The 108,526-nt window shown below is 43.2% G+C and overlaps 2 protein-coding genes and 1 non-coding gene across 4 annotated transcripts; 2 read left to right on the top strand and 1 right to left on the bottom strand.

The window, feature by feature from the left end:
- The first annotated feature begins 30,296 nt into the window (after positions 1-30,296).
- Positions 30,297-44,339, top strand: ERRFI1 (ERBB receptor feedback inhibitor 1). Its single transcript, XM_057552477.1, has 4 exons — positions 30,297-30,449; positions 40,417-40,614; positions 40,724-40,800; positions 41,660-44,339. Exons 2-4 carry the CDS (start codon positions 40,493-40,495, stop codon positions 42,838-42,840), a joined length of 1,380 nt encoding a protein of 459 aa, XP_057408460.1. The 5' UTR covers positions 30,297-30,449; positions 40,417-40,492; the 3' UTR covers positions 42,841-44,339.
- A 9,664-nt stretch (positions 44,340-54,003) lies between these two features.
- TRNAV-CAC (transfer RNA valine (anticodon CAC)) lies at positions 54,004-54,076 on the top strand. The gene has a single exon. It is a non-coding gene; the product is annotated as a tRNA-Val (tRNA).
- A 16,225-nt stretch (positions 54,077-70,301) lies between these two features.
- Positions 70,302-86,291, bottom strand: PARK7 (Parkinsonism associated deglycase). 2 transcript variants are annotated; one of them, XM_007170041.3, is made up of 7 exons: positions 86,156-86,291; positions 84,950-85,067; positions 83,444-83,545; positions 81,557-81,616; positions 80,621-80,690; positions 76,868-76,954; positions 70,302-70,667 (listed from the first exon to the last, which is right to left on the bottom strand). In XM_007170041.3, exons 2-7 carry the CDS (start codon positions 85,037-85,039, stop codon positions 70,507-70,509), a joined length of 570 nt encoding a protein of 189 aa, XP_007170103.1. In that variant the 5' UTR covers positions 85,040-85,067; positions 86,156-86,291; the 3' UTR covers positions 70,302-70,506. The 2 variants fall into 2 exon arrangements, with proteins under 2 accessions (XP_007170103.1, XP_007170102.1); XM_007170040.2 differs by having other exon boundaries at positions 86,063-86,213.
- Between the last annotated feature and the right edge of the window lie 22,235 nt (positions 86,292-108,526).

Raw genomic sequence — 108,526 nt, 5'->3', positions numbered from 1 at the left:
AGGGTCAGGGGAAACTTTCTTGAGGAATTTCATCTAAGTTACCCAAGTGGGGCCCTTCCCAATGCCCCTAAAACCTCGCTCCAGAATGAATTCCCAAAGAAGATGCACTTTCCTGCCTGTCTCATATTTTCTTTCCAAAATAACAATTACATGTTACTTCTAGAAAGAGCTTTATTTCTTTAAATTATTTTTTATGTTTTTTTTTTTTTTAATTTTTGGCTGTGTTGGGTCTTCGTTGCTGTGCACGGGCTTTCTCTAGTTGCGGCGAGCACTGGCTTCTCTTGTTGAGGAGCACAGGCTCTAGGCGTGTGGGCTTCACTGGTTGTGTGCACAGGCTTAGTTGCTTCGAAGCATGTGGGATCTTCCCAGACCAGGACTTGAACCTATGTCCCCTGCATTGGCAGGTGGATTCTTAACCACTGCGCCACCAGGGAAGTCCCTAGAAAGTGATTTTTACAAAGTGATTTTTGCATACAGTATCTCATTGCATTCCCACTACCATCCTAGGGAAACAGGCCACACGGGTGTTACAATTTCTATTTTATAAGTGAGGAAAATGGGGACTCGAGAGGCTGGGTGACATTGTGCAATTTCACACATCCGAGCAGGGAGCGCAGCCTAGAACCCAGGTTTCTAGACTTCTGGTCTACCGCTGTTTCCATTCAATCCCAAATGTCTCAGGGAGTTTACATTCTCTCCTTCCTGACAGTTTCTTCCCGCCTATTTTCTTCCCTTCAGGCACTGTGTACCGCCTGGGGCCCTTAAGCCTGTGAGCTTGCTGGAGAGAACATTTACAGAATAATTCACATATGACCGGAAGATAAGTTAGTGCTTGGTAGGTAAATTCCTAAAGGAACCAATCAATTTAATTCAAAATAAACATACCCTGGGCTCACTACCATTAATTAAAAACTTTCCAACATGACTTTTGATGATAATTTTGAAGGGAAGGGAGGGAGAAAGAATGGCAGGAATGAACAGTGCAGTTTCCTCCTCTTTATCAGGCCTGGAACGAGCTGTACTCCTCAATTCTGGGAGTACATGTTGCTTTTATTTAACTCATTAGTCACAGGTTAAATGAAGCAACTGAAAAACAAAAAATGTGGCAAGAAGGAATCCACACACAGATGCTGGTCATCAGAGAAATAGAAATACACGAATCGCAAACCATGAAAAGTAGGAAAACAAATTCATCTGAAATAAAAATGGCAATTTCAAGGTCACTTTTACTTAAGGGGTAATCTCACGATAAATGTGAAAGGAATCCACCACTCTTAGAAAGACTAAGGTTTGTGAACTAGATCACTGATGTTTCCAAATTTACTCCCAGTATACATGGGTATGCTGTGGGGCGAGGCCTTGCGGGGTCAGTTATTATGCACAGTCCTAGGAAATCGGGGAATATGGGCTTGGATTTACAGGGTAAAATCTGTTCAAGGGACTTCGGGGCCCCCGGCCTCACTTTCTAATTCTAGAAAGCACAAGAATTCATTTTCTACAGGTCCGGTCTGACAATGCAGGCAGATCCAAGCACTTTTTCTCTTGAACAAAGGAGTAACCATGCCCAAAGCCCAGTCCAACCTGAAATACCAGATTTCCTAATGAGAAGTCAGCCCAGAGGCCTGTCCCAGCAACTTCCTACCCTGTTTAACCCCTTCCTTCCCTCCTGCGGGGCCCCGGAATTCTACCTTCAAATACCATGAAGATTATTTGAATTTAAAATACATGTATATCTCTGAAAATCCTCACATCTAACTACTTTTTAGAGATAAGTATGCATAACATTCTTCATACACACATCATTATTCTAAACAGTACTGAATGAGAACACTGCAGGAATAGTGCAGCACTGCAGTAAATAGTACCACCAATCACTACAAAGTTATATATTCATCTTTCTAATTCATATACCTTTTTGGATAAAAAAATTAATTAATAGCTCTGATCATTTTTCAAACTATATCACCAGGAAATTTTGAGCTGGTCCACAAATAATATAGATCAGATGTCTCTTAAATCACCAAAATCTCTCTATTACTAAACTTTACACATTCCCATCCAGTAACTGAAAATACAAAGTTCCAAACTGAGTTTCTTTGATTCCAGTTGTTGAGATTCCTGTTGTCTTTTTTTTTTTTTGGTTGCACTGGGTCTTAGGTGCGGGGGAGGCAGGCGCCTTAGTTGCAGCTCGTCAGCTCCTTGGTTGTGGTATGTGAACTTCTAGTTGCAGCATGCAGGATATAGTTCTCTGAGCAAGGATCAAACCCTGGACCCTGCATTGGGAGCACAGAGTCTTAACCACTGGACCACCAGGGAAGTACCCCTGTTCTCCTTTTTGTTTGTTTGTTTATAATTTATTTTTGGCTGCATTGGGTCTTCGTTGCTGTGCGCGGGCTTTCTCTAGTTGCAGAGCATGGGCTTCTCATTGCGGTGGCTTCTCTTGTTGCAGAGCACAGGCTCTAGGCATGCGGGCTTCAGTAGTTGTGGCACGTGGGCTCAATAGTTGTGGCTCGCGGACTTTAGAGTGCAGGCTCAGTAGTTGTGAAGCACGGGCTTAGTTGCTCCACAGCATGTGGGATCTTCCCAGACCAGGGCTCGAATCCGTGTCCCCTGCATTGGCGGGCGGATTCTTAACCACTGCACCACCAGGGAAGTCCACCCTTGTTGTCCTTTTTGAAAGTCAGTCTTTAGGCTCTGGAGTTTAGTCTTGTGATCTTTCTTAATCTCAATGCATGTAATAGCAGTATCTCTTTCTCCTCTTCTGTTTAATTTATGTAGGTTTTTTTTTTTTAAGCATTAGATATGAAGAGTTTTGGTTGTTAAAAATCCTGTGAACAGAAAAATAGTAGACTCTGAAGCATACTTTTTTTTTTTTTTTAATAATTCTTTATTTTATTTATTTATTTTTGGCTGTGTTGGGTCTTCGTTTCTGTGCGAGGGCTTTCTCCAGTTGTGGCAAGTGGGGGCCACTCTTCATCGCAGTGCGTGGGCCTCTCACTATCGCGGCCTCTCTTGTTGCGGAGCACAGGTTCCAGATGCGCAGGCTCAGTAGTTGTGGCTCACGGGCCTAGTTGCTCCGCGGCATGTGGGATCTTTCCAGACCAGGGCTCGAACCCGTGTACCCTGCATTGGCAGGCAGATTCTCAACCACTGCGCCACAAGGGAAGCCCCAGAAGCATACATTTTTTATCAAAAACTAGTAAAGAAATGTAAATGAGAGTGCAATTTTTTTCTCCCGTGCAAGAGCGAGCTATACCGTTTCTGTTTTTCCTTTTCTTCTTCCTTTTTTTTTTTTTTTTTTTTTTTGCCTATGAAGTTAGGCAAGATAAAAAAACAAATACTCTTTGATAGCAGAAATGTAGAGGAAATGAACACTTTCAAACACTGTTGGTAAGAGTATAAATGAGTAAAAACCTATTTGGAACGTAAGCTAGCAATTAGTATACAAAGACTCAATCATTTCCTTTGATCTGATCATTCTGCTTTGATCCATTTATTCTAAGGAAATAATTAAAGATGCACAAAACTTTTGGGTAAAAGATGTTCATTTCAACACAATTTTTAATGGTGAAAATTGGAATCATCCAAGGGAGAACTGAAAAATTAAACTGCAATTCCCTGATTACTAGTGGCCAAGGAACCAGCCAGACATCTTTACTTCTTACTTCTGGATCTACTCTGCACATTAATGTAACTTAATCTGTGCACTGGATTCTTCAGAAACCGAGTCAATGAGTTTAATAAATTGTAGATAATCTGCCAATCAGTCAAGGTTCTGACTTAAATTACTAAAATTCAAGAACTGTATTAAACTTTTCTGCCCATGAGTAAACAATTTCTTTATTTTAAAAGTTTTTCATTTTCCTGGGTAAGAACCCTACCAACAAACAGCAATTTGTTGCGATTGATATTAACATGATCCAATTTGTTCTCTTACAACTAAATACAGCCCTATTTATTTATTAACATTTAACTAACATAACTAAATGAATAATTTTAAAATAAAATATTTTTAAAGTACTTTCTCTAATGAGATCTATGCAATTCACATGACAACTTCCTTGCGGAATGAGCAATGTGACAATTAGCTTGTCACAGGCAGTGAGTGGTGCAAGAATTTTACATGCATTGATTCACTGAAACCTCAGTCCAGCCCTAGGAAGTGGGTGCTGTTATTATCCCCCTTTTACACATGAGTAAGCTGAAGTATGAGAGCTTCAGTAATTTGTCCAGTAACCCAGCTAGGAAATAGCAAAGCTAGAATCGGAATCCAGGCAGTCAGCATGGAGGTCTCAACCACCTGCCACATCGCTATTAAAATACAATAATTAGATACAAATGAAATAATTAAAATTTACATAACCTAGATTAATATTGAAAACACATTGGGCTTTTGGTTAAATCAAAGCAGAGGAGGGAGGGAAGAGATGATCACGTAAGGTTTATCAAGGAGGTAATGATGCCAAAACCTTCACTGGGCCTCAGGGAGGGGAAGTGGCTGGTGAAGAATATTCTAGGCCAACAGCACCATGTGATCAAAAGAACAGACTCAGAAAAAAAAAAAAAAAAAAGAACAGACTCAGGAGTGATCGGCTTGTCCCTGAGGCTGGAATACCAGCGATGAGGAGGAAGGAAGGGCAGTCAAGGATTAGAAAGCAAGGACTGTCTTTTATCTTGTCTCTGTATTTTGTGTCTCTTTATTTTGGTTTTTTATTTTATTTTTTTCTTTCTGGGAGAAATAAAGGTGGAAGAATTTTAAGTGGCAGAATGACACAACCAGGTATGTTTTCTAAGGAGCCATCACTCTGGCAGCAGTGTGAAAGGTGGGTTGGAGAATGGAAGATTTGGGGGCCAATAAGACCAGTTAAAAGGCAAGAAATATAAATAACTGCAGAGGACTTCCCTGATGGTACAGTGGTTAAGAATCCGCCTGCCAATGCAGGGGACATGGGTTCAAGCCCTGGTCCGGGAAGATCCCACATGCCACGAAGCAACTAAGCCCATGAGCCACAACTACTGAACCTAGGCACCTAGAGCCCACGCTCCGCAACAAGAGAAGCTACCGCAATGAGAAGCCCACGCACCACAACGAAGAGTAGCCCCTGCTCGCTGTAACGAGAGAAGGTCCGCGTGCAGCAACGAAGACCCAACGCAGCCAAAAATAAATTAATTAATTAATTTAAAAAGAAAAGAATGTTCACCAAAAAAATTTTTTTTTAAAATAGTAACTGCAGGGCAGTTGGATTGGAGAGGAAGGGACAGAGTCAAAGCTTCGTTTAACAGATAGAATTCAGGGCTTTGATCACCAATTAGATGTGAGGGATTAAAGAAACAGTGATGTGACAGGTAATTGGCTAAAGAAAACTTACTTAAATACATATATATGCATATATTTTAGAGGCACCATGCTGAGTAAACTACTTGCCAGAAGACCATGTAAGTTCCAAAGAGGGGAATTTACTTTTTTTCCCTTCCTTGTATTTCCCCTCCTTATAACATCCTGAATCACAATCGTTCTGTTTTCACTTTTAATTACTGAGTCACTTCAAGATAAACACAGAATGAAAGACAGAATTGGTTTCTCAATCATCTTTCCATAATCAAGTTTCCTTTGAATTTGTTAAGGACCCAAGAATGCACATCGAATACAGACAATTCCTAATAACCTTGTTTTTTAAAACATAAAAGTTGTTTTTAAAGTATAGACCTGACTCTGACATAGAAATGCAAATACCATAAAAATTTCCGTTTTATCTCTTTCAAATTTCACCCTTTAAGTAGTCAGTTTCCTAAAATACATCTAAAGGAATACAATTATAAATTTATGTTCTAGAGGAAAATTAATCAGCTTGAGTATCTTAGTTGATAGTAAATGTGCCTTTGTCTCATCCAGTTTGCAATTCTGTTCTAACTGAGGAGAGCAAGTTGTCCAAATAATTGTCAAAGACTGATAAAATGAAGAACTAAGAAATACATATTTAAATTAAATAATAAAAGCCTTTGAAAACTACTAAAAGCACTAAAAAACAATGATCTCCCAAGAACCAGAGAGTGGCATCTGAAAACCCCATACAAGAAACAGTAAGGATGACACACCAGAGAAGCATGTAACAAATCCACTGTTCTCAGAGACAGGACACAGATGTCTGCTAAAGCTGCATGTCCCGACCTCCATGGTTAGGAGGCTGAATTACAGCCTAATTAGAGCCAGAGAAGAAGCCTTTGTCTCTTTCTTCTCCCAAGAGATGCAAAGGTAAAGCTGGAATTGTAATTTTCTGGGCGGCCTGGACCAAGTATAGTTTTGCACCATTCTCTAAAGTAAAAGAAAATTATATGAAGGAAAAGCCGTAATGAAAATATAAGACATCAGAACAATGACAAAGAAAGCTTGTTCAGAAAAATGACAGAGTACATGTATTTTCTAAATCCAGTAACATTCCCTTTTATCTATAACTGCTGTTACTAAGTATTAATGGGAATAAGAAAAAGTACACTGGCTTTTAAGTCAGACAGACCACCACCACTTGGGAGCTGTGTGATCTTGGGCAAGTTACTCAACCTCTCTGACAGTTCATTTCCTTCATCTGCAAAATGGTGGTAATGATACCTATAATTATACTTTTCAAGAGATGGTATAAAAATTAAATGAAGTAATAAATGTAAATAAATAAAACCTCTAACATAATGCCTGGCATATAACAGAAATGGTCATTACAATAGTATGCCTGAAGGTTCTTCATTGACCTTGTATTTGTAAAAAATAAGTTATTAGAGGTCTTTTTCCCTTTTAGCACCAAGTGAGGCAAAGTTGGCTCTTCTCCTCCTGCCTGTCCAACCCGGCCTCATCTTATGTTTTGAATCATGGCCAAAACAACAAAAACAAAAAAACCCCAAACAAACAAAAACACTTGAGTGCTTACTGTGTGTGTCTAGGAGCATGCTAAGTGCCATGCTAGATACAAAACAAGAGAAAGGACGTTCTCCGTCCTCATGGGCCCTGCAACAATACAAACAAGAAAGTGAGACCTCCATAGATGAAACAACTGGAATCAAGCTTAAAAATATAAGGTCCTGGGGCTTCCCTGGTGGCACAGGGGTTTGGAATCCGCCTGCCAATGCAGGGGACACAGGTTCAAGCCCTGGTCCGGGAAGATCCCACGTGCCGCGGAGCAACAAAGCCCATGCACCACAGCTACTGAGCCTGCATTCTAGAGCCCGCGAGCCACAACTACTGAGCCCATGTGCCACAACTATTGAAGCCCGCACACATAGAGCCCGTGTTCTGCAACAAGAGAAGACACAGCAATGAGAAGCCTGTACACACCGCAGTGAAGAGTAGCCCCCGCTCGCCACAACTAGAGAAAGCCCACACGCAGCAACAAAGACCCAAGGCAGCCCCCCCAAAAATATATTTATATATATATATATATATATATATATATACGTATATATTTATATACGTATATATATGTATATATAAGGTCCAGCACGGGATTACATGATATTGACTGGATAACCATGGCGACTCACAGTGGGAAGAACTGATGTGGGTTAGAGCACTGATGCTCAAACTCTCTGTGGTGAGAGACCAGTTTTGTTTTAATTTCCAATCCATCATGAACCAAGAAGTGGCCGGACTGCCCATGGCCACAACACAGCTCAGGCTACATCCAGTTCATCACCTAAGTTTGACAGCACTGAGGGTGCTCTATGCCTTGTCAACAAGACAAATTCATCCGTCACGTGCTTGGATGCTGGGGTAATGCTAAATTGCCAAAAAGCTTTTAAATGCTATTCTCTATTTCTCTGCTCATACTGTTGCAGACCAGTAACAAACAGTTTGTGAACTAGTTTTGAACTTGTAGTCTGTGGGCTACTCTCCAAGTTGTCCGGAGCTGGACCTAAGGGGAAGGGTTTTGACTGTTCCAGAAGGAGCAGTGGCAGACAGAGAGAGAAAGGTCTGGGGGCTGGGATGAGCCCTGCATGTACTGGGATAATTATTTTTATCACAACTTGGAACAAATCAGCAGAATTTGGGGCAGGGTCTAAAAAGGTAAAGCAAGCACCTCTATATCTCATAATGCAAGGGAACAATTCATTCAGTAGGGATCCTGAAAACAACAAAAAGGAGAGGACCTACAGGAAGCATTCCCAAACTGTCACCTGATTGGCTTATGAGCTATTGAGGAGGAGAGTCAAAGGCACACCCCTCAGTAAGAACATCAACACTGTGTTTGTGGGTACATCTCAGGGGTCCTCTTAGTCATCAAAGCAAAAGAAGCAGGAATGGGTTCAAGGTTTGGGGCAAGTTCTGCCTGTGATGCAGCAATGAGCGCAGGCTCTCAAGCCACACTACCGGAGTTCAAATCCCAGCTCCTCCGTTTACTTGCTGTGTCATCTTGGGCCAGCGGCTTGATCTCCCTTCACTTTGGTTTCTTCAGCTGTCAAGTGGGGGTAACAATAGCGCCTTCCTCACAAAGGGTTGTTGTGAGAACTGAATGAGGTTGTGCATGTAAATCCCTTAGAACAGTGCCTGGCACCATGCAAGGGTTAGCTATTATCATTATTACCACTACTGCTACTATTATTATTACTACTACTACTCATTATTATTAGACTTTTCTCCTCTGACAGGTTCATCCCCAAGGCCAATTTTAGAGGTATTTAAGAAGTCTTCATGCCACACCCTTGAACTCAGATGATGAACCCCTGATATTCAAAAGCCCCCAGTCCAATAATTCAAAAAGATGCATGCAACACTATGTTCATAGCAGCACTATTCACAATAGTCAAGACATGGAAAGAACCTAAATGTCCATTGACAGATGAATGGATAAATAAGATGTGGTACATATATACAATGGAATACTACTCAGCCATAAAAAAGAATGAAATAATGCCATTTGCAGCAACGTGGATGGACTTAGAGGTTATCATACTAAGTGAAGTCAGAGATTATCATACTAAGTGAAGTCAGAAAGAAAGACAAACAACATATGATATCACTTACACGTGGAATCTAAAATATGACACAAATGAACCGATCTACGAAACAGAAGCAGACTCACAGACACAGAGAACAGACTTGTGGTTACCAAGGGGGAGCAGGGGAGAGGGAGGGATGGATTGGGAGTTTGGAATTAGCAGATGCAAACCACTATATATAGAACGGATAAACGACAAGGTCCTACTGTATAGGGCAGGGAACTATATTTCATAGCCTGATTTGCTGTACAGAAGAAATTAACACAACATAGTAAATCAACTATACTTCAATAAAATTTAAAAAAACAAAATCAAAAAAAAAACAAAAGCCCCCAGTCCAAACAGACCGCTTGAAAAGACTTCTTTCCTTGGCCCCCTTTCCCGGTTAGTTGCTACTCAGGCCCTTCAAGGCCCCGTTCAGATGCACATAAGCTGTATTCATTAGGAACTGTGTGCAACTGTGTGGAGTGGAAAGCCAGCTGCTGCTCCTCCATCAGGTAGGGGCTAATTGTCAGCACCTACCAAAAAGTCAGGGGGTGGAAAATCCGGGGCTGGTGCAGCAGATCTTTGACATCAAGACCCCGGGCTCCTTTTACCTTTCTCCTCCACCATCCTTAGCATGTGACATCAGTCCCCATGTCAATCCATGAACATCCCCATCAGGCAGGAAGTGGAACAAAGAACCGAGGACGAGGAGGTAGCACCTGTACCTGGAAAATAGCTCCCGCCCAGCATTCTCGTTGGTGGAGGCTGTGACATGTGGACATCCCAAGTTGTAGAGGAGGTTAAAAAAAGGAGTTTTTAAAGCTGGATAGTTTGCTGATCCAAACACAATCTGGATTCTGTTCATAACAAAGAAGGAAAGAATGATTATTGGAAAGATAACCAGCAAAGATGCTATCCTTGATGCCTAAAATTGTAAGATATTTTCATAGCATCATGCACTCCTCCTTCGTGAGTCACTTAGATGTACATTGTAATTCAGTAATTTCTTACGTGAATAACTTTTAATATCTTTCTCACGACAGAACATAAGCTTTAGGAAGGTGAGAACCATGTGTCTCCTGCTCAGCTGACCCCAGGACCCCCAGGGCCTAGCCCAGTGCCTTATATACAGTAACCACACAATAAATAGATGCAGAATTGGCAAAAAAAAAAAAACTTAATAAAAGCTAATGAATATACTTATTAGCTGTAGACAATTAACTTCACTTTATTCTCGTTTAATCTCAGACTAGAAATTTTTTATATGCCTTATAAGGTTAATGTTATGAAGAATATGTGAAAAGAAAATTAAGAAACACTGGGAAAATATGTTGGGTAAAAACTTGATCCATGTGGTAAGAGAAAAAACAGAACCTTACTATTCATAAGGGATATGCTTTAAGGTCATGGGAATAGAGAAATGTCACATAGGAAAATGCCAGGAATATCACTATATTACTTGGTATTAAGTACTGGGGGTAGAGACATATTTAGATATGGCTGCCTTTTTCTTTTCTCCTCTTTCTCTCCTCCCAGTAAAAGACAGACATGTTTTTATAAGCTGAATTAAACTACTCAGGGGAACTCATTTACCAGTAGAAGGTGATCTTTGTTCACTCACTTAACCAACACTTGTGGGAACATGCCCTGTATTAGATCCCAGGAGAGCAACAGTCCTTAAACAAACTCGGTCTTGACCCACATGACACTATGTGCCTGGTGGGGTAGTAGGGCAAGACAATAAAGAAGTAAACGGGGCCTTCCCTGGTGGCGCAGTGGTTAAGAATCCGCCTGCCAATGCAGGGGACACGGGTTTGAGCCCTGGTCCAGGAAGATCCCACATGCCGCGGAGCAACTAAGCCCGCGAGCCACAACTACTGAAGCCCGTGTGCCACAACTACTGAAGCCCGTGTGCCTGGAGTCCGTGCTCCACAACAAGAGAAGCCACCGCAATAAGAAGCCCATGCACTGCAACAAAGAGTAGCCCCTGCTCGCCGCAACTAGAGAAAGCCCACGCACAGCAACGAAGAGTAGCCCCCGCTCACCGCAACTAAAGAAAGTCCGTGCGCAGCAACGAAGACCCAACACAGCCAAAAATAAACAAATAAATTTATATTAAAAAAAAGTAAACAGATTTGCTGCTGGTCATAAGTGCTATGAGGTGCTGTGCATAGAGTAATGAGAGGGAGGTGACATTGCCGACATTGCCACCCGAGAATGAGAAGGCAACCATTGGAACAGCCAGGGAAAGAACGCCAGGTGGCCAGAACATCACGGGCAAGGGGAGAGATTGATATGGTCCATTTCTCTGATGGCATCTCTTACCACTCACCTTGACTCACTGGCCAACCCTGCTGGTACTTGAACATGCCATGCATGCTCTTGCCTCAGGCCCTTTGCATGTGCTGTCCTGCCACACTCTACTTAAACACTCTTCCCCTGCACCTTCCTGTTATTCACTCTGATTCAGATCTCTGCTCAATAAAGTAATAAGGAAACGGATGATGCTACAATGATATCCCTTCCTGCATTAATTCAACACATAGGGATTGAACACTTATTATGTGCCAAGTACAGCCTCAGGACCTGGGGCTATAATGATCAGATGCAAGATTAATTTCCTGCTCTCACAGATACTGCATCCTAGTTGGGGAAGTGGACAGTAAACAAATAAACATAAAATGTCAGATAGTGATACGTCAGAGGATGAGAGTTTCTATTTTAGACAGGGTGGTCAGAAGAGGCCTCTTTGAGCAGAGAGCCGAATGATCTAAGTAAGCCATGAGAAGACTGGGGGGAAAGAAAATGGAAGCAGAGACACAGCAAATGCAAATAAGGCAGAAGCTATCTTTCGAAAAACCACAAGAAGATATCTCAACAGAGCTGTTATATAAAAATTACATTAAAATGCTGTGTCCCCCAATAAAGATAGGTTGAAGTCCCAGCCCCCAGAACCTTACAATGTGCTCTTGTTTGGAACAGGTGTCTTACAGAAGTAACTAGTTAAGATGAGATCATAGTAGAGTTAGCTGGGCCCTTATTGTTAATCCATATTGGATTAACAACATGACCAGTGTCCTTACAAGAAGACCATGCGACGATGGGGGCAGAGATTGGAGGGATGCAGCTGCAGGTCAAGGAGCACCAAGGATTGGTGGCCACCACCAGAAGCTGGAAGAGGCAAGGAAGAATCCTGCCTAGAGTCCCAGGGAGGATGGCCCTGGCAACACGTTGATTTTGGACTTCTGGACACCAGCGCTGTGCACCAACACATTTCTGTTGTTTTAAACCACCCAGGTTGTGGTGCATTGCTATGGCAACCCCAGGAAACAAATACAGATGCCTATTAGACATCCAAGGTCTGGAGTTGAGAGGAGAGTTTGGGGCTTAAAATGTCAATTTGGAGATATAATTTTAACACCATGAGCAAATAGACTGGACTTCACTATAGCGCAAAATCCAACAGTCTGCTACACACAGACTACAGGAGTTACATAAACGTGAGCAGAGGCCAACCTCTGAAGTAACAAGATGGTCTACATTCTAAGACACCTGAACAAATTCAAGAAGAACAGAGTGATCACCATAGCATCAGATTAAATCAATGCCAGAGCAAGAAGCATCAGCAGATAAAATCACCATATAATGGTAAACCACTAGGCAATAAAAACATAACACTAAATTCATGTTCCAATGAATATAATAAAAACATCTTAAGTGGTGGAAATGCTGCCAATAAACATATATAATGGTAACCAAGATCTCAATACTTACCCAAGCGACAGAATTAAGTATCAAAGAATTAGACAAAGAAAGTAGCCCAAGATCATATGATAAGTGAGATAGAATGAGCAGGTATAAATGGAGAATACTGGCAAGTCAACACTCAACTTCCTTTACCAGTATACAGATCTCTCTCCTAAAAAGTTTCCAAATTCTAGAACAGAATTTGGTTATATTCTTAGCTCCAAATAAAAACAAAAAAATGAACAAAAATTAAAAGTACATTGAAGTAATCTAAACCTACACACTGTGAAACAACATCTAGAATGGAATAAAATTCAGAGCATGTCAGACTATTTTCACAGTGACTAAGATACATATAATACCTCAATTTATAAAATGTTGTCTTAAGGTTTAAGCCTTGTTCATTAGGCTCTTGGGGGTGAGAAAAGCCTGCCTGGGAGTACTGTCTTCCATCCCTCAGACTGTCGTGGCTGGCTTGGCTGATTGGTCAGGCCCTATGCATCCCTCCCCAGAGCTCAGGCCCCATCTGGAGGGAGCAGGCTGAGCTTTTCCTGGAGAAGCTGTTGTTCCCTTTACAGAAACTTTACTAAGTTTTCTTTTCTTTTTCTAAAAAGTCCCTGAAGATGCTCATTTTTAACGAAATCTCATTGTATCTAAACACCGGGTCCAAATTTTTATTCCAGCAGCCTGATAATCAGATAAAAAATGGTGTAGAATCCGTTTTAACAAACAATGATTCTCAGACTCCAGTGAGTGTAAGTGGGTGTCTGGCAGCGGGAGGGATTTCCTGCCTCCTGTGTTTGATGAAATCTCTAGTTATGACATTGTTATGTCACTAAGACACGTAGCTTGCCAAACCTCATCCAGGACATTTATGTGGGTTTTCCCGAACTCCCTTCAGCAACTTAAATCCTCAATGTGATTGCCAGCTACCAGGGAAATTAAACAGGGAATATTCAGGAAATATAAAGTGACTAACAGTTCATAGTTGCACAATTGTTTCTCACGGGCATTTTCCACGGCTGGGAAACAAACTTGAGGATACAGTAGAACCCCATAAAGTGTTCACAGACTCTGAGGTTCAGAGTCCACTGACGTATGCAGACATTTCTGGTCCTGTTCCTGGAAGGACGGGGTGTTTTTGTCATGATCGTCTCTGCCTGGGGCTTGCTCAGTGATGTCCCAACAGTCATGATTAAACACAATCAGAACTGTGTTAGCAAAGGTCAACGTTTGAAAGTTTTTTAGGTACATGATCACCTTTCCCTCCTAAAAATAATGAATTCCTAATCATCTGAAATCAAGAACTGTCAAAAGAAGCACAGTAAAATATTTGCATTCAAACTTAACATTCCACAATCATTTGAGATTATGTTGTTATACCCTCAAGACATAAACAAACAAACAAACAAACAAAAAACCCAGAAAATCTGAATAAGAAGTGCTAATTTGTTACACAGAATGGGAGAAATGTTAGGAGTTAGCCAAATCTGGACATTACGTAACAGTGTGACACAACTTCTCGAGATGAAGGTGCCCAGGAAGGGAGTGTGATTCTTAGGAAAGTAAAGAGATGACCAATGTCAGCTGTCTAAGCTCAAGCTCAAGTGTATGCAAACAGAACAACTGAAGACCAGAAAACACAACATGGCCCTGTTTGAAGTGGACTGAAAAGATATCTTCCACAAAATGGAAAACAGGATTTTTGGACCAGGATCATAGACTTCTGGAATCCCCTCTATTTTTAGATAAAATAGGAACCAAAACCTTCTGTGAAAACTTTATTTTTCAAAGTATATATTTATTTATTTATTTGGCTGCGTCAGGTCTTCGTTGCAGCACGTGTGGGTCTTTCATTGTGGTGAGCGGGCTTCTCTCTAGTTGTGGCACGGGGGCTTAGTAGTTGTGGTGTGCGGGCTTAGTTGCCCCACAGCATGTGGGATCTTAGTTCCCCCACCAGGGATCAAACCCGAGTCCCCTGTATTGCAAGGCAGATTCCTTACCACTGGACCACCATGGAAGTCCCAAAACTTTACTTTTATAATAGGCTTGTTTTATCTCAGACTTTCCTGTGGCAGTTAATTTATATTTATATATAAACTGAATTATATATTAAGGTGTTTATTTGCAAAATATGTAGCATGTGCTTCCTCCGTCCCCATTCATCCTGTAACTAACAAAAAGAGGGGGGGAAACTCAGAATCTCTAAAATCCTGCTTGGGTGAAGTGTTTTTGTATCTATGGACCCATCCCACAAACTCATCAACTGTTTCACTCCATGCTTGTCTACCCTCCAGGATATATACTGGAGCCAGATGGAAATTCCACTGACTAAATTAAAACACACTAATTGGGCATCAAATTTCTCCTGAAAATGTTCCTTCCCAGCATCATAAATGAGGTATCGTGTGGGTGTCGGATGTACGACTAAGAGGAAATTCACTCTTTCTGTACAAATAAATCATTCAGATTCACTTTACTAAATTTTCTTATTGGCTCCTGGAAATGATCAAATGTAGAGTGTGGGAATTTGACTGCTCAAACATTCAAAAGGTTTATTCAGTGAAGGGGAAATAAGAATAGTGGAAACAAGACAGCTAAATGGTTTCTAGATAAGATGTATTCCTTTGCAAAACAATACTAGAAAATCGAAGGCTACATCTGGGATACAGAGGTGTACAGATGCTCTTACCTTCAGTGGATGCACGCAAGTATTTTTGCAGTTCAAATAATTTGCTAAATGTTTTGAAGAACCAGTTTTAAGACTTTCTGTTCCAACATTAATTTCTAGTTTGTAGTATCACCAAAAACACACTGTATAACATTAACTTTATAGTTAAGCAATTCCCATCAATATATTATTCAGGCCCATGAATTGCAATGAATATAACAGTTCTTTAGCTACTGTACAGTTTTTATGATGATTAAAAGATAGCTTGAAACGCCAAGTTTTGTTCAGAATAGTTGACCTGGCCTAAATGCCACTGAGGATTTTTTTTTTTAATCTTTATTTTATATTGGACTATAGTTGATTCACAATGTTGTATTAGTTTCAGGTGTACACAAAGTGATTCACTTATACATATACATATATCTATTCTTTTTCAAATTCTTTTCCTATTTAGGTTATTACAGAATATTGAGCAGAGTTCCCTGTGCTATACAGTAAGTCCTTGTTTATCTATTTTATATATAGTAGTTTGTATCTGTTAATCCCAAACTCCCAGTTTATCCCTCCCCACCCACCTTTCCCCTTCGGTAACTATGAATTTTATTTCTATGTCTGTGAGTCTGTTTCTGTTTTGTAAATAAGTTCATTTGTAACTGATGATATTTACATAGACGTTAAAAGGCTCTGCATTCCTCAGATCAAGGTCAACGTCAACAATGACAAATCATGTTAATAGCCTGTATCCTTGATAGGAAGTGATGAAAATAGCACTTTCCCTCCATGGTCTTCCTCCCCCAAACCAGTAACATCATAAGAAAAACATTAGCTAAATTCCAATAGAGGGACATTTTACAAAATACCTGACCAGTCCTCCTCAAAACTGTCAAGGTCATCAAAAACAAGAAAAATCTAAAAAACTGTCACAGCCCAGAGGAACCTAAGGGGACATGAAGACAAGGCTGTATGGTGTCCTGGATGGACTCCTGGAACAGAAAAAGGACATTAGGTAAAAACTAAGGAAATCTGAATAAACGATACACTTTGGCTGATAATAACGTATCAATATTGGTTCATTCACTTTAAGTATGATGTTAATCATAGGGGACCCTGTGTGTGGGGTAAGTGGGAACTCTGTCCTACTTTCTCAGTTTTTCTGTAAAAATAAAACTGTCCTAAAAAATAAAGTCTATTTTAAACATCTTTATGGCTATTTTTTTAAATGCTATAGCTTCATGTCCATAACTTATAGTTCAAATAAAAATTATATAGATAGAGAAAACCGAAAAGGAAAAGAATAAGATGAAGGTAATAAAATGTTAACATTTGAGGACTCTGGATGAAGGTACTAGAGAATTCCTTGCACTAATCTCACAACTTTTCTGTAAGTCTGAAATTGTGTCAAAATTTTAAATAATTGTTGTAAATAAAGAGACATATACTAAAATGTATATACATGTATTTGTAACATATGTGATAGACAATGAATTAATTCCTCAATATATAAATCATAAGAAAAAAACAAATGCCACAATAAAAAAGAGAACAAGTATAATCAATCATCGTATGCGTGTGTATGTATGTCTATATGGGTACGTATGTATACACACATATATATTCAACTTCAGTACCAATAAGAGAAATGCACATTTTCTTAAAACTATGATAAAATTTTGCCTAATAAATCAACCTTCAAAAACAAAGAAAGAAACAAAAAAAAAAATCTGAAACTAACCCAGAACTCCAAAGATGGAGAGTGTATCACTAATTGAGTGTACTTCTACTAGGTGTCCCAACAATCTGGTTGCCATTTGGCAATTGGAAAAGTTTTGAAAGATGATTTGTCTCTTTGATTCAAGATTTCCTTTACTTGGTAGTATTTATCCTGAGGAAATAAGCAGAGAGACAGAAAACTACATACAAGGCAGTTCATTATAGCATTATTTATAATAATATTATGTTCAAAGTCTAATACTCAGGACTGGTCAGACATGAATCATGCTATATCCGTAAGATGGATTACAAAGTAGCTATGAAAAAACCCTGTCGTGAACGGGTGCTTATTGACAATGGGAATAATATTATAATGTTAACAATATGTACACTGTTAACAGCAGTTATCTTTGGGTGGTGTTATTATTTTGCAAGCAGTAACTTTCAGACACCATGAAAAGAGATTCTACATGGGTCTTAGGGCATAAGCACAGCTGTGATTCTATTCCCAATGGAATGCAATGGCTGTCATGGAGGCTGAGCCTTAGGAAGAGCTGAAGATGAGAAATGGCATGGACTTTACAATAAAATACTGAGTTTTCCCAACTTAAAAAAAAAAAATTCGGGCTTCCCTGGTGGCACAGTGGTTAAGAATCCACCCGCCATTGCAGAGGACATGGGTTCGAGCCCTGGTCTGGGAAGATCCCACATTCCACGGAGCAACTAGGCCCATGCGCCACAACTACTGAAGCCCACGTGCCTAGAGCCCATGCTCTGCAACAAGAGAAGCCAGTGCAATGAGAAGCCCGTGCACCGCAATGAAGAGTAGCCCCCACTCGCAGCAACCAGAGAAAGCCTGCACGCAACAACGAAGACCCAATGCAGTCAAAAATAAATAAATAAAAATAAAAATAAAAAATTCTAGGGGCTTCCCTGGTGGTCCAGTGGGTAAGACTCTGCACTTCCAATGCAGGGGGCCTGGGTTCGATCCGTAGTCGGGGAACTAGATCTCGCATGCGTGTCGCAACTAAGAGTTCACACATTGCAACTAAAAGATCCTGCATGCCGCAACTAAAGATCCCACGTGCTGCAACTAAGACCCGGCACAGCCAAAATAAATAAATAAATAAATTTAAAAATAATAGTAATTTTAAAATTCTATATATTCATCCATTTTGCAAATATCTAAGTACCTGCTCAAAACAGTAGGCTAGGGGCTCTGTGACAGAAGGAGAAAAGTCTACAAAGTTGGATAAGGGATGTTCTCTGTCCTAAACGAGCTTACAATTTAGCAGGGATGATCAAAACAATTTTACAAATAACTATAATACAAGGCACAACATTGGAGGAGGGAGAGAGTATATCCAGTTAAGATGAAAATAAAGGAGGGACTTCCCTGGTGGTGCAGTGGTTAAGAATCCACCTGCCAAGGCAGGGGACACGGGTTCAAGCCCTGGTCTGGGAAGATCCCACATGCCGTGGAGCAACTAAGGCTGTGCGCCACAACTACTGAGCCTGCGCTCTAGAGCCCGCAAGCTACTACTACTGAGCCCACGTGCCACAACTACTGAAGCCCACGCACCTAGAACCCATGCTTCACAACAAGAGGAGCCACCACAGTGAGAAGCCCGCGCACCGCAATGAAGAGTAGCCCCCGCTCACCGCAACTAGAGAAAGCCCATGCACAACAATGAAGACCCAATGCAGCCAAAAAAAACCCACAAAAAACTGACAACTAAGTTTTCATCAATTATGATAATATTAAAAGACAATGAAATAATACTTTCAAAGTTCTGAGGAAAACATTGTCAACATAGAGTTGCATATACATGAAACTATCTTTTGAGAAGGAGGGTGAAAAAAAGACATCTTCAAGCAAACAAAAACTGATAGAGTTTCAACCAATATATCACCCCCTAAGGAACTTTCAAAAGAAATATATTGTAGAGAGATAGAAAACTAACCTTAAAACAACATCTGAGGGACCAAAAAAGCAAGAAAGAAGGAAAAGAAACTCCCTAAAACAAGACAAATAGGAAGTTCAGAATAATATAGTAAAAATGAATTCTAATCACCAGTAAATATATCAGCAATCACAATAATTATTAGTAATTAAACTCTCCATTTAGAAGACAAAGTTTGTTTTTTTTTTAAATCTAGCTCTGTGCTTTTTACAAGACATACCTAAAACTTAAGGGAACTCAAAGATTAAAAAGAAAATACTGGAAAAAGATTCACCAACATACTAAGTAAAAGAAAGCCAGTATGACTATAGTCATATCAAACAAAACAAACTTGAAAGTAAAACTTATTACTAGAGGTAGAGGTTAATTCCATAGTAACAGAATGTTCAGTTTACCAGACAGGTTTAACAATCCTAAACTTGTATGCACCGAATAACATAGTCTCAAAATATGTAAGTAAAAAATCAACAAAACCACTAGGAGAATAGAGAGGAAGGATAGAATAAGAGCAGAGAGAATAAAGAAAGCTACTATGATGAGCTATCCAGATTTCCCTTGAGCACTGAAACTCTTACTTCTAGGATTAGTCCCCATACTTCTAGGATTGCAGCCAGAAAATAGCCCTTAGCCATCAATTCTCTTTGCAGGTTGCCTCAGCTGAAGAAAACTACCTTGCCCAAGGTTATTACTACTCCCAAGGGCAACTCACATCCAATGACTGGCTGATGAGGATGGAAGGAATACAGGCCCAGCTCCCTTGCCCGAGTTGGGACAATCTGGCTATAGAGCTTTCCATAGGATCAGCAGAGGTCTGTATCACAGCTCAACATCTTCTGCCCAAGTCTGCTTCTTCATCCTCTCTTCCCCAGATCCCAAGAGCAAACTCTAAAAAACATCCTCTGTCTCAAAGCCTGCTTCTCAAGGAAGGCAATCTGCAACAAATATCCATGGGAGAAGCACTGGTAAGAAATTGAAAATATGGAATTAAAGGTCAGGAAGGAAGATAGGGTTACCATTAGATTTTGAGGCAATTCCTATAGAGGTGATAAAAAAAGTTCAGGAATTGAATGAGATGGCTAAATTATAAACAAGTAAAGACAGCTTCAAAGGATGCCTACAGCTAAGCATCCAAGAAAGAGAAGCATAGACGACTTAGGAGAGGCATCAAAAAGGTGTAATAGTGTAGTGTCACCAAGGTGAAAGGACAGAAAACATGAAGAAATGTGTAAGTTAATGTTAAATGCTTAATTTACAGGTAAGAAAATTGTTGTAGTTGCTACATAATGTGTACTAACAACATCCATTTCTCTTTTCTCCTAGTCCATTCTCTAATTTTACTGTAGGAAACTACCACCCCCTCTGCTCTTAGCTGATGTGCTTTGGATGGCACTGATTCTACCCATGGTTCCCAAGGTGGGCTCATGTTTGGGCTTCGACAGTCAGAGCATTGTATTCCCTGGCCTTCAGTTTGAACTAGTGAGAGTAAGGCTCAGGGTTTTTGTTCAAACCATTAAATGAACTCTTTTTTTTTTTAAATAGGCTGACCCTAGGGTTTGCTGGCAGACACCATGCCACTGAGGAACCTCAAGATGAAGTCAGTATAAAAGAGGACAAAGCCACAGTGAGATAAAATCCTAATCGGGTGACATCATTTGAGCCCCTGAATACAGCTGTGCATGTAGCTAGACATCCTTAGACTTTTCTGTTACTGAACCACTGAATTCCTTTTTTTTTTTTTTCCTTTTAACCCAATTTGAGTTGGGTTTTCTTTCACTAGCAAAGTAAAAAATTCTAAGTGTTACCATGAGGATAGCTATTCCATATTCGATTTTGTAGTCCACTTTTTTCACTAAACATGATAACGGAAGAATTTGGGGTGGTTAAAAGTAAGTTAACTGCCTAGGTTTGAGTCCACAGTTAGTAGCTGTGCAACCTTGGGCATATTACTTGACCTCAGTCATAAACTGAGGAATAGCATGTACCTTATAGGGTTATGAAGGTTAAATTAATATATGTAAAGCCCTAAGACTGTGCCTAATACTTGGTAAATGGTGTAAAAATGTTAGCTATTATTAATTATTATTTCTAATTACAAAATCTTCATAAGCATCATTTTAATAGATGAATGGATATTTCATACTTTACTTAGCCAATTGTCCTACTAACAGGCCAGTTTTTCACTATTGTGAATAACACTGCATTGAACATCTTTGAGCACAAAGCTTACTCTGTTTATGACTATTTCCTTAGTTTAGAGTACTAGTGAAAATACCAGTTCAAAGAGTCTATTTGATTCTCAAAGATTTTTAGGGAGGTAGAATCTACAGCCTTGCTCCAAAGATACTTCCTTTGCATTTTTATACCAATTAGTCTATCTGCACTCATCCAAATCTTCCTTCCTGTAATTTAAGCTTAGGCCTATCACCAAAAGGAGATACAAAATACAGGCAGACCTTGTGTTATTGCACTTCACTTTATTGCCCTTCACAGATACTGTGTTTTACACAAATTGAAGGCTTGTGGCAACCCTGCATCAAGCAAGTCTATCGGTGCTATTTTTCCAACCGCATTTTCTCACTTCATTTCTCTGTGTTATATTTTGGTAATTCTCACAATATTTCAAACATTTTCTTTATTATTATATTTGTTATGGTGATCTGTGATTAGTGATCTTTGATATTATGATTGCAAAAAGATTACAACTCACTGAAGGCCCTAATGATGGTTAGCATTTTTTAGCAAGAAAGTATTTTTTAAAATTTATTTTATTGAGGTATAATTGATTTACAATTTCTATTTACAGCAAAGTGATTCAGTTATACATATATATATATTCTTTTTCATATTCTTTTCCATTATGGTTTCTCACAGGATACTGAATATAGTTCCCTGTGCTATATAGTAGGAACTTGTTGTTTATCCATTCTGTATATAATAGATTGCATCAGCTAACCCCAAACTCCCACTCCATCCCTCTCCCACCCTCCTCCCCCTTGACAACCACAAGGTCTGTTCTCTATGTCTGTGAGTCTGCTTCTGTGTCATAGATAAGTTTATTTGTGTCATATTCTGGATTCCACATATAAGTGATATCATATGGTATGTCACAAGAAAGTATTTTTAATGAAGGTATGTACACTGTTTTTACAGACATAATGCTATTGCACACTTAATAGACTACAGTGTAATGTAGACATACTTTTATATGTACTGGGAAACCAAAAATCACATGACTTGTTTTATTGGGATATTCGCTTTATTGCACTGGTCTGGAACTGAACCTGCAACATCTCTGAGGTCTGCCTGTAAATGAGTCTTTACTAGGATCGTATACACTAATTAATGAAATGGAATAAATGCTTATAAAGTATTAAAGAAATTTTAAAATAGAAACAATCAGAAAGCTCAAATAAGTGGATATTTTCTGAATTTTACTTTAAAAAACTAGAAAGCATCAGAAGAATATAGTAGATTGGCAATAAATATTTATTGAGTGAATGTGATGATTACCCTAATGTCCTGAAGTGCCTCCTGATGGATGCATCATTACAGGATGAATTAATAGGGAGTAGACTTTAGTATATTTCTAAATTGGTGAAAACGAAGTTTTTGTTACAGTTTTCCTCAAACAGCCTTCATTAATGACAACACCCTAAAGTTAATGATATAATCACATGTGTTTTACAATGTAAGAAACTGAGCAAAGGAATGGTCACTTGTCTTAATTACACAGTCAAATATGCCTTTTTATTAAAAAAAAAAAAACTGGCCACCTTTAAGATATCAGTGATTCACAATCATTATTTTAAGAAAAGTATAATCTGGAAAAAAAGATGACTTTATCCCACAGTCTTAAATTGACAAAGGAAGAGATCAGAAGCAACTCAGAAGAAATGACAGTGGCAAATTGAACTGAAGTATCAACCAACATTCACCTAACCTTTTTAATAGATTTGAAGTTCACACCCTCTCTTATAAAAGGGTCATTGAGGGCTTCCCTGGTGGTGCAGTGGTTGAGAATCTGCCTGCCAGTGCAGGGGACGCGGGTTCGAGCCCTGGTCTGGGAAGATCCCACATGCCGCGGAGCAACTAGGCCCGTGAGCCACAATTACTGAGCCTGCGCGCCTGGAGCCTGTGCTCCGCAACAAGAGAGGCTGCGACAGTGAGAGGCCCGCGCACCGTGATGAAGAGTGGCCCCCGCTTGCCACAACTAGAGAAAGCCCTCGCACAGAAACGAAGACCCAACACAGCCATAAATAAATAAATAAATGAATAAAATTAAAAGTGTGTTTGTGGACCGGGGATCTTTAAGGAAAAAAAGAAAAAGGGTCATTGAACCTAAAGCCCTGAGTTCTAGTGGTGTTTCCACTAGAAATCTGTAACTTTTGCAATGTTGTAGACACTGAGGGATTTATTATAAAACACCATGAACCCCAATCTATATTTCCCCAAGCGAGGCCACCAGCCACAGATGCCATTCCTGTCACCCCAAGTGGCTGAAAACCAAGGAGCTGACCAAAAATCTATGCGTTTGTCTCTCTGTCCCTCTTCTTGTTTCCCATCCGCTTCGTAATTACTGCCAAACGTTGGTGCAGCTCTCCATGTCCCAGGGTTAGAAGAACTAATGCCCTAGCCAGAATGATAATTCAGAACTAAGAAGATAACTTAGCACCCTCAGCCCCAAATTATAAATCTTTTGGTCACATAATGCCTGTGGCAATAAGAGTGACATCTCAACATGCAAATGTAAACATTTCACTGTCTACTTTAAACCTTTTCAATAGCACCCTCCGCCTATTTTTAGCACCGAGTCTGAACTTCACATGACATGACATATACAGTCAAGTAAAATCTGGCCTCTACTTAACCTCTCCAACCTCACCTCTTACCTTCTTGTCATTGAGAGTGAACTTGACCTCCTCAAATGTCAACATTCTGAACATTTTCTGTTTGCCCTGTTCTCCCTTCATCTTCCCACAGCTGAAGCAACCTTCACCTCTCAGTAGAGACCTCACATGGTCCGAAAAAGCTCTCCTGACTCCCCCGGGTCTGGGTGGGTGCCTTTCCTATGATTCCCATAGCACCCTGCCAGCCTCTATCACCTTATGGCTTCCTGGGTGCTTGTCTACAACTCTCACAACTGAAAGTTCTCTGAGGGGAGGGATTGTGTATCTCTTGCTTACTGATGGGTACCTAGTATGGCCTGGCACATAGGAGTTCAATAAACATTTATTGATGAATGAACGGATAAAAGTATGAATTAATAAAATTAGAAATACAAAAAGCGGGGTGAGGGAGGGTTGGATTGGGAGTTTGGAATTAACAGATGCAAACTATTATATATAGAATGAATAAACAACAAAGTCCTATTGTATAGCACAGGAAACTATAGTCAATATACTATAATAAACCATAATGGAAAAGAACATGAAAAAGAATATATACATATAACTGAATCAGTTTGCTGTACACCAGGAATTAACACAATACCGTAAATCAACTACACTTCAATTAAAAAAAAGAAGGAGAAGAAATACCGAGAGGTGTTGGCATTCATTCAGTTCTTACAGCATCTAGTCACTGGGTATATCCCATTGCCTTTGCATTCCAGAGAAAATGGTAAAGCTGTTCATATTAAAACGTTCTGTAGGGACTTGAAGTTTATGGACAAACCAAACCTATTTTTTTCTAAAGGAAACCTGCCTATGGATGTTGATGAGTATGGGCTTACAAGTAAATGTTCCTAGACTTATGACCACTTGTTACCTTCCCTTCAGAGACACTAGGAAGATTCTCCCTGCCTGTAGCTTATCTCTCCAAGAAAGGCTGGTGCCTGAAATTTCACTATGACAAATCCCTTTCTTTGGCTTAAGGTTTTATAGCCTCTTAAGTGGAAATACTGCAAAGAAAGTAAAACATTTTATCTTATGAATCATTTATGCTCCTGGAATTTAACAAAACAACCTCCTGGCTAAATTAAATCATGTATACTAATAAGCCATAGAGAATTTTGGAATCTTAGACCGAAAGGTGTTCAAAAACTCAAAGAATATATAACAGGGAATTCCGTGGCGGTCCAGGGGTTAGGACTCCATGCTTTCACTGCTGTGGGCCCCAGGTTCAATCCCTAGTCAGGGAACTAAGATCCTGCAAGCCATACAGCTTGGTCAAAAAAAAAAGAATACATAACAACACTAACAATGAGAATAACAATATTGATTTAAAAAACAGCTAACATTTATTGAACCCTGATTGGAGCCAGGTTGTGATCTAAATACTTTTATGTACACAATATCATTTATCTACCCTATGGAGCAGGACGTACTGTTATCCCCAGCTCACTAGGTGTTGAGAGGTTAGGAGCGTGCCTGAGTCATACAGCTAGTGATAGAACTGGATTCAAACCCAAATCCTCTGAATGCAGACCCTAAGCTCTTCATCCCTACACCATTTTCCTTCTTCTTCTTTTATCCGGAAGAAAAGAAAATATCTGCTACCAACGGACCAATTTGGTAAACTGATACCAAATTAATTAATTAATTTTTAAAATTTTTATTTATTTATTTATTTGTGGCTATGTTGGGTCTTCGTTTCTGTGCGAGGGCTTTCTCTAGTTGCGGCAAGTGGGGGCCACTCTTCATCGCGGTGCGCGGGCCTCTCACTATCGCGGCCTCTCTTGTTGCAGAGCACAGGCTCCAGACACGCAGGCTCAGTAATTGTGGCTCACGGGCCTAGTTGCTTCGCGGCATGTGGGATCTTTCCAGACCAGGCCTCGAACCCGTGTCCCCTGCACTGGCAGGCAGACTCTCAACCACTGCGCCACCAGGGAAGCCCCCAAGTTATTTTAGAGCTAAATCCAAAGAAGGAAACATCTCTGTTTTCTTGTTTTAATATAACAATTTAACTTTCCATATATATTGTGTTTGCTGAACTATTTGCTTGTGTCCATGTAAACATACCTCATCTGTGTCGATGGCAATGAAGGAGTGAAATATATTTCTGAAATCTCTTAATGAAGAGTTGACATTAATATTTTTAATTAATTAATTAATTAATTAATTTGGCAAGGGACTAGAGCACACCCTACTGGCCAGCTAATGGGAAATACAGCATTTACTTGGAAGAAAATGTCATGTTAAAATCTGAAGATAAAAATCAGATTAGTGTTTTAAAGAAATTTGAAAAAATTGTCTCGTTAACATCTATATATTAAATTAGTGTATCTATAGGACACTAAAAAATTTCTAAAGGTTTTAACTTCTAGAAATGGGGTAAAACTAGAAATATATTAACAGCCAATAGCATCAAATGTTGGTTAAGGGAGCATTAAGTAAATGAAAAAGTGGCTCAATTAAAAACAAACTATACAAATAGCCCTCCAAAACTCATACTAAGCAAAAGCAGGTAAGCCCTGGCCCTAACACTTAAACTAGTAGATGGATAAGTTAAAACCAGCCTCTTCAGTCTTTTCCCAGGCCGAGCATACTGCATGTATTTTTTTTCTTTCTTTTCTGTTTTTTTTTTTTTTTTCAGGGGAAAAGCTAAGAAGGGGGAGTAATATCCCTAATTAATATCCCTGGGGAAAATGGAAGTTGTAAAGAAATCTTTTTCTGTGCAACTTTTCAAATGGCTGCTAAATTTGAAAGCTCCATGGAGACTTTGATTTGATGAGGCAATTCCCATGGGTGAATCTCGGCTCATATCAGTGGGAAAGTTGAAAGTAATCCACAAAGTTTATTGGAAATACTGTATAAATATGTGTGTGTGTGTGTGTGTGCCCAGATGTTTCCAAAACATAAAGTGACAACTAAACAAATGACCTCTATGAAATGCAATTCTTCCATTCTCATGTATTTTTTTATTGCACACATCTATAAATTGGTTTTTAAAAAAGTGCATAACTACATATACTGTGAATAGAAAAGGCTCTAGGACTAAGAGAGTAATGCAGAAAGTGTCTCACCTTAAAATATGTCTCTATAAACAGAGCCAAAACACAAAAACATCTATAATCAAGATGAATAAACACCAAGTTGTGATCCTCTTCTACAGGATTCGCATAACATCCAAATAAAAATTTGGAAGTGTCATAAGGCCCTGTCCAGCACATGCGTGCTTACACATGACTTGCAGGGATACTGGGAGAGGACAGAAAGAAACAATGTCCTTAGGAAAGCAGAGACTGTGATCCTAAGGTTTCTGAGCCAGAACCTCCCCCTGTTCTCACTCCAAGGACAGCCTCTTCTTACTCTGAAAGAAGGGCAAGTGCAAAGTGACAATCTGGGTCAATGTGATGTAAGTCTAACATTTTAGATGTTACATTTAGGGTTTTTTTATATTATATAACAATCAGCCAATATAAATTCCTTGGGAGGTGGCGTCAAAATTAGATGGATTGGGGAGATGTAAAAAAAAAAACATTGTCTGACTTTAACTTTCTTCCTTACTGGAGATAATTTAAAACATGCTAGATTCAGTACAAAGAGGGTATTTTTTCCCTAAACCTCTAGACTAGTGTTCCAATCTGTTAAAAGTCATGGAATGATCACTTGATAAACACAAAATGCTCATTTCAAGTGGCTTAGCATTTTCCTTTTAAACTGTTCCGCAAATACTCCACAATATTATTGACATGTCAGTGTTATTACAAAATATCATTAATAGAGTCTTAGATAAAAGATATGTGGGGTATAAGTGTTCTCATGTAGTTCATCCACAGCTGAGAAAGCCACATTGTATGAGTATTATTGTAAGCAAAATTCAGTAAGCCATCAGCTCTAACTGGTTTTTCCCCCAAAATGAATAAATCAAGATGTTTATTTTCCGGCGCTGGGGGTGGGGGTGGGGTGGAAATTTAGGAGTTTGGGATTAAAATATACAGACTAGTATATATAAAATAGATAACCAACAAGGACCTACTGTATAGCACAGGGGACTACACTCAATATCTTGTAATAAGCCATAATGGAAGAGAACAAAAAAAGAATATATATATTCATATAGATATGTATAACTGAATCACTTCGCTCTCCACCTGAAATTGACACATCATAAATCAACTATATTTCAATAAAAATTTTTTTAAGATGTTTATTTTGCAAGTTTTAAATAGATCAGAAGAAAAAATCATATTCATCCAGAATGACTCATGTGATTTTGTGATTTTTTTTTTTGATAATTTACCAAAACAGCCCATCATACAGCTCTCAACCCTATACTGAGTATCCTGTTGATCTTCTTTCTCTAAAGAAGGGGTGTGTTTGATGGTTGCTCTGGTGATTATCACTGTTTAATGAATAGGAGAATGTAAAAGCATGCCAATAAGGCCAAAGCACAAATTACAGCTGTATTGTGGTTACTTGAAATAGTGCAACCAGGGTGCCTTTTGGATGAAATTCGAGCTTGGCTAGGTCCCCATTCAGTAAATGCTGGACTGTGAGGTCTGAAAAGATGTTCTCTGGCAAGTTCTCAGGCTGATCCTTTTTTTATACTGATAGCGTATGGGTAAGCCGTAAACATAAATGAAACCAAAATGGGGAAAAAAAATCTGGATAGATTGTCTGTGAGTAAAAAACCTAGTTAATTTGGTAAGAAAATTAGCAATTAGTTGTGACTAATTTTCATCATTCTAAAATACTACTACACGAATGGCAGTAAGTAAGAAAAGTTAACAGAAAGATGGAATAACTGAATTGTTAAGTAGCAGAGGCATGAAAATGACCCAAGAAGCCCTGTAGTCCAGAAGGAGCCCATCAGAATGAGGGATAGAGCTCTCTCTGCTAAATATTTGTTTATCTTGCAAATAAAAGAGAGTTTTGTTTTGTTTTTAGTTTTGGTTCCTAAGGCCTTGAATTCAGAATTAAGCCTTTGAATTAAATTTAAAAGAATGTAAGTAAATAATAGGGGAGAAAAGGCAAATCACTTCATGGAGTGTAAGGTTAATAGTTAACCTGATAATGAGGTCGGAATCTCATTCCATATGTTAAACTACCCCAATTAGGTAGTGCTAAATGTCTAACTATTGGGCATTACTGCTGAAATGCAAGAAGGGCCTCTGAGGAGACCAAAGAGGTCAGCAGGAGGTCTCTGGCCTCTACTCAATAGAGAGTACCATTCAGGGGATTTGTTCTAGTTAAAACTGGAGGGTTTCTGTCTGTTTGCTTTTTTTCTTACTTTAGTTACTCTTGGTTTGTTATCATTTGTATTATTTATTTTACGGTTAAACTATAAGCCTAAGTTGCATCACCGGCGCCTCGAGAAACCTCCTCCTGCCGGTTTGCTGGTGTTTTGTCCTTGGGCATCAGTGGTTGCCCTGATGCCAAGAGATGTTGAGGTCTGCCTGGGTCTATTAAGTAAACACGAGGTTGGGAACTCAAGCGGACGCCGAGTTGGGGTGGGGTGGGGGCTTCTGGAAGCCCGTGGGCGGCCCTATCCGGGTCAACTGCCACCAGGGCCTGGCCTCCGTTGGCAAACGTGTGGTCAGAGGAGAGGTGGCCGGGCACCCTGCCAGGAAAGGCCCTCACCAATGTGACCTCGCTGCCCCTCGCTGTCTCACACGGTCCCACTCTGCCCTACGCTGTCCCTCAAGGTTCCGATGACTCACTCTGTCCTTCCTTGTCTTGCGCTGCCCGTGATGTCCCACACTGTCCCACCCTGTCCCGCGCTGTCCCTCCCACGCCGCGACCCGCGAGCCTCGTGGTGAGCGCGTGGCTGCAAACAGCAGACGCGACCCCCCCCGAGGCCGGCCCAGCAGAAGCTCCGCTCGCCTCCCCCCGGTGCCCTCGGCCCACCCACGCGGCGGCGGCCCGCGGACAGGGGAAGACAAAACCCTCCCTGGGGCTGCAAACGGTGGAAACCCAGCGCGAGGCGCGGCGCCGCCTTCGGGTCGGGCAGGAACCGCGGCCGAGGCCGGGCGGCCCGCACACTTCAGAGGAAGATTCCCGGGAGGGGGTTCTCGGAGCTGGGCAGCGGCTACCAGGATCCGGCAGAGGGGAGGAGCCCAGACCGCGGCGGCCCAGAAACACGGCCCGCGGGAGACAAAGACTGCTTCCCCACGGAGCCGCGCGACGACGGCGGACCCCACGCGAGCGCCTCCGGATCCCACGCGAGCGCCTCCGCCGCGATATCGCCCCTTTAAGCGGCTCGCGCCCGGGATTGGCTGCGCGGGGGAGGTGGGGCGGTGAGCGGCGACGTCACGGCCCCGCCCACTCACTATATAGTGAGGCGGCGACGGCGGCCGAGTGCAAGTGGGGAACGCTAGTGGGAGCGGGCGGCCGGCGAGCGGCGAGGCGCCTGCGCGGTGTCCGGGCCCCTGAGCCCGCGGCGCTGAGACAGCCGGGACGGACATGCGCGGGAGGGCGCCGTGGGGCAGCCGCGGCTTCGCTGGGGTAAGGGGCCTGCGGGGTGGGGGGGGGGCGGCGCCGCGCCCCTCAGGGCTCCGGGCGGCTGCAGACGCGGGGCGGGTCCCCGGGGCGCGGAGAGGGTCGCTCGGCGCGGAGTCTCCCGGGACGGAGGGAGGGGCCGGTCCGGGGCGCCAGGGACGCGGCTGCGGGAGCGGCGAGCCGGGGTCCTGCGTCCGCGGGCTGGCGGCGGCCTCGGGCTCTTTCCTCCTCTCGCCGGGGGCTGCGCTAGTCTGGTCCACACCGCGCGCCCGCAAGCCATGTCCTGGGAGCTGCGGGGGGCTGGGATCGGCGCCGGTGCTGACCCGCGGTTCTTCTGCCTAGTCTCGGCGACGACGGTCATCCCCAGTCGGTGTTCTTAATTCATCCGAGCAGCCCCGCGCCCTCCTCCTCCCCCTGCTCCTCCTCCTCCTCCTCCTCCTCCTCCCAGGAACGTGATTCTTTGCTGTGAAGGTCCTAAATGCTGCCTCAAACGGGAAGGAACTGTAGAATTCTGTGTTCGAAACGAGAACACTTATTGGACATTCATTTGTTGTGTGTGTACGTGTGTGTTTATATGTATATCATAGTCTTATACAAATTAGATGACTCCTTTATCAGGATTGATACTGGATTGGTGCTTGCGAAGTCTTTATTAAGATTTCGTCATTGCTCGAAAGAAACCAGTCTCTTACCTGATAAAAAAATATGAGTAGAGTGTTAGTCATAAACGTAAGTGCAATCAGAATAGAGACTGTAGCTTTAAAAGAGATGTGTTGGTGACTTTAGGTGCACCTGCAACACAGGTAGGGCAGGACTGGTTTCTAGGCAACTGTCGGGGGTGAAGAAAGGTGAGGTTAAAATGCCTTTTTCCCCCCCTTCTGGAGAACAAGTGTTCTACGAAGTTTCAGGCTTTTATAAATGTGTTAAGAATGCAGTGGGGATACGTTTGTTCAGGAGACTGAAGCATCTAAATAAGTTCACCATATCTGGTTTTGCCTTCTGTTTTTAACTACATTTCTTTCTTTTTCTTTTTCTTTTTTTTAAAATCCTTACTGGAACTATATAGTTGTAAGTGAAGTTTTCCTTAAACAAAGGCATTTTGGTACCCATTTCAGAAAATGACCAAATTTCGCTAAGACCAAAATAAAAGAAGTCGGTTCCTTGTTAACAGGCCGACTATGATTGGTTACCAGTATGTCATCAATCAAGCTCTTTTCCAGATATTAGCAAATTTGAAGAGAAATACATATTGGTTTTAGCATGGAGTTCAGACACTGTTTGTCATTGCCTTCACTTCATACAGAAGTTTCCTTTTCAGCTGTGTGTTCTTGTGGACACTTACTGGTAAGTGGGAGAGGTCTGGGAGTAATAATTTAAAGCTCAACAGATATTAGACTGTAAACTCCTTAAGGGCAGGAACCCTGCCTTGCACAACTTCTGTCTTATGCAGCTTTGCACATAGTTGATGACTGATAAATAATTGCAGGAAAGCATATTTTACATTTTAAAGCTCAGCAGGATAGGACCAGTCACTGATAAAGTTCGGAAAGCAAATCTGTTGGTTTTTTTTTTTTAATGGCCGTTATGAAATGTCTGAGTTATTCATATTTTTGGCAGATAGGGAAAACCACTGTCGTGATGCACTGGGTTTCCTACTTTCGGTTCACAGTCGATTCTAGTTGCTCTTTCTGTGAGATTTAATTATACTGTAGACTTGAGTTTTTGTGTGAAAATAACTGCTGCTCCTCAGAGGATGAGCCAGACAATACTTCCTTTCTGCTAATAGTAATGGTAGCTTTTAAAAGCAAGTCACCTGGGACTTCCCTGGTGGTCCAGTGGATAAGACTCCACACTCCCAATGCAGGGGACCCGGGTTCGATCCCTGGTCAGGGAACTAGATCCCGCATGCATGCCGCAACTAAGAAGCCCACATGCTGCAACTAAAGATCCCACGTGCCGCAGCTAAGAACCGGCACAGCCAAAATAAATTAAAAAGAAAAAAAATCAAGTCACCTAGATTACAGGTGCAATCTAACATGCTTGAAACTGACCTGACTGTCTACACACCATGAGGTTGCTTTCAAAAGGTGACCAGAGGAGGGGAAAGGTGGTGCCAGGGGTAATTCCAGGAATTGGAATGTCACGGACTCCCGCCACAGAGAGAGTCTGCTCTTAAGCTAAATGCATTTGTGTGGGTACCTCATCATCAGGATTTCTGTAGCATCCTTTGGTGCTCGTGTTTGGCAATGCGTTATAAAAGCTGATCGGGATAACTCACTAGATAAACGAAATCCAGTTGTGGCATTCTGGCATTATTCGCACAGTATAAACATGCTTTGTAAAGATAGGTAGAACTGGTGAGTTTTGGGGTTCTGAACGTACGTTACTAGCTTAAATACAGAAGTTCGTTTTAAGGTAGGGGGAAGTTAATGTGGGATTCAGATTTCAGAAAAGAAAAAACGATTCTGCGGTTTGGAGTCCTCGTTGATACTTGAATCCAATTCCTTATACCATAAAATTGGGCAGTGTTACCAAAAGGCCGTTGAATGTATTTTTAAAATATGGGGCTCTGGCTACATGACGTAGCCATTTTCAACTCCAAAGTGCCGTGATTCAACAAAAGATTACAGTTTAACAGAGGAAACAGTAGGAAGGTCAGGATGAGAAGACATTGTCCAAAAGCTCTTGTTAAAGACCCCCAGAATATGAAACTCGATGAGTTACAGATTGGGATTTGAAAATACTGTTCCTCTCTGCGCGGAATGCTCTTCTCCTGACTCTTCTCATGGCTGCCTTTTTTTGTCATCCTTTAGATTCAAATTTTAAAAGTCACCTGAGAGAAGCCTTCCCTAGCCACCTGTGTGAATAGGTTCTTCTGCCTCCTTGCCCTCTTCTGCTCCCCGCTCATTCCCTTGGAAGTGACCACAATCTGAAATTGTGTGCTTACCTCTTACCTCTCTCCTCGCTAGACTGAACCTTAGGCAGCACCACCTAGCGTCGTATCTAGTCCAGAATAAGCATCCGATAACTTATTTGTGAAAATAGTGAAGCCCTGCCCTCTAAAAACCAGTGAGCCAAATGCATGAGCTGAGTTCAGTCTTCTCTGTGCAGCTGACCAGCGCTTGGGTCCTGTCCTTTGTGTCAGTTTCTCCATCTGTAACCAAGAATGTCAGGAGGAGAAACGTGGCTGTCGCCTGAAATGAAGACGCTCTAGAAAGGAGAGGTGGTGAAAGTGTAGTGGGGAAAATGCTCGATTACAGGGCAGAAGAGCCGCGATGGCCCTTTGCCAACAGGAAGATGCTTAACCTCACTTCATTTCCTCCTCTGCAAAATGGCGACTGTAATCCCTGCCTCCTCTTACAGGGATGCCTTGGGGATCAAGTGAGATAACACGTTAGAAAGTGTTTTGTCATCTGTGGACCGCTTTCCAAATACAAGACATTCTATCATTAAATTCTGGATTTTACAGTAGAGCCTGATTATCACGCCCCACAGGGATCCATGCTGGGAGTGGATTAAAAGGAGGCCCCTTGGGTATATGTAGGGACCCCTTTTTACGGGCGGAGACAGACCCGCGTATATCAAATACCATCTTGTAACGGGTTATATGATGGTGGGGCATTCACGTGTCACTGAAGGTTGACGGTTTCAAAGAACTGTTGGAAGTGGTCACAGAATATCAGACTGATAACCTTAACCCACCCTTTCCAGAGGATACATAGGACAGACCTGCAAGTAATAACTTGTACAGGAGAATTTGAGGGAGTTGAAGTAAAATAGGAACTTTCATAGGCTGAAGGTTGCCCAAGAAAAAACCATTACCAGGCAGCGAAGCCCCAGGACAGTCTGTCTGAGCCACCCTGAAACCTTGAGCATCGTAGTGGGTCAAATCTTCCCCCGGTTTAATTAAGAGCTTGGAGAGCCGTGTGGTGTGTGGGAAGAGCCTGGCTCAAGTCTGGGCCCCAAGTTCCTGAGCTCTGTACTTCCGGCTCCTCGGCTGTAAAGGAGGGTGGTAATAGGCACCCACCTCCCAGGGTTGTGGAGAGGATTAAATTAGTTAATACACAGAAAGCACTTGGAACAAAGCCTGTCAGATAAGTGTCCAGTGAACTAGTTATTATCCTTACTGGGTTTCTGTTCACTGTAACAATCTCGAATTACCCACTGGGTGACTTAAATGCTCATTAATTAAATTTGAAGTTTTAAAGACTCGCTTCCTATCATTAGACTATTGTGCTCACTGCCATTAAAATTTGAATAGAAATCGTGTATCTTTTACGATTAGAAATCTACCGTGTGTATGTCTAAAAGGAATAATATTTTTCCCTCCGGTGTGTCTTTGTGTTCTGCTGGTGCTATAGTGCTCTGTAGGAAAAGGACAAAGGACAAAAGAATCCATTCCTGCTGTGGGGCATTTCTGCTCTGTCACCAAAGCCGCGTAGGAGACTGAGGGAATCCAGAGGCTGTCGGTGACCATGGTAGTTGAAGGAATACGTTTTCTGTTGGCTTGCCATTTCTTAAAAGACTTAGCTGGAGAATATTCTGAATTATTTCAGAACTTAGGTCACCTAGCTTTGACTGCGACAGTGTGAAGATAAAACATTTTCCTGGTTGCCTTGGTTTTTACCACCTACAAGTGGGCCATTATGGGCCAGGTGCAGGGCTGCAGGAGGACAAAACGTCCATCCCCACCGCACTGGGCCACACGCACATCTTCACTGAAACCACTGAGTTTAGTTACGTGTTACTAACTTCACATAACACACTTTTAAATCATCTGGGCATTTAACGCAGAGGCTGTTGATGCTTCCGCAGTAGCAGGGCACGGAGAAGGGCACTCCTACCTTGCTGCCCCTTCTCCCTTCCCCCAGATCGTGCCTATTAAAGTGAAATCCGAGAAAAACCCTGAATTAGGGCCTGTGATTTTTGAAGAATCTTCTGCTTTTAGTGAATCAGCTCAGGCCACACAACACTATAGCGATCATAAACACTGAATGTGTTAGGGGAATGTCAAATAAGTAAGTTTTCTCCTTTTATTAACGGAAATTAAAATCCTGTAAAAGAGCTAAACTGAACGTTCAGTGCAGATCGCTTGGCCACCAGTGCTTTAGACACTAATCACAGTAAAAATAGTGAGGTTTGGTTTTCTTTTCTTTTCTTTTTCATTTTCCCAAAGGTGATTATTTTAGGCATCTTCAAAATGAAAGATGAGTTGGTTTATTTGGGGAGGGTCTAAAATCATGGTATTTGTCATGGTCTTAAGTCAGTTTCTTGTCACAGATTTTGGCTGTGAATATAGTTACCTTATATCTCCCTGGGTATGGAAATAGGTAGGTAGGTAATTGTTAAATGCAGCTGAGAAGACCATTTATCACCCTGAATAAACAGAAATCAGGTTCTTAAACCAGATTGAAAGAAGGAAATTACGTCACGCTTTTAAATAAGGAAGCACTGGGCAGAACTGGATGAGTTGTGTGACAAAAATGTGCCCCTCCCCCTCTCGTGGATTGCCTCTGAGATTTATTAATGAGATCTGTGGCCAGGTAAGCCTATCTAGGTTATTGTCTGAAGGTAGCCTGGTTTTTAAAGAACAGTCTCAGAGGCTATCCTCAAGCAAAAGGCATGTGATTTCACCTATTGGATAAAGAATGTGCAGTGTGCTTTTGGGTGTAACCCTTTTTTTTTTTTTTTTTTTTTAAGGAAAATGACCTTAAATTTAGCAATAAAAACACGGGAGGTGCGTTACAATCCAGAAGAGAGGAGAAGGTGAAATTCAGTGTTTCTAGAAAGCATCCCCTGATTGCTTTAAGTAGACACTTAGTACCAGATGCCAGTTGGGAAAGTTACATTGTTAACCATTTAAGGTTCTAATTTTTTTACCCAGTCTCAAACTGTCCCCTTTGGATTTTGGAAATGAATTTAGTGAAAAGTCCTTGCTGGCTACCTGCCCTAGACTTGTTCTGTTATAATTGGGCAGCGTCAGCAAATGTGAAGTTTATCCCTTACAAAGCTGTGTTTTTCCCCTTCTTCACTGGTTTGTATTATAAATTACATGACTCTTTCATGTAATTACTTTTTTAAAAATGAGACGAATATTTTCTCAAAATCCACTTACTAAGTATGTGTCAGAAATGAATGAGGTCAGGATCTGCTGGGACGGTGGGAGTGCTGTCCCAGAAAGTTAGGCTGATAGAAGGGGACCAGGGGCACAGAATAACCCGAGCCCTGGAGATCCTCCTCTGGCTTCTCCCAAGGGAGCGGGTTCCTGGAGAGGGTGGCCCTGAAGCCTAAATTGATTCCTAACAGCGATTGGGGAAAGGAGAGGCAAGAGCTTGAGAAAGGTAGATGGGGGCCTCGTTGTGAAGGCCTTCAGTGCCAGACTGAGCAGCTTTCACTGAGAAGCCTTTGAAGACTTTGACGATGTCAGAGTAGTGGGAGATGAGGGACGGCGATCTGGTGTGCAGGGTGGGTGGGGGACTTTCAGACCCGAGGCAGATCGGGACGGAAGGAAGATAGATTTGAGAAACGGCGTAGAAATAAGCTGTGGACCTTGGCGATTGAAATGTACATCTGCTGTAACTCAGGTTAAAAATGGTGCCTTTCGGAGACCTGTGATCTGCTTAGACTGTGAACTGGTTTGGGAAGGGGGAGGGGATGTGCAGTGGGTGACAGGAGGCTTTTGGTTAGTAAAGTTGGAGATGCCAGGGGACCATCCGACTGGAAAGGTGATCACCAGACAATAGGAAATGCAAAGTGGAGGCTTGCGCCGCCTGGGCTGGACTCGGGATTCGGGAAGCTGTCAATGTAGAGTTGAAGCCCTAGAGGGAGGTCAGAACTCCAGGCAGGGCTGGGTTGTAAGGAGAGAAAATAAAGGGACAGCCTCAAGAAACAGATGGTTTTAGGGGTTTTGTTTTGTTTTGTTTTGTTTTACTTGAATTTAAAAAAAAAAGTGATGTTAACAGGAAAAAGTAGTTCACACCTGGGATGGGTATTTAACAGCATTTTTGACACAAAGGCTAAAAATTAGTTCCTGTATTTTAGAAAAGTTACTATGCCCAAGGTTATCGAGACGCTGGCCTATACCAGGCTGAGTGGATTCACATTAGCTTTCGTATTTTTGCATTACATCACACAATGCCATCTTGGACTTGTAGATCCTGGTTTTCCCACGCAGGTATCTTTTCGCAGCCGTTTTCCTAATGAATTGTAAGGTAGAGCTAGTTTTACAGTTATAAGGGAACAGACTTCGAAACACGGCAGCGTCAGTTAAATTTCACTTGAGTGCCGTGTTTCTTTTTGACTCGAGGTTGACCAAATTGATTGACTTTTTTTTCTTTTTCTTTTTTTTTACAGAGGAGTATACATATTGAATACTTCCAGAGTTTTGAGAGAGGCATAAAATAATTCCAGGTGGTTGAGTTTACAACCTGAGGAACACACTTTAAAAGTTTGCTTCCAGACCCCCTGCAGGTTCCCCTTTTTGAGTCTACAGTTGGGAGTTATTTTCCAGAAGAAGAGAGCACACAGTGACACTGCCCTGGGAGCTCCCCGTGCGAGCCAGTGGGAAGTTTGGACAGTTTCATAACATGGCCCATTCACAATTCCCCATTGAAATGTAGAGGCAGGTCACCTTCGATGAATGCACAAAGACACTATTGTGGTCACAAGCGAGCTGCCTCAGTGAACACAATTCTTTTTATACTAAAAAAAAAAAAAAAAAATTTTTTTTCTTAAGAAAGCTTAACAAGGAGGTGATGGAAACAATGACCGAAAAATAACTTTTTCTAGAACGTGTACATAATGTTAAGGGACCACTGAAATGGAAGTCCAGAATTCCGGGGCCATTTCAGCAGAGGCGATGGTTACACAATCACCCTGTTGAAAGCGAAGATTTAGATGGCATTCGGAGGCCGACCCACAGTAATTACTGGTAGTTCTTGCTGGCCTGCAGACAGGTGAGGGCTGGGCCTCCACCATCCCCTGCAGCACTTTCCTGTAATCTGGATGGGCGATCTTCAAACGTGTGCTTTCAAACCAGTCAGATACCATATTCTTCTTCCTATCTGGCCTTTCATTTTTCTATCGCCACAGATACTGTCCCTGCCGTCCTGCCAGGGCTCGCAGATTGCTCAGAAACAGCACCCTAGACCACCGGGCAGGGACAGAGAGGGCGTGTCTAGCAATTTTTTGCTAAAGATTGTATCTTAAATTTTTCTTAGAGCTTAACTGCATTCAGGGGAAGTAAAAACACATTTGCTTTGTTCCTGATCTTAAAAACCAACCCTCAGAAACAACAAAAAAAGACCTCCCAATAACTTAGATTTCTGAAATGATGGGGTTTTTTTTTTCCCCCTCTTCTTAATCACATATCTTTAGAGACTGATGAAAGAAAGATAATGCTTGACTATTAGAAATAATATTTTAAACCTGTTGAAATCTCTGCCTAGTATATGAAAACAGCTGACTTTGGGAGAGTAAAAAGCTGAGAAGGGCTGATCGGGCCCCGTCCTCCTTTGTCACTGAAACATTGCTGTCTGCATTCCTTTTTACGTGAAAAAAAAATGAATCATAAACATTTGCAGAGTGTTTTTTTAGACCCTTAGCTTTAAAAAAAACAAAAAACCCTATGCCTTACATATTGTATACATTCACTTGATGCTGACAATACTAATAGTTAGATGGCGTTGTACAAACATCTATTCAACAGACGTTCACTTACTGAGCACCTGCTAACACCTGTTCAGGTGGTGAAATTAATGATTGGGGCGCAGCCTCTTTCCTGAGCTCACAGTCTTGTAGGGGGTGACAGATTTGACCCTGAAACAAAACTCTGACCTGCGTGCCCCTCCCCCAGCACAGCACCCATTTCACTCGTCTTGTGTCACCCACAGTCCTCAGCACGGCGCCCAGCTCTCTCGGTTTGTGCGAAAATACTTGCCAAGAGGATGAGAAAGCGTTAGAAAGTGTATGTACACATCGCACAGGGGGTCAGTGTAACACGGAGACTTGACAAGTGACATCCTCACCTTATTCTAAGCAAACATGCATGTCTGAAGACAGGGCAGACCTGGATGCTAATAACCGATGCACCTCGGTAATGAATACGGAAAATGGGGACTGGGGACGCCAGACACATCTGACAAGGGGGCGGAGGGGTCTGAAGGTGAGGAACTGCTGGGCTAAGAAAGCTGTAATCCATGCCTCGCAGCTGGGCAGGACAGACATACATTACTAGACACTTCACAGGGGAGAATGTGGAGAATGCAGTCTTCAGTTTGCCTCTAAAAGGAGGACGCCATCCAGGCCTCTGCTTAAGCCGGTCATCCTGCAGAACTTGATTTCCACAGGAGAGTGGAAACGAGTATCTTCATACGTAACGATTTCTTTATTCTCGCAGAAGTAATAACTGGAGAATTTGTCTTCCCGGGGCCCACCCCGAAATACAGAATCCAAGTGAATGCTGGGCTTGTGGGGTTGGTTATCAGGGGCCGAGTGTAGACTCTCCTGCTTCATCAAAGCGTTGGGTCTTAGAGAATATTAGTGCTGCAGATTCGAGCACAGTAATTTCTGAAATTACTTGTGTAGCTCGGGGGTCGCGGTGGGATGAGCTCCACTCTCAACACAGCCACACACTGGAAGGTCGGCGTGTGTGCTCTGGCGGGTGAGGCTGCTGTGTTGTGCAGCTCTCAGCGCGCAGGAGCTCTGCCTCCGCTGGCGACAGACTGTATCCCGTTGGCTGAAAGCATCTCACATCCTGGATTAGTACATACCCCTGCCCCCCAAAAAAGACTTATCATGTCTACATTTCCGTACCCTCGTGAAAAGTAAGAGCTGGTAACATAAAAGTGGAAGAACCGAGTGGAAGTCGGTCGTGGAACGTTTCTATTCCACAGCCCCCGAAATTCTCTCACCGTGGCGAGTTCCACGTGTTTCAGGATTGTTCCCTTTACTCTCTCCTCTGTGTCCCCTCTAGGGAATGAAAACCACTGGCTGACCACACATCCCTCCCTGGGCTTCACGAGTTTGAAGACTTCCCAGAATAAGGCACAATGTCCATGGCCGGAGTCGCTGCTCAGGAGATCAGAGTCCCATTAAAAACTGGGTTTCTGCACAATGGCCAAGCCCTGGGGAGCCTGAAGGCCTGCTGGGGGGGCCGCGGCGAGTTTGAGAAGTAAGTGCAGGACGTGGGGCCGCTGGAGCCTGAGTGTGCGACGTCCGAGTGAGGGCGGGGACGCGACTGCTGCCTGTTTGACACCAAGGTGTCCGTCCTTTCCTTTCAGCGGCTTTTTGAACATCGACCCCATAACCATGGCCTACAGTCTGAACTCGACGGCGCAGGAGCACCTAACATCCATAGGTACGTGTCCTGAAAGCCCAGGCGCCCCTGGCACTTGGGGAGGAGGGTGGTGGCAGCCCCTGCCGTGAGCTTGGCCTCCAGCGTTATTTTCTAAATGAGGGACCGACCTGAGCCGTTTCCGACAGGAGCCGGACCCCTAGTGGCGACAGATTCTGAAGCTAAGCGTGTTCTTAGCCGCCTTTGCACCTCAGCCTGAGTCGCTGGGTCTCCCTGTGGAGGTGTGAGCTTCTAAAGGCATCCCAGCCATGAGACGTAATAACTTTTAGGAACCCCGGACAGGATCTCTCTTCTTCCTGACGAGCCTCGAATGCTCGTTTGAAAGTGACAAAGCGGTATAAGTGTTGACAAAAACTTAGAAGAGTATGTGTGTTAGTCCTTCTAACGTGAACCTGGCGTTCCTTAGATTTTTGCCAAGGGCTGCTTGTCCCATCGCAGGCGCGTCTCTGGCTCGCGGTATCGCGAGGGGCCGGGTGAGGCTTCGTCCTGTCTCAGGGCCGCCCTGCATGTGCTGTGTGGCCCACCTCCCAAAGGGCCAGGTTGGCGCAGGCTGGCACTTGCGTAACTTACACGCTGCTCGCCTTCTGTGGATTCTGCACACGTCACAGAACCTGTCTAGGGCGTGTGGGCATGTGCCGCGCGCACGTCCAAGGCAGATAGAAGAGATCATTGGTTCTCTGAACCAGATCGGGTGCGTTCCCCACCTCCGGGTAGACCCGACGCCCGCGGCGCTTGCCTGGGTGTGCTCGGCGTTCCAGCGGCTGGGTGTTTGGCCAGGAGCGAGCCGGCAGAAGGTGGCAGGAGCGCGGGCAGCTGAGGGCGAGCGCGGTCGGTCTTGGGTAACCTCTCGGGCTCCTTCCAGGGCGCGCTTCCAGGTCGGCTCCGATGAACAGGAGCCACTTTCCAGAGCCCGGCCCCTCCGCCAAGTCCCGCCTGCCCCCTCTCATCATCCCCCCGAGTGAAGGCTGGGGGCAGCAGGAGGACCGGGTGGCGTGTGGGTTGAAGAAGCTGGCAGTGAACGGGGTCTGTGCCTCCACGCCCCCGCTCACCCCCATCAAGACGCCCCCGCCCCTCTTCCCTGGCGTGGCCCCCTGCGAGCGGGGCTCCAGGCCCCTGCCGCCGCTGCCCATCTCCGAGGACCTCTCCCTGGACGAGACGGACTGCGAGGTCGAGTTCCTGACCAGCTCGGACACGGACTTCCTTCTAGAAGACTGCGCGCTCTCCGACTTCAGACCCGACGGCCCTGGCAGACGCAGCTTCCGAGGGTGCGGACAGATCAACTACGCGTATTTCGACACCCCGGCCGTCTCGGCCGCGGATCTCAGCCAGGCGCACGACCAGGCTGCCGGGGGGACGAGTGCCAACCCCCCTCCGACCCAGGCCCACCGGAGACTGAGGAGGTCTCACTCAGGCCCCGCAGGGTCCTTTAACAAGCCGGCCATCAGGATCTCCAGCTACGTGCACAGGGCTTCTCCCAACTCCGACGACGACAAGCCCGAGGTACCCCCCCGGGTCCCCATCCCTCCCCGGCCGGCCAAGCCGGACTACAGAAGGTGGTCGGCCGAAGTCACTTCCAGCACCTACAGCGACGAGGACAGGCCCCCCAAAGTCCCGCCAAGAGAACCCTTGTCCCGGAGTAACTCCCGCACCCCGAGCCCCAAAAGTCTCCCGTCTTACCTCAACGGGGTCATGCCCCCCACGCAGAGCTTTGCCCCCGACCCCAAGTACGTGAGCAGCAAAGCCCTGCAGAGACAGCACAGCGAGGGGGCCGCCGGTAAGGTCCCCTGCATCCTGCCCATCATTGAAAACGGGAAGAAAGTGAGCTCAACGCATTATTACCTGCTCCCTGAGAGGCCACCCTACCTGGATAAATATGAAAAGTTTTTTAGGGAAGCAGAAGAGACACACGCGAGCACCCCCATCCGGCCCCTCCCTGCCGATGGCAGTGTCTTTTCGGCCCCAGAAAAGCTGGACTCGAAACCAAGAGTGGATCTGGCAGGCCACGCGAAGCGCAGACATTTCTCCTACGTGGTTTCCCCCTAGACCCTGGGTCCTGGCTCAGCAGCGGTGCCGCTGCAGCCAGCGGTTCTCCTGCCGTTCTCCAGCCTGATGGCGGTTCACAGGAAGACGGCGCAGGTCGCAGGGTCAGAGACTCGAACTGTCTGTCTTAAAGAGAAGGGTTTAGAGGGTCGTGAGGTGCTGCCATGCTGAGCATCCCTGACCGTGTTAGCGGCGGAGAAAAGTCTGCTCAAGTCTGTGATTTAAAGATGTGATGAGGGAAGGAAGGATGGGGACATTTCTGTACGTGCGCACGTTACGCACCCGTACCTACACTTGTGGTAAAATCGTAGATCCTAGTTGCAAGTTAACCAAGTAGTTGCTATCTTAGAGTAATATATATTTAGAATGATAAAAACTAAAGCTGGAGGATGGCTCCTGATAGACTGAAAACTGAGCAAATGGAAGAGAATACAGAATACAGTATTGTTTAGATCAAAATCATTAAAAAAAACACACAAAAAACCAACTATTTCTGCTTACTAAGTTTGAGGATTTCTGGCTCTGAGGCCTGTTCTGTTTTGCCTCATTCATTTTTGCAACAGTTTTTCCATGGAGGGCAGGCCATTCGTTCTTTCCGTGACTTAACCTGCCTCGTTCAAGTCATCCCAAGAGCTAAATCCTTTAGGTCTTGCTTTCTGGTCTGTTGAGGGGAGGGATGGCCACATATTTGGTACTGTATTCTCACCTGTCCATGTCTCATATCTTGAAAAATGGGAAGGTAACAGAATTAGTCATTTTTCCTTACCATTCCTGCTGTATTCTACACCCCCCCAACCCCCGAAACGCAGGGTGCTCGGGGGAAAACAAACTAAACTCTTCGCCAGTGCTGAGGATGTCAGTTGAAGCAATAATGAAACAGCAATGCGCTTGAGAGGATCTGTGTGGGGACGTGTGTCGTGGTTTTTTTGTTTGTTTGTTTCTTGTTTTTTTGTCTTGGGTTTTTTCCCTCCCCTTTTTTAGACTGTATAAATAAACGAATACAACACAAGCTGGCCTTGTGTTGCTGGTTCCTCTTCAGTATTTCCTGGGGATTGTTTGCTTTTTAAGTAAAACACTTCTGACCAACAGCCCAGTATGTCTTAAGAGCAGAGGTCACCTCAGCACCTGCTGTGGAAACTCTCACAGTCCGCTGCTCCGCTCGGATTCGCTGAGACACAGAGCTCACGTTCCCATTTTCACAAGCTTCGCTGTATTTATCTTGTGTAGAGCCGCACAAAGGAGATGGTGCTTAGTAACAGAAGTACCTTACTGCGATGTTCTTCATATTAAACAAGCTGTTTACAGTTTAAACTGCTGAGTGATGTTATTTGAGCTATTTAAAGCTTATATTTTAGTATGAACTAAATGAAGGTTAAAACATGCTTTAGAAAAATGCACTGATTTCTGCATTTATGTGTACAGTATTGGACAAAGGATTTTATTCATTTCTGTTGCATTATTTTGAATATTGTCTTTTCATTTTAATAAAGTTATAATACTTATTTATGACACCATTAATAATGTTTCTTGCCTACACTCTTATAAAATTTTGTGTCTCGAGTAATATGACAACATGACCATTTTTAAGCACAAGGGGAGATTTTTAAGCAGTCTAACATAGGCTTGAAATTTACCACCATTCCCTAAAATGACAAACGATTTAAGCAATGTACATTTAAGTAGTATACAGACAGTGAAAACGAGCTGTTTGTATTTACCTATAACAATTAAGAAGGTGCGTCTGAATTGATGCTGGTTTGTTGCTGTGGAAACAGAGTCCTTCTGGGGAGGGGCGTCCCCATCAAGGGAGCTGTAGCAGGAAGGAGCCGGCTCTGACGTGGACCTGATGTGACGCATTCTGAGTTTGAGGACTAGGTCTGGATTGCCCTGGGCCCTTGGGGAGGCTCTGCTTCTTGCTTGATGCAAGGCCACCAAAGGAAGCCCAGCCTGCCCTGGCCTCTCATTGAGTCACAGATTTGGGAGGCGGGAGGAGGCTGGGATACTGTCAGGGAGGGTGCCTGTCTGGTGTCGCCGGGCCCTTTGCCTGTTCTCCCTTTCCTCTCCCTGTGGCTGAAATCCAGCTGCCTGCCGTCCCCCGCCCCCGCCCTCGACACTCCCCAGCTTCCTGGGTGACGGCAAAGCTCTCCATGACCTTAACTGCACCCCTGCCTGTGCTTGGTTCCTTCCAGAGTAAAGAGTGAGGACTCGAAAATGGAAGATCTGGGCTGAAAGTCCAACTCCGGCTCTTTCTAATGATGTGTTGGGCAGAAAAAAAAAAAAAAAAAAAAAAGATTCTTCGAAATCTCTGTATCTCAGTTTTCTCATTGGTAAAACTGGGGGAGAGGGCGACAGCTACGATAGGGAATTATCTGTGACAACTGCCTATAAACCAGTAGCTGGTACACAGTGAGGGCCCGGTCTGTGAACTGATTTTATGATTCTCTGTCACTCATCCTCACCCCACAAGTTGGGCGTTATTTCTGGCAATTGACAGATGAAGAAATGGGTTTGAGGAGTTCCTTCAGCAGACATTTGTTGAATAACTACCAAATGCTAGATAGAGCCTCAGAAAACACACCCAGGCCCTTATGGAATTTGAAGCAGTACCTAGTGACCATTTGTGATAAACGCTGGAAAGGAATCAACAGTGGTGGTGACGGAATGACAAAGCGGCCCCCACCTCTCTGAGGTGATGAGATCTGAAGGGATGGAACCTGAGCCCAAGGAGGCAGAGTGAGCTGGGAGGGTCAGTAGAGGGGACCACAAGGCTGGAGGGAAGCTGGGCATCTGCCAGGGGCCGGAAGTTACCCAGCGAGAGGCACAACGGGAAAGGGTAGCAGATGCCACTCAAAGGTCTAAGCAGGGGATGGATGGGATGGGATGTGTTTTAAGAAGACCAGTGGCTGTTGCATGCAGAACGGATTGGAAATGGGGAGACTTCAGGACAGAGGCTGTCGGAACTGAGATCCGCGTGTCCGGCGGTGGAGACGGAGAAACACTGGCGTGGAAGATACTTGGAGGTAGAAATAGCAGGTGGTGATCTCAGGTGGGAGGCAGACCCAGTGTGTGGCCCGGGCCACTGTGCCTGTCCCCCAGCTTCTGGGGGCTCCTCATCACGGCACTGACACCACGCCATCTGCAGCTCGTATTTGTTGCCTCTTTCTCCCCCTCCACTGTCTTTTCTTTGTACTGTGGTCAAGAACATCTTTAATTCATTGCGTATTTGCTTCCCTCACCTTCATGTTGTTCCTTGATTTTTTTTTATTTTTGGAACTCCTTTATTTATTTATTTATTTATTTATTTATTTATTTATTTATTTATGGCTGTGTTGGGTCTTCGTTTCTGTGCGAGGGCTTTCTCTAGTTGCGGCGAGCAGGGGCCACTCTTCATCACGGTGCGTGGGCCTCTCACTATCGCGGACTTTCTTGTTGCGGAGCACAGGCTCCAGACGCACAGGCTCAGTAGTTGTGGCTCACGGGCCCAGTTGCTCCGCGGCATGTGGGATCCTCCCAGACCAGGGCTCGAACCCGTGTCCCCTGCATTGGCAGGCAGATTCTCAACCACTGCACCACCAGGGAAGCCGTTTCTTGATTTTGCGAGACTATTATCTTTTCCTATTTCTTCCTGGCCAGTGCCACTATGTCCAGAATGCTATCCATAACACCACTTGCCAACTCAGTCCTTGGCCAGCACACAGAGCAGATGGAATTCTAAGCGCTCCCCTGGCCTAGGGCAGCCCTGGGCCTGCCCTCTTAGTGTTGATAAAACCGTTATGGGCGAGGAGACAGCTGGCTCTTAGCTGCCACTGAATGCACTGTTGAGTCCTCACTTAAAGACAGGTCTTACCTAGTTAACAAAGCTCTGGCCTAAAGTCAGGAAGTGCGGGCTCATCTCAACCTCCCACGTCCTCCGGGAAGGATTCCCTGAGCTTCCCTTCCCCATCAGTGGGAGACCACAGCAGAGCAGGGCCCAGCCCTACGCAAACAGAAGGAATTTATTATTAAGGACCGTTTCATGGCAGAAAGCAGAAGCTAAGTTCAAGAGGACTCCTTTGTTAAGTCAACCCAAAATCTGGATAGTATTAAATTCCAAGTCTCTCTAGGCTGCAATAATCAAGTATGCATTGCCGATCTTACTAAATTCCACATTCTAATGGAAGTTTAATCTTGTTTATGCGTTGCTTATTTCTCTTTAGGTCTCAAGGGATGTCTTAACTGTGTTATGAAAAGATCTTGTAAAAGGATGTTTCTTCAATGCTAGGGGCCCTAGTCAAAACAACAGAGCCATAGATTTTTCTAGAGCAATTCATAGTCGGAGAAAAGAGAACTACATCTGCCTACTGGTTTAAGAATCAAAATATATATTAAGCTATTCTCTATTTTAGTTCTTTTTAAAATTTTTTATTTATTTTATTTTTTGACTGTACTGCACGGCTTGCGGGATCTTAGTTCCCCAACTAGGGATTGAAACCCGTGTCCCCTGCAGTGGAAACACGGAGTCTTAACCACTGGACCGCCAGGGAAGTCCCTCTATTTTAGTTCTTAATTTCATCACATAATTTATTATATTAGGGTATATGGAGACATTTTCTTAAGAATAAGCTCCTAGCATGGTTATTTCATACATAGCTTTGGGTTTTTTTTTGTTTTGTTTTGTTTTGTTTTTTTACTTTTCGTTTTGAGATTAATTATAGATTCAAAAGTTTCAAAAACAGTACAGAGAGGTCCCCTGTACCCATTACCCAGATTTCCCCAATGATAACATATAATCATAGTCCAAAATCAAAACCAGGAAATTGCCATTGCCACAACACATATATATACAGTATTTTATTTAGCAATAGTTACTATCAAAATGGACTTAGGGCCTACTTTTTAAAATAATTAACTTAGAAATTCATTTCAGCATTCTGTTAGGCATTTTGTGAAAAGCTAATAAAACTTTAAAAATATGTTGCCATGTAAAAATTTCTACATTATGGTAATGGCAACTGAGAAGATAAAACTGACTCATGTTGATTTTGACCTGCCAAGATTTTCCACAAGATTAATTTGCATTAGCTCTAGTAAAGATATTACTTCAAACTTTGAGGATTCTTTTTTTTTTTTTTTTTTTTATTTTATAGCTACTTTATTTATTTATTTATTTTTGGCTGTGTTGGGTCTTCGGTTCGTGCGAGGGCTTTCTCTAGATGCGGCAAGCGGGGGCCACTCTTCATCGCGGTGCGGGGACCGCTCTTCATCGCGGTGCGCGGGCCTTTCACTATCGCGGCCCCTCCCGTTGCGGGGCACAGGCTCCAGACGCGCAGGCTCAGCAGCTGTGGCTCACGGGCCCAGCCGCTCCGCGGCATGTGGGATCCTCCCAGACCAGGGCTCGAACCCGTGTCCCCTGCACCAGCAGGCAGATTCTCAACCACTGCGCCACCAGGGAAGCCCCAAACTTTGAGGATTCTTGAAGGATTTTTCCTTTAAAGGCCTTCAGATAGACAGATTGAGGTTCCACACCTTTGAATCTGAATCGTGTAACAAACCAGGAGGCAAACTGTGAATTTCCAATCCAGTACTAAAGCTTGGGAATGGGGGGCATGGTGGTGGTATGGATTCTTGATTTTAAGAAAATAAGCTTAGGTCAAACTAAGATACACTCAGAGACTGGTTTGCTTTGCAGACTAGACCATTTGACAAACGTTCTGACCCTTTTCCTCTCCACATTTGAATCAAACACCTTTTAAGAGAAGTTTTGGGGTTTTATTTGGAAAGTAGAGAGAGGAGAGAATAGGGCAGAAGGTTCAAGTGCATCCGAAGTCAGCTAGCCTCTCCTTGTACTAAGCGAAACAATGTAACTGAAGCATGTCTAATGCAATCTGAGGGTGTGAATTTTCATGCTTGCTTTTCACTTGAATGTATCAAACTTCAAGATACTTCTACCTAGCAGCCCAGATCTGTTACTAGAGCGTGTTTAGACAGGCTTACCTCCGCTTTCACGTGATCTGCCCAGAATTCAGTGGCAAAGGTAGGTATAGTGTTTATGTTTTCCAGCACCTGCAGAAATGCTTTCACATCAGAGCAGCCCTTGACGGCCCTTTGCTTCTCAGGCCCACGGCCACCTGGCAGGGCCACAGGTGGGGTTTGGGATGGAGAGGGGGCTGGAGATGGTTGGGAAGATTTTCCCTGCCTAGAAAGAGAACTGCTGGCAGGCCACTGGGCTTACACGTGCCTCCCCTATGCTGTCATCCTTCACCCTGTGATCCCATAAAATGGACCGGAACCCAAAGCAAGCCCACCTGTAGCAAGTTCTCGAAAACAGCATCCATGATGGCATGTAAATCTTCTCTTCCTCCCTCTCCCAACCAAAGTAAAAGGGGGGACCGAGGGGTTATAACCAAGGGACTGGTCCTTGGGAACGTACGAGCATTCGTCATCTTGAACTCTGTGCCCCGATGGGAAAAGGCAGCACCTTCATTCCTTGAAAATAACTTTGGATCCATGTCAAATAAACATCTTAATCACATGCTTCTTGCGTGTTTCTTCATTTTGCAGTTATGAGGGATTAGCCCAGCACCTCCCCTGGGACTGCGTGACTTTTGTACACTCCCCTCTTGTGTAAGGCAGGATGAGTCTCTCTGTCTGGCCTGAGCCCTGAGTGGCCCTGGGCTCAGCACACAGGAAGCTGTATTTCGCCTGGGCCAGCTCCTCGGCCGTGCTGGGGTTCTTGCAGGCACTAGTGTCCTGTACACAGTTTTCTACCTAGTAACTGATCACAGCTCTTGGCTAAGCAGAAGCCAGGTCCGGATCCCGAGTTTCAGGGAGGCCTGGGAGCCCGGCTCAGCGCACCCACAGCAGCCCACACGCATGATAAGACTTGTCTGCATATCGTCCCGGCCCGAGAGGCTCTAATTACACGTCTGGGGCTCGCAGGAGCCCAGGTGGCCCGGCTCACACGATCCCAGAACTGCGAAGATAGCGCGGGCACAGTTCTCACTGCCTGGGCAGCCGGGTCGGGGAGGCTCCTCCGAGCCCCGTGCGTCATTTCAATACGAATTATGACACCCGCCTTCCAAAGACAACAGTCCAAGTAACCAGGCAGCTCTTCTCCAAGCACCGCCACAATTTTATCCTCCCATCAAGCTTTCAGGCTCTACCTTTCTGGTCTTTCCAGCTTAACTTTCCACCTGCCCCCTAACTGGTACAGCAGAAAACTGCTGGGCATCGCGGCAGAGTCAGTGCAAAAAGGCACGATATCGGGTCCCCAAGCAGCCGTGTTTCCCCCACTCAAGGTAGCTTTGGCCTGAGAGGTGGCTCGTGGGATGCCACTTTGACTGATTGAACCTGTTCCTGCATTTCCTTGACTGTGTTAACAGTCACCAGTTATCAGAAACGTGCCCTTTGCCAGGGACTGTCCTGGGCACACAGAGGTCTTGCGTGAAGCTATCAGCATCTGCCTTACAACCAAGCGACCTTGTTCAAAAGAAAAGACGCTTGGGACTTCCCTGACGGTCCAGTGGTTGGGACTCCGAGCTTCCACTGCGGGGGGCGTGGGTTCGATCCCTGGTTGGGGAACTAGGATCCCGCATGCCACGTGGTGTGGCCGAAGAAAAGAAAAAGGACACTTGTACGGAGCCGCGCGAGAAAGTCACTGTCACTGGGACCAAAATCTTGATTTGGCACACGTCAGCGGCTTATTGAGGAAAGAAAGCTGTGACATGGGAGCAGGTAACACAACAGGTGTTCATCCTGTCATCAGTCAGCTGTGTGGGAGGATTTTGTGGACAGCAGCCAGAAATCTGTTTTTGTTTTTGTTTTCAAGGCTAGTTTTTTTTTTTTTCTTCTTCCAAGCTTACTGGATGCTGAATCAGTTCAATTTTTCCTTTTGTAGGAATCCACACACTTTAACAGTAATAGATTGGCACTTATTTGGTTACTGATAAGGATCTTATAAAGAAATTGATTTACCAAACTGAAATTGTCATTTTTATAGTTGATTTAGATGTGGTACATATATACAATGGAATATTAGCCATTAAAAAGAACAAAATAATGCCATTTGCAGCAACGTGGATGGACTTAGAGATTATCATACTGAGTGAAGTAAGTCAGACAGACTAAGACAGATATCATATGATATCATTTATATGTGGAATCTAAAAAAAAGGCTACAAATGAACTTATCTACAAAACAGAAATAGAGTTACAGATGTAGAAAATAAATTTATGGTTACCGGTGGGTAAGGGGGGGAGGGATAAATTGGAAGATTGGGATTGACACATATACACTACTATATATAAAATAGATAATAAGAACCTCCAGTATAGCACAGGGAACTCTACTCAATACTCTGTAATGACCTATATGGGAAAAGAATCTAAAAAAGAGTGGATATATGTATACATATAACTGATTCACTTTGCTGTACGCTTGAAATCCTCATTTTCTTTTCTTTTTTTTTTTAATTTATTTATTTTTGGCTGCATTGGGTCTTCGTTGATGCGCGCAGGCCTTCTCTAGTTGCGGCGAGCGGGGGCTACTCTTTGTTGCGGGCTTCTCATTGCAGTGGCTTCTCTTGTTGCAGAGCACGGGTTCTAGGCACGCGGGCTTTAGTAGTTGTGGCACTCGGACTTCAGTAGTTGTGGCTCGCGGGCTTTAGAGCGCAGGCTCAGTAGTTGTGTCGCGCGGGTTTCGTTGCTCTGCAGCATGTGGGATCTTCCCGGACCAGGGCTCGAACCCATGTGCCCTGCATTGACAGGTGGATTCTTAACCACTGCACCCCCAGGGAAGCCCCAAATCCTCATTTTCAATGTTTTCCTCTAAAACCTGGAGTATCAGTCTATAGACATCTTCTATTCATGTCTTTTTCTTTTTCTTAAATCGTATTCTTAATGGTTCTATGTATTCAGTAATCCTAAAAAGACAGCTTTCTGGATACAGAGTTTTCTCTGAACAGCCTTACAGGCAAAAAGAGGTGTTACCGTCCCACCCAGCGTGCATTATAATTCTGTCGTTGCTTAATCCCCACCCAAATGCCCATTTCCAGCTATACAAACTCATATTATTCTTTCTGAATCATACATACATGCCACACCCTGAGTTGCACATAAAACTTTGCCATGTTATTTCTACATCACTGTGTCCTGACGCAAGCTGTGGCTGACTTAGAAGCCCGTGTATATTTTTCTGGACTCATTTATCACCTCACTTCCCCGTAACTGGTTCTAGGTGGGAATTTCATGGAAAGGTTTTCTTCTGAAATTCTGTAGCCTAATGTTGAGGATATGTTTACAACCCCTTTCCCGGTTGCAAATCCTGATGCCAGCAGGTCTTTCTCCTTTAAGTTTGAACCTCAACCAGGACAAGCGACACTGTATCATTCAGAGGGGTGCAGAGCCCCTACCCTGTGGTCCATAACCAGGAATGTGATGCAGGCGAGTTGTGGGGACCCATCCGTGGCCCAACGCAGGTGGACTTCCTGCCTCCCTGGTAAACATATCCTGGAGTCCCCTGAAGTCAAGAATAAACCTGGGACCTCCCTGGCGGTCCAGTGGTGAGGACTTTGCGCTCCCACTGCTGTGGGCCCGGGTTCAGTCCCTGGTTGGGGAACTAAGATCCCGCAAACCACGCGGAGAGGCGCCCCACCCCCCCCGAAAAAAAAAACAAAAAAACAAACTTGTAAGTAAAAACCCAAAATGTCTATTGGCATACCGGACTGTTTCAGGAATTCATGAAAGATACAGAGCAGATAGGTGTGGTTTGATGGAGAAATAGGATCAAAGGAAAAGGAAGGCTAAAATATTCACAGGCAGTGACTTCTGTGAAAGCAGTTCCAAGAGTTCTGAGAAAGTTCCGTGTTTATGGAAATGGAACAGGAAGCAGCCCTGGGGCAGTAGTCAGGGTGATTATCTGGGGAACCACTTTCGGAGTATCCGCTGGCCAGCGGCTCCCACTCCCTTCCCTGTACTAAACATGCCAGTGAGTGTCTGCCTCCAGGCTAGAGCGTTAGTGTCCAAGAGACAGGCAAGGCCCCAGGCAGCAGGAAGTCTCCAGGTGGGATGGCAAGCCCTTCCCGATGAAGAGGACCCAGCCCCACTGCACACCCTGTCCAGAAACATGGACGCTCCTCTTCCAAGCGCATGTGATGAGAGCCTGGATCCACAGACAGCAGAACTGGGGGTTTTCAAACACAAATAGGAGCATAAGATTAAAAAAATCACCAAACATTTGAAAACCAATGAATGTCAAGAAGAGCACAAAACTCTATAAACAGAGACCAGCACCCATGCAAAGATTTCACAAAGTAAACAGATGTGAAAATAATCCCCAGACATCCGACACAATATTACAAGACACAAAAACAAGGTATTATGGGAAAAGTCCGAGGAACAGAAAATGTGAAGAAAAGTAAAGAGGCATTTAGAATCTGAGGAGACAGGAATAGAGAGTGGCATGAAAGAAATAATTAAAACATAATGGAAGAAAATTTCCCAGATCTGAAGAAAGATACAGGTCTTCACATGGAAAGGGCCCTCGGGTGACAAAATGATTTACTTGGAAATAAGACACACCCTTACACATTTCCCAAAACTTCAGAATACCAAGAGAAAAACAAAAACAAAAAACAACACCCTTTCCAAAGGAAAACAAGCAGAAAATTGCCCTCAAAGAAGTAAGAATTATATGAGCCCCAGCAACATAGGATACTGGTGGAAAATGGAGCAATATGATCAAGGTTCTAAGAAAAAATGACTTTGAACCCAGAGTCCTTTACTCAGCCAAATTAGCATTCACGTGAAAGGTCACAGTGAAATATTTGGGGCATATAAACCTCAGGAAGTCTGTCACTCTCAGATTTGCTCCCTGAAGGAATCTCTCAAGGATTGCAACATAGCAAGACACAAAGAATGCAAGAAGGGGGTAGCTGTGGTATCCAATGGGCAGTGGCAAACAGAGCAGCCATTACAGCTTATAGTGAAGTTTAAATAGTTTTTATGCATAGCTAAAAAATGAATAATAATAGAGAACTAAGATCCTGGATTAATTCAAGGAAAAGGAGAATGAGAAGGGAAGTGAAAACAGACTCAGGTTTTTGTCTTTTTGGAGGAGAGTATAGAATTGATTAATTCTGGATATTATTGAATACTATTAGTGTACATTAAAAATCTAGAGGAGGGACTTCCCTGGTGGTCCAGTGGGTAAGACTCTGTGCTCACAATGCAGGGGGCCCGGGTTTGATCCCTGGTCGGGGAACTAGATCCTGCACGCATGCCCCAACTAAGAAGTCCGCATTCCGCAACTAAAAGATCCTGCGTGCCGCAACTAAGACCCGGCACAGCCTAAATAAATAAATAAATAAATAAGAAGTGCCAGGGTCCCTAGGAAACCATTAAAAATGAAGCTGTAAAATATAGAGAGTGGCATGGGAATTTTAAAAAAAAAAAATCTAGAGGATAGGAGACGATTTCTGAAGTAGGTTCCCGCTTCTCCGTTCTTTGCCCACTGAATAAAGCTCGTGCTGTTCCAGTCTCAAAAGAAGAAAAATCTAGAGGGTAAGTTCCACCTCAGGTAATAGCACAGAAGCTATTGACAGTTAGAAACTCGGGAAAAACATAAAAAACAACTATGTGAAGGCACAGTGCCCTAGACAGAAGGAATCTAGGGGTGGTCCACCTCATCTTACAGGGCTGAAAAGACAGAAGCTGGATTTAAGGACTGCCAGAGTAGCTGGGAATTGAGGGAGGGCAGATCCTGAAAGGAGGAAGCCCCCAGATCTGTGTACAAACACCCCTTCAATCCTTGGCTGACTGCTGAACCAGGCATGTATGGGTCATGCCTCCAAGGAGCCCAGCTGAAAGTGACAAGTGGAGAGGCAGAGGACTGAGTGGAGATTTCAGCAGCTGCCCGACCGCAGACTCAGAGTTTGGAATTCAAGTCCACCCTAGCTTGAGGTGTTTGGTAAACCCCTTGGGCTTTCTACTAAAACCCCAGAAAGGCCATGTTTTAGAAGTGAGGCCCACATCCCAGACTGAGGGCAAAACTGAAATAAACATACCCTCACAAGCCTAGAACTAAGCTGCCACAGGACCAAGGTTATCTGCCAGTAATTTAACTGACTTCTAGAACAAAGTTCATCACTTTTCAGAGGAAGTTGACAGAAACTATGTATCTGTCATAATGTATCACCCATAATGTTCAGTGTACAATCAGAATTTATGAGACACGCAAAGAAGCAGGAGACTGCATCCCATAATCAAGAGAAAAAAGCAGTCAGTAGAAGCAGACCCACAGAAAAGCCAGACACTAGAATTAGTGAAGACTCAAAAATAATTATTATAAATACGTTAAAGATTTGACAGGAGGGGCTTCCCTGGTGGCACAGTGGTTGAGAGTCTGCCTGCCAATGCAGGGGACACGGGTTCGAGCCCTGGTCTGGGAAGATCCCACATGCCGCGGAGCAACTGGGCCCGTGAGCCACAACTACTGAGCCTGTGCGTCTGGAGCCTGTGCTCCACAACAAGAGAGGCCACGATAGTGAGAGGCCCGTGCACCGCGATGAAGAGTGGCCCCCGCTTGCCACAACTAGAGAAAGCCCTCGCACAGAAACGAAGACCCAACACAGCCATAAAGAAAGAAACTCTTTCACAAAAAAAAAAAGATTTGACAGGAAAAGATGGATATAATGGGTGAAGGTATAGGGACGACTTTTTAGGAGCAATATAGAAACACTAAAAAAGAGCCAAATGGAAATCTTCACCTGAAAAATGCTATATCTGAAAAAAAAATTTTTAGGAGATTGAAAGCAGATTGGATACTGCAAAAGAAAGGATCATAATGTGAACATAAAAACAGATAAGTAGAAGGTATTCAAACTACAGCACAAAAAGAAAATCGATTGGAAAATTGTCCCAAGTGGGATGGTAGAAATTGGATGTACACCTTCTAAAACACTTGAAGAAAAAGAAAATGAAACTTTAAGAGAATGATCAATCCAAGAAATGGTAAGAGGAGAAATTTAATATGAAAAATCATGGTAAAAAGCAAACATAAAATAAGATAGCAAGAATAAGTCAAAACATTTCAGTAATCACAAAAGGGGTATGAATTAAATTCCCATTTACACTCTTTGGCAGAAATTGCAGCAATATCTTTTTAGATCCGTCTCCTAGAGTAATGGAAATAAAAACAAAAATAAACAAATGGGACCTAATTAAACTTGAGCTTTTGCACAGCAAAGGAAACCATAAATAAAACAAAAAGATAACCTATAGAATGGGAGAAAATATTTGCAAATGATGCACCAACAAGGGATTAATTTCCAAAATATACAAAGAGCTCATACAGCTCAATAACAAAAAACCAAACAACCCAATCAAAAAATGGGCAGAAGACCTAAACAGACATTTCTCCAAAGAAATCACACAGATAACCAACAGGTACATGAAAAAATGCTCAACATCACTAATTATTAGAGAAATGCAAATCAAAACTACAATGAGGTGTCACCTCACTCTGGTCAGAATGGCCATCATCAAAAAGTCTACAAATAATAAATGCTGGAAAAGGTGTAGAGAAAAAGGAGCCCTCTTGCACTGTTGGTGGGAATGTAAATTGGTACAGCCACTATGGAGAACAGTATGGAGGTTCCTTAAAAAACTAAAAATAGAGCTACCATATGATTCTGCAATCCCACTCCTGGGCATATATCTGAAGAAAACTACAATTAGAAAAAATACATGCACCCCAAAGTTCATTGCAGCACTACAATAGCCAAGACACGGAAGCAACTTAAATGTCCATTGACAGATGACAGATGAATGGATAAAGAAGATGTGAGATATATATATACACACACACACACACACATACATACATACATACATACACACAATGGAATATTATTCAGCCATAAAAAAGATTGAAATAGTGCCATTTGCAGCAACACGGATAGACGTAGAGATCATCACACTAAATGAAGTAAGCCAGACAAAGACAAATATATCGCTTATATGTGGAATCTAAAAAAAAAAAAAAAAAAAGATACAAATGAACTTATTTACAAAACAGAAATAGACCCACAGACATAGAAAACAAATGTATGATTACCAAAGGGGAAAGGGGAGGAGAGATAAATTAGGAGGCTGGGATTAACATGTACACACTACTATATATAAAATAGATAGCCAACAAGGACAGGGAACTATACCCAATATTTTGTAATAACCTATAAGAGAAAAGAACCTGAAAAAGAATATATATGTATGTATATACATATGTATATATGTATGTATAACTGAATCACTGTGCTGTACACCTGAAACTAACAGGACATTGTAAATCAACTATACTTCAATAAAATAAAATTTATGTAAACAACAACAAAAAAGATGGTGACATTAAAAAAACAGAGACTTTCATATTAACAACAACCAAGTTGATATGTTATTCGCAGAAGACACACGTAAAAAGAAAGTTATATATTAGTTGGAACTGCTTTTGAATACAAATAACAGAAACACCAACTACAGTGGCTAACAAAGTGGGTTTATTTTTCTTGTAGAAGTCTGGAAGTATGTGGCTGCTGGTGTTGGTTTGTCAGTGTAGGGCTGGTATCTCAGCAATTCTCTTGGCCTTTTCTTCATGGTCACAGAATGGCTGCCAAGGCTTCAGGCATTACATCCACATTGAAAGCAGGAAGGGGAGAAAAACAACACTGGTCACATGGCTTCCTCTTTCAGGAAAAGCAAAAACCTTCCCAGAGTTCTCAACAGACTTCTGCTGGTGTTTCAGTAATCAAAACTGTTGTCAGCTGGCAAGAGAGGAGGTCACCCCAGCTTACTTAGTAAAGGCAGACAAGAGATAAGGGATTTCGAAATGAATGTTCTGTAGCCAGTGAATAGTGTCTCACACAGGTTCAAAATACAGGGATGGAAAAGATACACTAGGCAAAGGCTGACAAAAGGGTAACAAGAACTGAGAGGCTGCAGAGTGGTGAGAAGCTACCCAGTAGCTCTGAGCAGGTCGTGATCAACGGACTCAGCACACTTTTCAACTCCTGTATTGTAGAGGCTGGAACATAAAAGCCTAATTTCTGATGCTCTTTTGCAGCTAGACTCTAGACGTGAATTAGGTTCTCCCAACTGCATGGACCTGCATGAGATTTGGTAGCTGGAAGTGAGGCCGAGACTGTCATTCTGCTGGCAACCAAGGTCATGGAGAGGAGTGTAAAAGATGGGCAGTGGCCAGACTCAGCATTTCAGGGTTTTATCAGCAGCTTTGTGGGTAGATATGGTCATTATGGTAACAGCTGCAGCAGCAGTGGCCTCCTAACCCTGGCTTCCTTATGCCTGAATCAAAACTACAGTGATGTGGTCTTCAACTCAATAGTTCCATGAGAGGTTTCCTGATTTACCACACCTCCAGTTTTTCCAGTGATTTTATAAGCACCTAATTCCCTGTGTTAAACCCCTTTCTGCTTAAAATACACTGAGTGGTTTCTATTTCCTGCACTGAACTCTGAAACTGGTAACACACACAACCACTCAGGTCTTAGAATGATAGGGCCCCTCAGGTGACTTTCAGAAGTAGTGTAAACCCTCTCTGCAAAGAACTCAAACTCAGTCTGAACCTCAAAGAATCCTATAGAATTAACAATAAAATAAAGGAAAATGAACACTTCCCAAGCAAAAACCACAAAACATACAGGGAAACAAAGCAACATAAACAAAAACAGCAGGAACCACAGACAGCAGAGACAGAACTGCAAAGACTTTGGATTTGAGAATTATCAGACACACAGTGCTACATTTAAAACAGATAACCAACGAGGACCTACTGTATAGCACAGGGAACTCTGCTCAATACTCTGTAACAACCTAAGTGGGAAAAGAATTTGAAAAAGAATAGTTACATATATATGTGTAACTGAATCACTTTGCTGTACTCCTGAAAGTAACACAACATTGTTAACCAACTATACTCCAATATAAAATAAAAATTAAAAAAAAAATTAAAAGCACGTATGTTTGGTATATTTAAGTAAATAAACATGTGCATAGAACAGATTTGAAAAAGAATAAAACATTTTAAAGTAAAATTAATATGTAACAATTAAAATTAATAATTCAAAGGACATGTCAGCCACCAGGTTGGACACAGCTGAGAATTAATGAACTAAATGACAGATCCGAAGAAACTTATACAGAATGCAGTACCAAAAGACAAAAAGATGGAAAAAGAGAGGTCAAGAGATGTGAAACATATAATAAAAGGAGGTAAATTACATTATCTGGAAGGAGAGACAAGAGGGAATGAGGAAGAAGCAATATTTGAAAAGATAATGGATGAGAATTTGCCAGAATTGTTGAAATATACCAAGGCTCAAATCCAGAAATTCTAATAAATCCCAGCTGATTAAAAGGAAAGAAGGAAGGAAGGAAGGAAGGAAACAAATCCACAAATCATGGATTTGCAGTGCAAAACACCAGAGGAAAGGAAAAGTTTTAGAAGCAGCCAAAGCAGGAGAAAAAAAAAATCACCTACAAAGGAATAACAATTAGATGACTAAATTCTCAACTACAACAATGGGAGTCAGAAGAAAAATGCTAGTTAAAAGAAAACATTGTTGGGGACCTCCCTGGTGGTCTAGTGGTTGACTCTGCACTTCCACTGCAGGGGGCACGGGTCCAATCCCTGGTCCGGGAACTAAGATCCCACGTGCCTCGTGGTGCAGCCAAAGAAAACACTGTTGGGCCAGATTTTTAAAAAAATAATTCTTCTCTATGCTATTCACAAGAGGTGCTTCCAAAACATAAGGACACTAAAAATTTGAAAATATAGAAAAAAGGTAAACCACAAAGTAGTGGCCAAGAGAAAGCTGAAATAGCTTATTAAACATCAGACAAAATAGATATTAAAGCAAAAAGCAATAAAGAGGACTACTACACAGTGATTTTTTAAAAATTCAGTTTACCAGGAGGAGATAACAATTCTTAACTTAAATGCATCTAATAATATAGCCTCAAGATATATAAAGCAAATATTTACACATCTATGAGAAGAAATTGACAAAGCCACCATTACAGTGGGAAAGTTGAACACACTTCTCTTAGTAACTGACATATCAAGCACATAAGAAATAGGTAAGGACAGAGAAGATTTGACTAGCACAGTTAACACACTTGATTTAATGAATATATAAACATTGCACCCAGCAATGAAAGAATAGATTTTTTATTGAAGTATAGTTGATTTACAATGTTTCAGGTATACAGCAAAGTTATTAAGAATATATATATATATATTCTTTTTCAGATTCTTTCCCAAGAGTAGACATTTTTAAACTAAACTTTTAACTGAATGAGAACATAAATAGAGAAGAGTACACATATCAAAAATATATAACTCAACGATTTCTCGCAAAGTGGACACACTGCAGATCCAGGACTTGGATTAAATCAGGAAATGGAACCTTACAGCACCCCAGAACCCCCTTTCTTGCTGCTCTGCCTCACCCCCAGTCACAATCCATGCTATAGGTAACCACCATCCTGACTTCCAACACTACAGATTAATTTTGCCCCTTTTTACTTTATATAAATGGAATCATATAGCAGTACTCTTTTGTATCTCTTTTGCTCAATATTATGTTTGTGAGATTTAAGCATGTAGAAATGTCTTCTTTGTTTTTCCATTATATGAATAAACCACAAGATGTTTATCCCTTGTTTCACTGGTGGACATTTAGATAGTTTCCTCCTCACAGCTAATACAAATGATGCTGAGATGAACATTCTTGGACATGTCTTTTGATGATCATGTGTACACATTTCTGCCAAGTAGGTTGAGCTTATGTTTAGTTATTATGCAGATACTGCCAAAAAATTTTCCCAAATGGTTGTAGCAATTTGTATTCCCACCAGCAGCATATGAGCGTTCCAGGTGATCCCCCATCATCCATGCTCAGTATTACCCTACTTTCTTCATCTTAGCCATTCTGATGGGCGTGAGAAGACCCATTCTTCTCCATCACACGTGAAATATTTACAAAACTGACCAAATGGTGAGGTTCAACAAAGTTCAAAAGACTGTTACTCTACAGACCAGGCTCTCTGACCACATTACAATTAAGTTAGAAATCAGTAGCAAAAATATAGCTAGATAAATTGAAAAAAGATGCATGCACTCGGAAATAATCAGAACCAAATGTTAACACAAACTGACATCAATATATATATTAAAAAAAAAAAGTAGAGCCTTGAATGTTTATAATAGAAAAGAAGAAAATCTCAAAATTAAGGAGCCAAGCATCCAAGTTTAGAGGTTGAAAAGTCTGGAAAGAGTAAGAAATTTCTGAAAAGTAGGGAATGAGGAAGAAGCAATATTTGAAAAGATAATGGATGAGAATTTGCCAGAATTGTTGAAATATACCAAGGCTCAAATCCAGAAATTCTAATAAATCCCAGCAAATTAAAAGGAAAGAAGGAAGGAAGGAAGGAAGGAAATAAATCCACAAATCATGGATTTGCAGTGCAAAACACCAGAGGAAAGGAAAAGTTTTAGAAGCAGCCAAAGCAGGAGAAAAAAAAAATCACCTACAAAGGAATAACAATTAGATGACTAAATTCTCAACTGCAACAATGGGTGTCAGAAGAAAAATGCTAGTTAAAAGAAAACATTGTTGGGGACCTCTCTGGTGGTCTAGTGGTTGACTCCGCACTTCCACTGCAGGGGGCGCGGATTCAATCCCTGGTCCGGGAACTAAGATCCCGCGTGCCTCGTGGTGCAGCCAAAAAAGACACTGTTGGGCCAGAATAGAAAGTATTATCAAAGCCAAAAGTTGATTCTTTGAAAAGACTAATTAAATAGACAAATCCCTTGCATGATTATTAATCAAAGAAAATAAAAGGAGAAAGCACAAATGAACAATAGTAAGAATGAAAAGAGGGGCACGATTCCAGGTGGTTGCCAAGATTAAAAACATTCTAAGAGATTATAAACCAGTTTATGCCAATAAATTTGAAAACTTAGGTAATGAAGATAAAGTCCTAGACAAATACAACTTACCAAAACCATCTCAGGAAGATAAAAGAACCTGACTAATCCTATTGCCTGCAAAGAATTTGAATGGTGGTTCCTCAAGCAGTTAAACATAGAATTACTGAACCCATAGAAAACCCAGCAATTCCATGCTCTAAAAGGGTTAATATTATGTTATATGAATTTCAGCGCAGTTAAAACAGAAATCTCAGCACAAAGAAAACACTGGGTCTAGATTGATTTAGAGGGAAATTTCATCAAACATTCAAAGAATATATAATTTTAATCCTTCACAAATGATTCCATAGAAAAGAAAAAAATGGGGGTGGGGGGGCGGATATTCCCCAACTCAAATTATGACCTTAGCACAAGCTTGATACCAAAATTGTACAAGAAAGGAAACTTCCAGTTCAACCTTACACGTGAGATCCAAAAAAAATCCTATAATAAACTTACCAAACAGAATCTGGTAAAGCATAAAAAAGATAAAACATGATGACTAAGTTGGGATCTCAGGCATGCAAGAGATTAGCAGATTAGAAAATCTACTAATACAATTCACCACATTAACAGATTACAGGACAAAAACCTTTAATGATCTCAACTGCTGTGGGAAAAGCATTTAATAAATTTCAGCATCCATTCATGACACAAATTTAGCACGCAAAGAATGGAAGTGTATTTCCTTACCTAATAAAGAATATGATGACGGCAGGCAGACTAATGCTCCCACCCACCACCTCCCCTCCCCTAAAGATGTCCCTGTTCTAATCTCCAGAACCTATAGGTTACCACTGATGGCAAAAGAGACTCTGAAGATATGATTAAGGCTCAGGACCTCAAAATGGGAGATAATTCTGGGTTATCCCGGTGGGCCCAAACCAGTCATAGTGGAGAAACTTTGCTGGCTGCAGTCAGTCAGAGAGGGCCATGTGACCACAGAAGAACAGTCAGAGATGCTGTGCTGCTGGCTTTGAGGATGGAGGACGGGGCCGTGAGCCTAGGGCTACAGGGGGCCTCTAGAAGCTGGAAAAGGCAAAGAGATAGATTCTCCTCTAGCGTCTCCAGAAGGAAATGCACACTGGCCCACACCTTGATTTTAGCCCAGTGAGACCAGTGTCAGAGGTCTGACCTTCAGAACTGTAAGATAATATACTTGTGTTGTTAAACTACTAAAATTGTGGTAATTTGTTACAACAATAGAAACCTAATAACAACATAACAACAACAAAAGAACTCTACAGTAAATGTTCTATTTCATTCCCTTTAAAATCCAGTACCACCTAAGATGGCTATTGTGATCACCTGAATTTAGAATTTTACTAAATTCAGATCCTAACCAGGATAGAATGGCAAGATAAAGCCAAACATCTAAGGATTGGAAAGAGAGAAATAAATTATCATTCTTTGCTGATGATGTGAATGTCTACATAAAAAATTCTGTATAATTTATAGCTAATTATTTATAGCTAGTTATATTAGAATAGGAGAGTTTAAAAACCTGAGTACATGATCAATATATAAAAGTATCTGCATTTCTATATACCAGCAACAATCTGAAAACATTTTTTCAAAGGTATTTACATATCAGAAGACAGAAAGGAAAAAAGAGAGAGAAGGAGGAAAAAGAAGAAGGGGGGAGGGGGAGAAGGAGGAGAAGGAAGAAGAAGGAGGGGAGGAGGAAGGGAAGGGAGAAAGATTTAAAGAATCTAACAAAAGATGCGCAAGCTCGTGATAGAGAAATCAGATCCACACCTCATACATACACAAAGTTAATTCCAGATGGCTTAAAGGCTTACAGGTGGAATGCAAAACTGTAAAAAATTTAGTAGACAATACAAGTGGACATCTTTACAATCTTGAGATAGAAAAGAATTTAGCACAAACTATAAAGACAAACATTGAGATTCTACTATATTAAAATTAAGAATTTCTGTTTATCAGAGATGCCATAAAGAATGAAAAGGCTACTCAGCCTTAAAAAAAAGAATGAAATAAAGCCATTTGCAGCAACATGGATGGACGTAGAGATCATCACACCAAGTGAAGTAAGTCAGAGAAAGACAAATATCATATGATTTCACTTATATGTGGAAACTAAAAAATGATACAAATGAACTTATTTACGAAACAGAAATAGACTCACAGGCATAGAAAACAATCTTATGGTTACCAAAGGGGGAGTTTGAGATTAACAGATACAAACTACTATATATAAAATAGATAAACAACTAGGACCTACTATATAGCACAGGGAACTATATTCAATATCTTGTAATAACCTATAAAGGAAAAGAATCTGATATATATAACTGAATCACTTTGCTGTATGCCTGAAGCTAACAGAACATTGTAAACCAACTATACGTCATTAAAAAAAAAAATCTTAAAAAAAAACAAGTGAAAAGGCAAGCCACAATGCAGAAGATATTTGCAAAACAAATAAATAACAGGGTTTTTTTTTTTCTTCTTTATTTAAACTAAAATCAAAAGCAGTTCACTCATTTCTCCCCATTTCTTCTCATATAAATGATAGTGATTAATATTCAGAATGTATAAAAAATTCCTACAAATCAAAAAGAAAAAGACGAAAACCCAACAGGAAAATGAGCAAAAGAGAGTCATTACACAGAAGAAACTATAAGAAAAATCCTTCCTGAGTTACCAGGAAAATGCAAATTAAAGCCTCAAGGAGATACCATTTCACACCCACCAAATTGGCAATAACTTAAGAGTTAGACAATAGCTAATGGTGACAGGATATGAAGCAACAGTCATTCTTATTCACCGCTCGTGGAGAATAAATTGCCAGAACTGTTTGGGAAGTGGTTTAGCGTTTCCTAGTGCAAGACTTCTTAACCTGGGGTATGTGGTTAGAATTCAGGGAGGGGTCTGTGTACTCGAATGGGAAAAGAAGTATGTCTGTGTCGTCACTAATCTCTAACTGAAACTTGCTATTTCCTTCTATTAGGAACCAAACCTTTGTGTTACTAGTACTGTACCTGTGACTTGTACCAACCAAGAGAATACAGATTTTGTGTATCACATTGAATTTGTTGCAGATATCTCAAAATACCGTTTAATGCTCACCACAACTTCAACATTATGGTCGTTGTTAGACCGATGGCTAAATATGACCATTTAATGGTAGGAGGACATGTATTGCTTTATCACAAATTTGTATTTTTAACATTTTGAAAACTATATTCCAATACGATTGGTTTCCCTTGTAATCCAATGTATTTTATGTATTTTAAAATGTTATTCTAAGAAGTCATCCAAGACTTCACTACTGTACCAAAGGGGTCCATGAAACAAAAAAGCAAATACTAAAATAAGTGGTCCTTAACAAAGTGTCTACCCTGGAGAAACTCTTGCCCATATGCATCAGGAGATACGAGCAAAACGCTGGGAGACTGGAAAGGGCCCAAATGCTCATCAGCAATACAATGGATAAATTGTGGAATGCAGTATAATTAAATTTTTTTAAAAGTGCTTGAAGACTCGGGTGGCACTGAGCTAGATGTCTCATGGACTAATGACATAGTATTATCCACAATCCGGAGAGGCAATTTACTCTGTCGTAAGTAGGCTGAGCGTCCCGTCATTCTTGGATGATGGAAGGAGAAGCATAACCAAGTATTAAAAAAGAGGGTGAGTTCATTCTTGCTTGCAAACTTGTCCATTATTCTTGCATTGATTCGCTGCTTAAGGTAAACCGAGGGGATGGTCTAAGGCTCTAAGGCATGACTATCAGTTTCTGCATCATCACCCTTTACCTGCCTCTCACCTGGCAAGTTATCCTTAACAAGACTGCCACCTTATCTCCCTACATCCCCAGGGCTAGTCATTCAGCAAGGCTAATGGAGAGAAGACTGCTTTTTGTGTAACTGACCACACATCACGTTGGGGGCCTGAGGGTCAAGGCAGGTGGGCCCCAAGACCTCCTCACAACAGGCCGGAGTGGGGTAGGGGCTGGAGGGACAAGTCCTCAGGACGCAGGAATTCAGGACTGACACCGGCTACATTCCATGTGTCTTTTAAAACAAAGCACAACTCGCTCTTCAGTAAACTCTGTGAAATATTATTCTCCCCTTGAACAAAGAAATCTGAGCCAAACACACCTTTACGGCATACTCACTTTTGCTTGGCTTTTAAGAAAACCTCTCAGGCAAAGCTGTGACATCGACCGAGGCCCAGCGTCCCGATACTGGTGGCTCTCTTGCAAGGCGGTGCCTGGGATTCCGTCACTGCCAACCCAAGGTCTGTGTCTGCACATGGCTCCTCTGTTACCCACAACTTTTTTTTCTTTTTTCTTTTTTAAGACAATGAACTTTCCACTCTAATGTTATTTTTAAGCCAAGGAAAAATCTCCAAGAGCAGGCTGAATTCAAAAACAAAACAACAACAAAAATTTTTTTAAAGAGAAAACCCGAGAATGTGATCACACGCAGAATTGAGAAAGCAAAATAGAGCAGCTGAGTTGTGAGGCCCGGAGCAGGGATCGCATCTGATCTGACGATGGATAGCAGCTGGCCCAGGACTTGGGGAACCTGAAACAGCCCCTGAGGGCTGCAGGAAGCAAAGATGGTGATGCTGATGGCGATGGTGATAATGATGGTGATGGCAATCTTGCAGCAGCGCCGGCCTCGTGAGAGCCCTGGCCCTCTGGCCCTGGGCGCCTTGAGGCTAGAGCTGGGGTCTGGGGGGAGGGGCTAGCTCCAGGTCCCCACGCTAGGAGCCAGCAGGGTGTGCCCAGCCCAGATTCGCCTCAGCCCCTTCCTGTGTACCTCACTGACTCTGACCTCACACGTGAGGGGAGATGCTATGGCGGGTATGTCAGTGGCCCTGACCCACTGCTGCTCCTCGGGCACCCAGGTCCCCTGACCAAGGGCAAAGGCAGGGAGTTTTTTTTTAAAAAAAAAACAAAGCAAAACTATGAGATGATTGCTCAGGAATATTGAATGTTCTCCTCACTCCTTAGGGAAGCAACAGCCTAGAATATAGAACACATAACCAGACTCTTAAGATGATAGAGTCGGCTACACTAAAATCATACTTTACATCTAATGTTTCACAGTTTAAGAAATGTACTTCCCCCTTCATGGCTGCCTCTGATCTTCGGACAACCCTACAGCACAGGACAGAGAGACTACGATTTTCTCTTCTTTTTACAACAGATGCCAACGGCCACTTTGTCAGGACGTTGGGAGAATTGAGTTGCATGATGTAGCCAGCACGTAAATCTCCGCATGCTGGTAGAGAAAAGGTTCTCTAAGATACAGTCAGTGAAAAAGCAAGGGGCAGAACAGTGACATATGTAATGACTCTGTTTGCATCCAGTGTGAAAGGTTAGCCGCCCAGCTGGATGCTTGGTCCGCCCTGAACCCTCCCTGTTCTACTACTTAGCCCCTGGGAAACAACCGCCCTAAGCCCCTCCTTCATTTATTCATCGGGCTTTCACCAGATACCAGTCACAATCTCTAACTCTTTGGAAGAGCAGTTTGGCCGTCACTTCCCTGGGGCAACGCTGACCAGGGCCTCGGGGATCCGAGCCTGGCCACCCCTGCCCAGTGCCGGGAAAGCCACGGCCCAGAGCTGCTCACCCGGGTAAGAGATTTGATTTCCAGACCCCATCTCCTCCCTAACTCTGCAAGCAGCTTTGGGCAGACACCGGAGCTCCAGAAGCCACAGCTACTGTCGCAAAGGTGAGAGTGAAGGAAATGATGCCCGAAGTGGGGTGACCCCTGGCTGAGGAGGCCCGTCTAGCTGGATGGGCCACACAAGCTCCAAGTCCAGGTCACTTTGAAATGGAGCTAGCCGCCCCCCTCCTTCAGTTCCCAAGTTCTCTTTGTCGACACCACTGCCCCGCACCCCCTGCCCCCCTACTTCCTAGAAGGAAGAGAGCAGGTGTGTTTAGCATAGGAAAGAAGCCGGCAGATAGAGAGGGTGGAGGCTTTTAAATGTTATCGATATGCCTAAAGCCAGTAATTCTTGACCTGGCCAGAAAAGGCCTAAGGTTTAGATAAAGCAGGTCCTGGAGCCCCTGCCCCAAACACGGTCGGGGAAAAAAAAATCTTCCCTATATCGCCTGGAGTCTGATAAACTGAGTTTCTTAAAAATGCTCTTTCCTTTTTGTCCATCTGGAATCACCTTTTCCTGCCGCCCCAAGGGCACAAAAATTCAAAGACCTAATCTCTTAAATAGTTCCCTTCCTGCAGATCACTCAAATTCCAGGAACCTTAATCAGAGGTAAGTGCTGCTGCTAAGATACGCCATGACTTGTGAGAGTCTTTTTCTTTTAAACCAAATAGTTTGTCTCTCTCTTTTTCTTTTTCTTAATTTTTATTTTTTGGCCACGCAGCATGCGGGATCTCAGTTCCCCGACCAGGGATCGAAACTGCACTCCCTGCAGTGGAAGCGCAGGGTCCTAACCGCCAGGGAAGTCACGCAGGAGTTTTCACTGTTCACTCTTAACAATTAATTACTTAAACGGCAGTAATTTGGGACTTTCAAAGTAACAGGTTTTGAGTTCTTTCTTTATTGAAAGTATATTTTATAGACCTCTTGAATTCATCGATCTGCACTCCAAATTCACCCCTCCTACCCCAAGGGCTCTCTCTCCAGCTCAGGACACAAAATCTCCATTTGACCTTGTGTTCAAGTCGGAAACGTGGGAATGGCCTTCTCACCCACGTGGGCGCCCACCTCTGGGGCCCTCCCCCTTGCTCCCCACGGGGTCCCCTCTCAACAGGGAACCTCTGAACCGAGAAAGACCAGGGTCCTCCTCCAGGGCTCCCCATCTAGGTGCCAGCTAGCTCTCCAACCCCACCCCCAGCCAGCCACCCTCCACACCCCGGTGCTCCTGCCCCAGGGCCTTTGCTCTTCCTGTTTCTTCTTCCTGGAATGCTCTCAGCAGACCTGCCCTACTCAACGCCCGATCTCTCCAGGTTTCCCCTCAGGTCCCTTTTCACAGAGGTCTCCCATATACACCCTGCGGGAAACAGTCCCGTCGCTGCCCCCTTACCCTGCTCCTCTTCGTACAACGCGGATGTTTTCCTCTCTCCCAGTCCCACATATTCGCTCTAAGAGGACAGGCTGTGTCTCCCAATGGCTCTTGCAGCACCGGGAACGGGCTGGGCACAGAGCAGGTACGGCACAGCCAACGGCTGCTGAAGGGCCAAACCTGACCTTACCTCAGGTCTCAGCTGAGACCTCACCTCAGAGGCCCCCCACCCCTCCTGCAGTCTCTCCTGTTCTCTCCCCGGCATCCTCTTTACCCCACCCCAGTGCTCATCAAAACCTGCAATTACGTTTGCATTTTTCATCAGTAACATCTGCCTTACCTTCTGGTTCAGGGGTAGGCAAACTGCAGCCCGAGGGTCCAATCCCCACCGCTGCCCGGTTTGGTAAAGGTTTTGCCGCACGGCCGTCCTGCCCGCCTGGTGGAGTGGCTGTGGCTGTTTTTGTGCTACGAGGACAGAGCCGTGGTTGTGACGGAAACCTCACAGCCCACACGCCTAAAAGGCCAGGAGGGAGGGAAGGAGGGAAGGAGGGAAGGAAGGAGGGGGGAAGGAGAGGCGGCGGGGGGGGGGTGATGGGGGGAAGGGGGGAACAGGCAGCAAAGCACACCGGTGGTACGGCAGTTTTACTCAGTGGCTCAGTCCTGCACCTTCAGAAGCCTGCCCACTACCTCGTTCCTTTGTGTCCCATCAGTCACTTATAAATGGTGAAACAAAAAAGCCAAGGGAATTTGTTGGCTCCTGTTGGCAAGTCCAGGTGTCGTCCTGCTTCGGGTGCAGATGGATCTTGGGTCAAGCACGTTCTGAGCTTTCCACCTCTCGTGCTGAAGCCACGTGCGGCTCGGCCTTTCCTCCAGGTTCGCTGCCGGCCCTCCTGACCACCCAGCAGAGAACCCCAGCGGGCAGGGCACAGGCCCTGGCACTGAATCCCACCGGCTGACGGTCCCACCTGGGTCAGGGCGCGTCAGGCTGTGACTGGCTGGGCCTGGGCCGTGTGCCCAGCCCTGGTGTGCATCCCACCCACCGCACACGGGAGCCGGGCGGCTCGCGGGGTGAAATAGCCGGGTGCTGTTACCCAAGGAAGGGAGGGCAGGCTAGGCCAGCCTTGGGAAGTGTTCAATTCCATCTCAGGACTCTCTCTGCAATGGGAGACGAGGGATTAGCTTACAAAAATTCACCAGTGCAGCCAACTTCGTTGGTATTTTTTAATCGCACATTAGAGATTCAGTTAATGAACGGGAGAGAAGTCACAGGCCTTTTCAATCTGTTTTATGCTTTTCCTCCCTGCTGTGTAAAATGCGTTTCCTATTCATTTATTTCAGCAGCTGTATCAATAGTTAAGAGCTGCAAACGCAGCTGATAATCACTTGGTTTCACACAAGAAAACAGAGACCAGAAGTAAAAGAAGGAGCCATCAGTGGTTTTGCTAAATGCCCCATTTATTCTGCAATCAAGGTTCAGAAGTGTGGGGACACAAGTGCAGGTTGAGGAATCTCTGTGCAGCTGTCACGTCACAGCCACACGAGGGGGATGGTGATGACGGCGTCTCTGCACAGTAACCCCCCTTCTCTTGTTTAAAGCGAACACGGCGAGGACGGATTGCCCATCATCAACCTCTCTGCTCTAATCTTTAAGAACCAGCGGGGCCTTCACTTGGTCGGCCACCTCCTTGCCGGCCAGCGCCTCGACAATTGCCAGAGCAAACTCGAAGCTGGTTCCCGGCCCCCGGCTGGTGAGGATCAGGCCGTCCCTTTCCACACGGTTCTCTGAGTAGCTGTAATGACCTTCGAAATAAAAACAAAGAAGGGTTATGTCCCAATGGGCTATGCTGGACAGCAAGGACCACCACTCAGCAGTCCCATTCGCTTACAGCGCTACTACTGGTCTCATGAAAATTAAAAGAAGAAGAAGCCAAAACCCCCAGGACAACGAGGTAGCCAGTCACGCAACCCTCAGGCACTGCCAGCTCTCGAAGCACAGCGGGAAGATACTGAGGCCGCCACGCGCAGCAAAGAGCAGCAGAAGCTAACAGCTGCTGAAATGAAGCGTGGGAACACGTGTGACGCTAACGCAGCTGCAAAAGACCTCGTACGTGTGAGGGGGATGCCGGAGTGAATGCTAAGCACTCACGTTTCTATTCTACAACACACGCAAGTTAAGTGTCAATTCTGTGAAATGAAGGGTAGAGAACACGCACCCTGAAGTATGTATGACTGCAGGAGTTCAGGAAATGCCACCCCAAAATAGGCTGCTTTGGTATACGGATTATTTTGAGCTAAAAGCACTTGAAAAACAGCACAGGCAGGGAGAGGGAGTGGCTTCCTCTGAATCTCCTTTCCTGCCTAAAGACAGATCATCCAGAAGGAACTCATAAATCCCCTCCCAGGAGTCTCATCAACCAGGAGAGAACACTAGAAGTTGACACCACACCCAGACAAACTTTGTCACAAACTATTATTACTCCCATCTACTCTTCGAAGGGTCCCTTCATCTTTCCTAAAAGCCAATTATGCTCCCCTGAGAGGCCTACCTCCCCATCCCCTTTCTCTATTAAGATGGTATTTAAGCCAGAATTCTAAACCATCTCAGGGAGTTACTCATTTTTCCCTGGGTATCTCCCATGTATACATGTTAATAAACTTGTTTTTCTCTGGTCAATCTGTTTTTTTTTGTTTTTTTGTTTTTTACAGGAGTCTCAACTAAGAACTCAGAAGGGTAGAAGGAAAATTATTTTTCCTTCCCTACAAAATGCTGGAGGAAAGGGGGATGAGGGTGAACTGGTGCTGAAGGTAGAAACTACCTGTGATACAGACTACCTAGGCAATGCACACACACGCTCTCTGCTGCCTCAAAATCAAACAAGCACAAACGGCACATAACGCATCGGGAGTGGGGAGAGGGAGGTGCGGAGGGGAAACCACACTCACTCGTCAGGGACTACCTTCCTTCTGCGGCCCCAGCTGGCTGTAGTTTTGCAAATGTAATAAGAAGTGTGCTTCTCCTATTTTCCCAGGAAGTAAACGATACCACCTCCGGGCAAGTCTCAGGGCACAAAGCTGGGATTCCCTGCACCCCCCCCCCCAAGCTCTCACCCTCCACGGCAGGCAGGCGGTCAGCAGACCCTCCCTCCGCGCGCAGCACCAGCGCCCCACGCGACCTGCCCCACCGCCCGCTCCCGCCTGGAGCTGCTGCCGGGCACACTGCACTCCTTCCGGCCCCACGAGCGGCCTGGGCTGCCCCCTGTGCCCAGGAAGCTCTTCTCAGCGACTTGCGCTTTCAATTTCAGCATCAGCACCAAGCCCTCGGAGAGGGCACCTGTGACCCCTCTCTAAACCAAGTCCCTCAGGTCACTCCATCACAGCACCCTCCCAGCGCCGAGGGAACAATATGTCTCCTGTTCACTGTCTATTCTGTAAAGCGCTGAGTCTTCACCTGCCCGTCTGGCCCAGGGTAGTAATGGCACCGAGGGGCGCCCCGAGCACCAGGTAAACGCAAGAACGAATGAGTGCTCCTCCGCCTGCTGCCTTCGTGCAGGACCTCTGCGTCCAGCCCCCTTCTGGCTGCCCTTCCCTCCACACTCAGCACCACCAAAACGGGAACCTTTCCAAAGCGCAAATCAGAGCACACCCAGTTCCCCCAGAAGCCTTCGCCAACTTTCTCCAGCACCTTGAGGTGACCCTGAACTCCACGTCACGGTGCACAAACCCCGGGGCCTGGCCTGCGCACAGAGACGGGACCGGAAGGAACCAGAGGGAAGACGGAAAAGAGCCCGCATCCCGGTGGGAGCAAACGGTGACCTGGATGGGACAGCGGCAACAGAGAGGAAACGAAGGTCTGAGATGGATCTTGGAGATGAAACGCCCAGGCCTTGGGGAAAGACTCGATGTGGAGAGACATCAAGGATGACTCCCAGCCGCCTGTCCTGGGCAACCGGGTGGGGGGGGGGGGGGCGGGTGGTAGCACCACTCAGGGACGTGGGACACGAAGGACAGACTGAGTGAGGGTCCTCTGTGAGATCCCGCCACACCCAGTCCCCACAGGGAGAGCCAGGCACGCAGCGCACACCCCCCCTCTGAACCCCTGCCCTCCCCTCCCCCACGCTCAGTGCAGACCTCCTGCCAGTGCCCCCCCCCCCCCCCCGCCCGAGAACACCTGCGGCCATGGCTCTATCTTGTTCCCTTTTCTGTTCCCAGAGCCTAAGGAAGAGCTCAGGAAATGCCTGTTCAGTGAACACATACAGAAAAACGTCTCCTGGGACTTCCCTGGCGGTCCAGTGGTTAAGAATCCACCTTCCAATGCAGGGGACATGGGTTCAATCCCTGGTCAGGGAACTAAGATCCCACATGCCGCGGGGCAACTAAGCCTGCGCACCGCAACTACTGAGCCCGCGCGCTGCAACTAAGACCCAACGCAGCCAAAAAGAAAAAAGAAAAAAAGTCTCATGAGCAAGATGCTTCTGCTGTGTTAACGAGCTTTAGAAACCACGTCCTGATGCTCATGTCCTTTCAAAGTGGATGAATAACACCTGCAGTAATTTACGTCTTCCTAAACCTCATTAAAAATCACGTCACCCACTGAAATAACTGACTACAGTACGTGAAAATTTTCCTAGTTGCACCTTTTTAGAAGAAAAGAGGATCCCTGGTTTGAGGGGGAGAGGTTTTCCTAATCTAACATCATTTCCTGATGGTTAAAGATCATTTTAAATGCTGAACTAGAAAACCGACTGGGCTGGGTCTCCTGGAGCTGAGACGGACAGGTCAGCGGGAGGCACGGCTCTAAACGGTTCACTTAACAACCTCTTTGTGGGTAAAATATTACAAATACAGCCTAAACTGGTTAAAGATGTTTAAAGGTTCCATGGTTCTCAGAATCTCAACCAGGAAGAGCAAAAGGTCTACTTACGGACCACCTCCACCTAGTGGCGACAATGAAGAAACCCCCCCGCGCACCAGCCAATCCCCGGTCAACCCGCAGGAGGCATTCATTCCCTGTTAACTGTAAGCAAACACCCTAAAGCCTCTCTCCAAGCCCAGAGATGAAGCACCTGGGGAGGCCAGGGGCCAGGGGCCAGCAACTAACGGCAGCTTTTACCTGCACACCCCTCACCTACATGGTCTGGGCGCCACAGGTGGAGGAGTTGCCACGGAGACGGGGCGTCCCAGAGAGCCCGAGACATTGACTATCTGGCCCTTCAAGGAAAAGCCGCCAACCCCTGAGCACAGCAGTTCTGGGTTCGAATCCAGGCCTGCCATTCAGCAGCTGTCTGACCTCTCTGAGCCTCCTTTTCCTCTTCTGTAAAACGGGGATGATACCAACCTAACAGGATGATTCTGGGAGCCCGACCAAACCAAACGCCAGCACGAAGTGGTGTCCTTACCGCAGACACGGCCGGGGAAGCGCAGCCTGTTCACTGCGGCGTCCCCAGCACTCAGCCCAGAGCCAGGCCTACTGATCTTAACACGATGTTCCCCACGAGGACAAGACAGAGGGCCTCCCGGAGGAGACACCAGGAAGTGATTGCAGCTCCACTTCTCAGAATGTTCTGAAGGGGCAGTAACTGCAAACATTTTTCTCTTACAAGAGGAGTTACGTGTAAGAGGACAGAATGCAATGCTGGTAACTTAGGCATATGGGGGGCCTCACCAGGACAGAGGCGGGGCCCCAGGTCCGGCCTGGCTCCAACGAGTGGCCTCGCCTCCCCAGGCGAGGTGAAGCCAACACCTGCCTTGCCGGGCACTGGGGCTGCAAGGCTCGAGGTAATGCGCAGGAATACACCCTGTAGGTGCCCGAGAGTTAACGATCTCATCTTTTTCTACTTCTGATCAGCCTCAACTTCCTGAGGCGTTACAAGGAAAGAGCCACAAAGATACATGTGCAGATAACGGGGAACATGTTCCACTCCTTCTTCCTTCTCATGTGTTGTAACTACTAAAGGAAGCCCGATTCTGTTCTTTCTAACCCTCCAAAACCCCTCCATTAGCTCAAAGTAAATTAAATCCCTACAATAAAAAATGCCCAGAAACCGGAGCCTTTAAAAACAAAAAATCAATTTTCACACGGATGGTTTTACTGACAATGTAGTATCTTTCTGCCAACTAAAACCATAGATTTTTCAAGAAAACAGTACTCTGGGTCAGATTTAAGAACACGCAGAGCCTGCGACGCCGGGAGTGACCCCGACATAAACTGTGGGCTCTGGGTGATGATGCCACAGTGGCGCAGGTTCATCGACTGCAGCAAAGGCGCCGTCCGGTGGGGGAAAGGAGGCCGACGGTCAGGGGGATGGGGTGGGGTACTGGGGGTTTAGGGAAACGGTGTACTTTTTTGCTTAATTTTGCTGTGAACATAACACTCCTCTAAAAAATAAGGTCTATTAATCTTTTTAAAAAGGCAGTGAATGAAAAATGCATCACCTTGCTTTGCGATGAAAGCATTAACGTAAGAAAAAATTTACTTGCCCTACTTTTAGTTCAGAATAAGTCCAGAGCAGAACAGAGATAGACAAGAAAATGTAACAGTCGCACAGCTGTTTTCAAATCCGCTTTTGATACTATTAGTCTTTTATTTTTTTCCCCAACATCTTTATTGGAGTATAATTGCTTTACAACGGTGTGTTAGTTGCTGCTGTATAACAACGTGAATCAGCTGTACGTGTACATATATCCCCACATCTCCTCCCCTCTCGCGTCTCCCTCCCACCCTCCCTATTAGTCTTTTTATTTAGCCACTGGTTTTTGGTTGGCGGGTGTTTTAAACGGAGCCGGTCACTCGGCCTCCCCGCTGGCTGAACGCCAGTCGAGCCACCTTTGGCTTCTAAGTGGGGATTTGGGCTTCCCTGCACTTATCCACACCAGCGTGATTTTCCTTTCTCTCTGCATGTTCCAGGGCCTCTGCCGCCCTGTGATATGCACTCCAGGGACAGGTGGCAGAGGAAGATACCCCCTGACAACAGACTCTACCTGCTCGGTGCTCTGAGTGGCACACTGAGAAGCAGTAGCTCCACAGCTGTGCATCCGGGAGCTTGGTTACACTGTTTTGCTGTTAACTACACACTGCCTCATATTTTTAGATTTGATGCACATGTCTCTGCAAGCTGTTAACTCTTGGAGGGCAGAGACAATGACGTGCTTTTTAAAAATAATCTCCAAGTGACAAGCAACAATAAGAGAATTTGTTTAAAAGTTGATAAATTACCAAAAAAGGTTATAACGTTAGGTTAAAAAAGCAAGCTGTAGAATATACTTAATAGATCTCATGTGAGTAACAATATTAAACTGCAAAGGATAATGAGTATGTGCAGAGAAAATTCTAGAGTTTCACAGGAAAACTTAATAGAAGTTAAATCTGACAAGTAGAAAGGTGCTGGGGAAGTTAAAAGAGAAACATTTCCTTTTACTTCACCCCTTTCTGTACTGTTTGCATTTTTCTTTTTACCATGAATAGGAATTGTCTTCATAAAAATAAATGAATAAAAGTTAAACATCTAGCTGATATTTATAAAAGAAGCCTGTGAGCGAAGGAACAGGCCTGCCTGCCACCCGGGCCTCCTCTGGAAGAAGGGAGCAATGTCCATTTTACTTTGGATTGTGGGCAAAAGGGCACATTCTGAAATCGCTATCAAGGTTTAAAATTTACCCTCAGGCTGCTGGCAAAGTATTTAGTAAAAATACTAGTTAAACTGGGCATTTTGCAACCACTTCAATCTGTGACCACGAGGAGCCAGGCTGGCCTTTGGCTCAGCCCCTACGTCCCCGTTCGGGTACATATCTGCAGACCCGCACCGTTAGGGGACGCACACGTAGAGACCCACACCATTAGTCTGTCTCTCTCATTAAAACACTTGCAAAGAAAGTGAGGAACACATCACACGCCAACCCACAGAGAATCCCTACGTACTACTGTCTACCAAGTGGGAGACAATGCTATAGCACAGCTTTTTGAGTAGGTCTTTTGGCACATTAGAATATAAGCATGTACTTACTTCCGTCCATCATTTTGTCTTTAGCAAGTGGGTGTGTTGTAACTTTGCTTCCAAAACCTATTTCATGAGCCAACAGAGCCGTAGGTCCTAAAAAGAAGATGAATAAAAAGACTTAAATGTAGACACAGAAAAACCCATGTTTTAAAAATCGCAGCAGCAAAAATATTCTTCAAAATCAGGGGCTCTTACCTAAAATATACTTATATTCTGAAATTAAACACTTCTTAGTATGAGAGGTAAAGTATGTTTATGATAAAACATCTGCTGAGCACATGCAGCAAAAACGTACAAACTTAAAACACATCAATAACCATTTAATCAAAAATATCTACTTTTATAGCTGAGGAGCAAACAGATAAATAGAACATGCCCCCTCGAGGGACAGGCTGCAAGTGTAATAGGGGTACAAAGGAGGGGGAGACCACGACGGCAAAATGTCCTGCCTTACCCTTTGCAGATGGAAGATTTAGTTACGCATTAAAGGCAACTAGTACTCTCTGAACCCCTGGGCTTGACTGCTATTTTACAGACTAGTTTTATTTTTCTACTTGAGAAGGAAAAATTAGCACTCATCCATCTGTCTATCCAAATGTATCAGGTGGTAGGATTATTAAAATGAACGGGACATAGTCCCAGCCCAAAAGGAGACACCTGTGAAATGCCCACGTCTGAGATACAAAGGCACTGGCGTTTCTGTCTTACAACTACGCACTTAAGAACCCGGCACAAATGCCCCCTGTGGTCCTCTACATGCTCCCTCTTAAAATGAAGGTTAAAAAAAAAATATGCTGGTGCTAACTTGAGATTTTTGTGAATGGTCAACTTCACTGATAATCACAAGCATATTTTGTAGGTAACAGTCCTCAAATAGGGACTAAGACCAAAAAGGTTTTATACCTTTGTTATCTTAAAACTTTTAGAAAAGTAATTTTTCTACCTTTTTCCTCTAAGCCACCAAAAAATAACGAAAGAAGAACTTTCTAAGGCCTAATGTCACACCTAGAAAAACTTCAGAAGAGCACCCTGGCCTTCTAAATGGTTAGGGCACTGTGGTTAAGATCCCAGGACGGACTCTGCACACTTTAACTCCAGCAAACCCAAGCACCTGCTCTCAGGACCTTTCATTTTACAGCACCGTTCCAAGGATAAAGTGGTTATATAACGGACCTACCTACAGGCTACTCAGATCTCAGCTGCTACTAACAGGAAGATCAAACAAATGATATGTAATTACATAAGCTTTCTGTCTTAGCGTCAGGTGTCAGTTTCATACCAAGTCCTCACTTATACCTTAACCCGGAAGCCTCTTAAATATACTTGACGCCCCTTCCTCCTTACTTGTATGCTGCATGTGAGAGCTATGTTTGGTAGCAAACCCTAAGAGTGTGTGAAAACTGAGTAATTATCTCAATTTTTATTTGATGTATTCACGAACTACCTTTAATTCTTATTTTGTACGATTTTAAGAAAAAATGATTTCCTACGTCATATATTTTAAAGCAAATTTCAAGCGATGACTGATCGTACATGAGGACCGCAGGTCATACAGTGAGCCAGGAATTTTTAGGCTGCTCCCTCCAGGTGGTAAAATGGCTGCCTATAACACTGATGACCGTAGGGTAAGCTCATAATTACTGCTTGCTGGGGCTCAAGAATCCTAGCTGGAAAACTCGCGGGGCTACTTAACTGCTCCTATTACTTGAGATTCCGGTGAATGAAATGCGGCCGAGTCTGCCACAGGGGTCCAGCCCTGAGCACGGAGCCGAAGGTTCAGGGAACAGAGGGTACAGTGGACAGAAGGGCCTTGGGAGGCCCAGAGGCGAAAGCCAGCAGCGCCACCGTGTGGCGATGTACAGAGGGCACACCTTGCCCCCGCAAGCGCCCCCAGCTCGCACCTGCAGCCCAGCGCTTGCCCGCTGCCCGCTCGTCACCTCCAGGCGTCCTTGCCCTCCCCCACCCAGAGTGAATCTCGTTTTATTTTCTTCTCAAGACAGCCTCCCTTCCAATTTCTGTCTCTCCCATTCACTCCATATTAGGGGTTAAGCTAATATTCCTTCAGTTCCATAAACCGTTCCCAATTCCTAACTGCGACATTCATCTGCCGATTTAAACACCCGTCTCTCTCCCATCACTCGTTCCAACCTCGCTGCAATCTCCTCCACACGCCATCACGCTTCTCCTACTTTGTGCAGCACCCAGCGGGGCAGTGCAGGACATTCAACAAGACACCAGGTCACTAGCTCCGTTCACTTTACAATGTGGATGTAAATGACGACAAGCCTGTGTGTCTTAGCAGCGTGGGATTCAAGTCCGCCTGAACACAAAACGCTGAACCAGATGTGGCTGATAATTCTGCTACTTTGGTGACACAAAATGACAAACTGCTATGTGGTGTTTACTTGCAACACAGTCCTAAGAGGACAAACCCAGCCCAAACCCTCCCTTCTTCCTTTAGTTAAAGCACTAGGAATGAGGCAGAGGTGAGAGTCAGCACGCGGGGTGGGGTGGGGTGGACTAAGCCCTTGTATGAATGACAGCACCTCTGTCTTCCTCCACAGGGAGGGCTGCAGCTGCCTGGGCTGCAGCGTCCCTCAGCAGAGAGAAATCCCCGAGCCCCAAGGGCAGGTCAGAGGTCAGTGCTGACCGGAACCCAAGGACGGGGCTTGCCAGGTGGTTGCCCCTCAGTCCTTCCCGGTCTTTAATGCAGAGGTTCTCAAACATTTAAAGGGGTCTTAGGACCCCTTTAGCTATTATACGAGTTACATTTATCAATATCTGCCATGCTAGAAATTACAACTGGGACAGGTTTACAACATAAGAATACTCAAGCACACAAGCCATGCCTGAATGATGACATCGTCATACTCTGATGTCACTCCTGTGAGAATTAGAAGGAAAAAGGCAAATAATGTGTTAATAGTATCTGCTTTGCCCTATGAACCCTTTGAAAAAACTCCGAGAACCACTGCTGTAATGCAGTCCCTAGATCCCCAGCCTATGACTTCTTTTAAAGTCTATTGTATTGAACAAAATATCAACACATCATTTTATTTAACCATCCATACATTCATCTCTTTATTTGCTCTTTTTGACAAACATTTAATGAAGACCTATGAATAAGGAAGGCACCTGCCAAAATTACACTATGAAAAAATGCAAGATGGCAGAATATCATCTGATATTAGAGCAAAAAGGATGGACTTTAAAATGGTATCAAAAACCAAAGTACTACTAGGCTTCAAAGATGTGGAGACATCGACAAAGCACCAACAGCCTTACTCTATAAATTAAGTGGCAGAGAATACAGTACCTAAGACCTAGCACTCAACACTGGGGACCAGGCAGGAAGCCCCCCAGGGCAAGCCCAGGGCAGAGCTCTGACGCTATGTTGGCCCAATTCTTGCTGACCGTGTGCGGGCAGAAGTACTTCCTGGCACCGGGATTTGCTGTAACAAGCTGTTTACTGAGTGCCAGAGGGGCCACGTTCTCCTCCAGGTCCACCAAACAGAGAAAACACTAAGTTTCACAGAACGTAGACCAAAGGCAGGGAGAGGCAGAAAACGGAACTGTAGTAATTTCTGAGATGACATCAACCTCATGCCCCAAGCTAAATACACTGATACAGATGCCCTTCATGCCTTAGGAAGGGGAAGAAGTACTGGGAACACTATCTTATAATTAAAGACGACCCCGTCACGTATTTTTTGAAGAAAGGCAACAACACACTTGAACACAGGACAGCTCTGCACTTACCCGCACAGATTGCGGCGATGAGGCCCTTCCTCTTTTCTTGTTCCTTCAGTATCTCCTTCACAGCAGAGGACTAGTCAAAGGAAACCAAAAACACAGCAAGCTGTCATTAAGCTGCAGCCAATCTCTGGCTGGAAACTTTGGCAGAATCTGATTTTAGCTTAAACCACAAGATCTTCAATCTATTTTTCAACAATATCGCTAAATCATCAATATAAAAACTACCAAATTCATAGTTTTTCTACATCCTTAAACCCAATCAAGGCATTTATTATAAGAAAAAGGTACCCTTTTCTTAAAGATGTTTAAAGGTAAGAAAAGCAATTTCCCCTGGGCATATTAACCCTTGCCATTTTGTACTCTAGGGAGAAAGACACAGAAGGGAGGAAATGTGCTGTTTTGGGTGTTTTCAGACAGCGAAGTGGGGAGTGGAGCCCAGCAGTCCCACATGTCTGATTCAACCTGCCTCATGAGCTTCTGTGTGTCCTGCCCCTGCCACCTCTCTCTTCTTCTTCCTGCAGGCTGACTCTTCACATAAGACAAAATGAAGAAGCAGTGGCTTCTTTTATGCCATTTTTCATTCAAGCTGGCAGCTCCAGCCCCCTGCAGCCTCCCTAACCCCGACGGTTGAGTAGACAGCCAATCTCTTATCTTTCTAGGCTTAACCCTTCACAAGCACAAAATTAATCATTCTTCTGCTGTTGAGGGAAAAAAACAAGTAGTCTTACATTTGGACTGTATTCACAGAATCTGTTCATAACTGTTTCACCAATTCCACTTACTTCTATAGTAAATGTTATTAGAAACTTTTTTTTTTAATTAAGCTAGAACACCACTTTGTTAATTTCACCTTTTCCTAATCTATTCACAGCCTCCTTCTTGAAATATTTTAGCAGCAAACCCAGCAGAATATGAGACGCTGAAGCCCCCCAGCTTTACCTGGGATAAATTCTGTGCGCCCAGACCGCCTCCTGGCATAACCACCACGTCGTAAGGTCCCTGTAACAGTTCAAAAAAAGAAAAAGGATGCGAAGATGTTTCACTTGAAGTGTGCGTTAAGCAGGAACACTTTCATATCAGAGCAAAAAACTGTTCACAGAAGAACAATTAAATTAAGGTGTTTCTCTATAAAGGAATACTGTAACTAGTAAAAAATGCAGAAAATCTGTATACAGTAACATGAAACGATGTCCATGTTGCAGAACTGCAGGCGTATCATGACCTCATTCCTGTACAAAGAATAAATATACACATGTATGTGGATGCATGTGTGTACACACCTCTCAATGCCCCCACACACATGTGTACAGTATACAGACACTCATGGACAAAGGAGATCACCAACTGAGGCAGGGTGGGGGGAGGGGGAGAACGAGAAAGGGACATTTAACGTTTGACTCTGCGTTTGTCTACACTGTGTGAATTGTTTTCAACAAGAATGTACATAGCAATAAATAATTAAAAACAAAACAAACTCTAAAAGGCACAAACAAATTTTTTTAACCTTATGAAAAATGGAACTTGGATGATAAAAATGATGTAATATTTTAGTATCCCACATACCAAAACACCCTACAAGTCTAATGATTTCAAACTTGCTGAAATTACAAATAGAAATTGGTTTAATACAGTATCTTAAATTGTTAAAAGCTTTAAAAATTTAGTCATTAAGCAAATTATGAAATGAAAATTTACATTTTTAGTCCAACATATACTAGAGTTACTTTTAAAGACTGTAAAATGTCCTATGTTGTTTTAAAACCAAGCAAAACTTAGAACAAAATTTGTGAAGTACAGAATTTTTTTCACTCCTTTTAGAAACTGAACTAAATAAATAGACACAAGATGTCACCTGTTCTAAAATACCCAGACACCATAGGACAAAAACAACCAGTGAAGGAATATTTACTTCCACTCTCTCATTTTTAACCTGCTATTTAGAAAGTTCCAACAATTTATGTGAAATACCAATATTCTTACATTCCACAATCCAGCAAATAAATCTGAAATATTTGGATTTATTAGAAAGGAATGCACTTTTTTCTATGCATTTGAGAGTGAGGCACAGGGAAATCAGGCTCCAGGTTCCCCAGGAGGGCAGAGACGGCCGTCCATGAGAGGGCTCTGCTTGCTTTTCTGCCACAGCTCTGCTCCAACAGGGTACAGCCCACACTCCTGTCACACCGGCCCCTGAAGCCTGAGCCCGGTGAAACCGTGGGCAAAGGTGTCTGGTATACGTGGCGGGGGGCATGCTTCTGAGGAAAGGGACCACAGCCCTTGACAGATTCTCAAAAGTGTTGGTCCCCCTCAAAAGGAAGAACCGCAATACTGAAAAAGTGACACAATTTCAAGGGACCTCTTACCCCTCCCTTAATCCAACCACAAATCAAGTATGAGTTGTTCATGTAACATGAATCACCCAACCACGTCTGTGTCACTGATAAAGGAAAGATAAGAAGTAGCTTTCAAGTAAAGAGTAAAAAGTGAATGGGAAATGTCCACCTGACTCTTTTATATTAAGTAACATAATCATAAGAGGAGGACAGGCTGCCTGTATGAGCCAGAACACTGACGAAAGGGTCCCAGCCATCCACCCACACTGAGCACATGCGGTATCAGGGACCTGCCAGGTTCCGTGGATACACAGTGGAAAAAGGCAAAGTCCTCCACTTCCCAGGGCTTAGTTTAGTGCCGAAGACGTCCGAGCAAAGTAACTTTCTTAAAATAAGTCTGTGCTAACAACAGTCTTAGATGTAGTCAAGAAACAGTTCAAGAAAATGATAAAGAAGCCAGAGGAAGGAATAATTCCAAGTATATGGAACAAACCTCTTTTTTTGCATCTTCTAGACTGGCATCAGGACAAATGACAACATCTCGGCTACACTGTACCGGGTCTTTTCCAGCCAGACCTGCAATGGTGACCTTAATCTAAGAGAAAGACATCATCACGATATTTAAGAACACTGAAACATAAATTTAGAGTAACATTTCCACAGCTGCCCTGTGTTTTAAAATAACTGGGCAGGAAATACTGCAACCAAACCATGCTGACCTTAGGCTATTAAGATGGCTAAATATATTTAACCATTAGGTCTGTCCCAGTTTGCCTGGAACAGTATGAATTAAAGATGCTGTCCCAGCACCCTGTCTGCGTAGCATCCTTTCTCCCACAAGTGTTCTGGTTTAGGTGATAAATTATATGATCATCCTATCAATAATCCACCTGGCAAAGTTGCTGTTGCCACTTAACCCTTCTGGTATTTTCTTAAGGTAGAAATACAAGTTAAAACAAAATACTACTCCGCCTTGCAAAAATTTACAAAGTTGACAATACTGGAAAAAATGGGAATCTTCCTCACTGCTGGTGGGCCCACATATTAGTACTTTGGATAGTCATTTGACAAAATCTAGTACCATCAACCGTGCAACTAGCAATTCCTTTTAGGCACAGAGCCTAGAAAAACCGCTACACCTGTGAACAATGAAACCTGTATTAAGAATATTACCGTATTAGAATGCTGTGAAACAATGTAATAAAGGAATGGATAGATTGGCATATTCCTACAGTGCAATACTAAGCAGCAATTTTATTTTATTTGACCGTGCCACGCGCAGCATGCGGGATCTTAGTTCCCCAACCAGCGACCGAACCCGTGCCCCCTGCAGGGGAAGCACGGAGTCCTAACCACTGGACCGCCAGGGAATTCTCTACGCAGCAATTTTAAATAAACAAACTGGATCTATACCTTTACTACAACGTGGGCACTTTATTTAATTATTTTATTGTTTCTGTGCCTCAGTTCCTTCAACTGTAAAATAAGAATGGCAGTAATTCATAAGGTTGTTATAAAATTTTAAAAAGTTTACATAAGTGCTTAGAATGATACCTACCACTCAGTAAATGCTACTTAAGCATTCACTATGGTTATGCGCGTATATATAGATTTATACCACAGACACCCAGAATGGGAACCACACTCTAATGCTACTTTAAAGACACGCATGGAATGCATTCACGTCACTGTGAGGACAGCAGTTACCTCTGGGGCAAGACAGGGAAAAGGATTAGGGAAATTTACAAAGAGGGCTTTGCAATGCCTTCTTCCTTTAAAGCACCTGTTCTTCAAGGCACAGGTCAGAAAAAAATATAGCAAAATGTTAACAAGTAGTAAATGTGCACAGTAGATAAACAGGTGGAATTAGTGCCTGTACTGTCGTGTCCGTTTGAAATATTTCATAAAGTACACGGAACATTACTTTATTCAAAATGACTTATAAAATTCCAACAATGTTTTAAAAAGGAGGAGGGCTAGAAAACTTTGGGGGACATACTCCAGCTCGCCTCATGACATCGACAGGGATGACCGTCTCCATCTCCTCTGCTCCTGTAGCCAGGATGACCAGAGCTCTCTTTGCAGCCATTTTGATGTTGGATTTTTTAAAGATGTAACTGAAAAAAAAAAAAAAAAAAAAGATTTTCGAAAAACTTTCACTGCGAATCTGTATGAGCCAACAACTTCAATTTCAGGAACATTTTTAAGGAGAGTAACTAAGTCCCTCCTAGGGAAAAGGTTTTGATACACAAACACAACTGAACATGAAAAATGCATTTTAGATCAACGTTGGTTTTCACAGCATTTCAATTGCTGTTTTTTGAGATGAAAACACAGTAAGGTTGCCAACACGCTGGTGTTGTTTAGATTCTTTTATCATGTTTTTAAAAATCCAACTTCTAATAATATATTACAAATGAAATTTTCCAAGACACAAGTACATGGGTCTTTCATTTCACACGATGCGGAGGAGGTACGAAGTCGTCATTTTTCAAGTACTATTTCACAGAGAAACGACTAAACTTAATTACCTGGGTGAGAAGCGAAATACACTCTAGCAATTAGCTCCTGAGATTTTTGGAGGGGATTTTTTTTTTTAGTTCCAATAACTGCACTAAAAATTCGGGGGGAGGTTAACAGTGTTAAATATTTGAACGCACTTTTTTTTTTTAAATAACGGAGAAAAATGGGAATTCCCCCTCACTACGTTCAATGCAGCTAGATTCTCTCTTTGCACTTAGCAAACGCCATTGTAAACGACGGCTACTAAGCCAGGGTCTGAACAGTTTTTAGCCTATTCTTTTTCCGCAGAGTTTGTCTTCCGTGAACTGATTTTGGTAAAACGAGGCTATCACACACAGGATTAACCAGCTCCCGGCTGGTGGGTTGCTATGCACGCAAATTCCGGCAGCTTTAGCGTTGCTACTACGCTGGCGGCCTAACGGCGCCCTCTGCTTATCTCGGAAGGCCGCCCACTCCTCAAACGCGGCGAGACGCCGGCCGGGTCCGCGCCTCCTCCGGGACCCCCCGAGGGTCCAGCGGGCGGCCCGCGCCCCCTCGCCGCCCGCGGCGCCACGGCCTGCGCACACGCCGGGTTCCCCAAGGCCCCGACCTGAACCTCGCCTCTCCTCCCAGGAACGCAGAGACTCGGCCCGTTCCGGCGGCACCTCTACCCGAGGCACGACAGGGCCAGAACCGGACTAACCCAGGAGGCACGCAGGCACGCAACCCAGCACGCACGCGCGCCGCCACGCTCCGGTCTCAGCCCCTCATTGCGCAGGCGCGCGCCGTCCGGCTTCTCATCGCCCCGCACTGCGCAGACGCGCGCCGTCCGGCCCGGCTCCTCAGCCTCACACTGCGTAGACGCACGTCGCTCGCATCACGTTACGTCACATCCGGCCGAACCCACCCTGGAGAACGGGGGTGGGGGCCGCCCGTCCTTCTGCGTGGAGATTGTGCGCCTGGGATTGATTCCATTTGGAACAACCAGCACCGCGGGAATCCTGTGGACTCAGGTGTCCTGCCGAAATCTCCCGCATCCGAGGCATGGTTCTGCGTGCCCCCGGCTCACGCTGAATTTAACCCGTTTTTTTGCCGCAGCCCAGACGTTTTTTGCTGTGCCGGTCTGGAGAGTGCGTCGGCTTCCTTTAAATACGCATTTTCACAAAATATCAGTAGAATTGTTCCTTCACGCTTCCTCTGTGCACTTAGGGCTCCCTGTGCATTGTTCCTGTTTTCTGGAGCGCCTTCCCTCGTCGGCCCCGCTCTATTAGGACTCTTCAGGGTCTCCCTGCGCTCTGTCACCCGATCCCCTGTGACTAATTTGGTTACGGGGGCTAATTTCAGGTGTATTCGTTTCTCAAAATAGTATTTTTTAAAGATTCCAAAGCTGCTTCTGCATTCACAGAATTAGGGAGGGAGCTGAGCACGTAAATCAGGCATGTCTAGGTGTACTTAAGAGATACTGCAGGTCGGGTCCCAGACCACCACAGTGAAGCGAGACGCTCGAGTTTTTTGGTGTTCCAGTGCAAATAAAAGTTATATTAACACCATAGTGTAGTCTGTTAAGTGCGCAATAGCATTACGTCTAAAAAGAGTATACTTTTTTTTAAAAAAAAAATCCTATAAAATGCTCACCTGAGCCTTCATGGAGTCCTAATCTTTTTGCTGATGAAAGGGTTTTGCTAGTGGAGCCTGGGATGTGGATGGCTGCTGACTGAATAGGGTGATGCTTGCTGAAGGTTGGGGGCGGCTGTAGCAATTTCTTAAACTAAAACAATGAAAATATATCAATTGACTCTTCTTTTCATGAAGGATTTCTCTGTAGCATGCAGTGCTGTTTGGTAGCATTTAACCAAATGCTTTAGAACTTTTTAAGATTGGAGTCAGTCCTCTCAAGTCCTGCCACTGCTTTGTCGGGTAAGTTGATGTCATATTCGAAATCCTTTGTTGTCATTTCAGTAATTTCAGAGCATCTTCACCAGGAGTAGATTCCAGCTCAAGAAACCACTTACTTAGCGCATCCATAAGAAGCAACGTCTCATCTCCTTAAGATAAAGTTTGATCATGAGATCGCAGCAACTGAGTTACATCTTCAGGTTCCACTTTTAATTCTGGGAGAATTACCAAAATGTGCCACAGACACGAAGGGAGCAAGCGCTGTTGGAAAAATGGTGCTGGTAGACTTGCTTGATGCAGGGTTGCCACAAACTTTCTATTTGTAAAAAACGAAATGTCTGCGAAGCACAATAAAGTGAAGTGCAATAAAATGAGGTATGTCTGTATTTGATTAATTAATTTATTGAAATTATAATCTTGTGAAAATGCACAAAGGAAACCTAAATCAAAATGGGCTGGGGAAACCATGAAGGGAGGGTTCTAACACACATATCACTTACTGCATCTTACAGGCCCCAGGGAAAGAAAGAAAATTTCCTACTGACACAGCAACAAGCTGCCCATAATTGCAGCCATAAAAAACCCCACACAGCCCTCCCCAATTTCCTTCTAAAATCTAGTAAAAGCTGACCTTCCCTTGGCCTCCTTGAACTTGCCTGTGGTTTTCACCATAGTTGGCTTGTCTTGAATTGCAATTCCTCTGCTGTTCCCAAGTAAACTCATCTTGGCTAGCTAAAGGTCTTGTTATTTTATTTTGGTCAAGGTCAACAACCTCAAATTATGTTTTTAAAAGTCTTTGGTTAGTGATATTTTTACTGGTTTCAAAATCCAAAATGATAATGGTTACACTGAACAGACAACTCCTATCCCGGTCCCCATCCAGTTCCATTCCCACCTCCCAGGTAACAATGTTCTTAGTTTCTTGGGCATCCTTCCAGTATTTATGCATGCACAAGCAAATACAAATACATACTATTATTTTCCTTCTTTCTCATAGAAATGTAGCAGACTCTATATTGTTCTGCACTTCCTACCTGCTGCCACTACCATATTAAGAATATCTTGAAGATTTTCCATATCAAGAAGTTCCTCATTTTTTTCCCCACGGATAAATAGTATGCCATTGTGGACACGTTTCGTAGATTATTTACTGGTGCCCTAACGTTAACACTTAGGTTATTTCCAGTCGTTTTCTGCCAAAAGCACTGCATTGACTGACCATATTCATACGTCCTACTTGTGCAAGGGTAACTGGGGGATAAATTCCCAGAAGTGGGAAATAAATTTGAGCAACTCCATACAAATTGAATCACTTAGCATTCTCACCATTAATGTATGAGATCAAACAGTATTTTTAAATGTCAGTGTTTTTAAAGTTTTGATTTAGATATTAAAGACATGTTTCTTTTCAAGAAATAACATGCCATTTTTATTTGCAGAACACTTTCATATATTTCATGTTATCCTTACAATGGTGGTGAGAGTGGTTTTTATTTAATTTTTAAAAACTGTAACTATATTAATTTATGCAACACTCTGCACTCATGCAAAAAATTTAAGTGCCTCCAGTCATTTTGCATTTTAAGAAGAAAATGTTTTGGGAGTTCTGGAATGACTTCACCTTTGGCTGTTTGTGAAGGAAGCAGGCAAAAGTTGCCCCCTTTTAATTTTGAAGGGGTGTGGGAAATAGGAGAGACAAAGAAGGAGAGGAGACAAGTGGTCAGACACACTTCAAGAACCAAGGAGGGGACTTCCCTGGTGGCGCAGTGGTTAAGAATCTGCCTGCCGATGCAGGGGACACGGGTCCAAGCCCTGGTCTGGGAAGATCCCACATGCCGCGGAGCAACCAAGCCCGAGAGCCACAACTACTGAGCCCGCGTGCCACAACTACTGAAGCCCGCGCATCTAGAGCCTGAGCACCACAATAAAGAGTAGCCCCCGCTCACTGCAGCTAGAGAAAGCCTGCACACAGCAACGAAGACCCAATGCAGCCAAAAAAAAAAAAAAAAAAAAGAACCAAGGAGGGCTTTAGGTGGATGGAAGGAAAACTAAGAGAAGACAGCCTGTTTTGCTGTAGTGCCCATGGTAAAACTCTTGTAAGGAGACAACCATACTGGTGGCCTGCCACAGCATGAGACAACCAGGACAGAATAAAAATGGCAAGACAAAGGTTCAGTAAAAGAGAAAGAGAAAGAATCTGAGTTAATACTCCTGGGACATCTGCATCACCATCAGGATCTGAAATGGACCTGAGTCACTGTGAATTTTTGCCAAATGAATACATTACATACAGTTTTAAAAACCCAAATATTACTTAGGGTAGATTGGATTATTTTTCAGAAATATTTCCTCTTTCCTCTCCACCTGCAGCCCCTTGACTTTGGGTTTGTCCTTGCTTTGTCTAAGAGACATGACCTGATCAAAGCCTTGAAAAGCACTGACCTGAGGATTAGGTTTGCTCGCTTGTACTTTTGTCTTGCCATAGGAAGAGATTGCCCCCCAGGGAACAGAAGGCAGTACCCAGATTTTGTTGCACAGTGATTGCCCACTGATGACTGCCTTCAAAGTCTCATCAGGAAAAGACAGCAGCCTTCTGACTCTGTCCTTCATACTCCTCAGCCCTGCTCTCCAGAGGCAAATATTTTCAGCTCTTTAAATGATTTCTTCTGGTAATTATCTCTATTTTAAAACAATACGCTAATACTGTTATTTCTTACGTGTTGGTTTTAGACATTATGTATAGACTTCCTGGCGGGTATTAACATAATTTTCATTTCACAGATGCAGAGGTTGAGGTCCAGAGGGGTGAAATGACTATATAAGGTCCTGCAGAGTCTTGGTCCAATTCAGATATTCTGATGCCAGATTTCACACTCTACCCACCATAGACTCTATCAATATTACTTATTAATAAGTCAGCTACTCAATACTCTTTCAACCTTAGAGTTCATACCTATTTCTCATCACACATTTACAAAACTAAGCCAAAAAATTAAACCATTTACCAAAAAACCTTGTTCTAGTACTGGAAATGAAGACATCCCCTAGTTCAGTCCCTTTTTTCCAGGTAGAACAATGCCGTCCTATCCACTGCATTTTTAATTCAACATTTGACAAGTCTTTAGGCATTGGAGCAAGTACATACTAAAAGACTCTCCCTGTTTTCAAGGAGCTTAAAATTGTCAGTTTCTTGCAGCTCTTGCAACATTTATTTAAGAGATCTTGAGCTGCCTTGTGGAGCTCACAATCCAACAGTGGAGAAATGGTGTTGCTAATGTTAGTGAAGCACTTTAGGACGTGCCACCTCCAAGTATGCCACTTCAGCATATCGATTATTTTGAGTTAAAGGCATATGGAAAACAATCAGCACTCTGATTCCCATTTTTTCTTCCCCAAAGCAAATGATGCTCTTACGTAGGAACTGCCCTCCCCATAACAAGAAGAAAGAAACATTCTTATCACCAGAGACGGAGGTGGGTGTCTTAGAATTTGTACAAAGAGACTTCGTTAAAATAACTCTCAACTTCCTCTAATTTCCCCCATTTTCTTCTACTTTTCCACAATTCCCACTTTTTGCTCAACCCTCTTAGGTTTTATCTCTTCTTTGGGTCTTCAATTCCTTACAAAATCTCCCAGGTCATGGTAAAGTTTATATTAATTTGCATGCTTTTTCTAAATCTTATGTCAATTCTCAGGTCCAACCAGAGACCTTAAGAAGGTAAAGTTTTTGCGGCCCCTACATTAGCCAACAGCCAACCATGGCCCTTCTGATACTGGTTCTACAAAGCAACTTCCTGGAAGTAGCCAGATCACAATAAATAGCAAAGAAACTGCTGCCAGGTTATTTATTATTTTTTCATGGGTCACTTACATCTTGCTTAATAACACTCATTTTCTATGAATGTATCCTTTTATTTCATTGATAGCACTTATTCAGCATTTTCTTATCTTTTGTTTACTTATTTATTATGTCTCCCCTTAATCCTGTGAACGCCATGATAGGACCTTCCTGTCTTGGTCACTGCTGAATCCCTAGCATCTATTGCAGCCTCTGGCACATAGCAGGTGTTTGATAAATTCTTGCAGGTGTTATCCTGATTTCACCCTATAAGACGTTCCTTCCTTTCTTTGACTATGGCTATAGATTAATACTTTACATTTGTAGAATACTGCAGTTTACGATGTGATTTCAACCAATTTCTTGTTCCTATTTTAATCTGATTTCCCACGTCATTTTATTTTCACCTGCTTTCTCTACACTGAAAGGCGGGGAGGGTTGGGGGGGGGGAGTGGAAGCTCTAATTGCAGTGACTGGGCATAAAAAAGCCATTTGTGGCATCAAATAAATGTATTTTTTCAATATCCAGTAAAGGCTGGGTTCAGGGCACTCCCTAGAGAGGTCCGGCAGGAACTGCGAATTTCCCCTGCGAGCCCCCAAAAGGTTAGGCTGGCGAGACCGGAGAAGAGTGGGCGAGCCCTGACATTTGAAGCAGCGTTGCCTCAAGGGGGGAAATTCTGACACCGAGGTCTGCGAGGGGCCCGGAGGATGCCTTCACCTCTGCTCCCACCCCGTGTAAAAAGCTCCCGCAGCCGTGGGCCACGACACACAACTCCCACGGTCAGCCGAGCGCCGGAAACGGGCCGGCTGACCCGCAGTGACGTCAGACCCACTTCCGTCGGCCGGGTCGCGCGGCGCCCGGATTGGTCGAGCCGCGCCGCAGTGGGCGGGGCGGGCGCGAGGGGGCGGGGGCGGCGCGCGGCTTCGGAGCGCGCGGTGGTGGGGCACTGGCTGCGTTCGTGGCCACCTCTAGCCGCTGCGCGACTTGACCCCTCAGGTCCCCTCCTTGTGGGCGGCGAGAAGGGGACCTGAACCTCGCGGCCAGTCACGTTGGGGTCGCTGCCCCTTAACGACCTTGCGGGCTTCCGGGGAAGGTTGCACCCTGGAGGGGGAGGCAGGAAATCGACGCTCCCCACCTCCTCGTCCCAGATGGCTGCGGTGGCCGATTGGTGGCAGAGGCCGGTGGATGCGCGAGGGAACGACGACATTGACCCTGTCCCCGGTCTCTGGAGCCATGGTTGTTTTGAAGAATCAAAACTCAGGCTCTGCAGCATCCTATGTATTCATCACCTCATTGATAACTTACTGGAAAACCTGCAGAGCCCTGTGGGAAAACAAGGCTGTGCCGTGGGCTCCGTTTTTTTTTTCTAATTTCTTCCGGAATACAGCTGCTGCTGTGCTCTGCTCTTACGGGCACCTTCTTTCTGGAAGTACAGTAAGATCTGATTAGGGTTTCAATATGGCTTATCAAAGCTTTAAAAACCCTTTTCAGTTGTAAAACGTGAATAGTAATGCCTGTCCATAGCTTGGTGAGGCCCTAGATCTCTCTTACCTAAAACGCTAAGCTCAAAGGAATTGAAATGTTGAGTCCCTTTTTGTTATTTCCTGTTGTAGTTCTTTAATTCTGCTCCAGTAATGTCTTCATATAATCCAGGAGCTATGCCAACGTTTCTCTCAGTGTGCAAAGTAATTAACATTCCACCCAGCAACACACATTTGAACCTAGCAGAACTTTCCTGACTCCCTACCTGTTGACTGCATCTTGTATCCCTTTCTTTTTTTTGAGGCCCATTTACTCCACAGGTTGTTAAACTGTGGCTGCACCAGGGTGAGAACCTATAGACCTCTTGCACGTCCACAGAATTGTGGATCTGCGGACTTTGGCAGTGCGCTGCTATGTAGGGGATTAAAATCAATAGGAGGTTTGCCAAGGACATTCAAATCCCTCCACACTGTGGTTCAAACCTCTTTTCTGCCTGATCTTCCACATTCTGACCTCTTACTCTCCCTCACTCACTTTATCTGTTCCTTGAACATACCCTGTACTTCCCTTCTTCATGCTTCCACATAGCAGTTCCCTCTAACTGGAATGCCCCTATGCTTCCGTACCATAGTTTCAATGCATTATCCATCCTGCAAAACTCAGTTGCAGTGCCAATCCCTCCAGGAAACTTTCTCTATATTCCCATAGTACTTTGTCCCCCTAATATAGAATCTATAAGGCTGTGTGGCCTTACCTAATGTGTATAAACTTCTTCCTCCCTCTCTAGGTTGTAAAAGCTATTGGGATGGTGCCGTATCTATCTATGCCTCACAAAACAGCAAAACGCAAAACTCATTCAAGAAGCACTTACTGAGTGCCTGTCATGTGCCCAGTCCTACCCTGGGTGCCATGGACACAGCAGTGAAAAAACAATGTCCTCCAAAGGAGATGGCGAATAACAGGGAATAGAGAGTGGTCAAGGAAGGCATTTTTTTTTTTTCCTGAGGAGGAAACCTGAGTAAGATGAAGTCATATAGAAAGCAGGAGGAAGAGATTTTAGATGAGGGAGCAGCGTAAAGGCCCTGAAGCAGAGGTGTGTTTAGTATGTTAAAAAACAGCAAGGGAGTCAGACCAGAGGGGAGTGGTGGGACTCAGAGCAGGAGGAGGTAGGGGGTTAGATCATGACACACTTACATTAGACATTCAAGAAATGCTTGTTGACTTGAAGTTATTAAATCGATAAGGGATGGAGAATAATGACAGTAACAAGGAAACTTGGAGATGGCTTGGATGGGATAGACCCAGTAGGCCTATATGAAGTATTCACAATTTGCACACACATACGTTGGAACTGTTACTTAGTGCGGCGACATTTCACTGAAAAAAATCTTAATGAAAACCAATGGTTAATGCAGGGATCTTCCTTTAGAATGGAAACCCAGAAGACGAGGAGGTAGATTTCTTGGAGGAAGAAATGGATTGACACCACTCCAGTGAGTGGAATTGTTTGGTAGATAATACCGATTGCTCTTAAAAAGTTCGGAGGGAGTGTGCTTTTGCTTTATTTATTTATTTATTTATTTATTTATTTATATTTATTTATTTATTTATTTGCCATGCTGCACGGCTTGCAGGATCTTAGTTCCCCGACCGGGGACTGAACCCATGCCCTCGGCAATGAAAGCATGGAGTCCTAACCACTGGACCACGAGGGAATATTACTCAGCCATAAAAAAGAACAAAATAATGTCATTTGCGGAAACATGGGTGGACCTAGAGATTGTCATACTGAGTGAAATAAGTCAGAGAAAGACAGATCTATGATATCGCTTATATGTGGAGTCTAAAAAAGTGGTACAAATTAACTTATGTAGAAAACAGAAATAGAGTCACAGATGTAGAAAACAAATTTATGGTTACCAGGGGGAAGGGGGGGAGGGATAAACTGGGAGATTGGGATGGACATATACACACTACTATATATAAAATGGATAACTAATAAGGACCTACTGTATAGCACAGGGAACTCCTCAATACTCTGTAATGATCTATATGGAAAAAGAATCTATTTAAAGAGTGGATATCTGTGTATGTTTAATTCATTCATTTTGTTGTATAGCAGAAACTAACACAACATTTTTTTTTTTTTTTTTTTTTTGGCTGTGTTGGATCTTTCTTGCTTGCGCGGGCTTTCTCTTTGGGGCAAGCGGGGGCTACTCTTCCTTGGGGTGTGCAGGCTTCTCATTGTGGAGGCTTTTCTTTGTTGTGGAGCACGGGCTCTAGGCGTGCGGGCTTCAGTAGTTGTGGCACGCGGGCTCAGTATGTGTGGCTCGTGGGCTCTAGAGCGCAGGCTCAGTAGTTGTGGCCCACAGGCTTAGCTGCTCCGCGGCATGTGGGATCTTTCCAGACCAGGGATTGAACCCGTGTCCCCTGCATTGGCAGGCGGATTCTTGACCCCCGTGCCACCCGGGAAGTCCCTAACACAACATTTTAAATCAATTATACTCCAATAAAAATTATTAAAAAAAAATTTAGGAAGGAAACAAAATCCATCTCCTGATGTTGTCCTTTTTATTTGCAGGAAAAATACTTGAATGTTAGTTGACAAAAGTTGAGTTTATGAGATAATCAGATACATTTTAAAACCCCTGCCTTCCCAAGGGCTAAAGTGAATGCTAGGGGCAGGGAGCCAATACCCTATAGGCAGAACTTGATCTTTAGCTCTAAGTCATAAACTTCAAGGTCACGTTGCTTGTTGGAGTGATATTGCTGTGGCAACAGTTGTCATTTGCAGCCCAACCCTTAGTGGCTCATGGAAACTCTCTCTAGCAGAATTTAAAAATACAGAACACTTGTTTACTTAATAGTTTTTGATGACAAGCTCTTAACTTTAAAAAAATTTTGAATTTTGTTATTATTATTATTTTGGTTAGTTTGGCTCCCTCTAAAAAGTGGGTACTATGGGCTATTGATTTCACTCTTTGTAACATTTCTCAAAGTTTAAACTGTCAGTTTCTTGGCAATCATTCACGTAGATGAGATTGTGGTTTTCGACTCAGCTCACAAACCACTGAGTTGACAGCCTCAGTCTTGGTTGCTGAGTCAACACATCTTTTTATTCATTCACAGGAATGAGTAGCTCCATTACGGGCAGTTCCTGAGTTAGTCACAACCGGTGGCCAAATGTTAAGGCGACCTTGGAATGAGACTGCGTTCCATCCCTGGCTTCCTCGTTCCTTAAATGTGGCAGCATGAGTGGTGGGAAAGTATTGATATTTGCTCTGAGTGTGGCCTGTCTGGGGTCCAGCCCAGCTCTGCCCCATGCTAGCTAAGTGATCCTGAGCAAATTACTTATCCTTCATGCCTTGGGTTCCCCACCTATAAAACAGGGATAACTTCAAAGTGTTCTCACAAGGATTAAAAGAGTTTATAAAGACAAAGCTAGAACACGGCAAAGCCTAGAATAAATACTCATATGCTGCCATTAATACTTGGCTGTTACTTGAACTCTCTCAGCTTCTGTTTCTTTAGCATTAGAAGAGTTACATTAGTTCTTACCTCCTAGAATTGGTAAGAGGCTACATAAAGTAATGTGCTGAAACACGACTGCAATGCAGGAAGCAACCCATAAGTATTTGCTATTATTAAGATTAAAAAACATTTATTTATCAATAGTTGCACTCTGTTTAAATTCAGTGGTGATGGGATCACAGGAGAGGAACAGAGAAAATGATATGCCATCAAGTTGTACCATCTTGGTGAAGAAGATGAGGGGTAGAAATTGTACAGTTAGAGTTTTTGCCTTGAGATACAGTGACAGGATTTCATGGAAGGATTTGAAAAAACTAAAGTGCAAATGGCTCTTCTTAGAGTCAGAGCAGATTCCCAGAGCTAAACCTATTTAAGCTTTGAGTACCTGTCTCAAAACAAGACATTTATCTTGGCCTGAAAGGCAGCAAAGGGACTTGGTACAGGGGTTGTGATGTGGGGTCTGCAGATGCCCAAGGGGCACAAAGTTCAGGGGTGTGTGAATTTGAATGGGGAAAACTACATCTTTCATTTTCACTAATCTCTAATGGAAACCTAGCCTTCAATTTTGAATTAAAAAATTCACAAACATAGACAAAGGAACAGTACCTGTGGTGTTGCACCAATAGAAATCAGTTATTTTCATATCACATTACGGTTCTTGCAGATATCCCCAAATACCATTTACCCAAAGGTGAATTTGAAGGTATGTGGTCATGAAGAAGCCCATGTATTACTACATCACAAATCGGTTTTTAAATATTTGGTAAGTATATTTCAATACAATCGGTCTCCTTTGTAATCCTTTGTATTATATTTACAAACTTAAGAACATTATTCTGTGGGGCACCACAAGCATCAGGTCTACAAGATGGAAGGCTAAGAGTCCTTGGTAGGAGCATGGGCTGTGGAGCCAGACAGCTGAGTTTGAACCCTTTCTCGGCTCCTTTCAAGCCAGGGGACACTGGGTAGGCTACCCAGCTTCTCGTGCCCTAGGGATGAAGGATGCTGTGAGGTATAATTTAGGGGACTATGTAAACATAAAACAGTGCCTTGCAGGTAGTAAACCCTCAGTAAATGTGAGCCATTTGCAGAATAGCAAATGTGAGAAAGGAAAACTGTACAGCTTTGGCTGGGGTTTACACACCAGAACGATTTCCCAAGGAAGAGGGGGAGAAGTAAAACCTTAGGTAGTGAAGAAGTAGGCAGACTCTGAGACTGGAGTTACTCATTCATTCATTCACTCATTCATTCAATCACTCCATTCATTCAAGAAGGGTTTCTTGACTGCCTACTATGTGCCTCTCAGCACATTCACTACCACTTGTGAGCCTTGAGCAAGTGTACAAATGGAGTTCATACACCCTACATCTAAATAAGTGGCAATCCCAGCCAGTGTTGAATGTGTTCTGTTTTTCCACTTCAACAGAGAAATCTTCAAAATAACAAAATAAAAAAATTCTTGCTTTTATGTGACAAAGGTGGGAAAATATCAAACATGACTGGATTTAATTACTACAGGTGTCAATGTTCTTTGATGACCTAGAAATGTTTGCATGGGTGGTAAAGACATATAATTCATAGATTAGTATATATTTGGTCCATAATATTAAATTAAATTAAGTTAAATGTTTTCATGATTGTTTTAAAGTTATTTTTCCGGGACGTCCCTAGCGGTCCAGTGGTTAGGACTCCACGCTTTCACTGCTGAGGGTGCAGGTTCAATCCTGGGTGGGGGAACTAAGATCCCGTAAGCTGCGCGGTGCAGCCAAAAAAAAAGTATTTTTCTTCTGAAAGTTTCAAAATTATCTATTAAAATTAAAATAGTATACTTGATAAAACTCAAATATCTAATTTGTTTAAATATATCTGACCTTTTCATTTTGTGAAATTTAATTAAATTTTATTAAATACTTTTATAAAAATTAAAACTGTTTGCCATTCTGGGGTTCAATGTCCTTCTAGTTAATTCCTGTAAAGAACCACTATTACAGTTCTCATGCTACTTCCTACATATATGGAGATTTAACAGTCACAGGAATCGTTTAGTATTGCAAAGCCTTCCTCAGATTTCTTGTGCAACTATTTTGAATTCCACGGTAATTCACAAGGACTTCCAAAACCACAAAATGGAGCATAAGTAACATCAAGATAATAGACACTTGGGACTTCTAGGAAGCTATAATTTCCATAATGTTCTGCATAATTACAGATTAGGCGAGAATTTATCGCATCCTAGGCCTCTGAGAGGGATTTGATTAATTTTTTAAAAAAAATCTCATGTTGATTTTTATTTTTTCCAGTTTTTTTTTTTGGGGGGGGCTGCATTGGGTCTTCATTGCTGCACGCAGACTTTCTCTAGTTGTGGCAAGAGGGGGATACTCATTTTTTCTTTTTGAATTTTATTTTATTTATTTTTTTATACAGCAGGTTCTTATTAGTCATCAATTTTATACACATGAGTGTATACATGTCAATCCAAATCTCCCAATTCATCACACCACCAGCACCCCCGCCACTTTCCCTGCTTGGTGTCCATACGTTTGTTCTCTCCATCTGTGTCGCAATTTCTGCCCTGCAAACCAGTTCATCTGTACCATTTTTCTAGGTTCCACATACATGCGTTAATATACGATATTTGTTTTCCTCTTTCTGACTTACTTCACTCTGTATGACAGTCTCTAGATCCATCCACGTCCCTACAAATGACCCAATTTCGTTCCTTTTTATGGCTGAGTAATATTCCATTGTATATATGTGCCACATCTTCTTTATCCATTCGTCTGCCGATGGGCATTTAGGTTGCTTCCATGACCTGGCTATTGTAAATAGTGCTGCAGTGAACATTGGGGTGCATGTGTCTTTTTGAATTATGGCTTTCTCTGGGTATATGCCCAGTAGTGGGACTGCTAGATCATATGGTAATTCTATTTTTAGTTTTTTAAGGAACCTCCATACTGTTCTCCATAGTGGCTGTATCAATTTACATTCCCACCAACAGTGCAAGAGGGTTCCCTTTCTCCACACCCTCTCCAGCATGTGTTGTTTGTAGATTTTCTGATGATGGCCATTCTAACTGGTGTGAGGGGATACCTCATTGTAGTTTTGATTTGCATTTCTCTAATAATTAGTGATGTTGAGCATCTTTTCATGTGCTTCTTGGCCATCTGTATGTCTTCTTTGGAGAAATGTCTATTTAGGTCTTCTGTCCATTTTTGGATTGGGTTGTTTGTTCTTTAAATATTGAGCTGCATGAGCTGTTTATATATTTTGGAGATTAATCCTTTGTCCGTTGATTCGTTTGCAAATATTTTCTCCCATTCTGAGGGTTGTCTTTTAGTCTTGTTTATGGTTTCCTTTGCTGTGCAAAAGCTTTTAAGTTTCATGAGGTCCCATTTGTTTATTTTTGTTTTTATTTCCATTACTCTAGGAGGTGGGTCAAAAGAGATCTTGCTGTGATTTATGTCAAAGAGTATTCTTCCTATGTTTTCCTCTAAGAGTTTTACAGTGTCCGGTCTTACATTTAGGTCTCTAATCCATTTTGAGTTTATTTTTGTGTATGGTGTTAGGGAGTGTTCTAATTTCATTCTTTTACATGTAGCTGTCCACTTTTCCCAGCACCACTTATTGAAGAGACTGTCTTTTCTCCACTGTATATCCTTTCCTCCTTTGTCCTAGATTAGTTGACCATAGGTGCGTGGGTTTATCTCTGGGCTTTCTATCTTGTTCCATTGATCTATATTTCTGTTTCTGTGCCAGTACCATATTGTCTTGATTACTGTAGCTTTGTTGTATAGTCTGAAGTCAGGGAGTATGATTCCCCCAGCTCGGTTTTTTTCCCTCAAGACGGCTTTGGCTATTCGGGGTCTTTTGTGTCTCCATACAAATTTTAAGATTTTTTGTCCTAGTTCCGTAAAAAATGCCATTGGTAATTTGATAGGGATTGCACTGAATCTGTAGATTGCTTTGGGTAGTAGAGTCATTTTCACAATATTGATTCTTCCAATCCAAGAACATGATATATCTCTCCATCTGTTGGTATCATCTTTAATTTCTTTATTCAGTGTCTTATAGTTTTCTGCATACAGGTCTTTTGTCTCCCTAGGTAGGTTTATTCCTAGGTATTTTATTCTTTTTGTTGCAATGGTAAATGGGAGTGTTTCCTTAATTTCTCTTTCAGATTTTTCATCATTAGTGTATAGGAATGCAAGAGATTTCTGTGCATTAATTTTGTATCCTGCAACTTTCCAAATTCATTGATTAGCTCTAGTAGTTTTCTGTTAGCATCTTTAGGATTCTCTATGTATAGTATCATGTCATCTGCAAACAGTGACAGTTTTACTTCTTCTTTTCCATTTTGTATTCCTTTTATTTCTTTTTCTTCTCTGATTGCCATGGTTAGGACTTCCAAAACTATGTTGAATAATAGTGGTGAGAGTGGACATCCTTGTCTTGTTCCTGATCTTAGAGGAAATGCTGTCAGTTTTTCACCATTGAGAATGATGTTTGCTGTGGGTTTCTCATATATGGCCTTTATTATGTTGAGGTAGCTTCCCTCTATGCCCACTTTCTGGAGAGATTTTATCATAAATGGGTGTTGAATTATGTCAAAAGCTTTTTCTGCATCTATTGAGATGATCATATGGTTTTTATTCTTCCATTTGTTAATATGGTGTATCACATTTATTGATTTGCATATATTAAAGAATCCTTGCATCCGTGGGATAAATCCCACTTGATCATGGTGTATGATCCTTTTAATGTGTTGTTGGATTTTGTTTGCTAGTATTTTGTTGAGGATTTTTGCATCTATATTCATCAGTGATATTGGTGTGTAATTTTCTTTTTTTGTGACATCTTTGCCTGGTTTTGGTATCAGGGTGATGGTGGCCTCATAGAATGAGTTTGGGAGTGTTCCTTCCTCTGCCATTTTTTGTAAGAGTTTGAGAAGGATGGGTGTTAACTCTTCTCTAAATGTTTGATAGAATTCACCTGTGAAGCCATCTGGTCCTGGGCTTTTGTTTGCTGGAAGATTTTTTTAAAATTAATTAATTAATTTATTTATTTGTTTTTGGCTGTGTTGGGTCTTCGTTTCTGTGAGGGCTTTCTCTAGTTGCGGCAGGCGGGGGCCACTATTCATCGCGGTGCGTGGGCCTCTCACTATCGCAGCCTCTCTTGTTGTGGAGCACAGGCTCCAGACACGCAGGCTCAGTAGTTGTGGCTCACGGGCCTAGTTGCTCCGTGGCATGTGGGATCTTCCCAGACCAGGGCTCCAACCCATCTCCCCTGCATTAACAGGCAGATTCTCAACCACTGCGCCACCAGGGAAGCCCCCTGTTGGAAGATTTTTAATCACAGTTTCGATTTCATTCCCTGTGATTGGTCTGTTCATATTTTCTATTTCTTCCTGGTTCAGTCTTGGAAGGTTATACCTTTGTAAGAATTTGTCCATTTCTTCCAGGTTGTCCATTTTATTGGCCTAGAGTTGCTTGTAGTAGTCTCTTAGGATGCGTTGTATTTCTGCGGTGTCTGTTGTAACTTCTCCTTTTTCATTTCTAATTTTATTGATTTGAGTCCTCTCCCTCTTTTTCTTGATGAGTCTGGTTAATGGTTTATCAATTTTGTTTATCTTCTCAAAGAACCAGCTTTTAGTTTTATTGATCTTTGCTATTATTTTCCTTGTTTCTATTTCATTTATTTCTGCTCTGATCTTTATGATTTCTTTCCTTCTGCTAACTTTGGGTTTTGTTTGTTCTTCTTTCTCTAGTTCCTTTAGGTGTAAGGTTAGATTGTTTACTTGAGATTTTTCTTGTTTCTTGAGGTAGGCTTGTATAGCTATAAACTTCCCTCTTAGAACTGCTTTTGCCGCATCCCATAGGCTTTGGATCGTCGTGTTTTCATTGTCATCTGTCTCTAGGTATTTTTTGATTTCCTCTTTGATTTCTTGGTTATTTAGTAACGTATTGCTTAGCCTCCATGTATTTGTGTTTTTTACATTTTTTTCCCGTAATTGATTTCTAATCTCATAACGTTGTGGTCAGAAAAGATGCTTGATATGATTTCAATTTTCTTAAATTTACTGAGGCTTGATTTGTGACCCAAGATGTGATCTATCCTGGAGAATGTTCCGTGCGCACTTGAGAAGAAAGTGTAATCTGCTGTTTTTGGATGGAATGTCCTATAAATATCAATTAAATCTATCTGGTCTATTGTGTCATTTAAAGCTTCTGTTTCCTCATTAATTTTCTGTTTGGATGATCTGTCCATTGGTGTAAGTGAGGTGTTAAAGTCCCCCACTATTATTGTGTTACTGTTGGTTTCCTCTTTTATAGTTGTTAGCAGTTGCCTTATCTATTGAGGTGCTCCTATGTTGGGTGCATATATATTTATAATTGTTATATCTTCTTCTTGGATTGATCCCTTGATCATTATGTACTGTCCTTCCTTGTCTCTTGTAAGATTCTTTATTTTAAAGTCTATTTTATCTGATATGAATATTGCTACTCCAGCTTTCTTTTGATTTCCATTTGCATGGAATATCTTTTTCCATCCCCTCACTTTCAGTCTGTATGTGTCCCTAGGTCTGAAGTGAGTCTCTTGTAGGCAGCATATATGTGCGTCTTGTTTTTGTATCCATTCAGCGAGCCTGTGTCTTTTGGTTGGAGTAATTAATCCATTCACGTTTAAGGTAATTATCGATATGTATGTTCCTATGACCATTTTCTTAATTGTTTTGGGTTTATTTTTGAAGGTCCTTTTCTTCTGTTGTGTTTCCCACTTAGAGAAGTTCCTTTAGCATTTGTTGTAGAGCTGGTTTGGTGGTGCTGAATTCTCTCAGATTTTGCTTGTCTGTAAAGCTTTTGATTTCTCCATCGAATCTGAATGAGATCCTTGCCAGCTAGAGTAATCTTGGTTGTAGGTTCTTCCCTTTCATCACTTTAAGTATATCATGCCACTCCCTTCTGGCTTGTAGAGTTTCTGCTGAGAAATCAGCTGTTAACCTTATGGGAGTTCCCTTGTATGTTATTTGTCGTTTTTCCCTTGCTGCTTTCAATAATTTTTCTTTGTTTTTAAATTTTACCGATTTGTTTGCTATGTGTCTCAGCGTGTTTCTCCTTGGGTTTATCCTGTATGGAACTCTCTGCGCTTCCTGGACTTGGGTGGCTATTTCCTTTCCCATGTTAGGGAAGTTTTCGACTATAATCTCTTGAAATATTTTCTCTGGTCCTTTCTCTCTCTCTTCTCCTTCTGGGACCCCTATAATGCGAATGTTGTTGCGTTTAATGTTGTCCCAGAGGTCTCTTAGGCTGTCTTCATTTCTTTTCATTCTTTTTTCTTTATTCTGTTCTGCAGCAGTGAATTCCACTATTCTGTCTTCCAGGTCACTTATCCGTTCTTCTGCCTCAGTTATTCTGCTATTGATTCCTTCTAGTGTAGTTTTCATTTCAGTTATTGTATTGTTCATCTCTGTTTGTTTGTTCTTTTATTCTTCTAGGTGTTTGTTCTTTAATTCCTCTAGGTCTTTGTTAAACATTCCTTGCACCTTCTCGATCTTTGCCTCCATTCTTTTTATTTTTTTATTTTTGGCTGCATTGGGTCTTCTTTGCTATGAACAAGCTTTCTCTAGTTGTGGTGAGTGTGGGCTACTGTTGGTTGCAGTACATGGGCTTCTCACTCTGGAGGCTTCTCTTGTTATGGTGCAAAGGCTCTAGGCTTGTGGGTTTCAGTAGCTGTGGCACGTGGGCTCAGTAGTTGTGGCTCGAGGGCTCCAGAGTGCAGGCTCAGTAGCTGTGGTGCACAGGCTTTGTTGCTCAACAGCATGTGGGATCTCCCTGGACCAGGGCTCGAACCCATGCCCCCTGCATTGGCAGATGGATTATTAACCACTGCATCACCAGGGAAGTCCTTTGCCTCCATTCTTTTTCTGAGGTCCTGGATCATCTTCACTATCATTATTCTGAATTCTTTTTCTGGAAGTTTGCCTATCTCTACTTCATTTAGTTGTTTTTCTGGGGTTTTATCTTGTTTCTTCATCTGGTACAAAGTCCTCTGCCTTTTCATTTTGTCTATCTTTCTGTGAATGTGGTTTCCTTCCACAGGCTACAGAATTGTAGTTCTTCTTGCTTCTGTTGTCTGCCCTCTGGTGAATGAGGCTATGTAAGAGGCTTATGCAAGTTTCCTGATGGGAGGGACTGGTGGTGGGTAGAGCTGGGTGTTGCTCTGGTGGGCAGAGCTCTGTAAAACTTTAATCCACTTGTCTGATGATGGATGGGGCTGAGTTCCCTGCCTGTTGGTTGTTTGGCCTGAGGTGACCCAACACTGGAGCCTACCCGGCTCTTTGGTGGGCCTAATAGCAGACTCTGGAAGGGCTCACGCCAAGGAGTACTTCCCAGAACTTCTGCTGCCAGTGTCCTTGTCCCCATGGTGAGCCACAGCCACCCCCCGCCTCTGCAGGAGACACTCCAACACTAGCAGGTAGGTCTCGTTCAGTCGCCTATGGGATCACTGCTCCTTCCCCCGGGTCCCGATGTGCACACTACTTTGTGTGTGCCCTCCAAGAGTGGAGTCTCTGTTTCCCCCAGTCCTGTCAAAGTCCTGCAATCAAATCCCGCTGGCCTTCAAAGTCTGATTGTCTAGGAATTCCTCATCCTGTTGCCGGATCCCCAGGTTGGGGAGCCTGACATGGGGCTCAGAACCTTCACTGCAGTTGGTGGACTTTTATGGTATAAGTGTTCTCGAGTTTGAGTCACCCACCCAGCAGTTATGGGATTTTCTTTTATTGTGACTGAGCCCCTCTTACCATCTCATTGTGGCTTCTCCTTTGTCTTTGGATGTGAGGTATCTTTTTTGGTGAGTTCTAGTGTCTTCCTGTCGATGATTGGTCAGCAGCTAGTTGTGATTCCGGTGCTCTCACAGGAGGGAGTGAGCGCACGTCCTTCTACTCCGCCATCATGAACCAATCCGAGAGGGGGCTGCTCTTTGTTGTGGTGTGCGGGCTTCTCATTGCCGTGGCTTCACTTGTTGTGGAGCATGGGCTCTAGGCGTGCAGGCTTCAGTAGTTGTGGCACAGGTGCTCAGAAGTTGTGGCTTGCGTGTTCTAGAGCACGGGCTCAGTAGTTGTGGCATATGGGCTTAGTTGCTCTGCGGCATGTGGGATCCTCCTGGACCAGGGATCGAACCCATGTCCCCTGCATTGGCAGGCAGTTTCTTAACCACTGTGCCACCATGGAAGTCCCAGGATTTGATTAATTGGTTTGCCTTTTCCCAGCTCCCTACTTCTGTGGCTCACACTCGCTGTGCTCCAAGGCAGGGCTGCTCTGTTTGGCAGTAGCAAAGCACAGAGACCCCGTCACCTTGAGTTTCAGGATGTAGAAAAGAGCTGCGGGAGGAGTTGACCTGGGGACAGACAGTGTTATCTCCAAGGGCAATAGAGCCGTTGGTAGCATTATGTATTCTCTATGCCAGCATGAAGCACCAGACCCCCAATCAGAGGCACCGTGTTTTCATTGTGTGCGTTTGATTTGTGGGGCCCTGCCCTGGACAGAATGGAGTTTATTTAACAGTGTATTTAGCTTGATGTGTAACTTCTGAATATCCGGACTTATGCTATGCGGGCCTCCATTTGCCCTCTTGCCCTGAGAGCTGCAGGATTGGAGGTGGTCTGAAGTTGGAGGTACAGATCTATGAGTCACTAACATAGATGTGGATATCACACAGAGAAAGTGTGAACAGGGAGGAAAAGTGAGCAAATTTGATGGCTGCTAACATTCCACTTTTCCTTACAATATATGCTTTCTTCTTTGCCCCACTCTACCTCCTTCCTCTTCTCTGATTTCCCACTCATTTTCTTTTTTCCAATTCCTTTTTAGTTTCCTCCTTCCCATGTGTCAGAACTCCCATTGGCATCACAAGCATCAACCATCCCTAACAGCAACTGCTACCTGGATGGATGGATGGATAGATGCTTGGGGGAGGGGTAAGGACACTGCATCTTGAATGAATACATTTTTGGGGAAATAACAAATGTAGATAGTGAACATTCCATGGGTGAGATTACCTCTAAGATGTGTGCTGGCAGGAAAGGAGCATACTTTACAGGAAGCTTATTTTGAGGGGCTGTTTCTCTTTCTAAGTATTGTCTTTATCTTATTTAGAGTAGTTGAGCCTTCATGCTGTTTAACCTCAAACTATACTCACTTGAGACATTCAGTCTTAGACCCACAGCCAGTCAAGTTAAAACAAAATCTCTTCCTTGGCTTAGAGTGAGATGTTCAGAATGTGATGAAACAAAGATTATTGCTGATATTGCTAAAGTGTTGATGTTTTGTTGGGTTCATCTCTGTTTAGTTTGGGAAGGCTTTTTAGAAGGGGTGAGTTTTTTTGTTGCCTTTGACTGTTTAGAAGACTAAAATGGATAAAGCAATGTGATATGTAGTGATATTTTAAAGCAAATGAAAATTGTACTAAAAGAGTATTATACCTTTGGCTAGCTTAAATATTATGTGCATCTAGTTAGCAATAGAATTTGCCTTAGCTTCTTATCATGATTTTATAAAATAAAATGCAGAAAAGTGAACATTATAAAACTCCTCACACAGCTGAATGAAGCTGTGCACAACTTTTGGTAGAATAATAATTCTGAAGTGGCTGATTTTGTTTAACCGTAGGCTGGTAAGACTAATCTTGAGAATCTTTTAGCTCAGTAAAGACTCTTATGTCATTGGCCCAGCTTCAAAAGGTGAGCTAATTACTGTGCTAGGAAACGACACACATCACTTTCAGGGGAGGTAATAACTCTGCCCACAGAATATCCAAAATGTAAATTAGCAAGTAGCAGTAAGTTAAATAAAAATATAGTCCAGTTAAATGTCATGCTGTCATGTTAAACCCAGAGTCCCACAGTTAAATGAGGTTAGATTGTGACACTGAAAGTGTTAGGAAATTATCAGCAGTGCAATTTCTATGGTGTGATGCTCCTACATTCGGCCAACTCTGCTGAAGTTGGTGGAGAGGATCCCACAGTTATCACAGGGAGAATGACTCTCAGATGATGCTCAGAATTGGTGAATAAATTCTGTAGATAGCCCATGCATTTTTCTCCTTCTCTCTTGCTGCTTGCCCTGGTTGCTTTACTGCTAATCACTGTGGGAGGCTGGGGAGGGAAATTTTTGAAACAATGTCTCATAATAACAGTTACTATTTTCTTGAGAACTATGTGCCAGGCATTGAACTAAGCACTTCATGTTCATTGTTTCATTTAATCCTCACTAAATGAGGATGGGGTACAGGGTTCCTGTATCTGTAAGGTATGGTTGGAAAAACAGATTTAGGGAGGTTAAGAAACTTGCCCAAGGTTGCGTGACCATCAAGATGGCAGAGCCTAGATTCGATCCAAATCAACCTGATAGTAAAGCTTGGACTCTTAACCATGTGCTATACTCTACTATTCCCATTACATGGGGTGTGGGTGAGGGTTGATAAAATTGGGGCATGGGTAGCAAATCAAAACCACAAGTAGATACTTCACACCTACTTGGATGGCTATAATAAAAAAAATTTTTGTTTTTGTTAAAAAAAAAAACCTCACAGAAAACCAACAAGTGGTAGCAAGGATGTGGAGAAATTGAAACCCTTGTACATTGCTGGTGGGAATGTAAAATGCTGCAGCTGCTGTGGGAAACAGTCTGGTAATTCCTCAAAAAGTGAAACAGGATGACCACACAGTGGAGCAATTCCACACTCAACAGAACTGAAAACATATGTTCGTACAAAAACTTGTACACAAATCTTCATAGCAGTGTTATTCGTAATAGTCAAAAAGTGGAAACAACTCATATGTCCATCAGCTGATGAATGGGTGAACAAAATCTACAGAATGGAATAGTATTCAGCCCTAAAAAAGGAATGAAGTACTGATATGTACTACATCATGGAAGAACCTTGAAAATATTAGGCTAAGTAAAAGAAACCCAATACAAAAGACCAGCTATCATATGATTTATATATATGAAATGTCCAGAATTGGCAAATTCATTGAGACAGAAAGCAGATTAGTGGCTACCAGGGGCTGGGGGGAGGGAGATTGAGGAGTGACTGCTAATGGATATGGGGTTTCTTTTTGGACCAATGAAAATGTTTTGAAATTATATACTGGTGATGGTTTCACAACATAGTGAATACTAAAATCCACTGAAATGTGCCCTTTAAAATGGTGACATTTATGTGAACTATATCTTTTTTTTTTTTTTTTTTTAAAGGCAACTTCAGGTCAGATCTGGGATGTCCTTGAATACTGTACTATAGGGTCCAGGTTTTCTTCTGTGGACAAC

This window comes from Balaenoptera acutorostrata, chromosome 1, assembly GCF_949987535.1.
Source record: "Balaenoptera acutorostrata chromosome 1, mBalAcu1.1, whole genome shotgun sequence".
NCBI classification, from domain to species: Eukaryota; Metazoa; Chordata; class Mammalia; order Artiodactyla; family Balaenopteridae; genus Balaenoptera; species Balaenoptera acutorostrata.
Note: the sequence above shows the minus strand (reverse complement) of the source record. Positions and strands in the feature narration are given on the sequence as shown.

Bases quoted from the DNA above. Each gene is read 5' to 3' on its own strand.
- ERRFI1 (XM_057552477.1), top strand. From the start codon at position 40,493: ATGTCCATGGCCGGAGTCGCTGCTCAGGAGATCAGAGTCCCATTAAAA. The intron at 40,615-40,723 runs GTAAGTGCAGGA...CTTTCCTTTCAG, and splicing joins GGCCGCGGCGAGTTTGAGAA to CGGCTTTTTGAACATCGACC. The intron at 40,801-41,659 runs GTACGTGTCCTG...GGCTCCTTCCAG, and splicing joins GGAGCACCTAACATCCATAG to GGCGCGCTTCCAGGTCGGCT.
- PARK7 (XM_007170041.3), bottom strand. From the start codon at position 85,039: ATGGCTGCAAAGAGAGCTCTGGTCATCCTGGCTACAGGAGCAGAGGAG. The intron at 83,546-84,949 runs GTATGTCCCCCA...TCTTTCTCTTAG, and splicing joins ATGTCATGAGGCGAGCTGGA to ATTAAGGTCACCATTGCAGG. The intron at 81,617-83,443 runs GTTTGTTCCATA...GAACTGTTACAG, and splicing joins TAGAAGATGCAAAAAAAGAG to GGACCTTACGACGTGGTGGT.